We start from the raw sequence: 121,329 nt of genomic DNA, 5'->3' as shown, positions 1-121,329 counted from the left end.
TTTTAGGTCAGTGAATCCTAGAATTGGACTTTGACAAACCTCTCTTTGAACTCCGGAGTCTGTGACTGTTGAGGACATGTAGAAATAATACACTGTGCTAAATACGATGTTGAGCTGGCAAGCTTTCTTCTCTTGTCTTCTTTCTTGGGCTCCCTTCTTTGGGTGGTGCTCTGTCAAGTCAACAATAAAGGTTGTTCAGATGATCTTTGTCGCCGGTTACCACGTTTATTTACAATATCTGGAACTAACCTTGTTGTGGGAAGGCAAAGGAAATCATGCAAAAAACCACTTAGCATGAACACTCAAACGACACATTTGTGCCGGTTAAGAGGTGTGGGATGATCACTCTGTCAAAAAGTGGGCCCATTTTCGAAGAGTTAGAATGTGGGTTGCATCTAACTCAGAAAGCGATGCTAAGAAACTTTATAAACAAAACATGGACCAGACAATGATCTGCCCTACACTGTGAAAGAACCTTTTCTGAAATTTACATAAAAAAAAAACAAAAAGGTGACTCTCTGAGGGGGCAAATGATCGCATAAGAGACTATTAGAAAATACATTCATAAAGTAATTTAAAACAATCCATAAAAAGGGCACTTCTTCTAGCATAACAATGCAAAAATTCTCTCAGTCTGAAGAATAACGTATTTTCGCGGTTTCCCCCAGAAATTGCACTGTTTAAAGAGGGCCTAAAAAGCAAAGAGATGTCAGGCCTACCATTGTGGAAGAGGCTTCTCCTGTACGCGGTTCCTTGGTGCTCAAAAGCCCTGAGGGACACTTAGTACATCGTGGTATTTCCAGTTGTATAGTGTGGCCACACAATTGGACTTTGACCTCCCACCGGTTCTATGGTTTAGGACCAAAGGAGGAGGGAACATTTATCAGCTGACTTTGCCATAGTCGAGGGAATCACCACTGCCCTACACCCATCGATTGTCATGTTTATGGCCCAGATGCATGTTATGATGGTGATCAGAGTTGTGGTGGACTTTGCCGATATCTTGCGGAATCAATGAAGACTTTTAAGCAGGCTGACTCAAACCCTCTTAAGATTGTCATGTTTACGAGCATGCGATGGTGTACAGTTAAACGGCTAGTAAGATGTTGAGAAACAAGCTAAGTTCTAACAATCAGTTCTTCTGTCTCCCGTTTTGGTCGGAGCATGAGAAAGCCGGCGTCTTAGTCTCTGCAACAGGGGGATGTCATGAATTGTGTGCCCCTTGTTTATATTTTCAGTGTGCAAGCGTGTCCAAGAGTAGAGACCACTTTTGACCAACTTGATCGACCAGACAATAGTGATATTGAAGTCGTTTTCACAGTCAGGAGCACTTAGAGAACAGACAGGGTCAGGACAGTCCTCAACAAGGGTTATTCAGTGTATAAAATTTATTTAAGATAGCTCGAGCCTTGTTGGAGGACAGAAGCACAAACATGTCGGGGGAAACATGAATCTGATTGACAAGTACGAGTCCCATAGTGGAAAGTGAGTTTAGCAAAGATTGTAGCACGTAAGATGAAATGGATGTAATGATAAACCATAAAATATAAGACATTGACCACTATATATATCTAATTAGGTTTTAGGGTATGTGGTCTACATAATAATGACAATTTTGAAATCTTGCATTAATTTATGGAATTTAATTTTGAAGTAGGATTGAACACATTGAAGTAAACAGGACAATTGGGGAGAGGAGACCTAAACGTCCCTGGTTTCTGGGTGTGTACTGGTGACACCAGCACACCGTAAAGACAGGCATTGATTGGAAAACTTACATAAAAAAAAGCAGTAGTTTGGTACAGTGGTAGGTATTCCCTCACTCCAGTTTGATGTTTTATTTTTTTATTTTGAAACTATGATTGTCGCATTTTGTATAATGTATATTTTGTATAATTTTGTGAGACTGGTGGGCACCTGTTTGTCTCAGTTTATTTTAAAAATATAATTAATGGTTTACATATTGTATAAATATTTTTAATGATTAACCACTTACTGGCCCAATGCCTGACCTTTTGTGACAACATGCCGGCCCCCCAGTGGGCTGGTAAGTACTCATATTGTCACACTATACAGTAAGCCTGTCATCAAGTTGGGAAAAACTGACAACTTAAATAAGATACAGCAACATCCATCCTAAACATCTTGTAGATTCTTCACTGCAAAAAACTGTATTTAGGTAGAACTTTGTGAAATCTTGAGTGTGATTGATGTCTGTTATGCAAGGTGAAAATGACTCTCCTCGTCCAATTATTGCGCAAACACAAATGTGGAGCTTTACATAGAGACCTTTTAATTCATCGTCATTTTACCACCATGTCCCGAGAGCCAAATATTTACGCGACCGTGATGAGCAGGTCAAGCTCTTGGCTTAATTTAGCATGCAACTCTTGAGGAAAACACAACTGGTGTTCTACGTGTCTCCTATTAATCGTGTTTGCAAACAAGTGGACTTCATGAACAACAAGTCATTTTCAGCGCTACAAAATATAGCAGTCATTCCAGCTTGACAGATTTTAACCCAGGGCTCGGTTACCAAAACAGCCAAGTTAATGTGCCTGTTTTCCCAGAATTGCCGTAAATAATCTGTCCAGATATCCGGCACTGGACAGCAAGGCTGTGTAAAGGGGGTTTATAGCAGTGTCCTCCACAGACAAATCTGAGAACACTGGCAAGAGAGGTGTGGAAGAAGGAGCTGCACCATGGGTGCATCTTAGGAAATGTAACGCTGATCGTGATCTCCTGCTTGGCATTTGTCGTTGTTGTATGCGCCTGTGTGTTCTACCTGGAACCAGGGAGGTGTTGCCCATGTTAGGTCGTCTTTCGTTTTCCTGTGATCTCTGCGCTAGGTGGGGGACGTGTGAGAAGGCACTCTACCCTCAAGCCATAGTCTGGCCAATGAACACTAACTGATCGGGAGCTCCTGGCCGGCGCCCCGAAGTTTGTCATGACTTCCTCCCTTACCTCCCCCCAGTCTAGCATTTCTACTGTCAATTCTACATGTTACAGCCACATGGTTTCCCATCACACCGTCGTACCGACAGTGTCCTGTACTTGTAAATACTACATGGCTCTGCTTTATATGACTACACATAGAGGATGACTGCTACATTTAGCACCTCCTCAATCTTCTTGACCCGCGGCCGACACATTGTTGATCTCTCTCGGTATAAATGTCTAACTGCACATACGTAGATCGTGAACAACAAGGTTGTGTGTGTGTGTGTTTGGGTCAGGGCCTGTTCCCCTTTTTAGCTAAAAAATCGATATCGTGGTAACACAAGGACCAAATACAACCGTACTTAAAGACTTTTTAAAAAATAGAGCATTACAATTAAAGTAAGTCTCACGGTGTGTGTTATATGCATCGTATGTGTTTGAGCTGGTTTTAGTGTTATTATAGTATCATTAAAATACCTGTCATTAGTTTTGTTAAATATTTTTGGAAGTGTTATTGTAGATTTAAAAAAACTATTTTTAAATTAGATTTTATTTTTCCATCATTTTTCTGATTTCGATTTTGAAGTTTGGTATATTATATATGTAATATCATAGCTAATTACATAGTTATATAGTATATATTTACTAACTTAACACTTAGCAATATAATATATATGGAAACGTATATAATTCTTGATTGTTCCTTTTTATGCAAGCCCAAAATGATAGGGACTAGTGTAAAATAAACCAGAACTAAATTCATCTAAGAGGCTAAAAAATAAAATGGATTGTCATTTCTTTTTTGTAGTATGCAAATTTTCATACACTACGCAATGTAAGTATATAACATTGAAATAAACAATTCTAGCCATAAACATGAATAATAATTTAAAAGTCTGTATTTACAAGTATTTATATTTAAAATATGAAAACAGTACTTCAGTTGTAGTTTGTTTGCCTTGCAGACTGGAGCAGTTTACCCAGTTAGGTACAAGGACTCTGTATAGTTTCTATATTTCCTCCACCACAAAATATATTACATGCATAACTATAGCGTAGATCTTCATGGAAATTTTCAAAACTACATATTACACAAAGGTGAGGGACTTTACATTTCAAATGTTGAATATGCGTATTTATGATAGAGTTTTTTTTATGACTAAAATATCAGAAACAATGTCCACTGATCCATGATGACAGCATGCAACATATGGACACAGTCAGAAGATGCACACACATCCCAGAACAATGCCCTCCTCACAATCTCTTTGTCTCTCATTATGTTCATTTTGCCATGTCTTCTGACTCTCCATAAATTAAAATCTACTCTTGCATGCGACTTTTTAAACGAGGGACTTAGCGAAGAGGAGGCTTATTTGATTAAAAAGGGGAAAGGGTAGAGGAGGGAGCCTCCACAGCGCGGCAGCAGGAGAGAAGCTCTACTTGTGCTCATGAGGTGTGCACAACGCCTGGGCGGAGAAGGAGAGGAGGGGGTTGGGTGCTCAGCGGCTTCCAGTGGGCCTGAAAAAACCAAACCGCCATGAGGGACCTGGCTTCCTGTGCAGCTACCCTGCTGTCTCAGTGCGGGGGGAACGAGGGGATGGAGCACGTATGAGGACCCATGGGGACTCTCCAAGCTTCAATTCTCACTAACCCTGCGGGGTCTAAATGAAACCCCCCCCCCCATCCTCTCTCTAAGTGCTGTGGCGGTGGTGAGATGCGAACCAGGGCTTGCTTAACAGATGAATGTAACTAATGGAACTTGAAGGTGGACGGCTGTGTAAATTAAGGTTAAAAATGCTGTTGTTTTTCTAATATGATGTTTATATTGTTTCTATGATGTACTAAATGTATCTTTGGGGTTTTGATAGTGTTACAAGCACTGTAACTAGTTGTTTTTTTTTTTCTTATTTAACACAGTTCTTACTAAATGCTGTTTTACTGTTTGCACACTTGCTTAGATGATACGGTATTTTAATTTGTTGTGAAACTTTGTTACTCTGCACCATGACAATACAGGTGAATACCAATCAGGTCGGAGTGTCCAAAGTGTGTGGACAACCTGTATCCTGAGTTAAAAGATAATGAAAAAACGGTTTTGTACTTGTTTCCACCATTATGGACAGTGTATTAAATGTATTACCTGGTTTCAACAGTAAAAGAGAATATTCACCACAGAATATGAACTCCACACACACACATGTTGGTATTGGTGAGTTGACAGGACCTTTCCAATAGGGCTAATGGTTTTTATACTGTGTTGTCCTACCTATTGACCCTAACCCTATAGCCCCCACAAAACTTTGTTGCAATTTTTCGATTGAAAAAAACAAAAACAAAAAAAAAACCACCATTTAACATGTTGGTTTAAGCCTTTTAAATACTGGGGACACGTGTAGTGTCCTCATAACCCCAGCCTTCATATTGTAATACATAACAGTCACTATACAAATTTGTGTCCCTCATAAACCACATAAACGAATGCACGCATGCACACACATCCCATATAAAGAAAGAGACCAATGAAAGAATATGTTATATTTTCCATTTAATTCATGTGCAAAAGTCCCACACATTATAATGCATATTATATATATAATATATATATATATATATAGATCTATAGAAATATATATATCTATATATAATACATTTTAAAACAATTAAATTATATAAAATAATTTTAAAAGAATATCACTGTGGTAAAACAGTGATTGGTTTTTACACACCCACATATAAAATAATATAACTTGGCTTAATAAATTATGTATTTAGGTAATCAGCATAATCACTGTCAACATTAACTTTGTTGGCTAAGCAGTTGATTGGTTTATCATCACTAATTGTGACAATTAATACGACTACTTTTTGCATCATCATTCCATGTACCAGGAACAATGAGGGGAGAACTTATATTAAACACGCCCCAATAGAGGGCGCTGCTCTCCAAGTTCAAGTGTCAAAAGCAGTATTTACAAATCATCAGGAATCGACCGGGCAAGGGTTTATGTTATAACATCAAAATCCATGCTATGCCACCATCTTAAACACCGTCCATAACCATTTAAAGTGCATATTGCCTCATGCAGTATTTATGGGTATGAGACGAATTCGATTGTGTTTCGGTTTTAATTTAAACTATCGATCGCCGTATCCACATTCTTCACGCAAGAATGCCCATAAAATCAATATAATAGATGTATTGGTTTTTGCGTACAAAACAAGAGTGTAAATGGACATATAGACATCCAACAAGCAAAAACTATATAAGACAATAGCGTACACAACAAGAACCTAAGATGTATTTGCAATAGGATTAAAAATAAGAACAAATCAAAATCAATATATCAGGTACGACGAATACAACAACAGGCCAGAAGATTCTTCATCTGACCGAGAGAAAACATAAAAACACTCAAGCTGCGCGTTGCGTTCGCGTCGCGTCAGATCTGATCAGCGGTCTCGTAATATCTATCTATGGTGGATAATAAAAATCATAACCTTATAAACTCTCTGCTTTTAAACGGATGAAAACGTATCCAGCACCCCCCTCCCCTCTCCTGCGACACGGGGAGCGCGACTGAACGCGGAACAACTCCATCCCGCGTTTTCTGCTCTTTTATTTAGGACGCTCTCAATAATTGTTTTCAGTAGCCCTATTCAATATCGCAGGTTGGCGTTCGTTTCGATAACTCCATTCCGCGCGCGCCCGCGCCGTTCGATCTGCTCCGCTCCGTGTTTTGCGCGCGCTCCCCCCCCGCCTCTCTCTCGTCGCGCTCCTCTCTCTCTCCCTCTCTAGCGCTGAACTCCAGCCCCTCTCGCGCTCTCTCTATCAGCCTTTCATTCCGTCTCAATATGTCTCAAGATGGCGGCCAATGCGGGATCGATGTTTCAATATTGGAAACGCTTTGATTTGAAGCAGCTCCAGGTCAGCTCCCTTTCGTTTTGTACTCGCTGTGTGTGCCGTGTGAGGCCGTCCCGGGGAGGCCGCCGCGCTGAGAGTGTGGCGCGTTGCTCTCGCATCGGCTCTTTCGCCGGGTTCGGTGCCCATTTGATTAAAGCGGCTCTCTCGCGCTGATCGGAAAAATTGATCCTCTTTGTTTCAATTCCCACGTGATCACCCATCACGGTCAAGGTGGAATGCTGCCACTTCGGCAAAAGGGAGGCCGAAGGTTTCACGATTCTTTCCGGCTCCGTTCCATCCTCCCGGGATGTTTTGGAATAGTAGTTTGTGCTGAGAGCTTTAGATAGTATAGTTTGTGGAAATAATTTTGTGTTTTACGAGTGTGCTCGCGCATACACCGGTGGCGCTGTTGCTGGACCGAGGACGTTATTTTCCTTAGTAACGAGAGAGGATTTAGACTGCCTTACTTTTTCAGATTTTCACCTCGGATTTATTGGTTTTCTAGCAACTTTTTTGTGGGACTTTTAGAAAGTTTATGAATTTCGCAAACGCCAAAAGTTCAGCATTAGTAGGTAAGTTTTCAACAGTGACGACGTGAAAGTGGCTGCTAAACCTACCCGCCATACAAGGACAATTAAACACAAAAACAATAAACATAACCACGAACAGAGGAACGTTTTTTGTTAAATATAGATGTGAGACTCTAGAAAAGACGGTTTGTTTCGTTATTCAGTTACAGAGGCCCGACAAGATAGCTCGCGTCAGAACAAAATAATGCAATTTAACTATTTTTTTCCACCCCCCCTCACAGATAACTTGTGTTCAAGTCGTTCTTCAGAAACACGGAGCGTTTTAAAACGCAGGCGGGAACTGTGAAGATTCGGTTTGGTCTGCAGTTGTTTTGGCTTAATGTTGTGGTATTTGTTTTTAAATCTGGTTAGTTGTCAAAGTCAGAACTCTTTCGTTGTTTGTAGTGTAGGAGTATGAAGTGCATTTGTCGCGTTTGGGTAGGCATAAAACATTAGACCCATGATTATATCAAATTATTGATTAAGAGTTTAATGCCTTTATGAACTGAGGTCGCAAAGCTTAGCCAGAAAAAAAAAATCGCTGACCTATTTTCCGATCGAACTTTAAATTTCCTCTTACCTGTAACCATTTCTAAATCTTCATGAGCCTCACGAGTCATTTTAAAATCGATGTCATTCGATAATAACAAGAAAGCGAGCTTTCTGGATCGATTAGGTTTTCTGATTTAGTAGTATTTTGAATATTTGTCAGATATGCTAATATGAAACTAAATTTAAGCAGAATGCAGAACGCTCTATATGTGCATGTGTTGCAATATGTTTTGAGATGCTATTCAGATTTTTGTGTAACATTAATCGTAATAGTAAAACATTGCCCGACTCGTTGCATGTCCGATGTTTTGCTGTTTGATTATGTTGGTGTTTCTTGGGAAATCATTTATTCAGTTAGGGTTCAGACATATAGTATTGAACATAAAAGGACCACACACACAGCTGGGCATTATTCTGATGTGGGTGACTTGTCTAAAGTTTCAATGCTCTCCCTCCCTCCTCTCTCTCTCCTCTCTCTCTCATCTCTCTCTCCGGCCCGTCTCTCTCTCTCTCTCTCAGCTGATAAGGACTGGCATCAGCGAGTTCAGGCTTTAAATGATGTCATGGACACTATTTATCATCTAGTTTTTGTCTGTTGCTACGTCGTGTCTTTTCTATTCAAATCGTATTTTTCAGAATGTTTTAAATGTGTTTATTTCTTGTTTTTTTTCTGATTAACTTCTTTCTGATTCACGCTTAATTGATGCCTCGATGTGAATCAGATGTCTCATATTACCCTGCAAAAACCGCACCAGACAGTGAAATAAAGTGGTCTGAATTATCAATTTCCACAACCCAGTGATTCCAAACAGACCTGTTTGTCTCATATATCCCAAACTTTTTGTTTGCCGGTGTCACCTGCCTCCTTCTGTCACCACGTGGCTCAGAGGTCTGCGAATGCAGGTGATGTGTAAGTGTACCTCACTTTAGTGTGTTGGTCCCGAGTTTTCGTGCGTCAACCTCGAGAGTTGAGCGATTGACGCAGGCAGTTCTGCCACCATCAAGATGTGAGTAGACTCTTGTCTGTACCTGCATTGGGCCCCTGTTATGACTTTAAAATGTGTTTTGATATCTGTTAATGAGGGGCACATTGGCCGGCTGTGGTACACTGTGTACCTAAACGCCATAAGAGTGTAATCTGTTGCGTTTTTTTTCGTTTCTTCTGTGTGGTTTACTGTATGTATGGTGGCTATGCTGCTATATTTGTTGATGGGGGATCTTCTACAGTGGTCTGTGAAGAGTTTTAGCAGATTAGGCTGCCAGACGTTATAGTACCCCATACACTTTTCTTAATGTAATAGATAATTAACTGATAACTTGTAATCTTTGGTAATAATTTATTAGATGAGTACACAAATGAGAATGATATTTGAATATTTTTGAGGAGATTCATCACTTGCGATGGAGTGTTTTCATTAAAACATCACTTTATTTTGACTGTTTTAGTAATAACTGTCTGGGCTGACACCTGACTGGATTCGAATGAATGGGGGGAAAGTCCCTAAAAAGTGAGTAGGAATGTCTCCACGTGTCTGAGGAAATGCAGGGTAAACTGCTTTTAGTCATTGGTTTTAATGGCTGACACGAAATGATGAATAGAACAACGGCGTCTCTGTGGAGCCCACAGCCCACACATTCCACAGACTCTGATCCTGACCACTTCAAAACCAGCCAACTATATAAGCCCCAAAACAACACACACATTTGCATTGTGGCCTCTCCAATTTAGCCTCAAAGTAAAGCACTTCAATTGAATGATAATAAATCCTGCAAAGCAATTTGGTTGATGCAGTTTTGAGGAAACCAAATACATTTTCAGATATATTATGTGGTCTAAATTTGACCGAAATTATACAGAAAAAAAATTTCTTTGCGAAAATTTGTAGCCCTTTAACATTCTTAAAGATAAAGAAAATAGTAAATCACTTAAATTGACTTTTGTATTTTTATAATTTCATAGTTTAGTCTTATAATAAATTCTGTAACCCTTTTGAGTGTATTTTATATATAGGCACTTTTGAGGAGAAAACAAAACATTTTCAGACATTATTTGGGTAACACGTTAATTTCAAGGATTTATTCTCACTATTAACTATGCATATTACTAGCATATTGTCTGTTTAGTGCTAATAAAGCACTTATTAACTCCTTATTCAAACATGACGATATTTTAAATTGCTAAATCTCACCCCATACCTAACTTAACAACTACCTTACTAACTATTAATAAGCAGTTATTGAGGCAAAAATCATAGTTAATACTGAGAATTTCACCTTAAAATAAAGTGTGACCATTATTTGCTTTATTTTTTCAAGAAATTGTACAGAAAAAGATACAGTTTTGTGAATTGTGTACATTAATAGCCTTTTTCATATTGGTAAAGGTATGATATAAGGTTACATATGCTGTGTAAGGTCCATGGTTTTACTTTACTGTTTCCTTTGCCGCTTGGGACACGGTAATTAAATTTGTCCAATTGTACAGGAAAAAAAACTTTTTGTGAATTGTATACATTAATAGCTTTTTAATCATTGCAAAGACATTGAGACTAAAATAAAGCAGTTTCAATTGACTCGATTTATACTGATAATAAATTCTGCAAGGCCCTTTGAGTATCTTGAAATGCCCTTTTGAGTAAAAACAAAACTTTACACAATATATTATTTGGGTTTACATTTGACCGAATTGTACAGAATTTTGTAAACAATATAACATTGAGAGCCTTGTTCATATTTGTAAAGACATGACGAATATTACATATGCAGAATAGGGTCCAGCTGTGGTGGTTTCATAGTACTGTTTCCTTTCTTGTGTGTGACGGAGATTCGGTCTGTTGCCTTGATTTGGTTATTAAAAAAAGTAGCAGAGCTTGTCGCTGAAAAGAATAGGTTATCAATTTCAGATCTGGTACTTGAGCACCTTTGTTCTACTACCAGATCAGCCCCGATGCTGATAATCTCACACTATTTGAATTACCTGCTCTGCGAGGTGCTGCGATCTAAAAATAAGAAGTGTTTTTTTTCCTCTGTGTAGTTGGTCTGCCCATCTCATGTGATCATCGTAGGCCAGCAATGGTGGCCTGAGTATAGCTCCTTTAAGGGTACTCAGGTCCTCTGTGATAAATACTTGATGATGATGATGTATTTTTATTCAGTCTAAAGAGGGAATCATTCACAACGGCCCCCAATGTATTTTAACTTGTGTATAAGTTGAAGATGTGCTTATATGTAGAGCTAAATATGTGCTTAAATAGATGTTTTTACTTGAATATGTATCTATGAAGTGTCTAATAGTTTAATGAAATTGTTTTAAGCGAGTGCTTTTTATAGGTGTGTGTGATCCCCCTCTTTCCTTTGCTGATCGGTCTGCACTCGGTTGCTGGAGATAAAGATGGCAGGAAGAATTCAGTGACCATGGGAATCGGGGGGGAGGCCATGTGCCAGCACACCTCTTTTCTCTCTCTCCGTCACCCTCTCTTAGACGCTCATCCACACACGGTCATTACTTCACTGACTGCCCCCTTTTGCTGTGTCTGAGGGCTGGGGTTTCACGGGGGGGGCCGCTCCCCTCCCGCCCCACACAGGGAAGCCAGAACTCTGACGCCACCCAGCATAATTAGGCCGTCCATTTCAAACAGAGCCCGAGTTGGAGGAGGGGATGAGAGCGCTCGCCCCTCCCCCCACCCCTTCTCTCGCTTCCTCTCTTTTTCTCTCTTTTCTTGCTTCCTTTCGTTCTTTGCTTTATGGCGTGTTTGGTCTGCATGCCCGTGCACTCTGGAAATTCTTCCAGTTTGAAGGAATTTAACACCTCTGATTTGTTTACAGCAGCTGAATTGAAAAAAGAGCAAATTGCAAAAAAGAAAAACTAAAGTTTATTGGCACCATGATGGTCTTTTTCTGTGTTAAACTTTAAAGTCAAAAGGCATTTTTAAGTAAAAAATCGAGTAGACCCTTTTTTACTTTCTTGATGGATGTTTCTAATTTTATTGTGAATGATTTATCTGTGCATTTTAGCTCAAATTAAAAAATGTTTTTGTAAACTTTCATTAAAATGTGATAAATTTGCTCTTCTTTTGTTGATGACATCACCAGTCTGGCTATTTGAATAATGTAACTAATAGTCAAACATCAATTTGTTTTTGTTTTTAGATAGCTTACATTCGAAGTAGCTTTTGATATTTAAAAGCCAGTTTTTTCATGATTCCATCCAATTCCTCATGGATAAAAAGTTCTGACCTACAGGTTTAGCTAGAGGTTACATTTTTATTTTTATTTTAAATAAATGTCTCGAACATTTGTTTTCCGGTGGTCATTCAAAAACTACTTAAAGCCTTGAACATGGGAGAAAATGGACTGCTGAATAATATTTGTGTAAAATAGTGTTAAAACCAGTGCGTCAGGTTTATTACTGTGATAGACTGTGGAAAAAGGTTAGAACAGCGTTTTATTTGCTTCTGTTCAGAAAACATCTGGAAAGAGTTTGAGGGAAGTAGTTCTGAATTAAGAGCCATGGGAAAGAGATCTGCTCCGATTGCCCTCTTTTCCTGAGCGAAGGAGAGAGAGAGAGAGAGATAAAGCGAAAGAGACTCAAAGGGAAGTTAGGTCCAAATGGTCTTTTTGTATATTGTCACTTAAAACAGATTTAATACTTAAGAATCATTATGACTGTCATCTTGTTCCATGTTATCTGTTCTATGTCATTTGGATTTATCGGTTTTAATGGCTACATTAAACAAAAATTACAGTGCTTTTATGCAAGTTGTACGTTTAGATTCTGTCATAAACAACAAATTTAAACCTAGCTGAATCACACTAACATTTGTTATGATTGCCCCGTCATTGAACGTTTCTTACTGCAACCCGATCCATTGTTTTCAGACAAGATTCACAAGTCTATGATGAGAAGAGCATTTTTTTTATTTCCAGTCGTCGCTGCCATTTCGAGGCTCTGCCGCGCCACCTTAATTCGCCACAGATATGTTTAAAAAATCACAACCCCCGGAGATCAAAGGCCTTGACAAAGCCTGTGACTTTACTGTGCATAAAACTAATGAGGTGCATCTTCCTGTGTCTGGATGCTTTTTCATCTCGTCCTTGTCTGCTGTTGTCGCCGGTGGTCAATATGTTGTTTTACAGCAACCCTCGGTTTACTCTCATTTGGATTTTATTTGCAAATTTCTGCAATAAATCACTGAACAAATGAAACTTTTCAGCTAGCTGTGAAGCTGTGTTTTTTAAAATTAACATGAGATCAAAATTTTTGAAAAAATTACCTTTATTATTACATTTCTGCTTTTATTTGAATGATTAATTTGTGCATGTTAAATGGTTTGTCTTTGTAATCTTTATAATACAGTATTAGCTCTGAGCCTGAAATGACTTAATGACTGACGTCTTTTCACCAATTTGCTTGTTTCAATCAAAACGAATATAACCCCTTTCTAGATAATTTGATATTCTGTTACCACCAGAAGTATGTCACATAACAGACATACAAAGGTTTGCAACACAGTTTTTAATGTTGAGTTAAAACCACAAATTGTTGGTGCTAGGGCTAAATGAGATGGCTAATTATTGGCAACTTTGCCTCTTGAAATCAACATGAAATCAAAATGGACTGTATTTACTTTCTAAATATGTGTTCTAGGTCTTATTGTAAGTGTTATGTGCAACATAATTTTTTTTTTCGCTTTGTGGTGTTTATTCATAAAATAACAAGTTGTACCATCTCCAAACAAAAGCTACCAAACTTATTTTTCTTGTCCTACATCATTGAGTGTTATCCTTAAATTGTGCCACATTAAGTAACTAGTTTGTGAACACTGTTTTCTTGATGACTTTAAACCACAAATTAATCGGCTGAAAGTAAGCATTAATGGCAACACTGCTAATTATCGGTGACTCCACTTCAAAATTAAATGAAAATGGGCTGTATTTACTTTAAAGGGGTCATATGATGCAATTTCAAGTTTTCCTTTCTCTTTAGAATGTTACAAGCTGTTCGTACATAGATGAGATCCCTAAAGTTGCAAAGACTAAAGTCTCAAACCCAAAGAGATGTTCTTTATAAAATCTAAGACTCGTTCATGGCCTCCTAAAATGCCTCGTTTAAACACTTACCCACATGTCTACGTCACTGTGTTGGAAGATTTGCATTACAAAGTAGAAGGTGCAACTTTGATTCTCACTGTAGTATTGTTGCTGTTGCCGCCGTCATGTTGTGGGGATGCTGTGGTTCATTGTGAACGCGAAACTACTTTGTTTGGTCTTCCAAAAGAGGACACAACTAAAAATCAGTGGTTAGATTGTATTTACAACACTGTTCCAGAACAGTTCATCCCAAGTATTTTACATGTGTGCAGGCGAAATTTACAGAGGACTGTTTCTTAAAAACCTGGGAAGGCTGTGCATGAAGGTTGTTTCTATAAAGTGGGGCAACTCCAAATTTGCAAGGACAGTCTGGCACTTCTGACTCCATAGCCTGTAAGTACGTTTTCATATTTAAAGAATTTGCCACTGATGATTCAAATGCGTGTTTTGAGCAGTGTAGAGTAGCGCTGTTGTTTGTTTGTCGTTTCTCTGATCACAAATGCAGACTTGGTACACCTCGCTTCTCAGAACATGAGCTTTGTAAAAATTTACGCGTTTCAGAAGGGCGTGGGCATAGAGGAGCAACAATAATGTACAGTATGTGGAAAATAATGTATTTTTTGAACCTTAAAACGCATTACATTGCATTAACACCAAATATACAAAATAATGTTCTTTTTAGCAACTTCATATAACCCCTTTAATGCATGTTCTGGGTCTTATTGTAAACAAGTTAAAGTTATTCCAGAGAAAAAAAAAATGTTTGTCGTAATCCGACAATTTATTTTTAAAGTAACAACTTTCTTTGCCTCTGAACTGATACCACCAAACCACCATTTTCCTTCCCTACATCGCAATTTTGTTATCCTTAGAATTATGTCTTAACTAAAATTGTTTTCAAACACTGTTTCATGTTGGCTTCATCTGCGAGTGATTGGTGAAACTAGCTAGCAGTGAAGCCAAACCGCTGTTTATCTCAACACAAAACAAAAAATGAGTCGTCATGATCTCGTACTCAGTCCGAACAGCAGGCAGACGTCATCTCTGGCTCAATAATTTACTGGGTAAGATTTTGTTTGAAAAATAGAGATTGTATTTGCTCTTTAAATATCAGAGTATCGATTTGCACATGGTGGCGGCAGACGAAGACTCGCAGTTCGGAACTGTTAATGTGTGTGGGATACTCAAGAGGCTGGATTTCTCACTCACATGCCATTGTTTGATAAAAGCCCAGCTCTTAGGGGGCTAATGAACAGTCCCATTTCAGCTGAGGCGAGGGGAGGCTCGCACCTCTCTTTCTCCCTTTATCTCTCTCACTCTCCTTCTCGCTCTAACTTTCTTACCGCTCGCTGTGAGAGATGATTGAAAAGGCTGGAGTTTCCATCAGTGGCCCGTCAGCTGTAAATGTACTCAGACTGCTGAAACAGCCCTACGTTGTTGCTGACCGGTGGCATGGGCCCAGAGGATGTAGTCGCCATATTGCATTGTGTATAGTGTGCCAGCATAATCAGGTGTGAATAAGTAGGTCAGCTGTGGCCTGTGTTTCGCGTTGCCGGTTGGTAATTCTGACAGCAGCCGAGAATTTCTTTGTGCAGTCGGTGGTTTGCGGATTGTTGATGTTGAAGACTGTTTGCGGGGAAGAGAGGGACGTTCACCAGCTTGTGTGAATCAGATGAAGGATGATTCCATTTGTGTTGGGTTACATAAGGAGCCAACCCTTTGGGGGTGACCCAAGCTTTTTCTTTTTTGCACTCAGTGTTTCTCTTCTTCACTTCATTATGTCGTTTTCCCATTCAGACTCTCTCTGGTTGGCACATAGCCTTGGTTTGATTGCCAACTGAGAAAGTGCCGTGGCGGTATCAGGATACCTGACGTAAGGCGACACACTCTTTTGTCCGTGCATTCTGTCGAGAGACATCTGGGGACTGCTGTTTAACTTCACTGGTCTCGAGGACATAAAACAGGTGTTTTTGTGACTAAATTAATGGATTAACCAGCAAGACCCAGACACGGTTCCATTCCAGATTCAATGCCCATTTTTTTTTTTAAACCTTGTGCTGTGTGCGTAATCCTAGAGATTATAAATAGCCATTCCCCAATAAAGAACTGGAAGGGAGGGCCACATGCACAGCAACCTTCATACGTTTCATTGTTTATGCATTTACCTAATTTATGTTTAAAAGTAAGATTTATAAGGATAAAAAGTATATAGTCGAATGCGAGGCCTTGTGGCCTTTTGACTTGTGGTTTAGAGGCATGTGCAAAACTACATTAAAAACTACAACTTATTGTTCATAAAGGTAATAGTTCTGTCATAATTTTTTCATTTTTTTTTTTCCCAAGGGTGTAATAGTTTTGTCATAATTTTCTAAAGTCAATGGGATCCAGTGTTTTGTTGTTTCAAAATATCTTCTTTTGTGCTCTGCAGAAGAAAAAAAGTTGTATAGTTTTGGAATGACATGAGAGTATGATGAACGAAATGACAGAAATACATTTTTCTGTGAACTACTTACCCCTTTAAGGAAGAAAAATAATTATTAGGCTGGTTTAGGGGTCACCTGGTCCTATAAGATGCTGATGGCAAAATCAAAAGAAATCACATGTAATATAAATGTAACCGTAAACCTAATCATGATTGTAATACAAAAAATAGAAACTATAGAAGTTGTACCCTTGCATATCTTCACTGTCCTGTACAAATTCTTACAAAAGTTGTCATAAGAGTATGTTGTAGTCTTTATATATTAAAAATGCATTTGTGGTTGGGGTTGGTTTGGGGTCCTATCCTTACCAAGGCTGCATTTATTTGATCAAAAAAATACAGTAAAACTGTATTAAAACAATTTAAAATAAATTTTGTTATAAAATATTTTAAAATGTAATTAAGTCCTGTTATAGCAAAGCTGAGTTTTCAGCATAGTTACGCCAGTCTTCAGTGTCACATGATCCTTCAGAAAAACCATTCTAATATGCTGATTTGGTTCTTGAGATACATTTTATAATTATCAATATTTATTTGGAATAGAAATGCATTGATTTTTTAAATAGAAAATAAAATAATAATAAATAGATAGTAAATATTTTTATTGTTGTCATTATGGTCACTTTTGATCAATTTAATGCATCCTTGCAAAAAAAAAAAAAAAAAATTTATATATATATATATATATATATATATATATATATATATATATATATATATATATATATATAAATAAATAAATAAATGAAATCTTACTGAGACCAAACTTTTAAAAAAAAGTGTATAACGTGAGTTTTTTTTTCCATAAGCACAATAACGTAAACTGGCTAAGCCTCTATAATCTAATGAGAATACTGTGTCTGTAAAAACAGGAGTTTTCGTTGGCAACTGTTAGAGAAGTTTTTATTCTTGAGGAGCCCCCAGATGCTCAGTACATTATGTGATATGATGGTGGCTCCTAATTTAGCTGTGGTCTTATCCTGTACGGATGAGTAATTGTGTCCCATAAAGAAGGTTAATCTTCATAACAGGGGAACATAAACCAGATCTCTCTGGGTCCTCTTCTGTTTCAGCACAGAACAGGGTAAGAGAGTATTTCTAAAGCTTAGAGCAGGGAACTTTTTTTTGGTTGGAAGAATTTAGTGCCGTTTCTGAGAAAATAAACATTACGCTTGAATTTGCTCCTTACAGTTATTGTCTGGTCTCAGGAAGACTGGTCAAAGTTAGGTGAGGTTTTGGGAGCACTTATTTTAGACTGGCTCTCCGCAGTTCGCCCAGCAGGAAAGTCTGGACTGCTGGGGGTTGGGGGAAGACAGCATTTCGGAAACGTCTCAGAGTTTCCGGAACGGTTCACCTCAGAACTTTCGAGTGCCGTCTTGCTCCATTACTATTCTCAGAGAGTCTCAGGTAGCCATGGCGAAGAGTTTGCACCCAGCTGTGGTTTAAGTGCTCTGTGAGAATGAGAAATAATCAGGAGACCCTTTAACCTCCTGTCCGCACTTTTTCCCTTCTGTCTTACTTTCACTCTCCCGCATGCGCACACACACACACACACACACACACACACACACACACACTTTTGGGTTTTACTCCAGACGTCCCTTGCCAGCCTGGGCTCAGCACTTTAAAAACCCAAACAAAACAAATCCTCTGCGGGGGCCCTCAGTGCCTAGGGAACCGGGCAGCTCAGCCTCACACTCAGTGGCAGCAAGGCTCCCTGATCTGGCTTGGAGCTAGACTTTGGCTGAACTTTCACTTTTGCCTGAAACAGTTATTATTAGTGACCTGAAAACCTCCAGGAGGAGTGGAAATGGAAGCCAGATGCCGTTAGTGGCTGGAAAACGATATTAAGCTTTCAAATGGTGCCCATGGGGAGGGAGACTGACATGGATTTCCATGTTGGGGGGGTGGAGAAACGGTGACCCTGGCGCTGCTTGACTGATTTGTTTCTGCCGATGGCTTGTGCTTACATATCGTTACAGGCGGCGTGGGCATGCAGGGGAGGGATCGGGGAAGGGCTGGACATTCAAATTTGGTTGTTTGTGGGGACGCGCTACTGTTATCTCTGATTGTACATATGGCAAAACATTCCTGTTTCTTAAAGGGTTAGTTCACCCAAAAATTAAAATTAGACTGCGTTTTACTCACCCCCGAGGCATCCTAGGTGTATATGACTTTCTTTTTTCAGACGAATCCAGTTGGAGTTATATTAAAAATTGTCTTTGATCTTTCAAGCGCTATCATTGCAGTCAACGGGTGTTGCATTGCTTCAGTCCAAAAGACCTGAAATAAAAAGCGCCCTTCCATAAAAAAAAAAGTGTCTCACACGGCTCAGGGGGGTGAACAAAGGCCTCCTTTAGCGAATTGATGCGTTTTTGTAAGAAAAATATCCATATTCAAAACGTAATAATTACTTGAATCTAGCTTGCGCTCACTGTTGTAAACGGAAGCAGTTCTGGGGGAATTAGTCAGGAAACGCAGCGGAGAGATCAAAACAAAACAACAGTCACTAATTAGAAGTACTAAACAAGGATTTGAAAAGAAGAATGTCGGAGGATTTTGATATAAGCAAAGAGGAGACTGGTTTTCCTTTACTAAAGTAAGGAAACTTTACTTCTTTTGATCCTGTAAAGCAGCTGTTCTTAAACCTGTCCTGGAGTACCCTGGAGTACCCCCAGCCCTGCACGTTTTGTATGTTACCCTCATCTATCACACCTGATTCAACTCATCAACTCCCTGGGGGGGAGTAGTGGGGGGGAGACCTGGCAATAAACAGCTTTATTTTACTTTTTTTTTTTAATTTAATAAGTTGCTGTAACATTTGCATAAATATATTTTTTTACTAAAACATTTGAAAGTATGTGGGGACATCTGTAAACAATTTTGAGTTTTGACTGAAGAGAACAAACCTAGTGTCTCTTAATGGACAGTTTTGTCACCAATTTTTATTAAAATATTAATCTTAGCTTTCTTATTCTTGCAAGGTCTGACCTAAAGAGCGGTCACAAAACTTTAGTGGCTTTTGGAAACTTGACAGTCAAAAAAAAAAGAAAAAAAAAACCAATTAACATTCACCTTTGGCCTGTTAGTTTAGCTATGTATGGAGGCATCGTTAGTTTGTATCCACCTGTAATGTTTACTTTAGGGAACGGTAAACCCTTACTCTGCTTTTCAGGTGCTATGGGAACAGCGACAGTCTGACAGTGACGTCCCGGTATCGTTGTGTCTTCAGTCCAGGGAGACGATGCAACACACGCTGCCCCTTTAATTCCAGCACTTCCTCATCCCCTTATTCTCTCTCTTTATACAAAATGTCTGTGCCAGCCTCCAGCGAGGTTCTGTCTCCAGGAGGGTAATTATTTTTAGCAGGAAGTGTCTGAAAATGGACTTAGCTTGGTCAGATGTGTGTGTATGTGCGCGTGTGTGTGTGTGTGTTGGCCCCTGGCTGGCTGGCCTAGCTTGCAGTGAGGAGAGATTGGCGGGATGTTGGTGTTGTTATTAGTCCTAACAGCAGCTGAGCAGAGGATGTGCTCTCCTCGGTCCTGTGGAATATCAGAGACAGATCCGCGGAGATCAGAGGGGGCCCAATTTATCAGGTGATTTTTCAACAAGAGGGAATGAAAATAGCAGGCTAGCCGAGGAGGCTTTTTGCTTATTTATGAGAACGTCATACCTGGCCTATATCAACGTGATCATATTTTACAGTGTTATTGTGCTGCTACCAACATTTTTATCCTTCGGTGGTCAAAGGGGATTTTTCAAGGGGACCTTTTGTTGTTGTTCTTCTCGCCCCTTAAATCAACAGAACTTGGCAAATCGCACTTGCGTTTATACAATTTCCCAAATTTACCCAGTGACTGTGCAAGTTAAAAAAAGATGGGGGAGAACAGATGATGGCCAGTGTTATAGTCATCAGTCTGTGTGGGATTGTTTGAGGTGTTTGCCTTCAGTTCGGCTAGGCTATTTCTCTTGGCAGGCCAATATGTACATCTGACACTGATGGCTTCCCTGGCTATCAGCCAGAGAATATTTCAAACAACTTACTTTTAAAAAGACCGCTGTGCGTCCTGGGAGTTATAGCATAATTAAACAGACTTGAACCTCTTCGCGCAGAAACAAATAACTATAAATATCGACATACTGAAAAGGCCTCTGTGCCTGCGGTCTTCCATAATCTTTTCATTTAGAAAAAAATAAATAATATAATTAATTACATTTATATATATATATTTTAGAGAGAGAGAGATGCAATTATTTCTTTTTTAAAAGCACATTGTTTTGTCTTATTTTTTGCCTTGTTTTTAAGAACAGTATAGACAAACTGGCAATCGAAAGAAAAATAGAAAAAAAAATCTGATCTTAACGAAACAGAACATCCAGTGCTGATGGTATGATTTGAGACCTCAGCCCACCTAAAACATTTCAATCCCTGATTTGGAGGTCTGTTTTATCTTTGCGAGCAATCAGGTGGCTTATATTTGCTTTTAATCCAGGACTTTCACTTACACTGAGGTATTATCTCAGTTAAACACACGTCTGCACACAGATACTCGTTCCAAATGCATCCAAGACCTCCATTATGAAGAGATGCATTATCTGTCACACTGGAATGTGCGTATTGTTATGGATTTACGCGACCTGCATCTGAGGCCAGAGATAGAGGGGAGGAAAAAGAGAGTCAGTGAGTAGAAGCATCATATTTTGCCTCACGTTTATTTCGGTTTGTAACTTCCATTGGTGTCATTGGGGAAATATGTTCTGCACTATTTGCACTGCTGGTAGCTCCAAGATTTAAACTACTGATCTCATGCTATTTTCAAATTAGAGGATCCATCCAGAAATGTCTGATAGTGATCGCTCATATCCAGGAAGTTGCAAACAAGTTCAGAATCGCTGGATGGAATGTTCTTTGAATTGAGGACGGCACAAGTCATGTGACCATGTTTTTGGCCATTAAAACCGCCATAGTGCATGATTAAGAATGATAATCTGAGATAAGTGATGTGAATGATTGAAATCAAAGACTTTCATAACTCCTACTAACAAAAGAACTCTGAGACTTGAGATGCTTGTCTAACAACTTTTTACCTCAGTGTAAAAATTTACCATTATAAGTGTGTCTAGGATGTTTTTTGCTGACACACATGTAATTTTCCTTGAATTTAGTTTAAAAAAAAAAAAGTCTTCACATTTTGTTAGATGCTGTATAAAATGTATTTGTAGCTATAAAATATATAAAATATTAAAAATAAATAAATATAAAAATTGTATATAAGATATTTAAATTAACTTAAATATAGTTAAAAATATAGTAAAGTGTAGTTGTGATTTAGCTTTCAGCATCTTCATACCTCTGGCGACGTCACATACAGCCAGTCATCATGCACTGCTTTGCTGACTAATCCAACTGACGTTTTTGGCAAAGTTGGGCCTAAGAAAAAGTAGGGGGTAGTACTTGTGCATTCACTTGATCATGTATGCGTTTGCATCTGCCATTGTGTGTGTGTGTGGTCGTGCTTTGGCAGCTTGAGTTTGTTGTTCCCGGAGGCATGCTAGTGAAAGCGGACCCGTAGAAGGAGAGGAGCGTTCATGACGGTACTCGCTGTTGAAAACCGCAGGCCAGACGAGCTGATTGGGCTGCGCTGCGACACCATGTTTCCCATGTTCTGAACAGCTTTCACTGGAAGCCAGCCAGCACAGAGGGGGACCCCTCTCTTCTGCTCTCTGCCTCTTTATTTCTTTCCTTTCTCGCCCTCTTGTGCTCTCTGTATCCCATTCAGACTGATGTTTTTGAGACGAGAGCATTGCTGAAATCACAAACCCACCTTTGAAATGGAAAACAAATTTAGGAAAACAAGAATGGATGGATTGCCATGGCCTTTCTTCATCTTCATCTCCTCCCCTCCTCTTTCGTTTGTGCTGGAAAGGGAAGTGTTGAGAGGTTTGACCCCCGAGAACTCAAACGTATGTCTTTCCAAATCTGAATGACTGACTTTCATCTGTGGAACACAAATTAAGATATTTTGAATAATTTTGGGATCCAAAACTACATTGGACCCCATTGACTTTCATTGTGTTAACAAAAGGCATTCTTCAAAATGTCATCTTTTCTGTTCCACATTGTCCAAATACCTTTTTGGCTTCATTGTAAAGACACCATTATTTCAGCTAATTTGGTTCGACTGCTAACACTCTTTGAAAATCCTCTCCATCTTGGATACGCTTTCTTGTTTTGTGGTAGTTATGGTGGTAATAACCCTCCATAGGTCACAGAGATTAGCAGCCATTCACTGATGTGCTCAGGTTAATTTAGCGTCGATGGGCTTAATTGTTCTTGTAGCTCTGTCGCTAGGATATAGACACATAGCCAGGCAGGTGCACAGCAGGTTCTCGTCTGCGTTTCAACAAAAACAGCAACGTCGTGGTGGTCAGTCGTCCCCTCAATCATAATTGAAAAAGAGCTGGCAGGGAAGGCCCATTTAGAAAAGAGTCTGATAGCGTTCTGTTCACGATAAATACTTAAAGCGTTCGGAGAGCTCAGTCTGCGGGCTGCAGCGCATTTCATACATTATTGAGGTAATGAGGGCTGAGGTCTTCTTCTGTGTCTCACAGACAAAGACCTAAAAAGACGAGAGGCTTTTTGTTTTAATGCCTCCAGAGCATCCAGTGAGTTATGGTATGCATCGCTAAACATGCATTTGCCACAATTTGACAAAGGTGGTAATGTGATTTTGTAAAAATTTACAGTATTAAGGAGGTTGTCATAAATGACAAGATTTTCAGTAGTCAATATCAATACCACAATAAAAACCAATAATTTTTGATACCAGTTTCACAGCAAATATTGAGGTATAGTAAATTTTTAAATTTAAGTTTATTCATATTTTTCCACATTTTAATATAAGCTTATTAAATTAAATTAAATGTGCTATTTAGCTAATTAAATTAAAACAGTACAATGTAATCTTCAGATAATTTGCAGTTAAACAAGTTGTTTATTTAAGTAAACATTCAGTAATAAGGATTAAAATAATAAAAATATAATAAAATACTAAAAACTAAATTGAGCCAATATTGCTGAAAGGTTGGTATTTTATTTTATTATATTTTACTTTAATTTTCAGAGTCTCTAAGGGGACATGGTAGTGGAAAAAAAACTAATTTTGGAGGAAATTTTATGTTTGAAAGCTTTTTTGTTTGCGTCCAAAATTTTGCATTCCCCCAAGAAATTTTGCATTCACTCTCAAAACTTTTGTTTTCTCACAAAAGCATTGAAATATTTTTTTCCTCTCCCATCTCATATGAAAAGTTTTACCTGAGTTTCTCATGGGTAACACCATTTTTTGCAAGCGAATGCAAAAGCATTAAATTATAATTTTTCCTTCCAACGCTTTTCTTTTTTTCCATCGCCATGTCCCTTTTTAGGCATCGAACTATACTCTTGACATCTCTAAAGCGTAATCTATCAAAAGTGCTCACTAACAGTTGGCCTAGTGCGCAGTACACAAGTTCCAACATTTCATAGAGTTGTGTTTATGTGCGAGCGGCCCACGTTGAATCATTTCCTGTGATCTCTCATCTGTTCTATCAATAAAAGCAGCAAAAAGCCCCTAAAATAGTGCTCGCCACCAATTTATCCTCGTCATGTTTTTTCCAGCTGCTTTCCTGTCTGTTTTCTTGGTCTGTGTCATTTGTTTCCCCAAGCAGTCTCCCATTATGTCGATATTGCATATTCCTTTGACTGTGTTTTGTATTTAGACATGGCATGTAAGCATATTTCGAGTTCAGGGCAGCTCAGCAGATGTGCATTGCAAGGAAATTCACAATCAAAATAATGTTCTGAATATTATGGCAGCTAGGAGTCATGGGGATGGAGCTGGGGGTGAGGGGGGGCTTTTGGCCACTCGCCGAACTAAAGTTAGCAGCTCCTTATTTGCTGAGTCAGTGTTTGAGTTTAGCTTTTCCACTCGGGCTCGGGAACGTTTCTGCTGACGCATTCTTAATCCCTTCCTTTACTATACTTTTGTGAGCAGTTATGTGTCAGTTCTTGTGGTTGCTAATGCTATATTGCCACAATTGTAGGAAAATAAACAAACTGAACAAGCTTTTTGGTACTAATTCCTTTTAAATGAACACCTAACTTTGACTTTAAAGGATTTAAGATGTTTGCCTTGCAGCGGATCAAAAGGAGGAGTTCTTTGTTGTCCTATCTAATGCTGTTAGAGAACTATTGTTTGTGTTGATGTATGAAGGTTGGACTTGTGTAGTGTTACACATGAGGGTTGATTGACTGAGGCGTGCTGAAGGTCAGTTGTATTCCTGCACCTTCTCTAAGGTCACAGCCGGCGATGACAGAAAGCCAGTACACACACATATACACATGCCAGTGCCAACACAATAGCAGCCAGATTACTGTTTACCTCACACACTGCCTTACATCTTTGCTCGCATACTGTGTACACACTACTGCTGTGAGCACTGTACTCCATACTCAGCACAGAGCTTGAAAATATAGTGACTAGTGGGCTTACTCTTGCATATTTGCACTTTTACACAACAGGTGTACAAGGAATAGTTCAAAATTCTTTTATGCACTCTCACGTCAGTTTTCAACAAAAGGAGATATTTAACAATGTTCATGCTGTTCTATTTCTCTTTTACAGTGACTTGTAGGTAGTAAGTGCCAAATTGATATCCTCAATGAAAGTATCATGAAAGCCCATGAGGACCAGTTTCATTTGATGTCATCATTGACAGTATAATTTGTAATCACATCCGGTTTGATATGATTATGCAACGCATCACCATCCATTTACTTTAAAAAATTGGAGATGCACAGATTTGAAATTCTAGTTAATGCCTATGAGCCAATATTGAGCAAGTATTTTGTTGTGATATTTAAATTCTATGCAAATGTATCTAAGTAGAAAAGCTAAGAGATAAATATGTTTAGTTTTGAATTTTTTGTTGATTTAATTTAGGCATCACAACATTATAATGTACAGTATGTTAAAGTGATAGGTCTATTCATTTTGAGATCAGCTAAAGATAACATTTACAGTGTTACTAAATTAAAGTTATTATTAAAGATTAGCTTTAAGTGGGTTTTAGATGATGGCAAAGGTAATATAGGTGGAATATTGGCTGATAGATATTTAATAATGCAGATAAATCTCTGTTATAGGCTGATGATCAATGTGGTACTGATATATAGTGCATCAGCTTCAGAAGATGCAAATTAGTCATATGTACAATTGTTTTTTTTGAGGTACTTCTTCCCTTTTTAGAGCTTGACTTTTTATTTTTTTTTATTTTATATAGAAGATTAGGTTTTGTTTTAACTTCAAAATTAGTCTTGTTTTTTTGGTTTTGTCGAAAAGAAAGAAAGGGATATGGGTTTGAAATATGGTTTTGGTGAATTATGGGTGTGATTTTTAGTTTGAGTGTTTATTTTAATTAAATACAGGCTCTGAATTGAATTGTGGTCTGATTTTGGTTAGGGAATATTATGAACGTTATCGCTCTCATACACCGTGTTCTGAACTTTATTTTATTCTGTTTTAATGCAGTCTGGAATGACCAGCCCTTACTCGTGGAGCGAGTGGTCCTCCTCACTTGTGAAGGACACTGTCTCTTCCCACTTAATTTGCATAAAGTTGTTTACCTGTCTTTCTGCGGTAATACGAGCGAAAGATACAAGAGCTGCCTAATAAGCAGATGAGGTGCTGAAATCACATACTAATATGCAGGGAGCTTAACCCCAACCGAAAACATAAAGAGAAGATTTGATCAGTTGACATAAAATACTGGTTGAGCTGTTTATAGGTGAAACATAGTCAAGCAATATGGAAAGATTAAAGTAAGGATTTAACTGGTAAACTGATATATGTTTTTGATTCACCTGCTATGTCACCATCTTTTGTGTTTTTGCAGCTCTGTGTGTGTACATGCTAACTGATCAACCATGGAAACATTCTCTCAAAGAGACCCTTGTCTTACTGTTTTCACCCCCCACTCACTTTTTTGTAATAATAAAAAATAGCATTGGAATTACTTGAAATGTCATCCCCATTACAGTGTCCACAAAGCATGTTTTGAGGAGGTCTTAGATCCTGCTTATGTTGAAAGCAAGTCATATATTTACAACTTAACACTTGCTTTATAACTAACAAAGTTTTATTAGTTTTCTTTGATTCAGATTTGATCATTTGCAGTGTAAAGAGCTTTGTTGATTTAAAGTTACACATTGAAGTGTAAACAGCTTTGATTTGAATTTGTTCATTTGCAGTTTAGACTTTTTTTTAAATTCAATGTTGCAAGTGTAAATGTTTTTATTTTTAGTTCATCATATTATTATGCACACACACATAGAAACGGTTTAACTTGAAGAAATTGTGACAAGTTTCTGTACAGTAAAATATACATAATAATGTACATAATGAATATTATAATAATAATTAATATTAATAATAATAAAATTCTTATTAAAACCTTTTTTAAGGAAAAATCTAAAATTTTCTTAATAATTAATATTAATTAGTTATTACTCTTTATTAAAACATTTTTTTTGTGTTAATCTGAAATTTTTTTGATAAAATTTATTTTGCCAAACAAAGTGCTGTTCAACAAAAGTTTATTTAGTTTAATTTAATTTGATTAAAAATTAATGTTTTATACCCTCATTTGATTAACAAAAAAAAAAAATAATCACAAAATCCTAAAAATGTATTTTTTGTTAAACTACTTATTAATTGTTATTAAATTGTATAAGTGTCATGATTTAAATTAATTAGACATGCTTTTTGATTACAAAAATTTAATTTAACCATTAAAATGGAGTCCAGAAAAATAAAAATGGGGGGAAAAACATAAAACCGATTTCATAGGGCCCTACGTTTAGTTAATTCAAAGTCAAAGTCTTTCAGTGTACGCAGTTGCACTGTAGGCAGCTTCTTTAATTCAAAATTGTGCCTTTACAATATAGATTGTTTCGTTGATTCTGAGTCACATATTTGGAGTTAGAGTAGACCGCTTCACTGACAATTGCAGTACAGACAGCTTTGTTGATTGTAGTGGAGTTGTTCACATTCTTATTGTGTATACAAGTGAATGAGAACAACGAATTAGAACAATGCAGTTTGGCCTCTCTGAATCAGTTGGACTACACTGTTATATCTAGTTCAGGTCACGTCTGTGCCCCCAGCCCTCAACAATTAACTGCTTGTTGTCTCGTGAAGAACAAACACCTCCTCCTTTCTTCTCTCTGCCCCGTTATGCTAATTTCCAGTTATGATTCTGAACATCTAATTAATTCAGTTTACAGCAGAGATTCCAGGATAAACAAACCTTGTATTAAAATGCAAATATGCACAAGAGTTTGTGGTGGTTAGACGCTAGACTCAGTCATTAAATTCTTGAAAAATAATGCAGCACTTGTGCTCTTTTTGCAAAGAACCTCGCTTACTTGGGACAAGCCATGTGTGTTTACGCTGAGGGTGTAGAATATTTTTATTGATTATAGTATAACTGAATTGAGTGTAATCTATGAGAATAGTACCAAAGAAATTCTATCTGGTTCACATATATATCGAACATTTATCAAACTCTTATTATCGTTTTATCAAGGAAAATTATATCACAATTTTTATTGTTATAGTTTTATTGCCCAGTCCTAGTAGGTACATTCCATTCCTTGTTATTTCTTTAAAAAAAAAGCATTCTCAAAAAGTCTTGAGGATTTGATGCCAAAAGATAGACTTTATTGTCAAAGAAATAAAGTTGAGCCAGTCACAGAGTAACTCCAAAGTCCAGTCTTGAACTCTCATATATACGTTCCAAAGGTAATCAATACATTCCATACATATACTTATGTATTTTAAGCAGTGACCATGTGACTAGGGCTTCACCGTATATGACTGTTTCTATCCAGGCCTGAAATAGGTGGCCGTAAGTAGGTACATTCCATTCTTGTGGCACACTCTGTTTCTCTTAGGCTTCTCCGCTGAACCAGATATAATAGTAGAATTTCTTTGGTACTATTCTGATAGATTACACTCATTTCAGTTATATTCTAATCAATAACAATATTCTACAAGGGCAGATGTGTTTCCCATGGTGATTTGCTCGCTGTGTATTATCTCATAATCTATGTAAGCCATTCTATAAGCCATTGGTAGTTAGCTCTTGACTCTTATTATTATTTAAAGAAGCAACTTTTTGCTGCAGCACAGCATGCTAATAAAAGTACCAATGCAATGTTTTTCTGTCTGTCATTCCTGATAATTAATATGTTTGTTGTGTGTGTGTGTATAATTTTAAATAAGCAAAAGGAAAAATCTAGATAAACTTGTTCATTAAGTTTCATAGACATTTCATGCAGTATTTAGTCTGACGTGTACTTTTGTGGAGCTAGTAATTGTTTTTCCTTTACTCTCAAGGCAAAAAACATTGTCTCGGCTGCTATCCAGAAACACAAGATGATCTCTGTGTGTCCTTTGTCATCCATTCTCGGGCCGGTCTAACTGTTTGAGAAACAGTTCACGTCCCTCCCAACCAGAGATCCACTCCCCAGACGCTGCCTCCACTCCCAACCAGAGATATAATTGCTTTAATTAGTTTCTCTAAAACCCATACAGCATTTGAGGAATGCTGTTATCAGCAGTGGAGGAGGCAGAGGTGTATGTATTTGCTTGGGGAAACCTAAAAGTTTCCAAGGTAAAGGCATGCTGCACTTATCTCGATAACAAATCGATGATTTTCTTTTTAAAAGTGCGTATTGTGCGACTGTGACAAGCTGTACCAACTTGTGCTCTCAGACCCCCTCAGATCGCGATACTTTCAGTGCTGACTGAAAGCCTCTGAAGTAAATTGCTGATCTTGTTGCATAATAAATCAAAGGCGGAACGATGGTGGTTTATAGAAAGAACGAATGAAAGAAATGAGAGGAAAAAGAAAGAGAGAATAAGCTCTGGGCTTGTTCTTGTTCCTCAGCTTTAATGAACTGCACTGTAAGCCCTTGAGAGCTCTGTTGATAGCAAACATGGCGTGTGAGATGGTGAACCGGTCCTGGATTCATTACAGCCGTAGGAGCGGCTGATATCGTGAGCCCTGTGGACCAACCGGTCTGCTCTGACGCGAGATAACGCTGATCTGTGAGAGAGTTTCTTAAAAAGATACTATCCTAATGAGAATATAATGTGTCAGTCATAATCCCAGTTGTGTGACTCTGAGAAGCCTTCAAACTATTTCAGTTTAAACACGTAGAGACGTTTCCCATGTTAACAAGTGCATGATCACTTGAATGTTGAGACGAATCAGTCCTGACAGATAAAGTCATTGAGAGTCACGCTGTCTAGGAAACATTTTTAAGCAGTCGCTCCTGATGTCCAGCCTACAAAACAAGTTGGAATTAGTAATGCGTGTACAGTCTGTTAAACCTCCTCAAAAAACTCCTGCCCTCCCCATCTGGTATGAAAGGGAGTGTTCTTCTGTCAACAACTGGGACATTGTTGCGCTGAGACGACCCAAATGTACTGCATCATAATCAGCAAGCCCCCATAATGCTTTGAGTGTCTCTTAATTGGATGGAAATGAAGTCTGGTCTGTAGTTTGTCCATATCTAATGAGACTCAACCCCACGGTCCCTTGTTATTCACAGATTGTGTGTATGCGAGTGCGTCGTGCGTGCGGATGCGTGTGTTCCCAGGGGTTACAACAGTGGGCTCTCACATTATAAAGCTCTGTGAACGCGGTGGTCTTGATTGGGTACCGCATGCCACAGTGTGAAGTTTCTGTGCTATCGCAACCTCCTGCAACGATATTACTCACACGTCTTTGTCTGATTTGTTGCTGTTTGATAGTGGATCTTGACGGCATGCCAAATCCTTGATTTGCAATTAAGCCATCTAAGTTAACGGAGACAGGAAGATTTAGTGTATCATAAACTACTGACACAAATGCATTGTTCGTGCAGTGCGATTAGGTCATTGTTGAACTTTTTCAGACAGTGTGTGTAATTCAAGACGCAGAACAAGGAATGAACTGAACAGATCAGGCTATGTTGTATTGTTTGTGGTTTGGTAAATGTTAGTTTATCCAGGGTGTGAATTGTGTCAGAACATTTTTTTTTTTTTTTTTTTTTTAATCTTATAGTTTTTTTAAGGCCAATTTATACTTCTCCCGAAGAGGAGTCATACAGATGGCTTTTTTTTTTTTTTTTTAATCTTTTTTTTTGTTGGCTCTTCTGAATTTCGGAATTTAAAAAATGGCGGGCGGTCCAGAGTGCAGAAGATCATTCCGGAAAATAGGAGGAAACGTGATTACCAAGCCGACCAATCACAGATCTTGCAACGCGTAGTTACACTTTTGAGGAGGTGCGCGTCAGGGTACGGCGAAGGGTACGACGTATGGTACACGTCAATGCGTATGCTACGCCGTACCTACTACGCGCACCCGACGCAGAAGTATAAATTGGCCTTAAGGCTGTTAAGGAATTTTTAATCATAAAGGTAAATGCAGAGGCAATTATAGTTTTTATAATTGTCTGTTCAAAAATTGCTTAAAAACAGTGACATCACATTTCTTAGCATAAAAAATATTTAGCATTTTTCTTTATTTATACTACACTTAGGTTATGTTTAATCACGTTTACATAATATTTGGCTTCATATTTCATTTCATTTAACAAAATTTGTTTAACATTTAAATCATGTGGCTCATTTTCAGTGTGGTGCTTTTGGAATAGAGAGTGATTGTGTGGAATGTGTGAAATTGATCAGTGAATCATGGCAAGCGTGCGAATGAAGACTTTAAAGTTAGTATTGTTGCCAGTAGTGCTAGTAGTGTTAGCTTAGCTGCTCTACTAACACCAAACTTTTGTGTAATGAAAGTACATAAGCGCAGGTTTCTTTCTTGTACTAATGTATTTCCTATTAAAACGGGAAGTTTGTGTGGGATTTATCATATTTTGTTTTAAATATCCAGTCAAATTCAGATACATTGCAGCTATGAGGCATATTTTGCTACTTGGCTAATCAGTTGCAGGTGGTTGAAGTGGGAGGGACATTTTCATTCTAGAGGGCTTTTGATTGGATGAAAATCTGTGTGGTAACAGTCATTAATATTTTTGATCCATTTTCTTGGAGGAAAAAGATATGTGTGTGTGTGTGTGTGTGTGTGTATATATATATATGTGTATATGTGTGTATATTTTAAATAGATATTATCTCTTAAATTATAGTTTTATTAACAAAACTTTAAGTTGATTTCATAGGGTAGTCAAGTTTCCCTCTGCTTGCTGTTCTTTCGTTCTCACTCCCTCAGAAGCAATTAAATCATCGCTCACAGGACGGGCACTTCAGGTGTGAGGGCACAATGACCCATTTATGTGAAAACAATGTTAATATGCTTCTTCACTTTGTGGGTAAAGTCACATATCCATGGCACTGTACCCTTCCTTTTACTCTGGCCTTTTACTCCAGAGCATCAGTTAAGGGGTCAAATACATTATTCAGGCTTTAGAGGTCACAAACTTGAACACAATGTTGAGGGATCTCTTTTCGGGACGTGACAAGGTTCACACTTCTGCTGCCAAATCTTTGGCATTGGTGTTTAACAGACCCAACTACAGTGTAAACAGTCAGAGCTCAAATCGGCAGGTCAGTGTTGAGATTAGTTGCTCACACAAAGCAGGTTTGTTATAAATGGTAGCAGCAATAGCAAAGACTTTGATAAAGGGCTTAACGGCTGTGCCGGCATAAAAATAGATTAGCGCTATTTGTGCTAATATCAGGCGTTGGTGCCTTTCAAAACGCACTCATACACACACTTGCCTTTGTTTTTTTTTCACTTAAGTATAAAGTCATACCCTTCAGAAATCAGGTCACCTTTTTTTAGACCAAATGATTAAAGGACAAGCTATAAAAAAATCTAAAACTGGAAAATCTGTTCAGCTTACTCAAGTACACTGGACAAACTTTTTTTTTGTTGGTGTTTTTATTTAAAAAAAAATAATTTAAAGGACAGTGAAGAGGTCGTCTCGGTGCGACTTTTGTTTTGACTTAAGAGTTTAAAACTGTTGATGCTATCTGTTTGTTAGTGTGCATGTTCTGACGTGTATTTGCAACACCTCTGTAGTGTGATGATATTGGGTATGATATTGGGAAAATAGGGCTGGGCGGTATATCACATGCGATTGTCACAAACATTTCGTCAGTAAAGCCGGTTCCGTGATTACCGCTAAATCGCCATCACCTGCTTTCAAATGGACAAATGACAAGCTACGCAATATCGCATTCATTATCGAAGGCGATTCATCTGCGATAATGAACGCGATACTGCATAGCTTGTCAGTGATCTGCGGCTCTGTCTATTAAATGCCGCTCCATTTGAAAGCAGGTGATGGCGATTTAGCGGAAATCAGGGAACCGGCTTTACTGACGAAATGCGCGTGACAATCACATGCGATATATCGCCCAGCCGTACACTGTTTACATTGTGCAATATAATAATGAAAAAAAAAAAAAAAGAAAAATCACTTCACTGAAGACAGATTTTGATGTTTACACTTGGGTTTACACTTTACAAGAACCAGCTTAAACCAGTAAAAATCAGTAATCATAAAATGTCAAAGTCTTTTCACTTTTCAAAGGCAAAATTTCCACAGTTTTTGACCCATTTAATATTTTTATTTTTAATAAAATTGAATTAATTGTCATTATTAAATACAAATATTTAAATAAGGACTATATTGTAGTAGTCCTATTATAATGTAAAATAAAAAATGAATATTTAATTAAAAAATTTATAGAGCAACTGTAAAATTTACAATGTTAATAATTCCATCAGAAGTTCTTCATTTTCAAATGCTAAACCATCAGTCTTTCATTTTGGGAGTTTACTGGCAAATAAATATATGCACTGCGAGTTTTAGAGTGAAGCGCAGCACTGTGTTCATTTACACTCAAGCAGCTCATGATGAAGTGTTTTAGCATCTTAGCGCAGTTAACAGTAAATAAAGTGAAGCGCTTCACTCTGAAACCTGCAATGATTATAATTAAGCATGCACGATTTGAAAATATTGTGATGTTGATTTTATTTTCATATATCCTGCAACACTAAGAAACAGAAGAAAAAAATCAGACCAGACTTAATTTCCACTTAATCGTGAAAATATCCTGCAACACTAAGAAACAGAAGAAAAAAATCAGACCAGACTTAATTTCCACTTAATCATGAAAACTTTCGCAAATTTTTGGGCTTAGACGCTTACAGTCCCCTCCAGGATTTTGCCGTGACGCAAAATCATGGCAAACGCCAAAAGTTCAAGCGTATTCAGTCAAAGAAAGGTTGTTTCTCAGTTCCAAAAATGGAATGAACAGCCTTGCGTTCTCGTCATGACCGATTTACAAGAGCTACATTGGATAAATGAACCGAAAGCGGAATGAATCCACGCTACTCGCTTGGGCTACACAGCATAAACCATTAATCTGCTCGAGCTGGAACCATGGGCTGATCTCGATCACGCGACACCGTTATACACAGCGCTGGCAGATACATTGAAGAAAGCAGTCGAATTCGCCACAGAATCAATAACATCTCTTTGAAAACTTGTGAGAAGCATTCAAATTCGGGGAAGAATTATGTTAAAGCTGATATCAGAACAAACGCCACTGATGTGGAAACCAGGAAAAACATTGTTCAATAAACACAAATCACCACCATTCTCCATGGTTTTAACAGTAAAACTACAGGAACAACTTGTGGGAGAAATGGCATGTACATGGATTTAACATAGTAAAACTACAGGAACAGCTTCCCAGCACTTAAAAGCTTTAAGTATTACCGAATTTGAACGTTATTTTTAATGTGACAATATTTGTGCATCCTTCATAGGTTGCCCCCATTTATAAAGCTAAAAGTTTCATTATGTAGGAAAGCAAACACTTATTTTAAAATGAAAAAAGGTATTAAATTACCACTAGAAGATGTCTGCAGAGATGTACTTATAGGCCATTTCCACTCCCTAATATAAAAATATGTATGTATTTATTAAATTACATTTAGACATTGTGAGTGACAGTAATAAAAGTTAATTTTATCTGCATCTCAACTACCTAGACAGCACAAGTACATCTCTAAGATGTCTGCTAAATATCTGGGAAACATCTGCTGTGTACTCTGATAAACGTCTCAGAACCAGTTTTACATGCATTCTAATAAATGTCTGTTTGACATCTGACAGGAAACATCTTAGAGACGTATCACAGATGAGCAAGCACTCTTAAAAATACATCTTGCATATGTAAATGCAGACATCAAATAGACATCTCCGAGATGTACATGTGCGATTGAGTGCTTTACTGTCAGGTGCGGGTGCCACCTTCTGTAGAACTTATTGGCACTGGTGCTGGTTTTCCTCAAATGGTAGTCTGGAGCCCTACAATGTTCCTCGAAGTCAGAAAAGTCATAACAGTGTAAGAAGAATGTTGTCTGTGGTATATTTTCACTGCAAAACAATAAGAAATGCCGCAAATATCACCGCAAATTTTGAGAAAAGCCACAGCAAAATCAGTCATTTTAGGCCGCAAAAATCTGAAAAAAAGTTCAGCGAAATCCTGGAGGGACTGATTATAGTTTGATGGTTATTAAATATGGAATTGTGCACTGATAAATCACGGCCAATATGACCAGGAATGTGATCTATTATTATTATTATTATTTTAATTTCTGTACACTTAACCAGCTTTTCCTGCTAACAGAATTATAAACCCATTTGTTCAGAATTATTTCCACCATTTTTAGTTACAGTACAGCTCCCACAGCAGGAGTGTGTCTGCCGCCCCCTCTCACCTGTGTTAGAGTCTTGCTTTGTTTTTATCTGTTCCTGACTGCCTCTGAGCTGTTGACCCTCTTGAGTGCTCAGGTGCTCTGTGGCACAGCGACACTGGCAGTTATACAGAGAGAGAGAGGGGAGGAAATGTAATGGCCTGTGAGAAAGATAGGTTATGAGAGAATGAGGAAGAAAAAACAGCAGCTATACGGAGAGAGATGGAGAGAGAGAGAGGCCTCGCTGACGTTTCCCTGCTGCATATGCAGCTGATAGTATCTGGCAGGGCCTGGCTCTCTGGGGAGCCCTGTAATCTGTTCCATCAGCGTTTACTACTGAACAAATTAACTAAGACAAGCACCGCCGCCTGAGCCAGCAGAATTCTTCCATTAGGAAAATTATAAAGCTATTATGGGAACAATTTGGTCCTTTATATAAACGACTCTCATTGGAAGGCTACAGGGCTTCCTTGAACTACACTGGGGGGCTGAATGGAATACCCCAGGGGGCATTAGCACTTTTGATACCAGTAAAAAGAAAAATCTCGCTCTTTAATATCTCAAACCTTTCTCTTTGACAGCAACAAGATTAAATTAAGAGTGTTCATTAAGTCTCTGAGAAGAAAAGACCCTAGTGAACTCTGTTGTGTCTCCTTTCGAGTTTCAAGTGAGACTGTCTCAAACTGTGCTCAGACAACAAAGATCTCAGTATTCTCATTCTTTCAAAACCAAATAATCTGCTTTATTATATGCACATTATATGCACACTAATTGAAGTTCTTCATGTGCTATGAAAGCACAATCTTTATTATATATTATGAATTATATTTGCTGTAATTTTGGTTGCTCAACCTTAAAACATTTTTTCCGCCAAGGAACTTTAGGAGAAACATCTGAGATGAAGTTGATATTTCAATGAAATAGCTTCTTAAGCTATGAAAGCACAGCCTTTGCTGTATTATGATTCATACTTGCTGAAATTCTAGCTGCACAACCTAAAAAAAATCACATTATAGTGTAAGACAAGAATATATATCATGATTACATTCACAAATCAGTTCTGAAGTTGACATTTTCAATTCAACTCAGTCGTTTAGTTTAAATTATGAATCAAATCAACAGATTCTTTTCAACAAGTCCTTTATCCTATTCTCATTTCAGAATGATTTGTTCACAGATGCGTGTTTACAGAAGTTGAAAGTGCAATTTTTGGTGTATTATGAATCATATTTCCTGTTATTTTTACTCCATGACCTTGAAAATGGCATTAACAATCAGTTCTGAAGTTGACATTTTGAAATCCATCTCAGTCGTTTAGTTGAAATTGTGAATTGAATCAACAGAATCTTTTCATTGAACACCTTGATCTGGTTCACAGTTTAAAATGATTCATTCGCATATGGTTTCCTAAGTTAAAAGTGCAACCTTTCCTGTATTATGATTCATATTTCCTGTAATTTTGGCTGCACGACCTTTAAAATCACATTATGGTGTAAGACAAGTATATCATGATTATATAAAGGTAATGTATGTAGGCTACCCTTAATAGTGCTCACGTACATGTCATATTAGTGCATTGTTAGAGTAAATGCATTATGTCACAGTTTATTTCTGTCACGGTCTCACCACTTGTATTAATAACAAGCCGTTTAGGAAGACCAGAACCATAGCCCACTTACATAGCATGACGTTTTTATCTAAAACATGTCCCATTGACCCAGAAACCAATGATCCACACCCGTCTCTAGGGATGGTATTTTAAAACCAGATTTGTCCCTGGATATCAGCCCTCATGCTTTTACCTTGCCAGACTAGCCGAAGGACGCTCCGTTGGAGTGTTTTGTGGAGCCATGTGTCTTCCTATGTGGAAGGAGGAGGTGATAATAACAGAGGGGAGTAAAACTGGGGCGAGACTGTGGTGACTCAGCCCCCCAGTTGTTGTGTTGGAGGTTTGGGGAGTCTGGAGCACAGAGTTCCAGCCTAATTAAGTTGATTTGTTCCCAGCATCTGGCTCCCAGATGTCAGATGATATTCTTTAGCTCAGCTCCCTGCTGTTGAGAGGAAAGGAGTGGGACGGCAGGGACTGCAGACTGCTGACTTTTCATGAGGCCCACCAGGGGTGGGACAGCAGCGCGCTGTAGGTGACTGATGGACGAGGCGGCCAATCGCGTTGTGTCTGTTGCAATTTTCCAGGGAATCTGACTGGTTAGTTGGATCAGGAGGTTTATAGCCACAGTATGCCCGCAGGTGCATACCGAGCAGTATTCTCACACTTTATAAAACACATGATTCATGCGGAATAGATGTGATGTTTGGCGAGAAGGTTCTGTCGTATTGTTTTTACAGCTTTCAATTTTGGCGAATGTGACCGGTCTGAGGGCGACGACTGTGATTGTGGACAACAGAAAGTTGTTGCCCACCTCTTCATAGAGAGGCGCCAGTTAGTAATTGTGAATCAGTTTATCTAGTTCATAATTCGGACAGAATGATTAATTTATGAATCAGTTCTTAAGTTGACATTTGACTCGATGAATAGTTTAGTCCAAATTGTGAATCGAATCCATTGGTTCTTTTCAGTGAATTAGTTAATTACTTAGCAGTTCATTCACAAATTGGTTCCTATATTGACTTTTGAAACCAATTTACTGAAACACTTTCGATGAATTTTTTATAGATTTTGTTTATATTTTTGATTATTTTTTTTTTTTGTTTTGTTTTGTTTGTTGATATATTTTTTATTATTGTTTATTTTTGAATCCAACTCACTGAAACTTTAAGCTCAAATTATAATTTGAATCAGCAGCTTATTTTCAATGAATCAGTTGAACCTCTAGAACATCATGTGAATCGTTTTCCCTTATCTGTCCACAGAAAGAACTGGATGCCACCGCCACAGCCCTAGCCAACAGACAGGATGAAAGTGAGCAGTCCAGGAAAAAACTCATCGACCAAAGCCGCGAGTTCAAGAAGAATACTCCAGAGGTGAGCAAAAGCGAGAAATGATTTTCCAAATGATAGGAAGCTCAAAGGTAGTGGAGCGAAGGGGAATTTGAGTGCCTAATTGTCATATGTCTGGACCCTCACATCCTGGTCTCCCGGGTACCTGTGAAGCACCATGTTTCAGCCTTTCATATCAGTTGATATTTTTCTGCATGGATTCTGCCTCCATCTTGACTGCTTACAGGACTTTAAATGTGCACCCTGTAGAGTCGCTTTCTTGTTATTATGATTTCTAGAGCATGGCCGCGCCGTTAGATTATTTTTTAGATTTTGCACTTGTCTGAAGCTCGGCATGGCCTTGTAATAGAGGTCAGTAGCAGAGAAACCAGAGGATATTATGGTTTATCCATTTAGGGAACACTTGGTCTGCATGAATAGCAGCGGACGGTCGTGTCCAGACCATAGGGTTGTCTGTGAAGTCATGTTCCAGGGGAAAAACTGATGATGCATGCTAGCAAGACAGTAAGGATCAGTGATTCTTTATTTACCGAAAACCGTCTCTGATCTGATAGAGTTCTGAAACAAACACATCCTGACAGTAGGAGAACATTGCGACCTTTGGATCAGGATGATTATCTGATGTTTGTTCTGTTTAGAAACAGATTATTCTTAATGTGTGGACATGCACAATAATGTTTATAGACTCTGCTTTTGTCCTATAGTATTTACAGACTCTAAATCTTAAAGCACATGGAGCATTAGTTTTTGCTTGCATATTGATGCATGACATGCTTAATGCATTTATTGATTTTGACTCTTTCATTCTGAAATTTATTTGTAAACAAAAGCATAGTAATCTGTGTTTTTATACAGCAGAATTTAGTATGAAATATGGAAATATTTTTAATATTTATAAATATTTACATTTTATTAATAGACATTTTACATTTTTAGATTTCATAAATTTAAACCGATTTAATAAAATAATAATAATTAATATTAATAGTAATAATACAATATATAATATGATTTTAAAGTATAAAAATACAGTATTTCATACAAATCTGATACTAGATTCTATATGCTACGTGTCATCCAACACTTTAATATTATTGTTTTCTTTCCTTAAATGTGTTAACACGTTAATTAAAAAATGTTTAATTAATTTTGAATGACTGAATTGTCTGTTTGTTCAGTTGCCTGAGGCTGTTTATTTGTAATTTGTTTGCTGTTTATTTGTCTCGATTTAGTATCATGCTGAAGTTAATGTTAGTAAGGATAATGGGTCAGAACAGTGCAGGATTTAGGAATCAAGGCAAAGAAGTAAGAGAAAGAAACATCAGACAGCTGTCAGAAGACATCTACAGTTCAAAATAACCTTGGGCTTTTCTTTTAGTCTTTGATTAATAATATCCTTATCAGCATAATAGTGTTTTTGTGAAGATTTCAGACAGGTGCCTCCAATCCTCCAAACGGCAAATCCGTATAATTCCTCGCTGTGTTTGCTTTTGAGAAGTCTCTGCCAACCCATCTGTAGTGTGGAGAACTCAAGGGCACCGCGGTGCTCCGGCCAGCGATATCTTTGATCACGGTTGCCGTCACCTCCTGCCTTCCTCCCTCTTGCTCCCTCTTTCCCACCTCTCGTTTCATGAATTCCTCACGAGTTACCACTCCCAGAGAGTGCCGATGAATAAATGGAAAATAAAAAACCTGTTTTGTCTCCGGAGCCTCAATAAATCAGTCCCCCTTTTCCATTTAAAATGTCCAGGGCTGCAATTTATGTCTGGGCTTAATAACCCGTTACTAAATTAATCGTGCCGGGGGTTTTGGCTGGGAGGCCACGCTTTCGGAGATTCTGTGAACCCTGTTAAAGAAAAAAAAAAGTCTGTCCGAGTGCTTTTCTGCTCGGTACCCAAGGTGCAAGACATCAAGGGCCTCAGTCAGAGAGGTGGAAATTCTATCTCTGATGAGGGAAGCTGGAAATTTACCTTAATGGCTGGGCTGCTGGATGTGGAATTAATGTGCCATGGCTACCTTACTGTACCATTCCTTCAGACACAGGGCAAGCCGTAATCTAACCCCAATGGACTTTGTTGTATCAGCAGTTTTTATGTTAATGCGGGGTGTTTGGGCTTTATTTACTCCACTAGCTAAAGGACCAAAAATTCTGTCATTTGATTCTTGACCAACTTTCTTGTTAAACGAAACTTTCAGAAAAAGGTGAATTTGAATATCCTTTCTAGTTTTTATTTAAACTTCAAAATGACAAAAAAAAAGCACCATTTAAAGTATCATAAAAACAGTCATAAACTACTTTCATTCAGATGTTGATTTTTTGATGTGTGAGGTTTTATTCAAGTTTTATGAATTGATCATATTTTAATAATAATACAATGTAATATAATAAAATGTATATATACTTGTATTTTGCCATACAAGTATATACACACTAAGTGTGCAATTGTGCATCATTTTAATATGATTTGGTTGTGGTTCCTTAAAAAGGAACTGAACGTTATCCAAAAATGAGGATATTCTTGCTGAATATCATAAAATATCAATATTTTTTAATATAAATAAGTAAATGAAGACTGGGGTTTTAAAGCTACAGAATGACAAAAAGTACAATTAAAGTAAAATAAATGTAGTCCAAACTACTTGTGTGCAAACTCTTCTGAGGCCATATGACTCCTTAATGTGAGAAACAGGCTGAAATGATTCGTTCATGAATTGGATGTTTTGTTCTTTTTTCCTTTTTTGATACTTTATGGTGCTTTTATGTGCTTTTTTGTGAGCTTAAAAGCTCTAGTCTCTATTCATTGTAAATGCACAGAAAAGAGTGACTATTATGTTGTTTAAAATTTATTCTTTTGTGCTGCACTGAAAAAAGGAAATCACACAAGTTTGGAAAGACTTGAGGAATAATGACAAAATTTTCATGTTTGGATGAACTGTCCCTTTAAAGTTTTCAGAACTTGTCTGTATATATTTGGACAGATGAATTTTTGTTTCTCTGTCTCTCCATATCCGTTTCCATTTTCAGTCCACTAATGTTGTGCTGTTGTTGTTTAATTGTTATTGACTAGTTATTTATCTAGCTGCTTCACGGTTCTGCTTCGCCTCAGGATGCAGGTTGAAAAGTTTACTGTCCGCTATGTGATGTCAATGTGACAGATAGGGATTTGTTAGGATGACCCGTTATTTTCCAACCGATTACGTAACGTCTGTGTTTTCCTCGCCATGCACCTGTGAAATAAATAATCCTAAGCAGCCGTTAAATTTGCCACAGATCCCTTCATTTTGTCTTTTTTTCGAACGCATAAATATTTAACCCAAACAACCGCCACATTTGGCCCTATTTTCGTTTAGCTTTTGCATGCTCATTTAAATGGAGTTTTAAATAGGATGTGATGGAGACTGAAAGAGACCAGTGTGTCTGTGCTGAAATTATATTCAGAGCTGCCTGCATGATGGAAATATTTTCATAAGGTCATGTGCATTCCCTCCCCTCTAGCTCACATATTTTGAATTTATCCATTAGACACCATTGATAAAAATCACATTTTTTGCATTTTCGCTTAGTGTTGCACCACATGCAAACACCATGAGCACATTTAAAGTTTATACTGAGCATTTGATGGTGAATAAACCACACAGTGCTAATATACCTGCTCTTTATGTACATTCTTTAAAGTAAACGGGAAAGGGGCTCGCAACCCATTTTGTATCCGTAATGTGGCTTTTTTTAAGTTAAACAATATTCGTATACAAAAATGTATAGTGGGACTTTATTTTCTGTATAATAATTTGATTAGATTGATTAGGTATTTATATATGCTGGTGGTTGGAGGATAGGGGTTAAAAATGAAAAATGTCTGGCAACTTCAGATGAGAAGGAAAGTCGCAATAAAAGACGAAAGACCTTGTTTACTTTGTTCAGCAATGAAAAGTTCCTAAGATCAGAAATGTTTATTAATAAAATATGGTAACTTTTGATAGGATATACTGTCTTTGTTTGATGTTCAAATCACAAACAGCCTTGTGTGCCATTTAGAACTAAATTGAGATTTTTAAATTCCACTTTGAATCCGAGTTGATGTAGGATACTGAATTGTATTTGAATTTAAGAAATTTGAATCGAAATGAAATAAAATTCAAAGAAATTCATATGACTGCTGTAACTTTTTAATAATTTGATTTTGAATTAAATTTATTTTGATTTTTGGTATGCATAAGCCATTAACATGGTAACATAAACAATACACCTAAGATGTTAAACATTAAATTGTATTAATAATCAGTTTAAAAGAACACCCATGGATTTTTTTTTTAATATATGTACTTTTCATTGTTTAAAAAAAATCTGATTTTAAATGTATTTAATAATAATCAATATAAATTGAACTTCATGCAAAAGTATTTGTAAAATGTCTAAAATAAATTTCCTACCTTTCCAGTTCCGCTTCCTGTGTTGTGGCCAATTCAGTTCAGTTAAATTAATTTCAACTCATGAATTGAAAGAGCTAATTTTTAAATTCTTGTGAAGATCTTGTAAGAAGATTTTTTTGTACTGTTTTTGTACTATATTTTGATCATAATTGCCTACATGTGCACTGATGCTTCTTTTGCTGATTCTCAGTGTCAAAGCGCACTACAAAGAACATTGAGTCAGTCGATGAAAAGCGTCCTTTTTCTTTTTTTGCAGTTATGATTGTTGTTGTGTACAGTATGTGTGTGTGTGTCAGCCATTTTGATTTTTGCTCCTTCACTGGCTTTGATGTTGCCTTAAAGGGGACGGCTGGTTGGCCTTTAGACGTTGTGATGTTAGTGTCCAGAGATTTCATTGGCTGCCAAGGCTGGTCAAAGAGAGCTGTGAACTGAATGGTCCTGACAAAATGAATACAGTAATTAGGGCTGATCCACTGGCACGCCGCCCACGCTGGCAGACTGGCGTCTTACACTGTTAATTATAGCCGTCCCATTCGTAACACGACGTTAGGGTATTTACCAAGGACTGAATTTGTTACAGTGTACTTGTGTGTGTGTATGTGTATTTCTGTGTGTAGAGGTAGTGAGATAGAGAGAGAGCTTTGTGTGACTAGCACACTGAAAAATGCCTTTGATGTTGACACTGTAATGGAGGCACGGGGGGCTGTGGAGGCACAATCCATTGAGGTCTGGGGTCGACAATATATCCGGTTTGTAGACCCGAGGCGTTCACTGTATTCATACGTGACCAATGAAATGATTTCACAGCCTGTAGGAAAGAAAAATCACGAATCATATTTCTTTATATATGTCAATTGTTTTTTCTAGGCTGCAGTGAGATTAAATGAGGAGTCTTTTTGCTTAATTATTTTTTTTCCTGAGAAAAAGACCCCAATCTGGCATTTGTCTCCACTATACTTTCAGAATCTCTTAACAACATCAACTCTGGGATGGGCAAAAGATGAATGTCTGCAATCAAAAGTTAGAGATTTCAAAATGAGCTCAAACAATTCTCATCACTGTTTCCTCTTTTTTTTATGTCTCATAGAAATATTCATAGTCAACAATACTTGCTAGTTATGACATATACAAAAGTGAGATTTTCATTGTCTCTTGGGCTATGAAAGAGCAACCTGTGGGAGGTTTGCACAGATGTTTAGTCTGCTTAGATCAAAAGATCTTATTCAGGGTTTTAGTCATGTTTAATCATGCTCTTTCTCAATATTTTGTGTATATTTGAAACTTGGTTGCTATTTTCATAAACTGGAGTTTTGGAATTGCAACTTGGCTTAAACAGCAATGTAAGAATAATAATTTTTTTCAATTCTAGTGTTTCACAATATTACTATTTTTACTGTATTTTTCATCAGATAAATTCTGTGGTTAGCATAAACGACTTCTTTCAAAAACATTAAAATATCTTACTGACCCCAGACTTTTGAATGATAGTGTGTATATATAGTGCCATAACATTCATAATGGACCTTGTGCAGTTTTATTGGCTCATTTATGTCTAGCCTTTGAATATGTTTGTTTGATATATGCTTGAATGTGGTAACATCCTGCATTTTCAGAATTTTTTTTTTTTTCAAAGTTCTTCTGTGTTTTGTCAAAGGTGATTTGCTTTTACATGGTATTCTTGAAGAGGAGTTGACCTACTAAAGGCTTGTGTGGGAGAGATCTGTCTCTCTGCATAGCCTTCGGGTTCATGGTGGGGTTTTAGCATTAGTGTCTCTACACTATCTCCTCCTGACAGGTTAGTAGAGCTGTCAATTGAAGAAAAGTCGAGTGAAAAAAGAAAAAAAAAGTAAAATAGCAAAACAAACCTCAGATTTTATATATATATTTTTTTTATTTCATTTCTCACCCATCCCCCTCCTTGTGTTTATTTTTCTGAGGTTGAGAGCACTTGTTTAATGTACTGGTTCATTGTATTTGTGCCTGTAGGATTTGATCCATCTGCTCAGCCAAAGCAGGAATGAGACTGGAGTGGAACTGATGGGGCTTGACTGTGTGCCACTTCCTGTCTCTCTCAGCTGACTTGATTGGCTGTTTCTCAGCGCTTCCTGTCTGATAGTCACCACTGGACTTTGTTGAGTGTTATGCATTTGGATATTCTGACTACTGTGTCTATGTTTATGAATCACGCTGCCCCACATTTCAAAGCGAGTCCAGTTTCAATTCTCTTAGATCACTGTTGGTTGTACTTGATTGTTAGTTTTTAAAACAAATGCTGATTCCTTAATAGTTTTATAATATTTTTTTTTCGTGAGGAGTGTAATTTATCATCGCCCACCTGGTGACTTTATTACGGATATGAAATATTAAAAAATGACGTCATAATAATTAATTAATTTTCCCATCAGAATGCATCATTGAGCATGTTGCGAGTACCTGAACCTGACACCCTACCCTCTGAGTCTGTAGGAAGATGCACTACTAGGGCTGAATATAATTTTTCCACCTTGTTTAGAATCCCTTTGTGCTGAGAAATTGCACTGGGTCATTAAAGTTGACAGGAATGAGACAAGGAATGGGAACCCTCCCTCTGGAGTTCTGGGGGTTCGTCTGTCCCTGAGCTGCCTGGAGAAGAGTAATCTGTCTTCTCGAAGCGGCCTAGCCGACAACAGATTGGTCACGTTAGCCGAGCCTTTGCAACCCCCAGCGATCCTTTCAAAACCCTGCAATTCACAGTCCTGCGGTCAGAAATCAAGCCTTAAAGGGATAGTCCCCCCAAAAATCTAACTTCTGTAATCATTCACTCACCCTCATGTCGTTTCAAACCTATATTTCTTCTGAAGAACACAAAAGATGTTTTGAAGATCTGTTCTTGCCCATGTAACAAAAGTCATTGGGATCCATAACAACACTGAATCCAACGTAATTCTTTTTTATGTGAACTATCCTTTTAAATCCCATAATGTCCCCAAGACTAGGAAGAATTGGGATGGGAGCCTGGAAATATATGGAAAATAAATTCCCCTGTCTGTTTGTATTACATTAATTAAGCCACTGAATGCAAAAAATCTGAAATTAGTTTGACACACACATTGCCTTAAGCCTTTTTCTACATCCGCTTTCTTTTAACAATGTCATTTTGTGATGTTTGATAAGAAAATACTAGATTACAATTGTCAGTTATCGTATCTCATGTACCGTTTTCAAAATTATCATATGATTCTTTCTTCTCAGCTGAGTGTAAATTGATACAGTCAGTGTTTGTTTATGAAAGATCCTTTATATATTGTTCACAAGTGAATGCTTATGTGCTTAAATACAAAGAAAACATCTACTACTATTGTTTGTAGAATGAAAAAGAATACGTATATTCTTCGAAAGCGAATACATACAGTACACTGCTGCGTTATTGTTTAGTGTCAAAAGAGCTCTTATACTCTTTGTTTGGGGGTTTTACGCAACCTTAGGCTGCCTAAACAACATATTATTGTGGCAGTGAATGTGTATGTGTTTGTTTGTGTGTTTTAGTGTCTGCAAGCAGCCGATAACCCACACACTCATCTTCATCTCCTTGGGTGGGCAGTGTACTGGCCTTGGGAGCGTGATCAGATTTCAGGCTGTGCTCCATCATTCTCGAGCAAACGGCTGTGCTGTCAGATGCACTCGGATGAATGCTGAAACATGCACACTTAAACGTATATGCTCTACACACTCGTAAGGACGCTCTTCGTGTGTAAAAGCACAAAGATAGGCATGCACACATGCACAGATTCCATTAACCCTAGATCCACTTACTGCTTTTCAACACTGGGCTTGCCTGTCCTGTGCTTTTCAGCGCCGCGGCTCATGGTAACCTCCGGAAGCCCGTCCTCTGAAGGGCCCCAGTCTCAATCACCTGGTCCCCAGTGTTAGATGTCCTAACAGAGACCTACTTTTACTGATTAATGTACCTCAGAGGTCTTTGTCTGACTTGGGTTACCGATTCTTCAAGTAAATGTGCATGCACAAACACACACACCTGCACAGTGACCTTTCGACAGTCCTTAAAGAAGTAGTTCACACAAAAATTTAAATTTGCTGAAAATTTACTTATACTCATGCCATCCAAGATATAAATGAGTTTGTTTCTTTATCAGAACAGACTTGGAGAAATTTAGCATTACATCGTGTGAACATTACATGAATGGGTGCCATCAGAATGAGAGTCTAAACAGCTGATAAATTATGTCTATCAATTAACATCTTGTGAAATCCATCAATAAGATTTTTAACTTCATACTGTTGCTTTCTGAATCAGGAGAGAAATATGTACAGATCAAGCACCGCAATCAAGCAAAAACAATCCAAAACACATCTAAACAAATATGTTGGTTGGTTTTGACTTGGATTTTTGGACTGGAGTCGTGTGGACTTCTTGTGGATTATTGTAACGTTTTTATCAGCTGTTTAGGATCTCATTCTGATGGCACCCATTTACTGCAGAAGGATAAATTGATGAGCTAGTCATGTAATTCTAACGTTCTCCAAATCTTTTCCTATAAAGAAACAAACTCATCCACATCTTGCATGGCCTGAGGGTGAATACATTTTAAGCAAGTTTTTATTTTCTTTAAGGTAAATGCGCACACACACACACACACACAGCATCCTTTCAGCAGTCCTTAAACTCTGGGTGTGACATGAGATCTGGCGTGTTCTTCTTTCCAAGGCCCATTAAATAGTACACATTTTAGCAGTTAGCACAGGATATTTTAAGCACCCACAGTCAGGCCCGCCTGACTAATGTGACAATTATTCCTGTCATCTCTTTATTCGGGTGTGGCTGCCATATTTTCACCAGTGCTGAGTGACAATGCTGAAAGTGAGCTCGGATGTATGGACGCGGTCGCCCCGTTCCTTTACCCACCCTGCCCTGTGCCCGGGTCTCTGCCCGTCACTCAATCTGCCACCTGCGGTTGGAGGTGCCAGGGCTACAGGCCATTAGCACAGAGCAGGTCTGTATTTATAGTGCTTAACAGGCATGACTCAACAGCATCACTGTTTGCTTTTAGCTGTAATGAAATCTGTGCTTTGCCGTACACAGAAATCCCATTGTTGTGTATGATAATATTGTTTCTGTCGATGGGCGAACCAGGACTGAAATTTCCTCTGGACCGCTTGCACCTGCAGGAACCTTGTTTATAGTAAGAGAGAAATCGGCATGCAAAGGTGTAAGGTAGTGTGTGTTTCTGTGTTTTTCAGTATGGAGTATTGACTGATGTCATGCCGGCCATGTGACTTTGCTCTCAGAGATGAGGTAATGGCTGTTGACGTTTACAGCTCCCCCTAATGAAAGACTGTGTAAAGTGTGATGGTTGTAACGGGACGTAAAACCAGCTAGTAAACCTCTAATGTCACGCAGGACTACATGACATAGACTCTCAGGTTTAAGCCTTCTCAGATGCTTTCCAGATGATCGTTTTTTTGAATTGCAGTCGTGGGGATGGGTTTTTGACACAGTTTTGTTTAAATACCAGAATACATTTCATATTTATAAAATCAATATTTACTTTTATATTACTAATACTTACTATATATCATTATTTTTTTTAATTCATATTTTTAATAGTTTATGTAATTTATTTAATGGATATGTTTGTGTGCCTGTGTCTAATGATGTGTCTGCAAGTGTATGTCAGTTGCTAGTGTGTGACTGCACTGGGCCTCCCCCTTGCCAGTGTCCTCTGTTTCCCATTCCAGCCCTGATGAGTCAGAGTCTGTGAATGCAGCCGAGCGTACAGCAGCACAGTGACGTTAATGTGTTTACGCTCTGTGTGCTCCCTCTGCTACAGTGGGGCACACTGACCTCCCCATACAGGCACAGTCTCAATTTTTCGAGCACATACAGTCTCTCCTCCTCAAAACATACACAGTATCTCCTTTACAAGCAAAACAGTCTGTTCTTTACATGCTAACACAGTGTCTCTATTACAAGCTAATGCAGTTTCTCATTTACAGACTAACAGTCTCTCATTGAAACATGAACACAGGCTCACCTCTTCAAATAGATACAGTCTGTACATTACTATCTAACAATCTCGTTTAATGACTCATTTTCTCCTTTACAGGGTAACATAAACACTCCTCTTCAAAAAGAAACAATTTGTTGCACAATCCAGTGCTGTGCTTGTTTTGTAGGGCTGCAAAGTTTGGCCAAAACTTTGTTTGTTGTATATCAATATGAAAATAATAATAATAATAATAATAACGATTATTATTATACATTTTTATTTTCATCAGTTTTTAATTCATTATTAAATCAAAATACTAATAAAAGATACCATAGTAATATTTTGCATAATAATAATGATTTTATTTTACAGTACTATAAAACTGTAAAATTACAATACTTATATTGATGGCTTTCTTTTAATTTTTAAGCAAACATTGAGCTTTACCAAGGCCTTTAAAACATTTGCTGACAGCTGTTTTAATAATGCATCTCATTACAAGTTTGGGAAGATGGTTAATGCATATTGCATTCCCAAATGCATGTTATAAGTGAACCAAGCTCACAGCACATGCATGGAGTTCATTGAGTTTGTGTCAGCATTTACTGAGAACTGAGCCGTTCTTAGATGCTGAAAACACCAGATCATGAGCTGCTCGTGTGTGAAAGAACACAGTGCTGCACTTCACTCTGAAACACGCAATGCATATGTTTTTTTAATTAAATCTCTTGATAATCACACTAAGCCATATTGTGATTTCGGTTTATATCGATTAATTCTGCAGTCCTATACTCTTAGCTTTACAAGCTAACACCGTCTGTCCTTCACAAACTAACTCAGTCTCTTTTCTTCAGCAGTCTTCAAACATCCTTTCTTCAATCTCTCCTTGTACACGTCTATCCTTTTCAAACACAGTCTCTCATTAACAGACAACACAGTCTATCCTCTTCAAACAAACAGTTTCTCCTTTACAGGCGAACACAGTCTCCCCTCTCCACTCAGACATGGTCTCTTCCTTTCATAAATAGCCTATCCTTTCCACCGTGTGCTTTTTTTACCGTCCCACAGACAGAATCCCACAATCCCTTCCAGGCACAGTCGCTCCTGTTCCTCCTGTCCACAGATAACATTGTCTTTCTTTGCACACAGAGCCCTGTTTTCCATCCTCCGTTCTGAACGTCTGTGGAGAACTTCAGTTTCACTTTATTCCGCAGCGGGGTGGGGGGAACTTTGCACAGTTGTGGTCCCTCCTGTGAACAGCCATGGCTGTCAGTGAAACATTAAACTGATTTGTGGGCTGTGTGAATCTCTTGAGGGAGGTGGGCTGGCAGTCTCCTTGCAATTCTGTCCCTCAATCTCAATACTGATCTTGAATCAGTGTGGCCTGGAAACCTATCCTCTAAATTGATGTTTTATATTAACCAGCCAGTGTAGTTCATGCTCGCCGTCCAGACACTGGGAAACAGATGTCTTCTCAGCTGTAACAAATTGTTGTGTGTCGATATATTTATAGTCTTGGCGTATGATGGACGTTGTGCCATTTTTTTTTTGCCGAATGATCCCTGGTGTATGACGTGAATGTGCATTAAGCATGCGCTGTGTGTTTCTTCTGTTGCTCTGAGCTTTATTTAATTGTTTTACAGTGCACGCCACCTCCGCTTCTTTTACCCAATATGGTTAAATCTAGCAGATTCTCACTGTACCCTGCCCATTCGTCCTCTGTTTATGTCCGTTTCTCTTTTATATGTCCTCTGAAATGTCTTTGTGTTTTCCGAGAGACACTTGCATCAGCCTCCTCCCACCACATGTTTTATTTGAGGTAATTTTCAGAGCCCGAGACCCCCTCCACCCTCTGACAGAATTACAAGGCAGAAATAATCGTGCGACATAAAACACTATTTTTAAAGTTTTCACAAGGTTCAGGCGAGTGGAGGGGGGCTGTTTTCCATGGAATATGCTTTTAAGAGGAATGCTGACAATTATGCACCCTGAATGGAAAAAAGCCTGAGACGCATATCTGGTAGTGGCCCTTTTTTTTTTTTTTACTCATTCCCACATGTTCGTCTGTAAAGTTTGGTCCACAAACCCGCCGACTTAGTGTCCGAAAAAAAAATCACTCCTTGTTCTATTTATAGTGCACTATTTGAGGTGTTAGCCATTTTTGTAGCATTATCCGAATATAGGTTTACCTTGCAACTGATCTGTACTCAAAATTTTGCATTGTAGAAGAGATGTGATGCAGCAATGGGTTATATTTTTAAAAATAATTTTAAAAAATTTAATTATTAATAGTTAAATAATTAATCTTTTTTAATCATTTAAATTACATTACCTAGTAGTTATGTAATTAATTGATTAATTTACTTTTTTATAATTAATTTTATTTATATGAAAAAAATATATTTTTAAATGTTATATATATTGCATATTGAATACACTGAATGAATGATGTTTATGACTTCTTATAAATCCTTAGGGACAAATGAGGGCACTCATTATGTGTCATTCACTGTATAGGGAATAGTCAATGAGGGAACGGCGAACGAACACATCACACATGAATGAAAAATCACTTTATAGAGTCACTCAGTCAATTAATGACAGCATATTCTGCTTTAAGCTGTACGCACAAGTGCAAACCGGACTTTTGACACAAGCAGGTGATGTAAAAATAACCATATACAGAAAAACACAAACAAATGCATCATGGACAAGGGGGGCAGGCAGTATGTCCAGTCATTCGCTGTTTCATCACCAGATAAAGGCTGCCCTGCATTCCTCTCAGGCACAAGGCCATGTCTTTCTCCCTTTTTTTCACCATCCCCCCTTTTCCTCTTTCATTTCCCTTCTTTCATCCTCCTCTCCCTCTGATCTGCATGGCCGCATCTCAGGTTTTTCTCCTGAAGCAATCTCTATATAAATAGACCTTCAATAGCTGCTGCCTAACACAACCTGCTCATCAGAACTAATTGCTAAAGAAAAGTTCTTTTTTCCCAGCTTTCTTTGCATTAACCCTTTCCTCCCCTACGGTGGCCTGAGCTCACCATGTGTCGAATAAAGCAGGTTTTCTGGGACACTTTTTGAAAAATATTCTGTGATGTTTGAGACGAAAAGGGTAAAATTGAATTATTTATATATCATTTACATTATAAAATTATTTCACATTTTTATGTACTGGCACATATGAAAATATGAAAGTTACATTTTACATAAAAATTATAAATAGTAAGCTATTTTAGATTATGTATACAATATTCCATATAAATTTTCTGTTCTATTCTGTTCTTTTCATTGTTGTCAGTAATTATTAAAATTTGTTTGTGGTGGCTTAAAATTAAGTTGAAAAAATATAAATATTAGATAAAAACTTTAATGGCCTTGGCAAGGTAACTAACTGAAAGAAGTTTACGTACAAAAAGCACTAAAACTGAAATAAATAAATAAATAAATAGCAATGTAAATGTGAAAAAAGAAAAACTATCAGAAATGACAAAAGAATGGACTACAAATATTTAAATTAAAAATATTAATTAATATTGTAATAATAAATACAAAAAAAAACTGAAATCACTAAATCTAAAACTAAAAATATAGAATTTTGTAATAAAACTATATATTATATGATATTATATTATATTATCATTTATTTTTAAACTTTTTTTTTTTTTTTTCTCTGTGTATGTTGCCAAGGTGTCGCTAAGCAGTTTATGGTGTTGTGCTGTGTATCATTAAAGAGTCGCAGGGGTGTGTGATTGATAGCCTCCATCAAGAAGAGTATGTGTCTGAGAGGCCGGCCGGTCCTAGATCACAGCGTCTTTGTTTGGGGGGCTGTCTGACAGTTTCGTGACCTCATTACCAGACCAGCGTCTGGGGGCATTCATCTCGTTGGGACCAACAGGGGCCCTCCACCCCCAGACATACTTGATTTTCTCTCTATTTCTCTTTTTATCCTACTGTAACAACAACTCTTATTTATATGGTTATGCAGCACACGGTTCCCTCTCGTGTTTATGTGTGGTTAAGAGAGCGTGTAAGTTTTAAGGTGGAGCTGAAATTGGTCTGAATGCGATGGGGGTCTGTTCTATGTCTGCTTTAATTGACTGTGACCTTAAGGGTGTGGGAGCACGGAACAGGGGACACTGACACGCCCACGCGCAGATATGCGTGCACAGCTGCACACACAGACACAAACACACACACACACACACACACACACACATGCTTGGGAGGAATAGGTAAGCACAGATGCACAAAATAATAATCATGATTCGTACATAATGAATCACTATTACAATTGCGGAGTCTTCTTATAGGTTTGTTCAAATCAATAATGCTAAGTATTAAACTACAGCACATAGTGATACGACTTAAGATGGGGTTTCTGTGTTAGCTGTGCTTCATACATCGCTACACTATTGACAATAGAAAATGGATGTTTAATTATTATTATTGTTTTTTTTCAGATTAGAATTGTTTGCCTGTGAAATTTTTGCAAATGGGGCAAACAAATCAAATAAACTTAAATTTATAAGGTAATTAACTTAACTAACTAACTAACTAACTAACTAACTAACTAACAGCTAACTGAGACTTGTTATAGCACTTTGATTTTGTTTGCTTCCATTGTCCTCATTTGTAAGTCGCTTTGATAAAAGCGTCTGCTAAATGACCAAATATAAATGTACTGTAAATAAGGAACCACACTCATATCTAAGAAGTATCATAAAGATTTCTTTTGAAAATGTAAAAGTCTACTGCTCTCCTATTCCTCCTATTGTTTTCTTTTGTTTTCATCCTTTTTGCGAAAGATGAGTGTGAGTTCAGCCTATCCTGCAACACTAAACCACTGATGGGTACCTTTCTTTTTTCTTTTTACACGAAGAACCTGGAAAACATCTGATATTACAGATTCTTGCACAGAAGCTGACGGTGCACTTTGGTATCAGCCACCTTCAGTAAAATGCCACAGTTCTGTTTCCTGTAGAATGTTTGAAAGCGTGTGTGTTCTTTTATAATGGAGGCACAACAGCCCTACTCTTATCAGTGTAACTCTCCTCTCATCCATCATGTCTGCTCTCTGCTCTCTATGCATGTGTGTGTGTGTGTGTGTGTGTGTGTGTGTGTAGTTTTTGAATAACATAAGCGGGATGATGCTTCTGGACTTTGTTGAATGGAAATTCTACATCCAGAAGGCAGCAAAAGTCAAGAGAAGACATCCAGTGGACAGGCGATACCATGTGCTTTCCTGTTTCCACCATTTGCAGCGCTGGATTTAGTGAGATTTATGACTCGCAGAACAGGCCGGTAGCCATTTTCCAGGAGAATCCAAAACATAAACTTGATTGCACTGAGCTGAACATTATTTCATTAATTCATTACTGTTGTGTATCTACTGCACAAAAAATCGTATACTGAAGGATCTTCCATCTTACAAGAAGAGTTCTGGATTTAAGAATCTACTGCAGCAAAAATATGTAAGAAATCCAGAAGAAAGAATTTTAGTGCCTGTTATTTACGAAATTACAAATCAAGTTCAATTATTATATATATATTGGAAAAAATCATGTTTTAGCAACCAGAATAATGTATGTCTCAGCTTTATTCAACTCATTTCTTTTCTTTCTTTTTTCTTTTTTTTTTTCCCCGTACATTTGAGAAACTAAATTCTAAAATAACTCATTAACTATGGCGGAACATGAATGTGTGTGAAAATAGATTTTTTGACATCTGCATCTGTCTAGAAGAATATACATAAGTAGGATTTAGGAAAATTATGGGTGTCCCTCATTTTCCACAATCCGCCCTGTGTATATTCTCTCGGTCAGTCAGATACGATTAAACCGATCTGTTGATCACTGTACCTACTAAGAGCTTAGATAGTATTATGGGCAGACACCAGCAGCTTAAACAAACACAGGCCTGGCCTGGCCTGGCTTCACTAAGGCAATGCCACCCCAGTGCCAGGTGGCCAGATTGCCATCGTGCCAGGACCAGTTTGGCATGTAGTGCGCTACATAATCGGAGTGAGTGGGAGGATGGAAAGGCTCGCGTTGGATGGTAAATAATTTACCAGGCGAGCCCATACAGCTGTGTAATCTGCCACTGTCAGGTTTAAAAGATGCAGCCTGTGCTAGAGGATGGGGACGGCTTTCAGAGTCTTTAGGTGGATCTGGATGGTGGGGACACAGGAAGAATGTGTTTCTGCTGGTTGATTGCTGCAGCGTCTCTCACAAAGCCCCGTAGAGGACTGCATCACTGCTCATTGATCAGTGATCATTGCTTTGGAGAATGAAAGCCCTAAACACTATTGCACAAAGATAAAGGTCTGTTTCTCTGTTTGTTTAGCTTTCCAATTGCTTTGAATGATTCCTGTAAGTTAATTTTATTTGATTAATTTACTTTTTTTAATATAATTAATTTTCTTTCTTTTTTTTTTTAATACTTAATACTACTTATACTTTTTTTTTTCTAATGACTGATATTGATATTATTTGCTATAATGTTTATAATCTATAATGCTAATCAGAGTGATTAACCAGGACTTGGGGCAAAAATATGTGATTTTATATTTAATTTTATTTTAATTTAATGTTTCCTTTTTTTGTACTTTCTGTTAAATTTACTTTAATGCTTTTTTTTTTATATTTCATATATTCTGACCTTTAATTTCTAGATATGATCCAATTGAGTTGAGTATTAAATAAAACAAACACAAATATGTAGATGGCTTCTATGTTTGAAACTATATTCTCATAGAGGTTAAAATGCCCCTTAACGTGCAATCCTGTTCAAAGGGGTAAATATTTCTTCTTTATAGTTAATTTCTGAAGCTGAATTACAGTCTGCAAGATAACAGAATGTAATTACAGGCAATAAGGATGTAGATTAATATTTACTTAAAAGACTCAAATTTCCAAAATCAAATCGTACGTGATATCAGGCTGAATGCTGATTATCTCACCTCAAACCTCAGCTCAGTGACCAAATTTTTGATTCATAGCTGGACCTCACCGTCTCTTTCCATGCAGCAGTAGTCCAAAAGACATTGTGGTTTCTGTCCTTCAGACCCCCGGCTACGATTTACCAATGACTTGCACATGCTCACACTTGGCCTGGTTCCTCGAGATTTACTTTTATTGCAAGCTTTTTTATCCATTCGCTAACATTCTAAATGTACTGGTTTAAGCACTGCTGTCTTTACAGTACGTACGATGCGTCAGAAAGCATCTGCAGAGACAGATGGCAGTACGAGAGTACTGCCGAAAGCGGGCAGGGGATCTCTCGTTTTGGCCAGGCACCCGATTAGTATGTGAAACCGAGATGTTGAGAGATGTTTCCCTCCTCCTGGTCCACGGTGGGCCCCCTCTGTGTGGCACTGACATAAATGTCATCTGTACAGTAGCCATTGTGGGCAGGAGATGAGCGGGAACAGAGGTCCCATCGCCTCGCTCTGTGAAGATGAAGAGTGCGAGTTGGGTCAAGATCCCCTCCACCAATTCTGTCTATGCTCTCTTCCAGCGCTCTTTTCCTCTGCACACTTTAGTGAGACATGCAGACGTCAGACATGTTTGCGGCAGATCTTGGCCGCCTTTCAGTGTGTTACATGTTCTTCTCGATCAACCTGGACAACATGTTGTGTGTGTATACCCTGCTTAATGCTGAGCTGTTTTTTGTTGTACCCATGACTTGATTCCAGTGGCAGGTAAATACATTTAGTACATTGAGCTACTTGTATTGGTCACTAGGTATGTACAGAAGGATTGTACACAATTACGTGGGATTGTACCCCAAAATTTTTGATATTAGAGCTTTTACGAGGAAATAGGAATACACTGATAGGTGATGCACAGTAATACTTTTAGCATCATATCATCAATTCACAAAACATAATGAACCGGGTGAATATATACAACCTGTGGTAAAATGCTAATTGTGACAATAAGATTTTAATTTGCATGAGATTTTTATTAACAAGACAGTTTAAAAAAATATTTTAACCATCATACTTGTCCAAATGTTTTGGATAGCATGTTCTACATTTAATTATGTTAGAAATGAAGTAACGCCATCAAAACTATTAAATACACAAACCATTTAAGGTATGGAGAATTTCACGCAAAATTAAAAAAAAACATAAACATAACTAAATCTTACTTTTTTGTTGTTTTAACACAAAGTAGCACTGTTTCACTCCAAAAAAAAACAAAAAAAAAAAAAACACTTGTGTTTCTACCCCACAGCCACAAACCCCGATCATATTTCATTTGTGATAGTAAAATATAACAATATTATATAATAATTTTAATTACATATTTTATTATTTCACATAAGATGTTGATATTCTGAAGAAATTCAGTAGACAGAGTTTATATTTGCTTACAAAAAAACGCAGTTTTGTGAGACATTTAAGCAGATATCGTTAGATTAAAATGCTCTTAAGATCCCCATAAGCCAAAACAAATTAGAAATATTTATACTCTGATCATTACTCAACACGTGACGCAGACCATAAAGAAACGTGTGGCGTGGATGGACTGAGGCAAGGAATGATTTTTTGGCACTTTTCCTGTAAAATCCATTCTCTCTCTTGCCCATTAGAGTACATATATCTGCTATGGCGACTCCTACATTGCTAATGAACGCGAAACAAAAGGGGGCGCTTCCCGCTAATGATGTGTTCTCCTTTATGCCGCAGTGGCCGGAATGGCCCTGCGTCCCTGTGCGATTACAGCAACGCAGTGCGCCCGTTTATTCGGCCCCAGCGTTCAGTAATGTTGTTTGTTGCGTGGTATGCATGTCTATACTGACTTTTAAAGTGAGGGCTTTTTGTCGCATCCCGGTGATTTACTTCACAGCCGTTTGTCTGGTCAGTTCATGTTGAAAACATCCCACCCTATGTTCAAATGAAAGAGGCATTGATGGCTCATCCTTAATCTGTATATCTTTTAAATACCACAGCATCAATTAACTCCGCCTGTAAGGCCCCGCAAAGAGAAGGGAGGTGTGCTTCCATCTGAACTTGAACAACAAAAGGACACGGTTTGTTTTCTACGAGGCCGAATTTTTTTTCTTCTCTTTATCTCTTCTTTTAATGAAAATTTTGTATCACTCAGAAACATGAGCTGAAAAATCAACTATAAACTTTATGACAAGATGAGGTAGTAATAGATTAACAGTTGTAAATCTTTCTCTTGAGAACTAATTATGTCATTTTTTCTCGTCAACCGTAAGGCTGTAGCGACCCACACATGCATACATGTGGTGCTGCACTTTGCTTTTTTGTTCCTCTGCTGTTTTTGCATGAGCAGTTTTTGCAGTAAAGAGGACTGAGTAATGGAGAACTCGTGCAAGGAAAAAAACAAGGGCATATCAGAGAGGAGTGAGAGAGAGCGAGAGTGTGAATGCATACATACACCACGTCCTTAAAGCACACACTGTCCTTTGTGCTCATAGTCAGAAACTGCACAAGGTGTGAGACTCTTTTATGTGAGATCGCGATTGTTTGTATGCGTGCACTAGCTGTGTGTTTGTTGTTTCCTCTTTGAAGAGAACAAACCAGCCCTGGGACATTTTGATAAATTAAGATATCCTTTGAATACATTTTGTGTATTTCTTTTCTCCCACTTATTTTTCCTTCATCTTTGATCAGATGCCTGGTAAGTTGCCCTGCTCTCAATATCCTGAGTTCTACACATTGCTACATGGAAAATAAATCCTTCAAACACTCTTCAGAATCTAATATAGTGAAATAATAGTTCATCTTTGTCTCTTTTTTTTCTTTCAGGAGTTGCGTCAAACAGATAGCTCCTTTGCTGAAAGGCTTCCAAGCAGAGGTGAGTCGCCTTGTATAAAATGGTTTTACTTGTTTTACTTACCTTAAATTGTGGTGATGTGTGTAAGTTTTTTTAATGTTTAAATACATACTTTTATTCCCAGAACAGCTATAAATGAGCCATTTGTGTGTGGTTTCCCTTGGAAATGTGTAAACACTGTGGCTCTGAGGTGCTATGAAAACATTTTCTGTTTGTTAGAGCACCTAAATCTAACAAGAGCTGCATTGGCTAACCAATGGAGTTGAGTTTGGGGGGCAGGACTATTTGTTTGACCAGCCAATTGCAGATGGGGGCGTGTTCAGGGGAACTTGTTTGAAAACAGGCATGATTTTTGCAGATCCTTGTGGTGATGGTAGTGGTGTAGAAAAGTGAGCTTAGAAAATAATGTGTTTAGAGTTTTATCTATTTTTGAAATAATTTTTTATATCTCTGATTTTAGAAAACCAATTGAAGCCAGAAAAGAATACATGGATCTGAACCTATATTTTAAAATCAATAACTTGCTTCAAGTTTTTGGTACAATTCATAATTAATTCCCAAAACATGAAGACACACATACTGTATAACTGGTTTACATTAGACTATTGTGTGGTGGAATATTGGGTTGGAGGGGAAAAAATTGATTTTATATTTAAAGGCCCAGGAATTGTTTTTTTTGACAAGCATTATCCAAAATGCTTTATTTGACTTCATTTGACTATTTTATCTTAGAATTGAGAATCCCCATTTGCGAAATTCTAGATTGCTTGGATTCCTATTGAAATGACTGTGAAAAATTCACACAACAACAATAAATGTGACAGTTCCTTAAACAGGAGCTATTTCCAAAAAAAAAACCATATGTGTATTGCTATTTTTTAGATATTAAGTAACTCTAATAAATTCTGTAATTATGAGTTTAATGGCTCACAATACATTTTTTACACTTGTAGTAAAAAATACATGATCAATAGTATGTGGACACCTGCTGGAACAGAGAAGGTGCAGCTTCTAAAATGGACCGTCTAAGGAGATTGCATCGAGCTAGCAGCCAGAGAGCACTAACTGTTAAACTACCCTCTCCTCATGGCTTTACACAGCGAATATGACTCTATCACAGTCACACCAATTAATCTCACTACCCTCCTTGTAAGGAAAAAAGCCTGTTTGCTTAACTGGACACACAGATCTGGTGTAAGATGGCTCTCTCTGTGGTCTGATTATAGTCTCGACAGGCTAAAAAAACCTACCTGATTTAACAGCAGTGCTTATTACATGACGGTTTGTTTTCTTTGTTACTTGAGGTCTGCTTTTGTCATACAAAGCCTTCCATATTTTGTCAGCATCTAATCAGATCAGGCAGTTTCGCTATTTGCTGGCCCACTCTTTTATTTCCGCTCGTCGGTATGAGAGCGAAATCTTAATGGTGCCAGGTAAGTCTATTTGTTCTGGGCAGAGCCAGAATGATGGACTCCCGAGTATAACATTTCAAAGATGTTTTTTCAAAGATTTTTGTATTGTATTTGATTTTTTTTTTGGTTAACTTTAAGGTGTAAACAAGTTTTTCTTTTGAAAGGATGCTGTGGAAATCATTAACAATATCATGTAGAATGACTACAGCTCTATTATTGTGTCAAGTCATTTTATACTTGGCTAAATCTATTTTTTTTTTTATTTAGAATTATTTTTTTTTTTTATAATTAGATCAATGGTTCCCAACTGGTGGGTAACAGCAAATTCATCCGTTATGTCATTGACACTTAAGGTAAATAGTTTTTTGGTAAAAAGAATTTGGTGTTAAGCATGTATTTATTTTAAAAAATACACCAATATTGCTATATTAAATTAGTCATGACATTTTCATAAATTGTTTAAAAAAATGATGTGAAATAAGAGAGTTCACCAGTTATCCTCAGGGAATGATGCTGTGTTTCCTTTGACATGTCTCCTTAGTGGCCATTGCTGGTAGTTGAGAACTGGGACATGGTGCTGTGTTCTATAAGTAGTGTGCGCTACCAGTCAATATGACAGCAGGCAGATATTCAAATGCCCTCTGCAGCACATACTCATAATAATAGAACTATCATAATAATAGGAAGATATTGAGTGAGTGTTGTTTTGAGCCTTACCTTCTTAAAAAATTCTTTAAGTTAATTAAGGTCTATTTTAGTCTGATGCAGGCTGTTTTTGCTAAAAGAGAGTTAAACATAATGTTCCTTGGTAATTCAGTCAATTAGTTGTACTGTTGCTTGATATCAAACGAGTTGATTTAGGTTTGATATGTTGTCTGATTATGGTGTGAAGTAACTCGCTGTGAGTGTTACCAGCCAACTCAAGTATGAGAACTATTAAGTGTTTTAGCACTCTCTATACTAATAGTATTAAATATCTGAAAAGATATTCATAGACTTTGTAAAAATAGCTGTGCTTTTAAACAGTAAGCCTTTCAGGTTGAGGTTTGTAAGGTATTTTTACTGCCAAATTCATTCGAATCTGGGTTCAGAATAACTGTTAGCCTTTTATGTTGAACAGGCTCCGCTCCAGAGGAGTCTGGCCCACCCTCTTTTAAAGGGGATACAGACATTGTCATAATACCCATGCTACTGAGTAGTATTTACATGGTGCTGTAAGGTCAGAGTTGATATTTGAATTATTTTATTTTACTTAATTTTTAAGTAAAGTTAGTTATTTTTCTATTTGTTTGACTTACGTATATTTTGTTCAATGAATTCTGTGATATTAAAATAGAATGTGTCAAAAATACATAATATTAGTATGACGCTATGTCCAAAAAACCCAGAGTAATGCGATTATGCATTTGGTAGCACATTCGTAGCATTAGGTGGAACTTATGTAAAGAATATTTTACACCTCTTTATTGCTTTTTTTTTTTACTTAATTTTTTTTTTTGTACATCCACTCTTTAAAAAAAACATATATATATTTAAATGTATTTACTTTATTATTTTTTTGTATTGAAAATCCGTTCTCTTCTTTCCCTCAATAATTTTCTGCGTTCTTTTGCTAGTCTGTCTAATACAGTGGCAGGACAAGTCCAAGAAACAATAAAAGAGAAGGAAAATGAGAAGTATGTGTCAATTTTCCTTTCCTTTGACCTCAAAAACACGTCCACTATCTATTAAAGTAGATTTCTGTTATATGTAATGCAGCTTTTTGACGGGCTTCAGCAGCACCTTGCATTAAGGGGGCTTGAAGTGCAGCGAGATGCGGCTCTTCCATGCCGCATGTGTAACTTGATGAAGTGAGCGCTGTGAGTATGTGGCCTCCCAGTTCTCCTCTCATGAAGCCAGTACCCCGCTGGCTAACTGGCTCCATTATAGCGCCTCATTGTGGGTTTCGGAGCTGTGTTCTCGAGGACTAGGCTGTTATTAACGGAGGTAGTCGCCTCACTTCAAATCACTGCTCGTGTTAAAAATAAATCCTCATCCACCATTCTACACATCGAAATCTCTTCGAAATTGACAGTGCCTGACCTTGACAAAACAGCCTGACTGCTCCGACCAGAAATGTACTATTTTTCGGGCATTTTTCTCGGATGTCAGCTATTTGACGATAATTGGCAGGAGGGATGTGATCGCTTGTGTTTTGTCTTGTCAGTCTGAACGTCCATTAAATCTTAAAATAGATGAAGAGACTTCAATTTTACAGCACCAATTTTAAACAAAAAAGATAGAGCATATATATAATTCATAATGGCAGACAGACCAATGGATGAATACAGCCGTTTGCAATGGGTGAATGATATTTTCAGTTTAATTTCTATCTTCCTTTTTCCTGTAACGGTGGGTTTTGTTAAAATAGCACGTTTGAGTTCAGACTGACACTGATCTCGTGGGTCAGTGCAGAGTCCTTGCAACATGTCCTTTTTTTGTTAGAGGAGAGCGAGAGCCTCCTCTTTTCCTGTCAGAAATGAGGGTACAATAGGGAGCTGTACATAGCACGCGGCTGGGGCCCTGTTTGGGGTGCACATGCATGTGTGTGTAAATCAGAGACGAGGGGTGAGGGGGGTCATCAGTACGTAATTGTAAAGAGTTTTTGCTCATTTATAATTTTGCCCCAGAGGCAAAGCCACATGTTACAGATGTTCAAGAAGGCTTGATGTACTGTATAGTAGGCTCACCCTATGCGAAGACTAAGACAATTACCAAAGGAGACAAAAAAGACAACAAACTGTTTTTTTTAAGTGATCTAGTCAGTCATATGTTTTTTTTGTTTTGTTTATGTGTTTTGTTTTTTAGTTTTAGTTTAGTTTTAATTTAGTTTGTTTTGTTTAGTTTTTTTTGTTTTGTTTTTGTTTTGTTTTTTGGTGTTCCTGGCTCAATTGGTGCCCTGTTTAAGATAAAACATGAACAAGAAAAAAAGTCCTATAGGATTGCTTATTTTTGTTTTGTTCATTTTGTTAAATGTTCATTTACTCTGCTGTGGTCCTGGCTCTAGCCATTGGCCATGTGCTTATTTTATTGTATTTTTTTATTATTTTTTTGGTAACATTAACTTTGTTTCCCTCAAATTTTAATTTTTATCTGAGACCACTTATTCCCAATTTGCCTGCATTTTGGCTTCTTATCTCAAGCTTCATTTTGATAATAAATAATCTTCATAACAAAGTGGAAACTTCAGCATTCTGAAAGAAAAAGAGTGCGAGACTGAGAAAGGGAGAGAGTAAAGTTGACCGCCAGCAAAGATTTCTGTGAAGAGAGCTAATCACTCTGGCAGCCCGTTTACAGAGTGCCATGGAAGTTCTACAGATTTGGAAGTCAGTATTGATTTGACGTAATTGTGCGCTAATTTTAGCTAGCCGGAGTCTGCAGAGGCTCAACATGGCCAAGTGCTGAGGAGAGACAGGTTAGTGGCAGCTCAGATAAATGAGTTGGATCCAGTGATGGATGAATCTGAGATCATTAAAAAAGGTCTATATATGCAGGCAAACAAAGTTAAAGTGTATGTGTGTAGGTTGTGAATCTGTTTATGTAGGTAATCACCTAGCGATCTCTTTTTGGATGCATGTTCTTCTGACATGTTTAGCCTTGGTGCTCATGTGGGTGATATAGGTTTGAATCTGCAGTGTGCACCACTCCTTTCCCTACTTAATAATTTCCTGTCACTCCAAACCTACCAAAAAGTAGCAAAATGAGACAAAAAACAGAGCTAAAAAAGAAACTCTAGGGTCAGATATGTTGAAATAAAGTCTGGTCGTCTGTTTGGAGGGCGATGCAGTTCAGTTAGAACTTAATGGAGTTTTCTGACTCTGCTATCATAGCAGTGCCAAGTCCTGTGGTCCCCCACGAAACAAGAGCTATTTATACCCCTTGTTTCCCACACCCTTCTCAGGCCCTGTTCCGGCGGACCGTCAGGGAATAATACTGTTTAAACTGGCATGCTTTGATTGCCACCAGATAGTTGTGTGTTGTATGGGTTCAAAGAGGCGGGAACTGACTGTGTTTGTGTGTGTGTACCTGTGTGTTTGGTATGAAATGTAATGTAGGGGAAACTGGGCTAGTTGTCCACTTTTTACTTAATGTTTTTCAGGTTAAAAAAAAGTTCAAAAAGTTGTTTTTTTATGTTTTTGGGAAAAAAATCTTATGCTTAAGGATTTGCATTGTTGAAAACAATAATTACAATTAAATATTGTGAAAATTATTAAAACTTAAAATATACAGTTTTCTGTTTGGACTATATTATAAATGTGTTGGCAAAGCTGAATTTTCAGCAGCCATTATTACAGTCTTTAATGTCACTTGATTTTTCCAGAAATCATTCTAATACGCTGATTTGTTGCTCAAGAAGCATTTTTTTTTTTTCTTAATATCTATACCAAAAACAGAGTGTTTATTAATCTTTTTTATGGAAATTTTTTTTTTTTTTTAGGGATTGATTTTTTCAGAATGTTTCTATACTGTCACTTTTGATCAATTTTATGCATCCTTGCTGAATAGTGTAACTTTTGTGACAACTTTTTGTGAATGACAACTAGCATTTGTGGCCGTTTTGTATGTGCATATTTGAAGGTTCCAATGTCTGTGAGGCTCTTTTGCGTGACTTTATGTGTATGTCCAGCAGCATGATGATGTCAGATACCCAGGCCGTCAGATTGACCGAGCTCAGAGTAAGTGAAGAGCAGATAATCTATGCAGAGCTTTAGATGGGAACCGCAAAGTCACGCTTCTAGGTAGCCTTACAGTCTCTTAACCTCCTCTGTGCTCTGTCTGGTTCAGAGCTCTGAGAGTTTAAAAATTGACATTGGTTCCTGCTGGATTTTCAGGGGTAGACGTGGACCCGTGCCGAGTGAGAGAGAGAAAGAGAGGCAAGTTTAATTGCTCCATCTGCAAGAGGGCTGCAGAACTTGGCCCTGCCTGGGCCGATCCAGATTGTTTTCCGGCAAGAAACATCTGAAAATGTTTAATTTCTTTCCCATAGGAGTGAAAAGTCTGTTGACATGTTGGATATTTACAGTGGCAACTGCCCTGTTCCATCCATCAAGGCCGGCAGTCTCAGGGCTGCAGATTTTACAGCTTTTATTTGATGTTCGCGCTGCTGGAAGACCAAACACACAAACACTTGTGAACATGTAAACAGCACAGGAGTTCAACAATTTTCTTAATGGAGGAAAAGCACATACTGTTGATTCAGACCACATTGTTTTTGGGTGTGGGGTACTGCCGTTTTTGAGTGAGGCTCAGAAAGACTGACATGTGTAGGGACTATTGAAGGCTTTGAGCTCTAGTATTTTGAAGAACCCTGGAGGATCTGATGCTGCATTTCACGTCATGTCAGACCCCCCCAATACCATAATTACAAGTTCCCATCTTGTAAAAACCACTTGCGTCTTCGTCAAACTTTTAATTACAACTTGGAAACTCTGAATTTTCATGAACTCTCTTATGTGACCATTGTGATGTCATGTAAAAAAAACAACCCAAATGTCGATAAACACAACGTGAGTGAAATTTTTCAACAATGAAAAAATTCTTTCAGGATTCAACCTGTAGTATTTAATCTATTTTTCATTTCTTTTTTATTTTTTAATCTGTCTTTTAGTTGTCATTAGTTTTCCCTCCATTCATTGTTAGTTGATTTTTTATTAATTATTTTTAGAATTTTCTAGCTTTGATTTTATTTATTATATTATTTTTATTTTTATTTTTTATTTTTGTTAGTATTTAATGGTGCTAAAGTTAAGGCACTAACAGTCTCTAGTAATTTGCTAATTAGTGAAAGTATAAAATTCTACACTAGTGGTATTTGTGCTAGAGCTGTGCAATTAATCGAAAAATTAAGTTTCGATGTCAATTTCAAACGATTGTAAAAATCCAATAATTGAGATAATAAAAAATTATTAGTGTCACAAAATTCCGCCTCCTTTCCAGCTTGTGTGCTTTTGCTCCTCCATAAAAGCCCAAACTTCATGCGCAATCAGTAAAATCATGTAAAGATGCAATGTTTTAAATTTTTTTAAATGGTTTTAAAGTCATAAAACACAGATTATTTTATTCTCAGCTATATTATTTTTTTTTATTTTTATTATTACGGGAAAAATATTATTATTATTTTATAATGACACTTTTATATTAGTAAAACAACTTTTTTTTTTTTTTTCTGTGTGTTTTTGTTTTTGTCAGCAATCATATCATTGAGTTGAAGAATCCATTTCAAATTTGAGATTCTGGAATTTTCCAGGTCTTTGCTCCAGCTGTTAGAATGTAGAACTTGGGTTAAGCTAGTGAAGATTTGGTTCAGTGTTTTAGCAGCTCCTAAATTACTGTATACAGGCCGTACTGGTTTGGGTCCTTGTTTCCTGTCAGTTTTGACCCAGTTTGTTAGATCTGGCCCAGTTGGGCCAGACTGCATGCTGGTTCTACAGCACACTGTCATCAGTACGCTGTCATCATCAGAGTTGCACGATGGGAAAGTGCTGCAGTGGCATTTTATAATTTCTGTATGTGGGTTCACCACACCCTACTGTAGAAAATCACTCTGATGTGTTGATCCAAGACGTTTCGTCTTTCTCCTGCCTTTGGTTGTCACATTTTTAAGACACTGTATAACATGCAGTTCTCAGCAGCTTAAGAAATGTTACATTGGGTGGAAATACTGTTTCTGTACAATTCCAAAACCTAGTGGAACTGCCTACAGACCGCCGTATTGGTTCCAACTCAAAAAGCTGTCCCCAAATGTAGGCAACCTAATTATGCTGCCTTATAAGATACCTCATTTTAGCCAAGGCAATGATGCACTGTGGACAAAGCAGCCCCAGAATGCATTGCAATAAGTCCCTAATATTGTATTTAAAAAAATATATTATATAATTTAATGTAATATAAATATTATATAAATGTGCATCCTGGCATGAAAACCCTTGATAATAATAGTCCAATGTAATTAAAAATGAATAATCACTTAATCAACATATTTGTTTACACTGTGTTTGATGCTTATTAGGGAAATCGCCCATTATCTTAGTGTTAACATCACATGTATTGAAATCAATCACAAAATAATGTTTCTGTTGACAATATAGTATCAACAGGGTACTTTTTTGGCCAAACCGTAGCAGAATGCAGATGGATGATGTATCATAATCTGGCCAGAATCACCACAGCTGTGTGTGTATTCAGATTAAGAGAGATCAGTTGTCTTTATTAGAGCTGTGTAAACTGAAGAGCCTGTATTGCAATCTTTCTCTCTTTGTCTCATGCTATCGCTCTTTCTTTCCTTATTGTTGTGTGTTATGGCACTGGGTTTGCACTGTTTGTTCCAGCTGTCATACATTGCCACCAAAAGGTCAGTAAGGTCATCTGTCCCAGTGAAACCTTGGAAGGCAGAGGCTTACAGAGGCTTATTCCAGTGATTCTGCTGTAATTCTAGGTTATTGAGAGTGATATTTTCATATATGCGATATATGTGTCTTTACATGTACATATTGATAGTAAAAATGTGCCAATAAGTATCTTATAATGCATTTTTTTCCACTGTATTTACGGTTTTAATAATTTATTTTTAATTAAATAAAATATTATTTTATTTTAATTATTTAATTTGGAACCATTTTTAAATTATTTTATTTATTATTATTAATTATATTATTCTGTAATTAATTTTTCTGTAATGGGGGTTCATAGTCTGCACATTTACATTGAAGCTCAAGTAGGAACTTTTTTTGTTAAATATTAAGAATATTTTTAATCTGCATTGCCTTCTATCGACATTTGTTATGACTGTGATCATGCATCTTTCGGCAAATTGACAGTTAGATTAAGTTAGTGGGCGGCACCTCAGTGACTGCGGCCACCATTCTGAAAATCATCTATCTTCAGGAAATGATGAAGGCCTCTCCTTGCTGTGGGAGCTGTAACCCAGATACAGTATGTAATTTGCCCCATACGTAACGCGTCTGCGGCGCTCTATATTAAGGCCAAAAGTTCTTCTCATTATCAGAGTTCCCTCATTACCTTTTTCTGTCATCTCATGCTCACAGGGATTTGGATTTATACCTGATAATTACCTTCTATATAAAGGCGAACCACAAACGGCCGAGCGTATACACCTGAAGCTTGCCCCCAAAATGCCTCGACCCAGCTCTTGGAAAAATATCGCACGCGTCAAAAAAAACATAAATGATTTACCATGTGTGAATGAAAAGGGGTCACGGTTTATGTACACTTAGCTGTTTTATTTAGGTCGAATAGGTGGTAAGTGATTGCACGTAATGTGCCGCGCGTGTGAGTTCGAAATCTCTTTTTCTAGGCTTGTTTTCCATATGGCCAATCTTTAATGGACTCGTCATTGCTGCTAATGTCCTGTTGTATGCAAATTTCAGCCTGGTTGCTAATGCAGTTTACCAAGCCTGGCAGTTCTAAGCGCGACCGCAATTCAGTTATTGTGTTTTTTTCCCCTCATTGTTTCAGATCGACGCCTTGAGTAAAAGAAGTAAAGAATCAGAGGCTGCTTTCCTCAGCGTGTACAAGAGATTACATCGATGTCCCCAGGTATGTCTCGGCTCGCTCTGAGCTGGCTGCTCACACACACACACAAATGCACTCACACACACTGCTGTAGTGTTTCACTGAGGCGAGAATACTGTAAACACATCAGTCATATTTATGAGACTTCCGTCTCTAGTGTCTAAAACACACACACACATGCATGCGCCACAGGCCGTCTTACATTGAATGACTTCTACGGCTTTAGAGACCCACTCCGTTCCAACTCCCACACACAGAGGAACTTGGGTTCTAATAAAATCCGCATTCATTGCCCCACAATACAACACCTTTTAATCTTCCGAATCCGACTTTGGCTTTCCTAACGGTGAGATAATGGCCCCCCGGATCCTCAGTTTTTATATGGTAATGTTTCTGATGCGCTGATCCCATAATAAGTTAATGGTGCCCGCCAGGGCAAAGGTTCATGTGACATCTCAAAACATCTTTAGCCCTTGCCGCTCGATTTAGAGTGGTGTGCTTCATACTGAATGAAGTTCACCACAAGAAAGTGCAGATAATGTATCAAACCCCCGTTAAGCAAGTGCGACTATGGAGTCTTGTTGAGAGAGACAAATTCTGGCTGAACTAAACATTTAGCTTTGGAAACCTTTAGACCTCCCTGGCAGAAGAAACACACACACACACACACACACACACACACACACATGGAATCTAGCTGTGTAGCTCCACCCAATCTGCTGAGCGACAGGGAGGGAGGGCAGACATGACAGACAGTGCCGCCTGGGCCTGTTTGGAGCAGGTTGGGACTGTCTGACTGCACACAACTAACTTAAATACATCCCTAAATTATCACAATGCTGCGGTCTGGAGATCCCGGGCCAGTTCAATGGCGTGCATTTGACTACCTTTTTATATGTACGTGTTGTGTATTTGAGAGGGAACTGTATGTGTGTGTTTGCAGGGTGTTGGAGTGGGAGGTTTAGTCTGGGAATGTCCTGTTTCTATCTGTGAAATCTGGAGCTTGTCCAGTCCTGTCTATGTGTCTGTGAATGTGATCACAGCTTGACAAATTATCTTGTGATAGTTACACTGGTACACACTGTGTAGAGCCTGTTTGTGTGTGAGCATTTGTCTGGTGTGTTAGGAGTGTTTCAGGCACCTTAATGCCAACATTTAACTTCTTCACAAGACTGATATACTCTTTATAAAATCCATTGTTAATATTGTTTCTGAACTCTGATTGGATGAGACTCATAGAAAAAATAACCGAGACAGGACTGAATTTAATTTATAAATTTTTATTTAGATTTATTATTTTACATTTATTTTTAATATATTTTAGTGTGGTAACTATATTTTTTATATATATATATTCTGTTGAGACTGATTTATGAGAAGGTGACAACTGAATTCACTCCTGAAAAATATACTGTATACTGTCTATATAACTGTGAGATAAAATGGTGTTTCTTGTTTATACCCAAAAGATGTCAAAACATTGCTATGCAGCCATTGTGAAGTCAGGAGTGACTCCAGTATCTGTTCACATTGTAACAGTAATTTATAGGATTCACTCCTGCATTTTAACACAGTTGTCGCTTTTAGGATTAATTTTAATGTTTTTTTATTCACGTTTTTGCTTTTTAGAGGCTGAATGCGTCTCATAGATGTTCTATCTGCGTATAATATAATTTTAAAGCATGTAAATGTTCCCACTTGTCCTCTATAGCTTGTTTCAGGGAGGCTTGCCCATCACCGTAACTTCAGTTTAGTTTTTCAGACACCAACCTAACGAAAAAAAAATGTGCTTGTGGTGTTGTGTTGTACATCAAATTACACGCATCCAAATTGATGTGCCTGTGTAAATCAGATTTGAAATTGTGCTGGTCATTTCAGTCACATGACAGTTCACGTTCAGAATTGAGCGACAGACACGCGTGCCGCCCGTCAAGCCGAGTTGAGCTGAAATGGCAGTTGCCACGGCTACAAAAGGGAACACACTAAGACAGCATATCATTCACATTCAGACTTCCTCTTGCAGTTTTTAGATATGACACACTCTCACGCACCACACATGCACATCACACATAACACACCCCATCAGCATTTCCTGTACCTTCAGATGAGAATACAGAGAGGGGGAGGGATGTGCGCCGAAAACTGCGATCTCGACTGTAGCTTCACGTGTACAGGAATGACATGTTTTATTTTACATTCTTCTCTGTCAGCTTTACGTTCTCCAACTGTACTCACGCTCTCTCTCTTTTACTCTCATGTTCCACAGGGGCTAATAAAATAGTTTGATTACATAATTAACTTGGCAGTCTCATTAAGGAAAATCAACGGGAACAGGGCCATAAGTATTAGTCATATAGCAATTAGCGTTTGAGGGGGGACAGACAGTGAATGAAAAAGCATGTGTGTGTGTGTGTGTCAGAATGTTTTAGTCCTTTTGTGTGAAGCGTTGGCACTGGTCCCTCACCACCGCTGCATTTTCGACCCCCCTTTCACTTAACATCGCCATTCCTTTATGTAAGCAAAAAATTAACACCCTGGCAATATGATTAGTATAACTTACAACCTGCTAACCTGAAAGTTGTCAGCCTAATTGATTTATTTTTTATTACTAATTTTATACGAGATAAGAAATTATTTATTTATATTTTAATATAAATTATAATATATAAACTATTATTATATTTATTATATTTTCTATTTTTGTAAATATAAAAAATATTTATTTTGCTTTTCCGTCTGACCTTAGTTTATTGTGGCCGTTTCCACAGTTCTAAGATTATTCAGTGTTTTTCAGTTGTAACTTTAAAAGGATGTTTTAGTTCATCTTTCTCAATAAATAATAACAATTATTTATGAATAATGAGTGCACCCTTGTTGTGTAATCAGTGCCCTACTCTACTAGCAGCAAAATTACTGTTACCATGGTACATGTGAAGAAAACATGGTGCTTGCGTGATATCTGTATAAAATCAGTGATAACACCATGGTTCTTTTTTTGGTTCTTTTTTGTTAGTGTGATTTTAAACCGAGCAGAAGTTAAAAACCGAGGAGCTGGAGCATAGTGTGGATTTATTGGCGTTGTTTTGGCTTGGTTTGTTTTTTCTAGTTAACATTTTTAGCTGCGGTTGGCAATCCCGCAAAAATGCAAAAAACACTTTTAGGTATTTAGTTGAGCTGCAGAGAGACTGGCCCACACTGATCTCCATACACCTGAGCTCTCATTCACTGAATCAAACCTTTCACCTGCTCTGAACGTGGGACACCCGATATTCTGACCCATGTGTGTGCGGATGTTGTGTTTTCAGATCCTGTCTCGGCTCTGGAGGCAGCTCAGCAACTCCAGGTGACTGTTCGGAAGATGCATGACTTGGAGACGGAAAACCAGAGGCTCAAAGATACACTACAAGAGTACGAACGAGAAATTGGCAGAGGTTAAAAACCAAGGTAACCACCAACTTCTCTATGCTGCTTGAAATGAAGGAAAACAACAACAACACATTTCCACAAAGCGAAATATGTAGAACTTCAATCACCTATGAAACAAATATGAAAAAAAAAAATATATATATCTCTCACTTTTTATGAATTTCATATTATTCTTACTGACCCCAAACTTTTAAATTGTAGCATATCACCATTTACACACACACACACACACACACACACACACATATAATAGCTTTGCTATTTCAGAAATAAGTTTTAAAATAGATTCAAATAGAAAAGTTATTTTACATTGTAATGATATTCCACACCAACCACTATTATTGTTGTTGTTTGTTTGGTATTTATTAACTATTCAGTCATAGCCCCTACTTTACACCATCCATTCTTGAAGGTTTTAAAATCAATTTTTATTAAATCACTTCATTATTTCCTGCTGAATATTTTATTGCCCTCAAAATTGTCACATAATTTACATTAAATGCCATTTGTAAGCATTTTTATTTTGTAAAAACAGATTTATATCTGTACCTATCCAATTAAATGAGTTACACATATGTCATGTTGGCAGGCAGCGTAACAGTATGTGTAACCACATAGAACGGGGCCCTATTTTTTGTTTCAATGAGCTGTAGTCATCTGAGCTCTATTTCTGTTCCGCTGCTGTTTCCTGGTTTTTTTTTTTTTTTTTTTTTTTTTTTTACATAAACAAGAGGGAGCATCGCTTCCTCACAGTCTGTGGAAATCCCCTAATCAATGCAGTTCAATAACGGCAATATTTTATTTGTCCCACACGAGCCGTAGGTACCGCCACATGCGATCTCTCTGTCACAGACACATGTGTGCGTGGTACACACACACACAGGTGTGTTTTCCTCCGTCTGAGCGGTCCACTAGGTAATCCTTCCTATTCTACACGCTGATCTTTCTCAGGTCAGTGATCCTCCAGTCTCCCAGTGTTTAAAGTCCAGTTTAGCATTTAAGGGTCTAAAAGGGCTCTTGTGGGACTGCTGCTCATTGATTATGTGTCAGCGGTGAAGTGCTGGAGTTTAAATCACCGCAGATGGCTGTGCAGGAGATGGAGAGAGTAGGAAAAAGCTCTCTATCAGGGGATATTTTGTGTGGATATGTGTGTGTAGGCATGTAAACACACATTTTTCTGTCACAAAGGGGACTTTCCCTTGACTTCAGTTGTTTTTATACTGAGCTAATGAAATTTTCTATCCTCTTACCCTAATCATAAATGTAACTCTCTTGGTTTAGCATTTTCTTTAAATGAACATTTTACCATTAAATGAAAATTTAGTTTACTCACCAGGAACCGTTTCTAACCCAAATGACTTTCTGCTGTAGAACAGGAAGCAAGCAATTACAAAGAATGTCTTCCATGCCGTTACATTGCAATCATCCATTTTTGAAACCTTGAAAAATTTCAAGTTGCAATTCAAAGGCACCACAATAATGAATGATAAAAGTGGTTCATATGACTTGTGCGCTGGATTCAAAGTCATACAGTAGCTTTTGGTGAAAAAATCTAAGACATTATTCAGTTATAATCTTCCCTCAAGTGGGCTGATACCTTGAGAACTGCACTGACTGGATCATTGAGTCTAATTTTCAGTGAAAAATGACTTAAATTTTGGTTTGTTTTCCACACAAAGATGTCACATGGCTCCATAAGAATTGGAATATAGTCATATGAACTACTTTTTATGGTGCGTTTTGTGTCCTTTTGAAGCTGCAGTCCCCATTCATTGTAACTGGTCATATTCTTTATTGCTCCTTTTGTGTTCCATTGAAGAAGTAAATGATGACAGATTTGTCATTTTTGGGTGAATTGTTCCTTAAAGATATAATTTAGTATGTTTATTAAGTGGTTTTCCTCTTGTTGTTCCTTAAAGCTTTTTACTATCCTTGGGGGACAATTTTGGCCCCACAGTGTAGACAAAACCTAAACCCCACACACCTGTAAGTCTCCACTGTCTGTCTATTTCATGCTTCTCTCTGTTTCTCTTCTACAGAAGTCACTATTAAAGCACTTAAAGAGAAGCTGGAGCAGTATGAGCATTCTCTGCAGGCCAAGAACACAGAGGAAGCTTCTGATCAGAACCAGGACCCATCAGGAAGAGAAGAGAGGGAAAGCAAAGGGGAAAACCTTCCTAACAACTATGCAGACAAGGAGAGGTTAGCCTGACTGTTGCACAAATCCGATACGGCATTAGTCTTCATGATTGCATAATGAATTCATAGGGCTGTGTTTCAAAAACTAGCAAGCTGCCTTCCTAGATAGCAGTTGACGCCAAATAATTCATAAGAACATAAACGCATAGCTTGAAAAACTATTTTCTCAGCTCTTAAGCAAAATGTTTGGGTATCATAGATGCGAAAATGGGAAAATATAAAAATAAAATCGAATCTAAAATCTGAATAACTATTATAGTATCTTAATGATAATAAATTAAAACTGTAAAAAACAGTAGGCAGTGCAATAGGAAGCTCACTTTGAAAATATAGCTGTATGTCCACATTAGAAATATTTAGTCATTAAACATTAAAAATTTTATATAATAGCACTGCATCTAGTCATTTATTTATATGCACTGCATCTAGTGATTATTCATATGTTCATATCAGTTTGCAGTACTGCAGTGTTAATGTGACTATCCTGTCTGTACATTAATTTATGTTGGGAAATTTGTTTTAATTGTCAATGTACAGTTGTTTTAATAAGTTGTTTTAATTCTGCTTTGAATGTCTATGCAGTCAGCCACAGCAGAGCCAGGACAGCAGGACAGAAGACTTGGACATGAAAACGCAGTCCTTACAAACAGGTTTGCTAATGCATTAACCGTCAAGTTGGGTGTTTTTGCAATTGCATACATGTAATCTGACATAGTTAAAATCTTTAAGCCTGTTTTACTGACATGCATTTCATTTATTCCACAGCACTTGAAGCAACTCAGGCAGAACTCCATGAACTGAAGATAAAATTCGATGAAGAATCCACAGCAAAGTGAGTAGCCCGTTTTCATTCTGATGGGACGCAGCAGGAGACAGTGTGGATTAGCACAGAAATGGCTCGGATTCCCCCTTCTGTATTTCGTTGACTGTCTGCTAGGCATGTTGTGTGCTTGTCTCACCTTTGCACACACATTTTACCCACATTTGCGTGTCCGTACAGACACAGACAAACACACACACCCCTTTGATCCACACTAAAACAGCTCATAATCCTACTGCAGACAGGTTTGATTATGGGGGAAAACACAGTGTGGTAAAATCACACCTTCATTCATGGACAAGTTGATATTCAATAGTCCTCACATCCCGCCCATGATGCCTTTATGGCTATACGAGACTGAATAATGGATGACACAATCCTTCATGTCTCGCACGGATGCTCTGAGTGATTCTCTGAGAATCCTGTAATGAAGGGATTCGTACCATCGGCTGACATTTTGTGGGCGGCGAATCAGTTTGTGCATACATGCTTTTTGTTTGTGCATTGTGTCTGTTTGCCTTGATCTGGGTCATGCGTGTGTGTCTGTATGCGTCTGCATGTGTGCATTCTTCTCTCCCTGTCATGTGGTCTGGGTTAGGTGGCAATTTCCTTGTCTTGCTGTCACTGAGGAATGCATCCTGTTGCAGAGCGCGCTCGCTGCGGGCTGTTTCGGTGCAGTTCTCTGCACTGAGGTGGCATAATTACACTACCTGTGATTAAACCAAACCCTGCCATGCCAGACCCCCCAGCACTGTACAGTTAAAGTCAAAGAAGCCACTTTTTTTTTTTAGCACAGAAACCCTCTGTGGTGACCTGTGGTCGAACTGGAAGGTCAAAGCAGGGTTTATTTGAGAAAAAGACATGCTTCTGATTCCACGATCACTGCAGACACGGATCTAACGAGAGATAAATCATGCTGTCATGTTTAAGCACAAACATTTGAATATGGCTGTGTACGTGCATACAAACGCAAACAAGAAAGAGACACACGCACACACACAAGAAAACGCATTGACATTCAGTAACATTGGCCTGTTTCCAATCCGCCCCGTCTCTCCCGGGGACTCTTACAGAGAGTGTGGCAGGTAAACGTTTCCACTCCATTAGATCTCTTATCTGTTTCTCATTCTGGTGCTCCAGCTTTCTTTTAGCTTGTTATTTTATTAAGTAATTTTTTTTTGTCTGGGAAGTGTGACTGATTATTTGCAAAATTTTATTGATTTTGCTGCTGATATGAAATGAAACAACACTGTTGATGTTGCAATGAATTTAATGTGCTGTTTATTGTACTTTTCCCTTCTCGTTCACGTGTGTGTGTGTGTGTGTAGTTTAATAAATGTACACAGGAAATCTATTTTCTATATAACAATACATAAAAAATGTCATAAAAAAAACCAATATGTGCATGCATTTCAAATATCTTGTAATACAATTATAATTCATTTATCTATAGACCCCGTTTTCAGTTAGTATACAATGTGACGCAAACATTGTGATGTTTAAATTAGGTGGAGGCAGAAAGATTCCCCTGACTCTAGCTATGAAGTTTTGTTAGCTTGTTTTTAACAATAAGAAAATCAGATTTTACTTGAATATGTAAAGTTATTTGAAGAAGTTAAGTTTAACGGACGAAACCAGACTAGCCGACCTGTACACACTCACTCAACGGATGGACAATCTGACAGAATTACCTACGGTTGAGTGACTACCTGATACAGAAACCTAAAATGTATAATAAAGAGAAACTCACCTGTGTCTATCTAGTCATGAAAGTGTATATATTTTAATGCCAGCAGGCAATTTTTACAGCTATATGAGAGTTATCTGGGCCAAAATACAAAAAAGTTAAAAATTTAATGTGATGGATATATTATTATTGATATAAATGTATTGGATTTTGTGTATGGATTATGGATATCGATGTATGTATGTAATGGCCAAATAGTTATTTTAAAGTATACCTCCTGTAAATGATGCAAGTTTACAGTGACGTTACATTACCTTTACATTACCTTTACATTACTTTACATACAGTACATTTAAAGTAAGATGTGAATATTTTCTAGAAATAAGAAATCCAGAAACTACTTACTGTATTTGATTATTCTTTCTTACCAAGTTCTTAAAAATTCCAGCTACAATCAATCACAATGATTAAACAATTACAGAAGATTAAGCATATGAATCGTCAGTTTGATGTTTTACACACACGCACACAGATTTTCATACACGACGTAGGCTACTCTTGCATGTTTTGAGATGCATAAGAAATCTTTAGACGCGTAACACAAACCATAATCCATAACAACAAAAGACAATATATTTAAAATAAAATAAAATTCTTTATTTAAAATTCCACTTTTTTTATAATTATTTTTTTGAATTTATTTTAAATATAATTATTTTCTTTATTTAAAATTCCACTTTTTTTTATTCTTTTGCTACTGGTGCAGTGTTTTCTGGTCTGCATGCTGTACATATATAGATTTGTGCTTTACACATCCTATTTTGCCTAAGCCTGAAACATCTATAATCCAGGACTTCGTCGTTGTTGTGATTACTGACTTAATGAGGTTACGTGATTCTGTGCATGTGTCTTTGGTAGGGGATAAAGGAATCCCGCCCCCATCTAAGAGCCCTTTCCTGGCCTCAGGGTTTTACATGCTACGTTAGCTCAGTTCATCCACAGTGACAGTAGGTGGATCTCAACAGCAAGGGTGCCGAGATGTTCGTGTGCGTGTATCGCATAGTTTAAATAAACATAAGAATGTGTCATGCTCCGCAGTGCTCCAGTAATAGCCCATGATGAAGAAAGGAAGTCCCTCGGCGGGCAGTTGTTCTGTGTTTGATCCAGGGCGGTTAGCTCTGGGTGTTCAGCAGGTATGGACACAAAATCCATAGTGTTAACTGATCATCACCCATATGAAGCGTGGAGATGTTTGCGGTGGTGCTTATTGAAAACTGTTAAACTCAATGTGGAATCGAATAGAATGGAATAACAATTAAGTGCATGCTACTGAAAAAAGTGTGATTTCATTGTTTTTCCATCTAAACCTTACAACTTTTTCAGTCTCTAAACTGACTTTTCTTAACTGCTGATGTAATCTAGGCCATGTGGGTCGAGAAAACTAATATTAATCATTGAAATCTCAACCTGTCATGTTTTTTTTTTTTGTTGGATAGGAGAGTTACTGCTTGTTTTTTAATCCAGTTTTCACCCTTTTAACATTCAGTTTGTCTTTAACTAGTCAGTCCAGTAACATCATTCCTATTTTTGTCTCTCATATCCCTTCCTGTCGTCTCACCCTCCCCTTCCTCTTTCTCTTTTTTAGTTCAGTCTGAAGGAAGGATGGTATCAGCTGCAAAGAGAGTGTGTATTTGGTTTGTGTGTGTGTGTGTCTTGGGTTCAGGGTGAAAAGAGGAGCAGGGTTCAGTCGAGCGTAATAATGGAATGCTTCAATTCGCTTCGCTGTTTGTATGCGAACCTCTCTCTCCCTTTCCATCTCTCTTTTCCCCTCCCCCACTGCCCTCCCCCAATATCCCTCCCCTCCCAGACGTGTTCAGGGTGGAATGTCCGCCTTTCTCACAGGCCCGCGAGGTGTCTGTCGTCCCAGCCATCTATCTTGTTCTCTCCCTCTCTTAGGGCTCTGTGTTGTGCTGAAATTTTAATCCGGTTCTTTTTCTTTTCCATCCAAGACTCTCCTCTCATCCCTCCTCAGGACCTCCTCATTAACGTCCTGCCAGCTTCAGTAACTACAGCTGGCACAGACACGGGCATCGGCCCATGCATGCCTGCACAAACACACGCCAGTGCTGATACACAACCGTTACTGTCTTTTTAAATGCTGAGGTGTATTTTAAACATGGTAAACATCAGATTTGGAGTTCGTATTTAACCTAGATGTCCGTATTTAACTTATTGCATTTAAATTTAAACACTCAACTCTTCTTTATATTTAATTTAATGTTTTCATATATTTAAATAACTACCTTTAAAATGTAGTGTAGTCATGATTTTTTTTTACTTCATGTATTCATATTTAACTCTGCGTTTTTAACTCGTGTGCGTATTTAACTTAGTCATACATAACACATTGGTTTTATTTTTAACTTAATGTTTCCATATTTAACTTTAACTTAATATTTCACATTTAACATTTTCAAAAGTAACTTAGTGTTTTGTTATTAATGAATCATTTACATTTAACCTTAGGTTTTCTGTTTAACTCAACCTATTTATATTCATCTCAGTATTTAAATCAGGTTTCATTTCCATTTTCAAAATGTAACATTTTCATAATTAATTTAAGAATTCAGCATTTTTATATTTAACTCAATATAGTCATGCTTAATTATCATATTTAAATGTTTATGTATTTATTTAAAATTGTTTATATTTTACTTAAGCTTTCCAGTTTAACTCAGTGTATTTAACTTAATGTTTTCATATTTAACTCAACATTTGTATTTAACAATCTGTTTTTGTATTTCAGTCAGCTTACTTGTATTTAATTTAACGTTTCCATTTTTACATTCCATTTTCATATTTAATTTAACAATTCAACATTTTTAAATAATTTTAACTTCATGTATTTGTGCTTAATGTTTTTGTATTTGACATACTACATATTTGGCGCTGCCTCAACATATAGATATTTAACATTCACTTAAATTTTCATATTTAGCAATCTGTCATATACAAACGTAATACTTTAACACTTTGATACTACTTTAATACATTGAGTGTAGTTACCTCGGGCAGTTTTTAGCAATCCCCGGGCTCAGGGTTGAGTTTGTCATGCTGTGTGGCCTGTTGTGCTTGTTCCCAGCGTGGGTTAAACTCTCTCTGGTTTCTCCCTGACTGAATTGGAAAGGAACAACATGCAATTAAAGTTGTTTCTCCTGCGCTGAAAGTGGCAGGTTGGGTTTTGCAGTGTGTCCTTTACGAGACAAATGGGCAGTAGATGGGGAGCTTACAGAAATAGCAGCTGTGTGTGAGGCTTGTGGAATTGCGTGCATGTGTGCAGATGTTGGATCGCGAGCGTGCGTCTAGGTGGGGATGTGTGCATGTGTTAAAAAGAGAGCGAAATGGAGAGAGACAGAGTGAATTTCTGTTTGTGGTTTATGTGGGCTCTGCGTATATGTGTGTGTGTGAGATGTAAACCGTGGAGAAGTGCACTGGGCCAGTGAGCTGGTTCTGGCATGTGAGAGCTGTGCACACTAATTTCTTCAGCTCCTGGTGACATGACAGTCCCTATGGGCTTTGCGGCGACTGCGTGTTTGCTGTGAACATACCTTCAGATCCTTTTGTCTGTGATGTTACATGCACTGACTCGGATAAACAGCGCAGTTTGATTCCCTCAAATCCAGGCAGAAGAGCAACGTCAGGCCTGTTCACACCTCTCAGCCTTTTTTCGTCTCCGCATCCAGCGTGTTTTGCTTGACAGGGTCTCTGCTGCACTGTTGGTTGTGTGACATTTCGGAGGGTGGATTTTTGCTCTGTCTGATCCATTTGTCTGTACTCCCATCAGTGTGGCAGGTTTTGAATTACTGCGGGGAACACAAAGGACCTCATCCTACCCACCTGATTTATCTGCACAGATCTACGCTCGCCGGCTGAGTGCAAAGAAAACATTTCATCTGTGTCAAGCAAGACATTTCCCATCCCAGAAGCATTGTTCGCTGATATTTCCACAGTATTGTGCAGATGTATTATGTGGGTATATAGCTTCTTTAAAATAGAGCTCGGTACACCATAGTACACTAAACTAGCATGAATAGCTAAGCTAATATCTCTATCACTATTGCTTATACTAATGGTTATGGGATTCTAAACCAAAAACCTTGTGTTAAACTTGGTGAAATTCGACCTGTATTATTTGTGGTATAAAAAAAAAAAAACAGTACCTCACATTGTGTGGTTTGTTGTGGAAAGATATACTGTTGCTTTTCCAAGTGATAAAACTTGCAATGTTCATCTGGCCATCGATAAATCTGGTGCAAAAAATCCCATTACTGGAAGTCGCTGGCCTATATTTGTGGATCAAAATATTATAGAGTTGTTGTTGTTGTTTTTTTTTTTTTCAGTGCCAGTAAGTAACCAGCTTTAACAACCATATTCTGACACCTTGCAAGTTTTTCACAAGGAAACACCTAATTTTTTCTTCATATTTAACTTAACGGTTCAATGTTTTCATATTTAACTCATTTGTGCTTAATTTTTTTTGTATTTGACTTGATATTTTTGACTATTTGATGTTTAGATTTACCTCATCGTTTTTTATTTAACTTAATATTTTCATATTTACCAGCATATTATATGCATAGTTAACATTTTTACACTTTTCTAAACCTTAAGCATTAAACATAGGTATGTAGTTTGACCTGTAATATTGGTGCTATGATATCTCTAATCATGCAACTTGTGCAATCTTTTTGGTGATTAAATGGGCAAAAAAATGACAGATGGTAGCTGACCAATATCTGTGAATCCGGATATTATAGACATTTGGGATATTTTGACTCTGGGCTAGTAAGTAACCATTTGGATGCCCTAACAACACCCTAGTGACCACATACGTCTCATATTTCCTTCAGAAAATGTATAAATCTATTATTGGGAAGGTAGAGTATCTCAATCTATTAAACAACATCTTTAGTGTTTAATTTACTCTCTTGAAAACTCTGTAGGAGATGATTATACAACCTGCGTGATTGCTGTCAAGACAAATTTGGGTCGATGATGTTTGTTATTTTGAGGGTTAGTAAGGAATGACACTTGAGGATGAGCTTTTTTATCTCCTGGAGGTCAGACACTCAACAAGAGGAGAAAAAAATCAAACCCTGAGGGTTTTCTTACCACCACAGCCTTCAAAAGGTTAAGAGAGGATGGGAGGACAAAAAAAACCCAGCAGGATAAAGCCCACACTGGCTCTATAAGATAGGGGCCAACTGGAGAAAGAAAGCAAAATGGAAATCTAATGGGCTAAATCTGTGAAATGTCGTACCAGCCCAGGGGGATTTGAGCCGCAGCAGAAACAAAGACACTGGGGAGAGAGCGAGCGAGAGTGAGTTCGAGCTAGATGGGAGAGAGAGAATTGCCTGAAAGAGTTGAATTACAGCCAGAGGATGCATGTAACCTGGACCTCTCTCTCGCTAGCTTCGCCCGAGCGCCGAGTTAACCTCCCCTTTCTGACAGCAGTGCTGGATGGAAAAGGTCAAAATCAAAGCAGCTGGTTCTCATAATTTATCATGCCAGAGACGACCAAACTCAATAATCAAATGTAGTAAGTGTTTAATACGCTCTATTCATCAGCGGTAGCTCGTAGAATAACAAAAGAAGTTGTTTTTGTTTGTTTGTGGATTATATTCACACTGTTATTTCTTTGGACTTTCCCACATTGTAGCGTGTTCGTATGTAAATGATGAAATAATCTGAATAAATGATCTTTCAGATTAACCTCTGGCCCCGTGTTCTGGGTGATGAAGAACATGCCGGATTTGAAGGCTGAGCTACGATGGGAGTTACACATGTCTCACACAGTTCTCGTCCTTATCTTTTCATCTTTAAAGGAGACATATCATGGAAAAGATTTTTTAAATTATTATAAAATTTTTTTGGTCTTTTGAAATAAAATTTCAATGTAGAACATTGATGCACTCTAACATGCAAAGCTCCCACTTCAGTCCACTTGAAACATCTATAAAAAATGTTACAAAAATTGCGGATTTTGGAGCTAAACCAGTACATAGAAGTCAGCCAATCATAGCTGAGCTCATTTGCATGTAGAATTCTTGAAGATACAGTAGCAAAAACAGGCTGTTTAAATATAAGGGTCAAAGAGAGGGCGTAACACTAAATTCTGATTGTTTTTTGTGCAAGAAACCGTGACTAACATAAGTGGATTCAATACTATGAAAGTGTCGAATATGGCCCCTTTAAGGTCGTCATTTAATGTGTTTTTATAGTGGGGCCCATAAAGGAGGGAGTGAACATGAGCTGACGAGAGCAGAAATGAGAGGAGATTAGGTTATGCAGGTTCACAATCGTGTGTGTGTGTGTGTGTGTGTGTGCGCGCGCGTGCGTGCGAGAGAGAGAGAAAGAATGAGTGCCTCTTAACACTGTATTTTTTGTCTTCTGTGCCATGACGAGATCATGACACTGTTAATGCATAAAATAAACCTCTGATCTGCAGTCTTTAGGTTTAAAGGAGTATTATATTCAATAATTCCCAAATCTGTGCTGATCTTACGTTATTTAATGATTTATATTTAACTGTTTGGGTTTGTTGAGTCTCAGAGAGAAAGAAACTAGCTAAATATATGTATTAAAAAATAAATATCTACATTATTGAACATTTTCATTTTAAAGTTAACATTTTCATTTTAAAGTTAAAGTGAAATTAAAATGGGCTATATTTACTTTCCTTAAATGTGCCGTTTCTTATTGCGAACAATTAATCTGTGCACATAATTCCAAATGTAAAACATTGTGGGCTATTTTAACAGCTGTTTACATTGTTTTAGCTCCATTCTGGTGTATAATGCCCATTTTTCACAATCCAGTTATTTCCCAGTGGATAACATCAAGTCTCAGCCTACATTTTTTCTTGTTGAATATCCTGTTTCACTTTGAAATGTCACATTACAGAAGTAAAATGGGTTGTGAATGGGGTTTCACATTGACGTTAGAGAGCCATCGTGTAATTGGAGTGAATAATTATGTTTCAATAATAATTTGAAACAGTATTTTCACAGCACTCTTCACTTTTTTTTTTTTTAGCCACAACGAAACTCCAACGCAGCATCATCCATGAGATGCCGGAGTCATGCGCTTAAAAGTGCGCACAAAGCCGAGTTAAGCTCATCTGAATCATTAAACCAAATCGTCTCTAATTAAGCTTGGCTGTTGAATTAATTTCAGCTGTGCTTGACTCCTCTCAGTTTGCAGTCACATGGTCAGAAATGTCAATGGGAGAACCGTTCGAGAGGAGAATACAGTGGGTGACAAATAATGAAAGTGCTTTTATCAGATTAAGGGCTCAGTATGTGGGCTAACAAGTTTCACTCGCTTAAAGATTATGTGTTGGTTGAATTTTTGTCTGTTTCAGATTTGAATGTCTGAAAACATCAGCTATGCTGCTTTAATTGTGAACACACTGAGTTTGGTAAAGATAGTGATGCAAAAATGGCTACTATAGGGAGTAGTAGCCTTAGTACACATGCTACAATACATTATCATGTGTGAATGGTTTGAGTTAGGTCAAGATTGTGCTACAAAATCAAGCAAAAAAGATTTGTTGAATCTGTAGCCTAGCAGCTAGCATACATGCTACAACACATTATCATGTGTGAATGTTTTGAGTTAGGTCAAGATTGTGTTACAAAATCAAGCAAAAAAGATTTGTTGAATCCGAATCTGTTTTGTTGAATCTGTAGCCTAGTGGCTAGCATACTATACCACATTATCATGTGTGAGTGATTTGAGTTTGGTAAAGATTGTGGAACACAAGCAAAAATGGCTACAGAATGAAGTAGTAGCCTAGCAGTTAGCACACATGCTGCTCATTATTGTGTGAGTGAACGCTTTGAGTTTGGTTAAGATTTCGGTTCAGAATCAAACAAAAATGCTTTGAGCTTAAGATAATAGTGCAAATCTTTTGTTGAAGCTATAGTCTAGTGGTTAGCACACAAGCTACATGAAGTATGTGTGAACACTTTTGAGTTTGGTTATATTAGTAGTACAAATTCAAACAAAAACATTTGTTGAAGCTGGAGCCTAGCGGTTAGCACACACCATAAACAACACATTATCATATGAATGGTTTGAGTTTGGTTAAGATACAAAATCAAAACAAAAAGGTGAAGCCTAGAGCCATTAATGCTAAGTATGTAGTGGCAAAACATCTACTGAAAGAAATTTAAAATGGTTGTCAAATATATTTTTTGTAATTATGGCTAGCAGCAATGACTGGGCCATGATAACCAGCTATATTTTAAAGAGATAGTCGAAGATTCTGTCGCCATTTACTTACCTCAAGCTTTTCTAAACCTGGATCAGTTTCTTTCTTCTGTGGAACACAATTTTAAATATTTTGAAGAATGTTGGTAACCAAACAGTTGATGACTTACATAGAATGGATAAAAATACTATGGAAGTCAGTGGGGACCATAAACTCTTCGGTTACTCACATTCTTCCTTATTTCATGTTCCACAGAAGAAAGAAGTTAATGCATGTTTGGAACAGCTTGAGGGTGAGTAAATGATGACCGAATTAAAATTTTTGAGCGAACTATCCCTTTTCCCTAATTCTTCATCCTTGATTATGGATTTGGATCACAATGTTTTCAGAAACTTTTTTCCCAATCACTTTTGGCCCTTTTTCTTCATTCTCATAACAATAAAAGTTCATTTAACCCAAAAAATTGGCGTGAGTGTTGGAAATGGGCTATTTTTTGTTGTTTTTCCTGACAGAATGTTGAAAGCTGTATTTGAGTGACCAAACCACGCTCATTTGAGTTGCATGTTTAATGGGGACATACAGTACTGTTAACCTTTATTGAAAGTAGTTGTGTTTACACACCTAAGCCATGCCATTTGCTAGGCTGAGCTGCGCGCTAGCAGAATTGAGAATATTATATCAGATTAGTATGCATTAAAAGGAGTCTGAGGCCTATATTAGTGTAATCCCTCTGTTTTAACCTGGACTTGTCCATGTGGCTGAGCCGTGAACCCACTGCTGGGCTACACAGCTCACAGTCCATCGGATTACTGGGAAATCGAGAGGGGTTAATGGCCCTGTGTGTGTGTGTGCCAGTGTGCATATGGGTGAGTGTGCAAGTGTTCACATGCATGACCGGGGTTATGGAAGTCCAACTGAAACGGCTGATCTCTACACAACAACACACACATACCCAGATGCTTTCACGATGAATGCTCTCACAAACGCATCTAGCTGCTCGTAATTGCATATGCACACATGCAAGTGGCCCAGATGTGAGGCAAGATGCTGATTACCCGTTTTATGTTAATGTGAGGTCTTCTGTTCCACCTGGTCTGTTCCTTACGTGACCCATTTTATTACGTTGCATTATGTTGCATCATTGTGTTTTACTGCAACAAACCTGTGCTACCATTTCCCTCCTGTCTGCGTAAGTAATGTGCGCCTTCATTTTTCAGGGCCAATGAGATTGAAGCGGTGATGACAGATTTGGAAAGAGCCAATCAGGTAAAGCCCATATTGTGTGATTTCTATTGTATGCAAATCTTAGACACAATAACAGCTTGTTTAGGTCTTTTATTAATGTCTCTGGTCTAATGGACTATACAGAAATTCAGTGCCAGATTGCAAATTTCTTTTATTAGCACTCAACTTTATTGGAGTCATATATATCCAAGTTCCAGATATCCTAATTCCCTCCATCTGCTTTCTTTTTGGAAGAAATCCATCTTTCCCTTGCTGTTTTTCAAGCGCTGAGCCCCAATGGCTAAATCTAAATGGATATCAGATCTTTTATGTTATTCAGTTTAAAGATTATCTTGCCTTTTTATGGGTTTTGTGCATTTTGGGAGATATTTTTTACATTTTTATCATCAGCCTATCATTTTTCTGACCTTACATGTTTGAGAAAGCTGATAGGAATATTTTTTAAATGTAAGATTAATTTATCTACTCTTGACTTTTTTGCTTTCTTGCTAACATAATCTAAAAAACTTACAAAATTCTGAATGTATCTGTTTGTAAACACTGTAAATCAGTTTGCTTGTCTAAAAATGATAAACTAAGTTTTATGTTTTTGAAAATGTAGGGCAAGCAATAAACAAACACCCGAGTAAAAAGTTTATAATCTTTGTTTTCATTAGCATTATTATTCTAATCAACAGAAAAAAGAACATTTGGTAAGACTTTTTACGTAGACGTTTAGAATAAATTAGCATAATTAAGATCATCATTACCATAAATGCATAAAGATGGTTGGATTCTGTGCAGCTAAAGGTTGAATGCTTTAAGCAGCTTTTACAATACATTTAACTTTTTTTATTCGAAGTCTCGTCATGAATCTAGCCATTTGTCTTTAGGTCGGGGCATCCATTCTAGGGCAACAAATGAATTAACCCCACAATCTTTATTTAAAATGAACTCTGCGTGATTTGAATATTCTGTGAATCAACCAACCATACATACCTTGACACACTTTAGCTTGAATACTCGAGCACTCAGCCAAGTAGGACTCATGTGAGTTCAGTTAACAGTTTTCAGCCCAGCCATAAAAAAACAGGCCTTTGATCTTTTAGCTCCCAGTCTTTACAATTTTCAAATGTCGGTCAATATAATGGTTATGTATCCTCGACTTAGGCAATTTTTAACCCATTTGTTCTGTTTGTGGCCCACAGAGGGCTGAGGAAGCAGAGAGGGAAGCCGTGAGCCTGAGGGAGCAGCTCACTTCAGCTCAACCATCCAATCAGATCCAGAAAGCACCGGAAATGGTAAGAGTGAAACTCTACTTGCCTGTACTGTAAAGGGACAGAAGGAGGAGGGATGCATTCACATTGATGTTGTAAATACCTGTAGAATTGTAATTTATTATAACAAGCAACATATTAATAATATTGTAATATTAATATTGATAAATCAATTAGGGCTGCCAAAAAAAAATCTTAATCAGGATTTGTAAATTATTTGTAAAAAATATTATAATGCATGTATTAGAAGCACGAATAATGTCTGATTTTCAAATAATTTTGTATATATATTTTTTAATATAATGCTTAATATTCTAGTGTTGTTGCAAATAGTGTAGCCAGTTTATATTTGCAGGATAATTTATTATATTATAATGAAATATTTATTCATTTAAATATTTGATTATTTTTAAATAAATTAAGTAATTACATTTTAATATTCATTTATTTATAATGAATAAATAATGAAGGGGTCAATAAATTATAAATAAAAATCATTAATAAATGTTAACAGCATTAAATATATGAACAATTAATCATAAATAATGTAATACTGTATTTAAACTATATTTATAATTATTTATGGAACAATTACAATGTACATTATAAGAGTTTGAGTTTAATGCTTTTAGAAAACCCTCATTATGCTTTGCTCAGTATATACACTCTTAACAGGGCAGGTTTATTTAAATATACATTTTATACAAAATAGTAATTCACATCGCACTGCTCAAGAACACAGAAGTTTGCCTTGGCCGAACAGGAAGTGTTACCATTTACATTGTCTGTACAGCGGTCTAAAATGTGTGTATTTTTGTGTACAGGACAAGTCTCTGGAGGCGCTGTCTTGCAGCAGTCTGGAGGCAGAGCTGGGTGCGAAGGAGAGGGAGGTAGAGCGTTTGGCTGAGGACGTTCAGAGACTTCAGGCCAGTCTGGCCCAGCTCAGCGAGACCTCCACCAATCAGATCAGCCAGCTCGAGCAGCAGCTGAGCTCCAAAGAGGCCCTGTTAAAGGTCAGTCAGACCACTGATTAATATCAAGTGTATTAAAGAAAGACATAGGTAATATATAAAGTAGAGCATAATTTGAGCTCTGATCATGTGTTTAGACATTTAATGGTATGTGATTAGTTAGTGCTACATTGCATTGTACTCCATTACCTTGGTAAAATCGCTGTGTGCCATACAGAATTATATATAAGCATTAATGAAGAAGTGCCGCTCTTTAGTTCGCTAAACAGCTGTAGCAAGTACAAGTGAAAGAGCCTGGTCGGTCATTATAGAGCTGCAGCCCATCTAAAGTCGCATTAACACTGGACTCCTGACACGGGCTGTTTTAACTCGACATTTCATGTTGGATGAAGCGAGTGGTCCTGCTCGTGGCAGCAGTCAGATCTCTGCTGTGCGGATGCAGGACAGGCCTGTAAATGTTGCAGCGGCTCACACGAGCCATGTGACCCATGTAGTGAATGTTTAGAGTTTGAATGACAGCTGGTTGGATGGCAGGAGACTGAGCTGAGACGAAGCCATGGCTGAGCCTCACGCCGAGAGACTGCTCTGATCTGGCTTGCCTGTAGTGGACTTGGCTTCTACTGCAGAATCTGAGCATGTACAGTGCCGGGAGATTATTGTGCGCATATACGTTGGGTGTTATCAAGAAAACAAAATGGCTGATATAAAGCCAAAGTATATAACACAATAAAAAAAATATATATATATATATATATTTATATATATATATATATATATATATATGTGTGTGTGTGTGCATCCTTGCTGAATGAAAAATAATAATAATTTCCTTAAAAATCTTACTGACCCCAAACTTTCGAACAGTTAAGTATATTAACAAATATATTATTTGAATTGAATATTATTTTATTTATCTTTATTTATCATTTTATTTTCTTTTATCAAAAAAAAATTCAGATTTTTATTGGTAATTTTTATTGATTTAATAAAATCTAATCTAATTTTAAAGAGAAAGAAGTGTTTCATTGTTTGTACTTGTTTATATCATATTTAGTTCGAGCCCCTTAAAGTGATAGGTCACCAAAAAAATAAAAATGTAAATCTTGTCAATACTCTTATGTCATTCCAAAACAGTATGCTCTACACAACTCTACACTGACAGAATTTGCATTGGAATATTCCTTTTAAAGTGTCTCTAGAGTGAATATTGTGAGATTTTCCATATAATATAGTTCATCAGTGACTCACAGGACAAATTTGATTATAAATATGTATATCTGCCTTTTCCCTTCCCAGCAACTTGAAGAAAAGCTTCAAGAGCAGTCAGACTACGAGGAGATCAAGCGAGAACTCTGGTAAGTTTTGAAGCACTAATTCTGTCAGCGCAAATAATCCTGACGCTTCAACCCTTTTCCCTCACATTTATGTGAATATTTTAGCATTATTAACATTATTTTAACGCTGATGGGATTGTTGCATCAACCTTAATGTGACATTCAAGTGCGTAATAGCATGAATTGGCTTTAAGGTGGGCCTAAATAAACAAAGGTTTTGTTGTTGTTTATACACATACATAATTAAAGACCATCAGACCATCCTTAACCCTTTATCCACCGCTGCGTTATGCATGTATCTTCCCCGTCCTCTCTCGCTCCAGGGCTTGAATTGTGAGTTTTTGGTACCTGGTGGTCTTGAACTTTACAGTCAGACATACTGAATGTGATCTGATGTAGTTCAGCCAGATGATATATGAACCGCAGAGATCGCCAAGCTCCGTCTGTGCACGGACCTTTTCTTCCCATATTTTACCAGAAGGAATTTAACTCTGCGGTAATCTCAGTTCTGTTTAATAAATTCAAAGAACTTTAGGTATGCAAGGAGTATTGGGTCTTATTTTTGAGAAAAGCGGATTAAGCACGCTTTGTTGTCAGAGTGGTTTCTGCTCGGGACTGAGGGATTGCTGCGTCTCATCTCCAGCCACAGCTGTAATGAGGAGGCTAACGTAGTTTGCATCGGCGATAACTTAATTGAGTGATGTGTGTGTTTTTGGCTCGGCCGCTTGCCTGTGCTGTCGATGTGTGTGTTGGGAGGCTTCAGGAGATGTCTGGTTGTCCGTTGCATAACTTGATTTTAGGCGTAATATTCCCAATTGGGTCTTATAAAGCAAATAATCCATGAATAGAGGGTGTTGTTAAGATCTGTGCTGGTTTGATGATCGGCCTAAAAAGCCGCTTTGCTGAATGTATATTGATAGCTTGTTGTCTGCACATTCCACTGTAATATAATGAGTGTTTTCACCCAAAAGGCTTTTGAAATGGCCCTGTTTAATCCATAGATAACAGATCAGTGCTGCGTAGAGTGCAGCTAGGCACACAGGTTAATTTGAGTAACGTGATTGGAGGTGTCACAGGAATTTTCGAATTATGATACTGAACGCTGAGCCAGCGCTTATTAAGCTGAGCGGCGTTCAGTTCTTGACCTGATTTGGAAAGCGAAGGCTTCTGGATGAACTTTAGGCTTTGTGACACCATTTTTTAAAATACGTAAACACTTTTCTTTTACTCTTAACAGCAACCTGAAATCAGTGGAGCACAACTCATCAGATCATCACTCTTCAGTACAGGTAAGACGTCACGTGTTCAGAAAGAATGAAAAGAAAGTTGATTGAATTGATTTGTTCTTCTAGATCATTGTAATAGTAAAAGGCAGCATGCTTTATTGCTTTTGATGTTTTGTAAATTCTGAATATTATGTATGAATTTGTCCTTGTTCATTTCTAAAATTATTATTTTTTTTCCTTTAATAAATACATGTGAAAGAGCTGATAGTGGAGTGTTTTATTTTTTGTTCCTTCCTTCCTCCATTAACTTTCCTTTGGTTTGTTTCTTCCTTTATATTCCTTCTTTTTCATTCCTCATTTCCTTTTTTCCTCTTTCCATTTCCTTCCTTCCTTACTCACTTCCTTTCTCAATTCTTTCCTGCCTAAACCTTTCCATTTGTTTCTTCCTCACAATTTTTTTACATTTTCTCTTCAAATTTCCTTCTCTTTCCTCACTTTCCTCTCTTCCTTTCCTTTTTTTATTTTAATCTGTTCCATTTCTCTTCCATTTCCTCTCAATTCTTTCCTTTCTAAACTTACTAACACTTTTTTCTTCCTTCCTTTCTGACTTAATTTCACTTTCCTTCTTTCATTTCTTTTCTCAATTCTTTCCTTCTAAAACTTTGTTTTGTTCTCCTCCTTCCTTTCTATGACTTTACTTTTGTTTTTTCTTCCTTCATTTTCCTTCTTCCTGTTTTACTTCATTCCTCACTTCCTTTCCCCCCTCATTTTTTTGTTTCCCCTTACTTCCATTCCTTTCCTACCTTCCTGTGTATTTTTTTTTTTTTTCTCACACACCCTCATCCATCCTTCATTTTAGGACTCATCCAAGCCATTGGAGATGTTGCTGACGGGGAAAGTCCATAGCCAGCTGTCAGAGAGCGCTTTGAAAAACGACTGGCCAACAGTGACTTCAGTGGTGAGTTTACATGGTATCCAGCCTCTTTCCGAGGTACATTAACCACCAGTCACTGGAAATTTGCGAAGTTGCAACTTACAAACAGGAACTGGCATGATTTATTGATTCCTTTTTTTTCCAAACCTTACTTCGCCTAAAAATGCAGGCTGGACATGCAACATGACCTATAAACTAAACTTTTCCGAACCTTTATGGCTGTATGATTTTATTTTGCCCAAAGAAAAAAACAAACAAATATATATCGTAACAGATAATCCTGAGAGTGACGAGTTAGGTTTTGAAGGCATTTTTGTTGTTAGGGTCAGTTCATCCCTTTTCTAGAGGCAGCGGTATATTACGCTTTGGCTTGTAGGAGATCAGGTCACCTGGGGCTTGCATAAATCCTGAACGGCTAGCAGAGAACCAGTGTGATACTATTAGGCCTTATTTCCCTTTTCCTGCTCTTTCGACCACGCTCTTGTGTGTGTAAGGTTGGAAATGTCATTACAGAACACCTCTGGACACCCCTGTGGAGATCATACATTTAATTTGCGTTTTAAATGTGACTTTCTATCACAAAGTTTTGCATTTTTAAACCTGGCATTTTGCTGCTGACGGCAATGACTGCGAATCATGTGTGATCGGTAGCATGTATCCGTCTCTGGACAGCCAACAGAAATTCTGTTGCGCTAAATATGATTTTGCCACCATTGTATAAAGTGTGGATGGTATTGTTATGGAAGCGCACACCGCCAGAGGTGTTTTTGTCATGGCAAAAAGGATAACTGTACTGACACTCACAAGCCCTTGCAGTGAACAGTCCCCACAGCATGAGCAGGTAGCCCACGCACAGTTGCCTGGCCTGATATCTCTGGACATGCCTGCTAGTCTACAGACCTCAGAGGAGTATCAGTGTAAAAACCTCTGCCTGTGGCACCACACACATCCACAACACAGATTTCCTTGAAGCATGCAAAGCAAGTCCTTTTGGGACTTTTTTTTTTCTGCTTGTTTTTTTTTTTTTTTTTGGTATTTTTTTTTTAGAAAATAACTTTTATACTGGACATTTTTTGAATTTTACTCTTAGTTTTGATTTATTGGGGAAATAATTAGATATGGCTTGTGCACTGAAAAACATTTGATGTAGAAGCTTTGTTTTTTCTCCACAAATTTCATCAAACAACTTTCCCAGTATGAGACCGAGAAACAGCAAGTAACAGACATTCAATTAAACATGACATTTAAAAAAAAAATTAAAGGAATGTTACTCTAAGGGTGTGTTTCCACAACCAGGAAATTCTGCTAGGTTCACTTTGGGTTTGGTCCGGACCAAATACGTTGAATTTTTTTTTTTTTTTTTTTTTTTTCTTTTTTGGGTGTGTTTTCGCTTTCACACTGCTCTTTTTTGCAAGTGAATTCCAGAAATTGTAAACAAAACCACACGTGTGGTAAGGTCATCCATTCATTGGACAGAAATTCTCAAGTGTACCCAGAGTTGGTTTGGGACCTGGACCGAGACCACCTCTCCAGCATGCGGGTCTCGGTGCGGCTGGTTTGGGTGCGCACCCCGAGTGCGATTGCATGTATTCACACCTGCCCAAAATATCCGCGCCCAAGGGGGAAAACGAATTTGAGTTTGATTCCGTTCTTTGAACTCAAACAGACAGGTGTAATACACCCCTAAAAATAATCTGTTTTATTTGTTACAATGTCAAACATTTTTTGTAGTGTGGTTTGAATCTGATCGCTGCGACAGTTGCTCCAATATCCCATTTCTGCTCTAAATGAACTTTCCCTGTCCCTTTCCCATTAATAAAAGTGACAAATTGAATAATCCTCAACATTGCATCTATATTAAGTATCCATGGTAAATAAGTGGTCGGTTATGGACAGTAATAAGTCGGGCCATATCTGGGGTGTAGTCCCAAAATACACACATTTCCTAGGGTGAGTACAAAATTCCCCTTCGGTCCTTGTCAGGGATTTTCACTGTACATTTAAGCTCCTATAATATTTTTGTAGCAGTGGGTCCGAAAGCAGTACCCATTTATTTTCCTCATGTTTCTTTTTTTTTTGGGTTTGTTCTAGCAGGATCAAGTGGCGGAAAAGTAAGGTAAGCCCAGTGGAACGCCCTCAGCGGTCCTTCCTGTCGCACCTCCATTTCCCTATCCACACCTCCAGGGGTCCACCCCTCCTCCCCCCGTCCCCCCAGCTTTTGATGAGGAACGGGGCACAGCTCCCTCCGCAATCTGTGTGCTGCCTAGTGCCAACGTACTCCACCCTTTCTCCCCCACGGGGCAATCGCGCACGACCTTCGTTTGCCCCCTTGCATGGCCAGCGTGGGTGCCACGTTTCCCTCCGTTGGCTGCGCAAAATGGCAACTCAACTCTCTTCTTCAGAGGCAGCCTCTCATGCAAACCATCTACTACCCAAATCCCGCCCCTCCAACGACAACTTCTCCCATAGTTTCTTGTGCTCTTCGGGTCCGCCCCCCAGTTACGCTACAACCAACTCTCGTCTTCCACCCCCTACCCCGCCCTCAGTCGGCTCGGCGGGCAGCCCGGAGGTACATAAGGCCTGGTCACCCCTTCTCCCAGCCAGGTCGGAGGGTGCAGGCAGTACGTTCGGAAGGGGGAGGAAATGGACACGGCTGGGAGATCGCCGCTCGACAAGGTCAAGGAGCAGCTGATCACACCACATCGGCCAGCGCGTGTTTTCGGCCCTGGGGGCCGTGCCCATATATGTGTTGGTCGTCCTGTCCCAAGGCTCAGTTAGTGAGTATTCTGGGCCCGGCCCGAAAGCCCTGGAGCAAGTTGACTATCCGTGGCAAAGAGCCCTTTTCACAAGATGGAAGCACTTCCCTGTCCTGATGAGGCAGAACATCCTGTGGCACTTAGGAGCATCCAGGGCAGGCAGGAGAGGTCCAGTTACAGAGCACATGATCTCCCAACGCACGTTTATTTTCAAGCTTAAATGATATTGGATTAAATAGTTGCTCAGTTAACAGCATATATACATTTTCTTGTCACATAGAAAGCAACTTAAAATAGGGCACACCTGCTGTTTAGCAGTCTCACATTTAGCGCTAGCCTGGTTTCTTTTAAATAATTAACAAATCAGATTCCTTTGAAATATTCCAAATAATGTGCAATAACAAGAGGAGGCAGTGCTTTTGCGATTGCTGTGATCCAGCTGTACGCCGCCTTTATGGGGGGAACAAAAGCACCCCTTTGTTTTTTGGTTTGCCTCAGACTAAAATACATAAAACAGGTAATATTGTTATTCCATTTAAAAAATAAAAAACCTGTTGGTAAATAAATCATTGCCTTTTGTGAGATATCAAAGTTACTAATAGTTGCAAATTTAGATTTTCGTTGTAATTTTGAGGATTGTGGAGGTCCCCAATTTCATGAGATATCAAAGTCAATGATATATAAGTTGCAATTGTGAAGGCTATAAATGTTTATGAAGTCATATTTGTGAGGTCTGCAGTTCGAAGTGGGAGGTGTACATTTACTTACATTTGTGAGAGGTACAAGTCATGGTTCTTGCATGATATAGTAAGTTGCAAAAATAGAACAAAAATAAGACACATTGTTGTAGGTGTAGCGAGTCTATGCTATTGATATCACAACTGCGACACAACCCCCAGTTTTGGTCACATCTTGTGGGTTTGAAAATCGTTTAGCCTTTGTGAGGTTTAAAAAGTCCCATTTCTAAGATCTTAAAGTCTTATTGTTGTTGAGTAGTAATGTCGCAATAATGTGAAATTAAGTCAATAAAAAATAAAGTTATAAAATCACTATTTACAGGCCGGTGTGTGAGGGAAAAACCTGGCAAGTAGAAGTATTAAACTATGAGAACTAGAAGGTCATGAGTATATTTCTCACATTTGTGACGTAGAGTCCTATTTGTGTGATACTATGGGGATTGATCTGGGGGAGTTGCATTTGTGAGGTAAAAAGGTGACCAGCTACAAAACGCGTCGGTTTTTCTGATGTGTATAGAGCTTCAAATACGAGAAAAGTGTGTCGCATTTCTGATGTTAAAAAACAACAAACCAACATTTGTGATGTACTAAGGCATAAATTGGTCTACTTTTCAGTCACATTTCCACCCTTTTTTTTTTTTTTCTGCGAATGGGTCCGACAAACCTGCACAGGCTGGCCATAGGTCCCTTTCCATATAAGCTTTGTCCGGCTAAAACGAACCTTTCAATTAAAATCCACTATGAAATGGCGCACATACCCTATTCATATTAGTGGAGCGTTCCTCAGATACCTATACATACAGCACCCACAGCGACCTAGATTACTACGATTTCTTACTGAAAACCCAGCTCAGTACTCAGTTGGCACCGGGCCTCGTGTTGGATTAGAGCTAATACTTCTTCAGCATTCTAACCCATTCGTCGTTCATTTTTCCCACAACCATTTTCCTCTCAGCCTAACGGTGAAGAGGAAGTTCCAGGAAATGTTTTTGCCTGAGCAATTATTTTTTGTCCTCCAAGTCTGTGCTTCACAGCTAGAGCGAACAAATCAATGCCGAACCCAGCATGAGCTAGAGTACTTGCATATGAGGGCAAGTTGTGGCGGTGAATCCGTGAAGCCGTGTTGAGCCCCGAGTCTAAGTTTGTTCTTCTAGCTGTGAGTGGCAGTGAGTTTTTGAACCGGCCGGAGCTTGAAAAGGCTGACTGTGCTGGCCGTGGCGTCTGCACACAGGTTTTGGTCGAAGTGTCTGTCAAGTGGAGTGTGTCCTGGCTGTCTGCCGTCCCGTAGTGTCGTCTTTTGGTCTCCCATGGGATTACGACCGTTGTATAAACCTTAAAACCCATGGCATTCGTCACATCAAAGCACCTTGGGCGAAAGGAGCACATTAAGTGTTGAAGTAATCACTTGAGTTTATTCTGCACGGTGCCAGTGGGCTTTTTCTTTCTTTAGGTTCAGACTTGGTCGATATGTGTTCAAAGCTAAACAACTCTACCTTTCCAAGGATATTTACCTGGATTGTTCGCATGTAGAAGGTATTCCTTTGGATTAGTATTACTAAGGGCACTCAAAACGTGACTGTGAAGAACATTCTTGACAACCATTTTTTTAAGGATCGGGCTCAACGACTAATGATGCTTTCCCCACATATTATATTCTTTCAGAAATGGATATATATTGATTTTCACAGGAAATACATGTAAGTATGATTAATTTTACTGTTAATTAAGTGCGTGTATTCAAAACTGAATGTTATCTGCTTTTCAGAAGAATTGTTTCTATTTTTAAAATCATGTTAAATTTAATAAATTCCCAAAAAAGATAAAGATGTCTTCTGAAAGCACTCAACATAAATTTTTTTTTTACATTTATTTAACATTTTTCATTCATGTTTTTTATTATATGATAAATTACATATATTATTGTTTTGTGACTGTAATGCATTTTTTTCTTGTTTGTAAATGCATGAGTTTCCCCAATGGGGAAGTATATATAAAGCTACTATATACTTTTAATTTTAAATGAAATAATCTATAAAAGACATTTTTCTAAAAACAAAGCAAAAATGTGTCAAGTTATACTATGATTAAACAAATATATGTAAAGAATTCTGAAGGTTTTTTATTTTCAAGTACTAGCTGGAAATTGCGTAAAATCGACCACTGTAACGCTGCACAACTATGGCTTTATTCATACTTTTTATTGGAAAATGATTGCATGTTGTGCGAACAACTAAACTGATTTGTTGTGATGAAGTCTAGGCATTCTCCTCGCAATATGGCAGACATTAACCTCTGTGTTAGTAATCCGCAGAAATCCACATTCCAAATGCAAGTTTTTTTGCTCATTTATCAAATGTAAAATATACCAATGCTGCAGTACTAGCCTTTAAGTCAGGTGACACTTCTGTCAAAGACCTAAAAAAAACAAACCCTCTACCATTCTTCGGGTCCTTCTTATTGTTTGAGCCCTGGGAATGACATTGGTACAATGGACAGCATAAGTTTAGGCTTGGTCTTACTTATTCTTCCTATCTTCCGCCACTTGTTTCCAACAGAGAACCCAGGCCATGAACCTGACAGATGTGTTTCATGATGTTCCGAAGGCGCAGAACCGGCTCGGAATGCTCCACGCAGTCCGGTCTGTCTCAACGCCTGACGCCTCCTCGTTGTTTCGGGTTCTCTCTGCAGTGTCAGCACCGCGCTGTGTCCTTGTATGTTTTGTTGTGCTGTACTGTCCTTCTTCCTTCTCATCTCTGGACCTGGAGAAGGCTGTTGCCGCAAACAAGTGAGTGAGACAGACAGGTCCCGGCTGGAAGAGATGTGACCTCGAATTTAAAAACGAACTCGTTCGGTAGACGTCGGAAGACCAGCTCTGTTTACAATAAATGCTACACCTCTTACTTTCCATATTAGTTTCATCAACCTGTGGAAAAAACCTCTGTGTGAGTGGTTAGCATGTCTAAACCAATGTAACGTTCCATCACGTAGGTCCTTGAGAATTCCTGGTCTGTTATTTCGTGGTCATCTTGTGTGGTGTGTTTTTGTGTGTGTGGCCGAATCCTTCAGGCCACATCACAAGTGCCACCACATTACAAGCGTTTACGGTGGTTGCGATACTCCCCCAGGGGGGCGGCTGTGGGTGGCTCTCCACTCCTGTGTGGGGTGTGTTTTGTGATGAAGAGAGAGAGAGAGGGGCGAGAGAGCAATTAACTTCCACCGTCACACCACAACTGTCCAGTCTGCTCTCCTCACACACCAGTGAACTCTGGACCCTTGCCACTGCTGCCGCCCACTGCTCGTCGGGACCACGTTCCCCTCGGCCACTTTTTTCCCTCTCGCACTCTCTCCCCTATTTTATGTTAATTGCACCCGGCCATCGAATTATATTTCCCTCACAAGCTCTGATTTCTTTCTCCATGGAATTTTTCTCCAATCTTAATCTTACCGTCTCTTTGGTTGTGGAAGGACAGTAAAAGGTTCAAATCCTTTGCCCAGGAACCATGCAGCTTTACGCTGTCCCTGTCGCAGCAACAGCTGCTGAATTCCTACCTGTATCCCCACATATTCTGAGACAGCTATGGTTTTTTTAGTTTTGTGCCTTTTGATTTTGGTGTGCAGTATTGCAATTCCAGAAAATAAACAACATTTCCAGGCTTATTTTAGGCGAATGGGATATGTTTGTTGTTTAGTTGCCCAGTGCCGCTTCATAATAAGCTTTTGTTTGCTTCTGTTTGAACTCATTTCTTTGTCACTCCTAAATATAACTACTTTAACACAGACTTGCGTATAGTTCAAGACAAAACAGAACTATGGTTTTTTACACACTGACTACGAGTCGGTGTCACTCACTGCTGGCTATGTCCTTCTCGTTTCTTCACAGGTAACATCACCACACGAATCCGCACGCCTGAGACCGGCTCCGATGAAGCCATCAAGAGTCCATCTTGGAGCAGGCACAAGAGAGAGTTGCAAGTGGAGACAGGCGGTGAGTCAAGTTCTGTCCTCAGGAGATCAAGGACAGATCAAGGTGCATTCACATGTGTTTTCCACTTCGGCATAGAACATTCATTTAGGTCACTTCCTGTAGGATAGTTAGTCCGTTCGTTCTTTGCCTTACAACTCCCGCGTGCATATACATCATCTCTGGCATTCATTTTTTTCTAATTGATTCCTACCAGTTTCGCGTGGTAGTTTAATAAAAAAAAAAACATTTTTTTGATTGTGGCCGGGAGCCTCATACTAACGTAGTACAACTACTGTCAACAGGTTTTTTGAAAGAAATTATTTCTACTTCATCAAGGATGCATTAAATTTGATCAAAAGGGACAGTAAACCCATTGATACTTCCACAATAATGCTGGTCTTTTTAACTTTCTGTTCAACAAAGAGCTGTATCTCTCACTCAAATCTAAGCTTTGCTAAGTCTAGTGTCTGAGGAATTGTGTGAAAAGCAAATCTGGAGCAATGGCTGCTGTAATGTCAGCTTTCCCCATCCACAGCGCGCATTATTAACACCTTTTGTGAATACTCGTTTACGCAGAAACCCACCCCCCCCTTGTTAGTTTAAGATTGTAATAATCTTTCGACAATATTTATTGTTCTTTACTTCCCACTAACTCGTTTTTGATGCCAGTACATTCGTAGCCTTGAGTGACGTAGTTACTGCTTCAAAACATAAAAAAAAAAAAAAAACCCCCGTATTACCCCAAACGTTTGAATATAGTTGTAATGCACTCTGTCTACACAACCTGTTAAATTGCAATTGCATATTTTTTTGAACAACGCCACCTGTCTAACACACACGTGATTAGGGTATCAGTCAATAACATTACTGGATGTCCCCCGTCCGTTCACCCTCCCCTTCACTGCTTTTTTTGAGTGTTTTAGATTTCCCTCCTTTACTTACACTTTTATCCTGGTCCAAGCTTGTGGTAAAACGGAATTAAACTAACTGTCCTCTTCACGACCACCTGCCCCTAGCCGACCGGTGTGGGTGGGAAGCGGGCAATGGCGCATTCGTGTGACCCATACAAGTCTTCGCGGCTGCGGCGGATGTGCTAAGCTATCCAACTAACTAAATTGCCATCAACCGTCTTAAGAGACACGATTTGGTTGAGGTTTTTGTGCTATGTACTGTTTTAGATTAACCCCCGTCCCAGTAGTGTCCCGGCGACTCCACTGGCCGAGATAGCCGCTGCTGCCGATCCTGGCTTCCCCACAATGATCTCTTCGGTTACGCCACAGTGTCCGTCTAATCGCCGACCTAATTTGTGGCTGCGGGCGAGGGACCGTGCTTGGTGCATGCGGTACCGGGCCCCGGAAGCCCGAAAACTAAATCTCCCCCATCTTAACGGGCCACGATTCGAGTGGCTGAGACACCCACACGCTTCGTGAAATAACAAGGGGGTGTGGGCCGTAGTATCACACGTGCGGGGGAGCCTGGTTGGTTTGGACGGTTGGGGGCTGCGATACGTCCTCAGTCAAGAACTTTCAGTCAGGAACCGTCTTATGTTTAAAACTGTTATGTGGGGGATAACGATAATTATTACTAATTTTGGACTAAGAACTAGATCTTCACATTAACGCTCCCAAATTTATTCTGAAAATATTCATTGGGTAGCGATAGGGAAGCAAATCTCTTATCTGGCACCGTTTCTCATAGGGAGGGTTCACCCAAAACAAAATTCTGGTCCATAAGTTACTCACCCTCGATGTTTTTTGTTTGCAAACCTATAATGACAGTCATTCTTGGTCTTCTCTGACACACATAAACAACAAAAGAAATGGTTTGGAGTAATTTCGCAGCGTCCGCGGCCTCAATTCCACACTATGGACTAAGTATGGTGATTCAGGAGGCTTTCCGCAAACTCCCTCAAATCTCCGACTTAACAACAGCGACCTTCCCACAGCAAGAGAGGATCAAATACAGTAACTCTTAACAACAATTCGTTGCCGCTAAAAATACGACACACTATGTCAGTCAATTCCGTGGTATACAGCATTGTGGTCACTCTCTCCTTTCTTACTTGTTTATAACCATTGTTTTCCACTGAAGAAAAGTTTGAAAATGGTTTTGCAAAACCATGAGGAATGAGAAAATAATGCCAGAATTTGTAGTTTATCCGGCCATTTTATATGGACGGTGATAATGTGATTTATTATAGCGATAAACACAGAATGTGACCAATTACATGGTTTTTTCCTCAGCCTCTTGTTCCTGCAGTTGAGAGTTTCTTCTTCTCAAGCCTCACGTGCCTCCCCTCCCAGCAGCTCCGACGAGATCCTTCGTTCCATCCTTGAGCAGCTCGGAGGGAGATGGGCCCCTCAGGCATGTGGCTCTGGTCCTGTACTGAAGGCAACTCGTTAATGCCTCCTACACCGTGATCTCCCTCCACTTTCTTAATCTCCCATCTCGGGCATCCTTGGCTCCCCGCTATCCACCTCCCTACACCCCTATTGGCTCAGTCTCTGTAAGAAGCCCTTCCTCTCCTCTCTCTCTTGGACTTCCAAGTGGGGGTGAAGAAGAGATGGGTGAGTTTGCCCGTACTCAGATGTGGGGGTGTACGGTGTTCCCAAGCTCGGAGAGCACGTCTCCTCTGATCTGTGAGTGAGGTTTTTTTAACGGTGGGCTTCTTGGGGGAGCACTGGTGAGCACAGGTCTCCTCTCTGAGCGTCGTGGAACTGGGCAGCACTGCCCCTCTGTTAGTGAACGATGCACACAGCCAGGGAAGAGGATAGCAAGGAGTATAGTGCATTATTAATAACTTTTTGATGCCCACACATCCCCATTACCCCACAGTAGTACCCCCTAAAATAATCCCCACAAGTGGTATTCCCTTACAATTGACTCTCTTTCTAATATAACTCTAGAATTGTCTAAATGTATAAATATTCTACAGTTGATTAATGTATTGATGACTTTAATAATTGTTACTTTTATATTATTTATATGCTTGTATGGGTATTTATTAATCATTATTTATTTTTATATTTTTAATTTTTCATTTTAATTTAGTATTTTGTTATGTGCTTTTTTTCATTTTGACTCAGTTTTTTTTTTAAATATTCCTTAAATATTAAACAATAAACGGTAATAACATATTTCTATTAAGCTCTTAGATTTATTATCCAAGTTTTTCATTTTAGTAATTTCTTCCTGGCAACTGTCAACTTATTTTATTTGGGAGTTCGGTTGCCAAGAGCAATTTGTTGTTTTCATGTAATATTTATATTTTACTCAGTTTTAACATTTTACAATTAACCATTAATGACAAGGGGGGGGGATTTTTAATAGATTTTAGTTAACACTACTGTTAATAATTTGACACTATATATTTTATCTATGCATCAGAGCTAGCAGATCAGAAGATCAACACGTAAAAACTATGGCACAGAATAAAAAGTAAATTCTGATTGCCATACATTCAACCAGTCGTTAGACAGAAGACATGAATCTATTAAATAATGCTGAATTTAGTATATTTTCATCGTTCTTTATTTATTTTTTAGCCTAATTTTAACTCTGGCGGACCCCCTACCACACCCTTGGCACCCTTTGACAACCCTGCACAAAGCCTCTCATCCTAGCAACTGCCACATCAGTATGCTAGCAACCAACCTAACATCTATCTTGCATACAAAGAATACCATTTTCATTCAACAATTTGCTGATGGTTATCTGTTCACTTCAATTGTCGCAGCGTCACGAATCTTGCTCACCCTTGCATACTAGAATAGCCCACTTCCTCCTTCTTAAGCCCCAGCGCAGTTTCCTCATTATGGCTATAGGGCCCCAAATTTTACTCTTTGTCCCCCTTTTACCAGAAGCTGTCCTCAGGCTTGGGCAGCACTGCGCCCGTGGCTCCTCGAGTCCTCTCTGGAGAGTACTACATGTACCAGGAAGTGGACACTGTCGGATCTCACCCAGCAGGTCGCCAAAGACAAACTAGCCAAGAATGGCATCTGCCAGCGAATCTTTGGTGAGAAGGTCAGTGCTTTTCACATCAGATACGCTTCCACCAATTGCCCACTAAGAAACTATTTGAGCTCTTGTGTGTCGGTTTCATTTTTATACTCCATGCAAATTTATGAGTTTGTAATACCAGCTGCATCTTTCTTCTTATTGCATCATGAAATTTCTTCGTATTTGTTTCAGGGCTGTTTTTCTCTGAATCTGATGTACCATATCTCCTGTGTGTGTGTGTGTGTTTGTGTGCGTGCCTGTGTGTGTTTGTGTGGTTTGCAGGTGCTAGGCCTCTCTCAGGGGAGCGTGAGCGACATGCTCTCTCGGCCAAAGCACTGGAGCAAGCTCACACAGAAAGGGAGAGAGCCGTTTATACGCATGCAGTTATGGCTGAACGGAGAGCTGGGCCAGGCCCTGCTGCCAATGCCTGGACAGACACAAGGTAACACCCCATCACTGTTTACCATCACACACTCAAATGTAGATGTCACTGAGTTTTCTTCTATACAGAGAAAAATGCATAGTGCCTCAAGACGGATGTGAAAGAGCTTCTCGTTTCTAATGTGGCTTTGGTTTCTCAGTTTCACTCTTCAAATCCTGAGCTGCCATCAAAGACAACATTCATTCGGCTTTCTTATCTCTTGGCATGGGCGTTCGAGAAAGCAAAACTCTCCCTCCTATCTCTTTTTAACCAATCACATCCGCTTCTCCTCGCCCAAATTTTGATTATTCTCAAATATCTAACACTGAAAATATCACAAGAAAAAAGCAAGCTGTCTGGTCTCAAATGTTGAGAACGCTCATTTTTTGATGATCCAGTCAATTCTGGATAGAGAATCTTGTTTCATTCTGAAAGGTTTCATTTTGACTTTAATGGATGACTAATAATATATGTCTGATTAATAAAACGCACTCTGAGATGCAGTTCAAGAGAAAAACAAAATTTCCTGAAAATGCTAATGGCAGCATTCCGTTGATAGTTTGACTGATACTGGTTTTAGCCTGGCTTGAATAAATAACCGAGGGGCAAACCAAATCTTAGTGTAGTTCAGCCATGTGTTCCTCGCTCAGCCTTACCGGTGGGAGAATTGAAATTACTCATGACTAAATGGATACAGGATCATACTGTTGACCCACTTTTAATCTGCAATCGTTATGCTAGACCAACAGCATTCTGGTGATCGATCTCAGATGTTTATTATAACGCTATGTTATTATTAGCGGTCATACTTAGGGGTTAGGGATTTTAAACAAGCCCCTAAACCTAAGTAGCACACTTCGGTGTGTTGTTTATTCCGTATCCCTTGTACTATGGATGTGAATATCTCAAACTGTGAGTTATGGAAGTAAAAATCTAGTTATTATTTTGCAGTTCAAGGCCTTTTTAAACCCCGTTATGTGTTTATTAGCAGTCATCAATTTTTATATTTCCATTGACCTGGATTTTAAGGAAAGGCATTGGGGGGTTGGGTTTAAATCGGTGCAGTGTGGATGGGGAGGGGGTTTGTCTCACAGGGGCCATCCAGAAAAGGCCCCCTGGGCTCTCTCAAGGGCCTCCTTGAGCTGTTGTAATCAATTAGCCCATCAGCGCCGGGATATATGATAATTGACCCGCCTCTCCTCCTCTGTGACTGGCTGCCGAGTGCACCATCATGCTCCAGTGGCTGATTAATATGCAAATAATCAGCCGATGGAATGATAAATGGGAGTCAAGCTGTGCGTGTGAGTGCGCGGCCGATTATGATGAATAGCACTTGCTTGCTGTCCTACTTAAAGAAGCCCTTTCTCTGTCTTTTTTACCACAAATTAAGCCAAGTAATATATACATTAGTTCAGCTGGAGATGCAATAGGCAGGGATGAAAAGGAATAGGAAATGGTCAACTTTGGAAACGAGGCTGTTAGCTTAAACAGAAATGTAAATGCCACACCATTTTCTTATTTAATGCAAACTATGAAGAATTTAAATGAACTTTGATATCACGATGGATTTTAAACACACCACACCGAGACAAAAGTCAAAGATTATTGTAATTTTGAAAACAAATTATTTTTATTTTATTTAGTTTTTTGTTTTTAGTTATATTATATAGTAACATTATAATTATAACTGAATTATAACATTTAATGTATCCGTTTTAAATAAAAGTATTATTTCTTTTAAAAAATGTACTGACCCAAATTTTTTAACCATAGTGTATATTATATTATATTATATTATATTATATTATATATTATATTATATTATATTATATTAAATAAGCTCTGTTTTTTTTTCTTTTAATTGTGCTTTTTTTTTACTTCTTATTTTGTCTTTAATTTTTTATTAATCATATTAACCTTGGTATAAGGATATATGTTTACACACACATTCATGTGGTGATGTGCCAGTGTGGGGCGAAAGTGTGTTTAAATGAACTGGCCAGGCTTGACCGATTTGGTAGATAATCTGAACAGCAGGCACCATAATGGCCCGAGCTTTAGACGTCTGTAATGGGTTTCTTTCTTCCAGCTGCCCTGTTCTGTGCCTCACAGCTTTCAGCACGGAGCACTTAGCACTGAGCTAATGCACCTCAGCGAAAAAAAAAAAAGAGGAAAAAAAACTGCAAATGGTGGCAGAGCACAGGAAAGAGTCCAGTGTGGATTTAAAACAGGACGTTTTTGATGACTTTTGATGATTTAGGTCAACTGATTGGTATATGCTTATTTAAAGACAGAAGGGAGTCTGTTATTGCTTAAAAAAAAAAATGTAATGTAACTTGTCATCATTTACTCACCCTCATGTTGATCCAAACCAGTATGACTGACTTTCTTTTGTCTCCACATTCACTGTAACTGCACCGAAAATCATTATATTCTTCGTTTTGGAATTTGGAATGACATTACGCTGAGTAAAAAATAATTTTTGGGTGAACGGTCTCTTTCACATAAACCATGTAGAAAAAAAGGAACATAATAAAGGTTGAAAAAAAGACTAAAAGCCTACATAGATCAATGTTATAACACCACACAAGGTTCTTCCTGTTCGCTGTCTGTTGTCCTCTAGCAAGTGTCCTGTATATTGCCTGTCCTTACTGACCCTCATTAGGACGACACACTCAACCAGGCTAAAACAAGCTCTCCTCCAGGGTGTGTGTGTGTGTGTATATGTGTATGCATAGGTAGGTGTGTGAGTGTGTGTGAGTTGAAGAGCACTCCATGACCCCTCATCAGTCTCTGCAGATCCTCTCCCCTGAATGTCAGTCCGTCCTTGTGATCATCCAATCAGAACCCAGATAAGATTTGACTGTGCTGTAGTTTGAGCTGAGAATGCCTCAATCAGATGTTTTCGGACCCATTCAGTTTAAACCTGTTGTGCACGTATGAGACGCAATCCCATCGTGCTTCAAGATTAGGGCCAGAAAGCCTTGTTTTTGAAAGAATTCTCACCAAGGCTGCATTTATTTGGTCAAAAATACAGTAAAAACAACAATATTGTGAAATGTTTTATTACAATTTAAAATAACTTTTTTTAAATGTTATTTATTTCTGCGATGGCAAAGCTGAATTACAAAATTTACATTACAGATTCCTTTACTGTCACTTTTGATCAATTGAATGTGTCCTTGTTGAATAAAGTATTCATTTCTTTAAAATCCTCCTCCTTTATCATTAGACCATGCTGTAGTTTGAGGTTTGAGAATGTCTTGATCGGATGTTTTCGGACCTGGTCGGTTTAAATTTGTGTGTATGAGATTCAATCCCATCATGCATCAAAATTAGGGCTGGACAGATGTAGGCTTCACGTTTGTGCTGCTTATTTCAGCTCTGTGTGTGTGTGTGCGTGCTCGGCCACACACGTAGCTGCATTAACCAGCTGTGTGTCCAGATGTGGCCGCCCCTCCCGTCCTCTTTATCACACGCATACGCACTGGTTACTTGCAGCATGTCACAGGAACATCCTGTCATTCCCGCTCATGTCCCTAAAACACCTCCTACCTCCCTCGCTCTCCTCCCACACACGCACACACACAGACCGTGCCGCCAGTCAAACTGTCACCAGGCTGTGCGTGGTCTTGCTGCAGATCTGATATGACTGCCTGCTCCCCGCCTTGAGCACCCTGCTCTCTGTTTGCCGTGTCCCCAAGCTCGGCATGCAGCTAATCCAAACTGACGCTTCCTCTCGATGCTCTCTTCACCACCAGCACTGCACTGCACTGCCACAGCCAACGAATCAGAGCATCGAGTTGAAATAGAGGGGCAGAGGAAGATGGAAAATGAAAGGGAAGAGTATCAGAAAGAGTGTTGGGTACTCAATGTCAGCGTATTAAAGAAATAATTCACTCAAAATGAAAATTCGGTCATTATTTAGTTGCTCTTATGTCACTGCAAACACAAATGACTTTGTATTTTCTTTTAAACACAAAAATAAAACACACATTCTTTGTTTGTGGATGAGACCAGAATTTAAGCTTAAATTTCCAGATTATTTTTTCTTCTTTTTAAAAGATTTTCATGGTTGTTTTTATCTGATTGCACATTTATATATAAAATATAAAAATGTAAGTATTACAATGTAAACACTTTAACTAAAAAAACAAGTATTTAACATTTTAAATATAAAAATGAATATTATAATTTATATTATGATATTATAATTATTATATATAATATTATAATTTAATTTAGTTTTTTTTTTTTTTTTTCCTGTGATTTATTCCTTTTACTTCTGAAATCAATATGCTGATTTGGTGCTCAAAAACCATTTATTATTGCTATCAATTATTATCAAAACACTTTTGCTGCTTGATATTTTTGTGGAAACAAAATAGTGTCCTCAGTGTTCTTTGATGAAAATTTTTTTTTATTTCAAATAGAAATTTAGTAACATTATTAATGTCTTTATTGTCACTTTTGATCAGTTTAGTGCACCCTTGCTGAATAAAAGTATTAATTAAAAAATAAGAAATTGTACTCCTTTAAACAACTGTAATTTCAGCCTTGAAGCTTGGAGAGTCTTTCAAAAAAATAAAATAAAATCTGTTTCATAGAAGACTGTCATACAGGTTTGGAACTACATGAAGGGTGAGTAAATGATGACACGATTTTTTTATTTTGGGTGAACTATAACTTTAAACCCAGAAATAAGCGTTATTGAAGGAGCTACCTTGGTATAGACCTTGCTTGTCTCTCTTACTGGTTAATTTAATTATCTTATTATGGTTCAAGAGAAGCTGTGACTTGGCATAACATGATGCATCTGTCACTGTCCATCACTTCCTGTTGCTGAGCAGGGAAGACCTTGGTTAGGGTTAAGGTTTCATTGGCTGCTCGCTCCTTATTTAGATCGATCTTTATTCAGGCCTTCTGTCGATAAGTAATGCCCGGCCAACGGACGAGGTCACGTGCTGCGTTGGCACTACATTTTAATTCTGTTCCTCTCGTTTCCATAGAGATTACTCCGAAGACCTCAGCCAGCTGCAGTCCTGCCCCAGAATCCCCTCTGAGTTCGGCTGAGGAGTCGGTTAAAAGCCAGCAGGAGGAGCAGATGTGCCAAGCGTCCATCCAGGAGCCCAGCGAAACTTCCGAGTCCCAGCCCGGCACGCCTCTACCGTTACCTCTGCCGGGACACGCGGGTCTCAGCATACAAGAGATGGTAGCAATGTCACCCGAGTTGGACACCTACGCCATCACTAAGAAAGTGAAAGAAGTTCTAACAGACAACAACCTTGGTGAGTGTCTTAAGAAAGCAGTGGTTGCCAATGTACCTCAGTGAACAAAATATAGACTTGCTGTAATACCATACCCATGATTTCTAAAACTGATGAGCTACCATTCTGAAAAAGTAGTTACCTACAGTACATTATAGAAATGGTCATGATTGGCTAGTGGAGAATTCTACAGTTTTTACTATTATTTTCGGTATATTTTTGATGCTATGTTTTTGTTAATTTGATTTGTGGAAACTCTAAATGAACTGATTTACTGAATGAATCAGGCTTCTGAATGCTACCTCTTATTATTCCATCAATTTTACTCATTATTAGAGACAATACATGGTGTATTTGTCCTAGAGAGGCGATGCATATAATAATGTCTATCCACATGAGAGGACAGCTGGAGGACAGGTTGGCCCTGCTTTAGCACTAAATGGCCGTCCACTACGACTGTCTCAATGTCCCTGCCATAATTAATGAGAGGTTGAACAAGAGTGTCACACTGGACACTACTTTCTCCTTCACAGTTTGTTTTAACTCGTACCAACTGTTGTCCTCATGCTCAAAAGAGAATTGGCCAAAAACACCAGTGCTTTGTCTTTGTGAACTTTGTGTTCACACTTTCTTCTTTTAAAGTCATGTGATCACACACAATATAACAAAGGAGTATACGGATATATCGCACAGATGATACCTCAGCGTGATATTGTGACAGTCTCTTTTATCTTGCAGATTCTCATTTCCCGACGTGATTTTTGTCTCGGGAGCAACAGAGATTAGTTGTGCTCTGTAGTGGTATTGACCTGTATGGAGTGCAGAATGTAAAGACAGCTGTGTTGATACGAGTCTGTGGGAGAGAGAGAAATAATCTTCTGGGATCGCAGGCTTTTGTTTTACTCTGGGGAACATTTCCTTTTTGAACATAGGACGGATCTCAGTTATTGTCAAGAGGATTCAGGTGCCTTTTATTTCGAGTGAAAAAAAAAAAACATTGAAAGCTTAAGCGGCCGTTGAAAACTGTTTGAAAGCACCTTGTCTTAAAGGTGGAGGTTAAAAGCGAAATCAGCAGAGCTTGTTTGATCAAGCTTTGATGTCATGGCACAATAAAAACATGTTCTCACAAACTCTGTTTTTTTATATAATAATATTGGCCCAAAATAAATGAAATGTGTATACAGTGGCCTCAAAACAGGTATAACAAAATATCAAACCAAGTGGAATTTTGGCAACATGCTCATATGAAGGTTTCTTGATGAATGCAATTGTTTGTGAACACAAATTAAAAAGCGCCTTTAAGGTGGAGCAAATCATCAGGATTTGTTTGATCAAACTTGATGCCACAATACAGTAAAAGAATGTTCCTAAATTTTAATTATTTATTAATAATAGTAATAATAATGTTGGCCCAAAATAATATAAAAGCTATCTAACATGTCCTGCATTGCATGCTAAAATATGTAAGTGTTTTTTTTCAATATAGCACAAAATACTTCAAGTAAAATGTTTCACAATAATAAGTTTGTTATATAGTTTAATATTAAGACAAGTATTTGGACAATTTCAGGTTGTCCAACGTTGAGTCATATATGAAGGTTTCTTGATAATATGATTGGTTTGCTCTACAGGCCAGCGTCTGTTTGGCGAGAGCATCTTGGGTTTGACGCAGGGCTCCGTGTCTGATCTGCTGGCGCCCAAGCCCTGGCACAAGCTCAGCCTGAAGGGGCGGGAGCCGTTCGTACGCATGCAGCTGTGGCTGAACGACCCGCGGAACGTGGAGAAGCTTATGGACATGAAGCGGATGGAAAAGAAAGGTAATCTCCCTCCTCTAAAGGCATCTGCCGCCTGTCTGGCCGCACACCAACAAACACCTGTTTGCAATTGTCTGTGTTGTTTCAGAGTTTTTTTTTTTGTGTTTTTTTTAGTGTTTTTCAGTTTTTTTTGTGTGTGGTTTTTTTTGGGGTGTTTTCAGGACAGTTAAAAGACGGCTGTCTGGTGTGGAATTTGATTTTTTTTTTTTTTTCACTTGACGATGGAGCTGTGTTGCAGCAGTTTGCCTGAACCATAAGGCTCATTTGGGTTATGTTTCCAGTTTCCTTTCGATCTCTTTTTTCACTAACGAAGTGCTGATGTTCAATCTGGGCCGGTTTCATGTAAAGAAAAAGCAATTTAGGGACGGATTTATTGGTTTTAGCCACTTTAAACCTGCTAGTTTCAAACCAGGAACTGCTAACATCAGTAGCCAGTGTGAAGGATAATGTCCTCAACACATTTTGTTTTCAAAAGCTCAAGCCAGCCACATTCACACAAAAACTAGATTTTTGTTATTCTGCAAAACTATTTCAGCTACTGTAAAATCTTACATAATGTGGGTTTGTGTGATTTTTCCTCCAAATGTTATATGAAAAATGATTGAGGTATTATATTCAAATTGCTCCTGCCAGTTGCATCAGCTTTTTGTGTCATAAAGGCACTAAATTATACTTTGGGGTCGGTAGGATTTATTAATATTTTTGAAAGAAGTCTCTAATGTTCAAGGCTGCATTTATTTGATAAAAAATGCAGTAAGGTACAGTAATATTGTAAAATATTATAATTTAAAATAACTGTTTTCTATTTTACTATATTTTACATTTTGATAGCAAAGCTGAATTTCAGCGTCATTACTCCAGTCTTCAGCGTCACATGATCCTTCAGAAATCATTCTAATATGCTGATTTGCTGCTCAAGAAACATTTCTCATTAGTATCAATGTTGAAAACAGTTGTGCTGCTTAATTTTTTTTTTTTTCAGGATAAGATTTTTCAGGATTTTTTTTTACATAAAGTTCAAACGTACAAAAAAATTCTAAAAATAATTTTGCGTTTTAAAATAAAAATCTTAATGAACCCAAAAACTTTACATTTTTTATAAACATTATGCAATCTTTATAAGCAATATAAATGTCTTTACTGTCACTTCCGATCCATGAATGCATCCTTGCTGAATAAAAATAATAATTTGAATGTAAGTGTAAATAAATTACATGTTTACATTTTCAAAGCTACAAGTAAAATTTGTAAACAAAGACTGTTCCGTAACAGATAAAAGCCCAACATTTGTGTATTTTCATGCACAGCCATCGCAGATCATCAGTACCTTGGCCATGTGTCCATATTTACATGCAGCACCTGCTAATTATCGCCAGCTGTGTGATTGTGTTTATCCAGTATTGATTCCAGTCGGCACAGGAGTTGCAGAAAACAATCTTTAAGCTGCCTCTCGTCAGCGTGCCTCTCTTTAATGTGAAGAGATGCGGTGGATGCCGGAGATAAGGGCGGTCAGGCGGAGGGAGGACTGATGGGCTGTTTGATTGCTCTTTTTTTCCCCTCTTTATAGCCCAGATGTGTCCTCTGGCTGCAGAATAGCCGCACATGCTCTGTGAGGCCGCTCCGCTGTCTGGATTGATGATGGTAGGAGATGTCCTTTTCTTCTTGATCAGCTGTGACAGGCTGACGACTCTGTGGGGCTGGGCTTACTTAAAGGTCCACTGCAACACCCAGCGCCGGGCCTGTACGCCTGCGAGCTTGCAGCAGGCCACGTGAACATTCCTGGAGTCATAGGCCTGTTTTAACACTCCTGTCGGGCTAAAAGTGACATTACTGGTGCTCCTTGGGTGACGATGACGATGATTGTTTTGTTATGAGTCAGGCTTTGTGGTTTTTGTGTGCGTGGAGCGGGCAAAACTGGGGGGGACCTCATCATTAGAGTGAAACTGGCTCCACCATTTACCCCTAAAGCTCACTGTGCACTTGCCAGGGACAGAAAGCAACAGCTTTGCTGTCGTTTTTGTTCCCTCTCTCCTGTGTTTCGTCGTCTCTCTCCACCTCGCTGTCTTTTGCTCTAGCTTTTCAGAAAAGAGTATGAATTTGACCTCGACGCTGGCTAGAGGCACGAAGCAAATTAGCCTTGCTGGCCCTTGTTCTGAGAAGAGTTTGGCCACCAGTGGAATCTTTTATCATTGCTGTTATCCCGAAGGCTCCTCTTCGACTCAGACACTGAAACGCAGTGTGAATCAACACAAATTTCATACACAGCTTTTTTAATTCAGAAAAGGATATTAATGGTGCTTTCTCTATGCGTTTTGTGTTCATATACGCAAGGGGGAAAAACCATAGAAAGACATTTATACTGATTGCTCACTGATGTCGTATTATTACTTGATATGTTTTTCATGAATTGAAAACTGTAATTGTTCGAAGGAGAAAGAAATTTTCTTGGTGTTTGTTTGGAGAATATTTGTGGTTCTTACTTCCTCACCCAATAGTTGTGCGTAGGACTTCAGATTTGCAACTTCTTCTTCCAATATTTGTACTTTCACTAATACTTTTATTTGTAGTATTGTGAAATATTATTGCAATTTAGAAATAACTCTTTTCTGTTTTTAATGTAAATACATTTAATGTATTTTAAATGCAAAGCTGAATTTTCAGCAGCCATTACGTCAGTTTTCATATCATATGATCCTTCGGAAAAATCATAATATGCTCATTTTAGGTGCTCAAGAAACATTATTACAGTATTATTATCAATGTTAAATTTTAAATATATCTATCTTGACATTGTTTCTTACAAAAATAATTGTTTCTGATTATCAATAGTACAATAGCTGGAATTTTAACAAATTTCTGACAGCTATAAACTTTAACATGTTTATAAGAAAAATTAGGACATGATGCAAAACAATACTGCCTTGTGTGTCATTTCCATTTTCATTGACACTCACTAGTACAAAATGTCATCTTATGTTATGAAGATTATTTATTTAAATTAACATAATTTGCTAAAACAGCAGTTCTCAAAACATAATAAACTGACATAAAATATATAAGGTACAACAAATGCAAAAACTTGGAAAGCTTTCAAATCATCAGGTTATCTTTATAGTTTAGCCCTGATCAATTTCCCTTATATTGGATGATTTAATAATTATTTTAAAATTATTTTTGTAACGCTGATGTATGAGTCAAACTTGCAAAGAGCTCAAGATGCAATAATAATATTTGTAATCAAATCAGCTGCCCCCTACTGACTAGAGAAAAATACAGCAACCATGCATTTTATTTACTGTAATTTAATCTACAGCATCTAACACATGCTGTTCAGTAGGAAGGTAACCACCGTAGACACTGAGGGTGTTCAATATTAAAAGTATTGGCCAATAAATATGGGCCAAATACTTTTATTTGCTGTTCAGTGAATCATGTGAAACATATTTCCCAGAACACATCTGCTTATTTCTATGTATGTTCTCTGATTGTATTTACAGCTGTTCTCCATATGTGTTTTCCAGCCTACATGAAGAGGCGCCACAGCTCCATCGGTGAGAGTCATTCTCTGGAGAGTGGTCTATCAGGAAGTGACCTCACTCAGCTCCGCCACCCCCTCTCCCCCCAAAACCTCCCAGCAGCAGCAGCAGCAGCCGCAGCAGCAGCAGCAGCCCCATCTAAAGAAACACCCGTGTGGTGTGCTGGCTCCAGAAGAGAAGGAAGCTCTGAAGAGAGCCTACCAGCAGAAAGCCTTACCCCTCCCCTCACACCATCGAGGGAGCGTAGCCCGCGAGCCCGACAACAGCTCAACCTCAAAACCAGCACGCAGTCATCAACTGGTTCACCACAACTACAGGTACTGGAGGCGCTTTAAACCCTTAAAGGGGTTGTTAACTTACTATATTTAAAAATTGGTATCATGTTCTCTGTGGTCCACTAATAAGGTTAGTAAGAGATTTTACATCAGAAAAAAACATCATTTAGAAATATAGGCTATTTTATGTGTAACATGGTACTGGTGCTGATGAGATGAAATTAGGCTCTGGGCACTGTACCCATAACCCTAACGTACGTGTTAGCATCCACCTGCTTGTGTTCATTTTCTCACAAGTCTTGTTCGTTGTTCCCACAGATCCCGTATCCGACGAGAGCTCTTTATAGAAGAGATCCAGGCGGCGGCCAGCGAAGGAAAAAGGGGTCCCCCCTCGGCGCGGCCCGGGAAGTCTGGGGGCGAAGGAGACAACAGCTGCGACGGCACACCGAGTCTGACAGCACCGCGGAGGGCCGACCGAGTGGCTCCGAGGAGCGCAAGGGCCTCCTGGAGAGCCCCAACCGCAGCCAAAGAGACGAAGAGGGCGAGGCTGAGTTACCCAGTGCCTCGGGCACCAGCAGGCCACGAGGAGGCATCATAGACAGCCTCTTCGGCATCCCCGAGTCTGTATCCACCGCCACTGCCACAGCGACCCCCTGCCGAAACCCAAAGGACAGCAGTCTGCGCAAGAAGAAAGCAGCCACCTCAACAACATCATCCACAGGCTGGAGGAAAGCGGCGAACCGCGACGAGCCTCACGAATGGGAGTTCTGAGGCGCCGCCATGTGTTGTTTTATTCTCACTTTGTCCCTCACTGAGCTAACCCGGCCAAGCCTGGTGCACACACAACACCGGTTTACCCAAGGGTTTTCGATTCGCTGTTTAGAAGTGGGGCTATCAGAGACAAGAACAAGAAAAGGAAACAAGTTTTTTAGTCTGTTTATTTAGTGAAGCACTTAACGGCCCTGCTGGCCACAGGGCTGTGACACCCATTGGCTAATGGTGAAGACACAAAACTGAAAAGCACAGGAGAGGGAGCGTTCCCACGAAATATTCTCAAGAATATTGACAGTCACAAAAAAAACAACAACAACAAATACACACTATGAAATCACAGTGTCTCTGTTTCTAATAGAGACGTTCTTACCAACAAGCTGAATAACTGTTACAATAATTTATCAGTTCTCAAGACTCTTGGGAGTTTTCCTCTTTTGTATCAGCACGTACGCTTCGGCCGTCAGCAAGACTAGTTTCGAACCGGTTTCAAATCAAAAGTATCCAGCATTTAAAAGCAAGTGTGGCTGAAGGAACACGGGTGCACCGTCCCACCTGCCTCTCCCTCCCTACCCCAGAGGAGGCCATCCAATGGCTATGCAACTCTAGTACGCAATGGATTCCAGTGTAATGGAACCCGCATTATTTTCACAGTTCAGAAGCTTCTCCGATGTGAGAAGAAAATCCTTTTTATAGCAATTTAGTTGCCACCGAGAGATTGCACAGTCAGTTGACTCTAAACAGCACTCCTTTTGATTTTAACAAACACGCCAACGGCCTAAAAGAGAAAAACAAAATCACGTGAATGAAAAATAATCCTCGTAAATAAGAATCCACGATCACAGCAAAAATTCATACTGTAGTTGTAGGTCGACACAAAAGGGAGACGGGAGTAATTTCGTAACTCAATAGCCAAGTGTCAATTTTTTATCGTTATTTAGGTCTCTTGTAAGGGTAGCGCTCGTTTTTCATTTTTTTCATCTAGCTTTAATAATCGCCTCCGCGACTTGTGTTTTGAAAGCCCGTGGGAGGTCTTGTTTAATAATAAACGTCATTTTATGGAGCCAAAACACAAAGACAGATAGTGAAGAAAAAGGCTTTGTACAGTAACTTTGAGTAAATATTCCTGACAAGATATTTTTTAAAGAGAATGAACCATGCCTGATTTTTATCCTCTATAATCGAAATCAGAGACCTCTTAACCCAGTTGGGCAGCTTGGGCCCATAGAATTACAATTCTAATCCAATATCTATGGTGTTATAAATTCTAATTCTATGGTGTGGCCGCCCGGCCGTCTGCACTGTATGGGCTGGTCCTCAGCACCAGGGTACCGGACGCGGGGGGGAATCCACCTAACCGCTCGCTCTCGTGCAAACTCAAAACTTCAGGTTTTTCACCAGCTTCTCCATTCACTATTCACCCAACCGTAAACGAGCTTTTTCGTGGCGTCTGCAACATTACAGAGTAATGTTCACGCACGCATCTGTCCCTCCGAAACGACTGGAAAAACACCTTGCGAAATGGACCTTGTTTCGTTTTTTCTTCATACTGTATATGACGGAGGACTTTTCATCCACATTTCTTGTTAAACACACATTTAAAAAAAAAAAAAAAAAAAAAGAGGAAAATATGTAGATTGTGAATGGAAAAGGCTCTTTTAACGTTAGCAGCCTGAGGTGAATCTCTACGCAAGCAAGGACTGTCGGCACTTCTGTAGAAACGTTTTTTCTCTCCTGAAACACCTTTCGAGAACCTGCTGCACCGTTTCATCCTCTGGCCCTTGTGTCATTGTATGCAGTTGATTTTTGTGAAACGAAAGCACAGATCGGTGGTACCACGCGCTCGTTCTGTGTGCGAACCTTGAGTGTGTGTGTGTGTGTGTGGGTGTTGTGGTGTGTGTGATTGTTGACAAGAGCGATCTATATTTGGATATTACTACTACTACACGCCCAGGCAGGTGGAAGCAAACACCTCATCACGTCCCTAAGCTATTTAGCAGTCCTGCAGCATATCACATAGTACATTTAAGTTCTTTTTATTTACACGCATAAACTAATGGTAGATATTTTTTTTTGTTTGTTGGTGTGGTTTGCTTATTTATAGATGCTGTCTTTTACATATTGATGTCTTATATTGTTATACGTGTTCTTTTTTTGTAATGGAAGGGACTATAAAAGGTCAGGTTACATATTTTTAGACTAATAGACTGCCGGCAGTATTGGATTACATTTAAATGATGTAGCTTTGATACATGTCTATTGATTATCTGAAAATTATAAGGGTTTTTTTGATTTTTTTTTTTTCATATATTTTACTCTGTTAGTGTGCTGGATGAACAGATTACTCTACATTGACAAAGGAGCAGAATTTATATGTATTGCATTAATGATTTTGTTTAGTACGCATTTTTTTAGATGTTTTAACAATTTTTAAAGCTTACAATTCCAGATGAATTGTGTTTGGCTGTATTCACTACAAAGGCAAACCGATTGATGCGCTTGAATAGGGTTTTCAGGTTATTAATTCACCTGCGAACTTTCTGATAATGTACGTTTATAAATCGCAATCAAGCTTAGTTGCTATAATGAGCCAGTGAACAACTGGTAGTTAACGTCACTGAACTTAGCTGTCGCTTTGAGGCTGCACCTCTGAGTGAGGAATTGGACTTTTTGTTTGTTTGTTTTTTTTTAGGAATTGGACTTATATGCCGATGAATCTTGAAGAACAAACTCGGCTTAAAACTACCTTTGGGCCTTTTTTTTTTTAATGGTGTGCCAATGAATGATTCAAATCAAATTTGTCTAAAGATTCTAACGAAAGCACAGAGGAGATACTTCATGAACCCAGTTTTTCTATCGGAATATACGAAAATGTTGAAAAGCCCGTGACGGTTTGTTTTTTCCTCTCGAACTTTCTCTCCACGTCTAACATTGGAGTGCCTTCCAACTGAAAAACGTTCGCTACTATAATCGCGTCGTCTTCATTCCAACATAAGTGATTGGAAATATCGCGTGTCAGATCCATGACCACATTTTAGGGCAATTTTCGCCAGGCAAGTTTAATAATACAGGTCTGCATCTAGTCTCAGGTCATAATATTCTGTCCTTTTAGGGTGTCTGTATTGTTTTAGTCAGAGAGAAAACCAGCTGTCTCCAGGATTTTAGATTTGGTTACTCAATAAACCAAAGTTTTACAATGGCAATTTCGATCGATTTTCTTAATATTTATTTGTCCAAAATTTTGTTTTAATCATTTCTAGGCATTCATTAGATGATTTTATTTTAACAGTAAGATTCCCCCATGCTGGAGGAAGTATAGCACAGATGGATTTGATGTGTGGAAAACTCTTTGTGTAGACTATACTGTAGTGTGGGACCAAATTGTCAAACAGACAAAATTAACTAATGAAGACTCTTTCTGATCATAAACGTGATTGTCATTGAACACAGATGTGTCGAAAAAACGGCATTTAGAGCACATTGAAATCTGGTCTGTATCAAGGTAGCTTTTTTATGTATGTCACGCGACTCACTGACTGAAACGGTAGACCGTACACTGTTGATGATCCATAGGCCTGAAACACTTAACAGACTAAAAAAACCACTTAGATGTTCCAGACGATTCTCAAAGTCATATGTCCGGCACTTTTTCTCTGCTTTTTGCAAGATATTTTTTCTATGGAAAGTTATTGCAGATGACGTAAAACACATCAACGATACGACTGCACAGGACAGCACGTTTATATGATTTCGTCCCAAAAAAAGACAAACAAAAGAAAAAAAAAAGAAAAAAACAGCAAGCAACAAAAAAAGATCATCATTATTGATATTACATTTGGTGATGTCGCGAGTAGCATTAATGTAGATATTCGTCCGTAGCTTAGTTTGCTAGTGATTGTCATAATTGTTACCTTGTTTATTCCCTAACACGAACTTACATGTCACTTCCTGAGACGGTATCGTATGTTCTTTCTTCACCTGAGACAGTATGTTCTGAACAGCCCACAGTTTGTTTCGTTGTATCCCAGATGGAGATTTTCTCTCTTTTTTTTTTTTTTTTTTTTTTTTTTGTTGTTAAAGGTTGTGTAATTGTGTTACATGTGTGAGGCGAGCACGACCGATTATACATCTGTCTCAGCGAGAGCAACACAAGTTATCACGATTCATTCCCGACCAAACAATCCATGGAAACTGGGATGTCTGGATCATGACATTCAGATCTCTTTCTCTCTTGTTGTTGCTCCCCGTATGCTGTAATATGGGTAATATGAAGCGCCTTGTAATGAAATATGACAGGCAGCTCCCAAGTCAAGCTGGTAGCCTATAGATTCTCCTTAGGGTCTCTCAAAGCTCAGGTAGAACCTCGGTTTAGCACAGTCCTTTTTGTCCATTAGTTTGTTGGTGACACTTTCCCTCTTACACCTGTTAATGACAGTTCCTGTATGGTTTATTTTTCTGTGTCATGGTTTTGAACCACAAGATGGAGCTGAATTCTCCATTTTACCTGAATAAAGACTCTTCCACTTTGTCTCCTCATTGATATGCATTTAGTTCGGTTGGTTTTTCTTTGTGTATCATCATGTAGTCTTGTACTCTGTTCCCAGCGCTGTTTACAGTTTCTAATCCAAATGAAAAAAAGCAATATCACTGTTTGAAAATTCATTATTATTATTATTATTAATTATTATTATTATTCCTCATTACCACCATAGGTGTATTAACTGAAGTAAATATCTTTTGTACAAACACATTACCTCTGTACTCTGCATTTATTTGAGTATTTCTGATGTGTCCCGGGATTTGGACCCATGTTCAAGAAGCACAAAGATGTGCAAAAGAAGGTTTTGACTACAACAGTTATGCATGCATACATATATATATCTGTTATGGGGACATTTTAAGTGTCTAAATGAAACTACAACATACAAAAATGTACACATACTACTAGAAATACCACACTTCCACACTAACAGAAGACAGTTGCTGAATATTTTGAATAATTTATTTTCTTTCCACAGTATACATATTCATTTGTGTATTTAAATAACCAGAAGGCACATTTAAATTGACTTATTGTGATTTCAGCAAATCTCCATATCCATTCGTGTTTCAGACTGAACCCACAGTTTGTGTTAGCAGTCTACATCCTTAACACTTAACAGCCAACCATGACTCCAGAAACATTTCCACTTTAATTTACTTTCAAGTGACAGACATTTATTTGTACACAATACTTATCAGTTATTCTAAAACTTAAATTAGGGGCTCAGGTCAAATGAAGCCAGACAAATAATATTAATAAACCAAGGCCGTTTTTTTTTTACCAAAGGCCTCTGTGCAAATAATGGCCATCAGGGTTTACAAGCAGTTTAAATACATCATGCATCATACCAACATAAATCGTATTACTTTGAATAGTGTTAACAGAAGAGGTAGAGCACACATTAAAATAGTGGACAATGGCACCATTTATGACAAATAAAACCATTCTCAGATGTTCCATTACCTTAAAAATTAAAAACGTTAAGGATCAAATAGTCTGAAAGTGTTATTTTATATATATATATATATATATATATATATATATATATATATATATGTGTGTGTGTATAATACATAAACACACACACGTATATAATTCAACTATATCTTACATAGCATAAACCAAACATATATATTACTGCTGTCAAATTATTAATCGCATCCAAGATAAGTTTTTGTTTACATAATGTAAATACACATGTATAGATTTAAGAAAAATATTTTTTAATATATAATATAATATATATATATATACGTAAATATTTTTTAAATATATACATGCATGTTTGTGCATTTAAATATACACACTATATAAACAAAAACTTATTTTGGTTGCAATTA

The 121,329-nt window shown here is 38.2% G+C and overlaps 1 pseudogene; it reads left to right on the top strand.

Annotated features, from left to right (window-relative positions):
* The first annotated feature begins 6,738 nt into the window (after positions 1-6,738).
* Positions 6,739-115,453, top strand: LOC109096874 (annotated as a pseudogene).
* Positions 115,454-121,329: the final 5,876 nt, after the last annotated feature.

The sequence above is a fragment of the Cyprinus carpio genome, chromosome A10 (genome assembly GCF_018340385.1).
Source record: "Cyprinus carpio isolate SPL01 chromosome A10, ASM1834038v1, whole genome shotgun sequence".
Classification (NCBI taxonomy): domain Eukaryota; kingdom Metazoa; phylum Chordata; class Actinopteri; order Cypriniformes; family Cyprinidae; genus Cyprinus; species Cyprinus carpio.
Note: the sequence above shows the minus strand (reverse complement) of the source record. Positions and strands in the feature narration are given on the sequence as shown.